General features: G+C 45.6%; 3 protein-coding genes, 2 long non-coding RNA genes and 1 pseudogene across 6 annotated transcripts; 4 read left to right on the forward strand and 2 right to left on the reverse strand.

The window, feature by feature from the left end:
* The first annotated feature begins 6,064 nt into the window (after nt 1-6,064).
* On the forward strand, nt 6,065-16,120 carry FGF23 (fibroblast growth factor 23). Its single transcript, XM_082737985.1, has 3 exons — nt 6,065-6,355; nt 11,981-12,084; nt 13,702-16,120. The coding sequence occupies exons 1-3, from the start codon at nt 6,160-6,162 to the stop codon at nt 14,137-14,139; spliced, it is 738 nt and encodes a 245-aa protein (XP_082594111.1). The 5' UTR covers nt 6,065-6,159; the 3' UTR covers nt 14,140-16,120.
* An 8,158-nt stretch (nt 16,121-24,278) lies between these two features.
* TIGAR (TP53 induced glycolysis regulatory phosphatase) lies at nt 24,279-54,187 on the reverse strand. Its single transcript, XM_082737984.1, has 6 exons — nt 54,016-54,187; nt 43,727-43,764; nt 39,605-39,726; nt 31,866-31,943; nt 27,241-27,351; nt 24,279-26,355 (listed from the first exon to the last, which is right to left on the reverse strand). Exons 1-6 carry the CDS (start codon nt 54,045-54,047, stop codon nt 25,924-25,926), a joined length of 813 nt encoding a protein of 270 aa, XP_082594110.1. The 5' UTR covers nt 54,048-54,187; the 3' UTR covers nt 24,279-25,923.
* Nucleotides 27,529-31,527, forward strand: LOC309868298 (cytochrome c oxidase subunit 6C pseudogene; annotated as a pseudogene). The gene has a single exon. The product of its transcript is annotated as a cytochrome c oxidase subunit 6C pseudogene (transcript).
* Nucleotides 54,188-57,285: 3,098 nt separating the features above from the next.
* On the forward strand, nt 57,286-61,242 carry LOC309868300. The gene is made up of 2 exons (XR_014313626.1): nt 57,286-57,488; nt 58,953-61,242. It is a non-coding gene; the product is annotated as an uncharacterized lncRNA (long non-coding RNA).
* A 7,625-nt stretch (nt 61,243-68,867) lies between these two features.
* CCND2 (cyclin D2) lies at nt 68,868-99,342 on the reverse strand. The gene is made up of 5 exons (XM_082737983.1): nt 98,795-99,342; nt 96,747-96,962; nt 93,943-94,102; nt 83,948-84,096; nt 68,868-74,346 (listed from the first exon to the last, which is right to left on the reverse strand). Exons 1-5 carry the CDS (start codon nt 98,987-98,989, stop codon nt 74,197-74,199), a joined length of 870 nt encoding a protein of 289 aa, XP_082594109.1. The 5' UTR covers nt 98,990-99,342; the 3' UTR covers nt 68,868-74,196.
* A 17,246-nt stretch (nt 99,343-116,588) lies between these two features.
* LOC309868303 lies at nt 116,589-121,434 on the forward strand. Its single transcript, XR_014313629.1, has 2 exons — nt 116,589-117,120; nt 121,022-121,434. It is a non-coding gene; the product is annotated as an uncharacterized lncRNA (long non-coding RNA).
* The last annotated feature ends 15,486 nt before the right edge of the window (nt 121,435-136,920 follow it).

Here is a 136,920-nt window from a genome sequence, read left to right on the forward strand (position 1 = left end):
GTAGTGTTCCAAGATTCATTGTTTATGTACCACAGCCGATGCTCCATGCAATCCGTGCCCTCCTTAATACCCACCACCAGGCTCACCCAGCCCCTCACCCCCCTCCCCTCTAAAACCCTCAGTCTGTTTCTCAGAGTTCACAGTCTGTCATGGTTCATCTCCCCCTCCGATTTCCACTCCCCTTTCACTTTTCCTTTTCTTCTCCTAATGTCCTCCATGTTATTCCTTATGTTTCACAAGTAAGTGAACCCATATGATAATTGACTTTCTTAACCCTTTTCAAAAGGGTTGAGTATCTAGCACTCAGGTGCCTACCCTTCTCATCAACAGTCATTACTGGACCATCAGGGTCAATATTTATGAATTTACAAGACCCGCTTGTGGGTTTCACGGGCCCAAGTGGCAAAAGTGAAAGCCATTGCCAGCTAAACCTTCTAGAGAAGCACCTTAACATTTCATATGGATTTGAACTCTTTTCCAAGTTTTGGTGTTTCACTTCTGAGTGCCGGGCTTCAGTCCTAGGCTTCCTTGGAAAAAGGCCTGTCCTGAAGACACATCTTCCCAGGTGCCTTTATTTGGGAAAAGCTACCATGATTAAAAAAAAAAAAAACAACAACAACAACAACAACCTCTCTCTCTGCCTGCCTCTCCACCTACTTGTGATTTCTCTCTGTCAAATAAATAAATAAAATCTTAAAAAAAAGGCTGGAAATTTTGTTTGGGAGAGGGGAAACTTAAACTAAGTCGTTCGGAGGGAAAGAAGAGAAGGGGAAAAGATTGACCTCATGGGACATACCAGTTCTGGACTAAGAGGTAGTTACTTTCCTACGGTGACCTGCTGGCCCACCTCACAGGACTGTTTCAAGCATCCAGTGGGGTACTAGATAGGAATGTGCAGGTTATAGGTTGTGAGTTGCTGGACAAATGCAAACTATATTCTGCTCAATGTGTTGTAGGCTCCTGGAAGAGCAAGACTATATACTTTTTTTTCCCCATTCTTAGGCTTCCATAAAGATTTTCTACAAAACACTAGCCATAAAATTGGCTTTCTGTAAATAGTTATGTGTTGATTGAATGAATACATTAGGACAAGAGAGAATCTGCACCCTCTAGGTGCAAAGAACGGGAACTGACTTACCCATAGCCTTCCTCTTGCCCTCTCAAACTTCTAAGGAAGCATGTTTGTTTTGGGTGTTTTTTTGTTTGTTCGTTTTTTTAGAAAGAAAACTTTTTTTAAAAGATTTTATTTATTTATTTGACAGACAGAGATCACAAGTGGTAGAGAGGCATGCAGAGAGAGAGAGGAGGAGGTAGCAGGCTCCCTGCCAACCAGAGAGCCCAATGAGAGACTCGATCCCAGGACCGCAAGACCATGATCTGAGCCAAAGGCAGAGGCTTAACCCACTGAGCCATCCAGGCACCTAGGAAGCATGTTTTAACTGTCAGGAAAACAAGATACAGGAGTGGCATTTTCAGGAAGGTTGGAGCACCTTCCCCAGACAACTTTGAGAAGAGAAGAAACCACTATTTGTCCAGGATGGCTTAGAAATCCACCTCCCTGAGCCCAGGGAGTGAAGACAGTGAATGATGGAAACAAAGCTATGAAGAGGCAGGAATAGTGAGTGAGCAGGGGTCTGTAATCCTACCATCTGTAGATGGAGCTTTTAGACAGAGTGTCAAACAGAAAAGAAAACAGTGAGCCACCTTGGGACCCAGCTCCTGTTCTTTCCTTAACCTTGATCCCCTCTAGGTGCAAAGAGCAGGAACCAACTTATCCTGGACTCTCCTCTCACCCTCTGAAGCTTCTAAAGAGATGTCACACATACCAGGATCTAGGAAAAGGCTGCTCGGGGGCATGGTGTACTGATTTAGTGTTCATAACTAAAATCCCCTAGAGAGACTCCTTTACATCTTACCCTGCATATTTAGGCTAGAAATCCTGAAAGGAAGTGGAAAATTGAGTAGGTCATTGAAGTCAGGGCTTGGTCTTTTTGTACTAATTTCAGTGCATTGTTGGGACTCAAAGTGATGCTTTGGATGCATTAAATGTATCCAGATTCAGTGCAGATTTTTGCCATTAGACTCCAATCTGGTCTCCCAAATGTTGTCTCCTGAACCTCCTGTCTCCTGAACCACATCCCCTGGAGTTCTGGAAAGTGCCTGGTACTTGCAGAGAACTTTGCTCCCTCCTCTTATCTCCCGTCATCATCCATTGAGCACTTGAAGAAGTAGGCACGGCTGGCTTTCCCTGCGGATGTATCTTGCTACAGTTTTAAGGACCTTTGATTCCACACAGCAAGGTCACAGAAAATTATCAATTAATTCAGTACAACAATAAGGCAAATCATTATTCCCATAAGAAGCTTCCTTTAATGAAACAGAGACATTCCTTCCATTTGCTTGAGGTTGAATCAGCTTGCATTCTTCTGTATCCTCGGTGTACTTTTGACACATTCTTGTGAAGTAGAAGACCTTATCTTTTCCATACTCCCCCCCTCTTACCACAGAATCCCCTATGTAGGTGCACATGAAGGGACCCTCATTTGAATCACAGCTAACTGATCAACTGTGGACTGTGATCCAGCTTGTCGCAAACCTAAACCTTAAAATCATTCCAGTGGCCTCATGTTGCCAAGCAGTTCCCAACTAGCTCAATCTGCCACTGAGTGGAAATTTCAGCTCCACAGAGAGAAATCACCAACTGATAGCAAACTGGGTACCTCTGAAGACCCCAGGAAACATGCTGGGAGCATGGATGGTTCATGTGCTTGGTCAGACCCATCAAGACAACAACACCTGGACAGTCTAACTTAAGTACATTTTTCCTGAGAAGCTTTATCAGACCAGAATATTAGAAACTCAGAGTTGGAAAGAGCCCCTGAGTTCATCTATCCCAACCCTAGGTCTGATACAGGAATCTTCTTTACATCTCTTGTTCCTTGCAAAGTCATTCAGTATCATCAACATCAAGGTGGGTGGTATCTCCCAGGTAGATTTGGGGGAAAGTGCAAATAGTTAGGCTGCACATTCAGTAGGCCTTAAGGTTAGTGTTGGGGTAGTTATGGTGATTCTAATGGGTCTCCAGGTTTGGAACCCACTGGTAGGGAATTCAGCCTGGAGCTGTACGTTCTGCTCGGTGTGTGCTAATGGGCATATCCTCTCCTCCACTCTCAATTTTTCCATATCTCAGTGGAAAGAATTATTCCGAGATTCTGTGCTCTCCTTTGCTATCACCAAGTGGGTAGTGCTTCTTCTCCCTGCCCTGTACCCATTCCCGTCAGAAGTAAGCCTATTGTCCTAGACTGTCCTCTGCCTTCAGATCCAGTAGGTATTTGGGGCTCCTTCTCGGAAGGAAGTCTGGAAGTGGATTAAGCTGGCACATCAATTCTCTTTCCTAAAAACATAAGCTGAAGCCACCAGGGAGGTCCCCCTCCAATCACCACAGGAACAACGTACCACGTACCACAGGAACAGTAACCACGTACTTCCCGAGACACCTGCTTTGCCTTCCCACTGCGCTCGGGCAGGTGCTAGGAAGTGCCATTCTCTGTCCATCCTACAAGGCCCCCTCAAGTCCCGCTTCCCTCAAAGCCCTTTTTGACCACAGTGTCCACCCTTTGTGCTCTCATCCTCTTCTGAATGTCATTAATATTTTCATTTTTAAAAGATTTTATTTATACATTTGAGAGAGAAGAAGCAGCGGGGAGAGGCAGAGGGAGAGGGAGAAGCAGACTTCCTGCTAAGAAGGGACGGCCCCGATAAAGGACTCGATCCCAGGACCCTGAGATCATGACCTGAGCCAAAGGCAGACGTTCAACAGACTGAGCCACCCAGGCACCCTACTGTTAGCATGTCTTACATATCTAGGAATTTAGTTCTTTTCACACAATGCTTTGTACTAAACAAGGTTTTCTTCTGCTCAGTTATAGTAAAGGCCTTCAAGGATGTTTGTTCTGCAAACATTCCTGGAACTCCTTCCTCCTTTCTCTTTTGCACAGGGAAGTTTCTTGATACCCACTGATTGTTTCACAGTACTTCCCATCCCTACATTTGCGACCAGAAAAGGAAATGTGGAGTTCACCACGGGCAAATGTTCCTGAATGATTTGTATTTCAATTCTGAATGCTAAGATATGGTACTATATTTATGGGTCATTCTATGATCATTATTAAAGAAGACTGTCTTGTAAGTCCTAGATAATCTACCTAACCTGGGAAGGCAGCACCCCATATCTTAGAGGCACTACCTGGGCAAAGGCCTGTGTTTGCTAGAGAAACACTGGACACTACGATGCCTTGGTGCTACTTGCACTCCCTTACTGAGTTCCTGGGTCCAGGCCCTTTTGCCCTAACATCTTGTATGGGTTTACACATCTAGCCAAGTCATTAGGCGGTCTGGGGCTGGACTGTCCAAATTCAAATCCAATGTCAGTCCACATATTGGCTGTACATCTTGGGGGCACAGTACTTAAACCATGGGCATCTGTTTCCTCATCTGTGTAAAGGAGGTAGCAGCATCTCCTCAAAGGGTTATTATGATGATGACATGAGTTACTACAAGGAAAGCACTTAGTAAGCTCTCAGTAAGTGTTAAGTTGTCATTGTGATTATTACTGGAGAAGCAACCTAGGGAACCAGGAGATTCTATCCTAGCTCTCCCACTTAACTGCTTTGTGACTTTGGACATATGAATCCACGATTGCCATTTCTTCGTATATAAAATCAAAATATTGGTAATGTCTAGTGGGACTGTCTCACAGGGTTGCAGTGAGATTCAGATGAGCTGGTAGATGTAAAAATTAGCATTTTAAAATGTTTTCTAAGCCATTAAAAACCTGCACAAATATAGAATAACAAACGGCACCTCTTGTCTGCACCCGTATGATTGTACATTCCATTGTGCTTTGTGCAAAAATTATGGTTTCTGCCTCCTCTGTTAGCTCATGACCTCATTGAAGCAGAGATCACCTAGCTCTCTCTTCTGGCAACCGTGACGTCTAGCCTGATGCCTGCATGCACTCAGTGAGCGGAAAATTAGAAGAGGAGCAGTATCCTCGTGTATGTGTTTTCCTGGCATGCGTTGCAATAGTTGCTCCCCATTGGACTGTAGGCACGGCACTCCCCCCGCCCCATCAAGTGTAGCTTCCCGGAGTGCACACCTGTAAGCAGGGTCTGCAAGGAAGTGTCCAGCCCCAGGAGCCAGCCACCCAGGAGACACTAACTGTGAGACACCCTGGCCTGCTGCTCTGCCCCTGGGACCTTCCCAGGTTCTCAGCCACCAGCCTTCCCATTTCCATGAAGTCTCTGAATTACTCTACATACAGTTAAAGAGACCATAATACCAGTTTAGTTGCCCTTACACAGTCCGAACTAGGAAAACTGAGAACTCAAACCTCAGAATTTCATAGAGCAGCAGTGACCTCAAGCTTTGGTTTCCTTTCTTCCTATTTTGAAATCTTCCCAAGGTGACAACTTGGGCTTTTGGACTCTGTTTGCAGTTCCTGTATCTTCATGAAGAAGGATCTCAGAGGGTGCTCTCTGCCTGATGGTGTCCTGTATTATTTCTGTACCTTCAAGACACCCACCTGGTGCTGTGCACAGAGAAAGCACCGGATACACAGTTGCTGATCAGAATTAAAAGGATGGAGAAAACCAAAATGAGTAGACTCAATGAGAGATTAATTGCACAGGAGTCTGTCGACTGCAGGACTGAAGCTGGGTTTTTTGTTTTTTTTTTTTCCAGAACTGCTGGCTCCCTTCACATTTCCTGGTGGAAGTGGGACAGGTCAACAGACAACCCAGAATCGTAGATAACTTTTGCCCACACATCATTCACTTTTTGGAGCGCTGGCATGAAATTGAGGGGTGTGTGTGTGTCTGTGTGTGTGTGTGTGTGTGTGTGCGTGCGTATAACGACGTGCCTTCCGTGAACCTTGGAGGGCTCTGCGTTCTCTTCCAATGGGCTGGTTACAACACAGAGGATGTGGACAGTACAGTTTTTCCTGTTTGATGTCACACGGCTACCCTTTAAAAGTCCGAGGGAAAAAAGGAGGGAATCTAGCTAGGATCCGCAGGCCAGATACCCACAAAGAAGAGGAGGAAAAGGCCTGGCAGGCACAGGCAGTGTCAGGTTTCAAACTCCAGCCAGCCATTCAGAGCAATGTCAGTGACCCGCCTTGGACTCCTGGTCTCTGTCCTGTGCTGGGTAGTCAGAGGCTATCCCAACGCCTCCCCGCTGCTCGGCTCCAGCTGGGGTGGCCTGACCCACCTGTACACGGCCACTGCCAGGAACAGCTACCACCTGCAGATCCACAAGGATGGCCGTGTGGATGGCACACCCCACCAGACCATCTACAGTGAGTAGGGGCAGTAGGGGCTTTTTTCCAGCCGGGAAGGATGGAGAGCTCCTCCATCCACCCACCTCCAAGGGATCTGGGGAGGCCTTGGGCTAGACCAGAGTGCTACTCCAGCCTCCTAGCTTCTTGCCTGGAATCCAATTGTGTGTGTGTGTGTGTGTGTGTGTGTGTACGCACGCGTGCACGCGCACACATATGTGCTTAGCCCCGGGGAAAAGATTCTTAATTAGCATTTACTTGTTTCTTCCAACACGATTAATTTGTCTTAACTATAATCCCTCTTCCCACAATAGCAGCCACTCTCACTTTGTCCTATCCAAAGAGTCCAAAAATGTACAGAAAGAAAGGCAAGGAAGCTGAGAGGGGGAAAAACCAGATAGGTCATTGACACTGAGTTTGGCTCATAAACTTTGGACAGGGCTAACAATGGAGGTTACAGAGAAGATTCCTGTATCAGACCTAGGATTGGGATAGATGAATTCAGGGGCTCTTTCCAGCTCTGAGTTTCCAATATTCTGGTCTGATAAAACTTCCCAGGAAAGATGTACTAAAGACAGACTGTCCAGGTGTGTTGTCTTGATGGGTCTGACCAAGCCCATGAACGTCCATGCATCCATGCTCCCAGCATGTTTCCTGGGGGCTTCAGAGGTACCCAGTTTGCTATCGGTTGGTGATTCCTCTCTGTGGAGCTGAAATTTCCACTCAGTGGCAGATTGAGCTAGTTGGGAATTGCTTGGCAACATGAGGCCACCGAATGATTTTAAGGTTTAGGTTTGCGACAAGCTGGATCACAGTCCACAGCTGATCAGTTAGCTGCGATTCAAATGAGGGCACCTTCGTAAGCACCTACATACGGGATTCTGTGGTAAGAGGGGGATAAGTATGGAAAAAGACAAGGTCTTCTACTTCAGAACAATGGGTCAAAGTTACGCCAAGGGTACAGAAGAATGCAAGCTGATTCAACCTAGAGCAAATGGAAGGAATGACAGAGTAATCACAGTCTCTGTTTCATTAAAGGAAGCTTCTTATGGGAATAATGATTTGCCCTTATTGTTGTACTGAATTAATTGATAATTTTCTGTGACCTTGCTGTGTGGAATCAAAGGTCCCTAAAACTGTAGGAAGATACATCCGCAGGGAAAGCCAGCTGTGCCTACCTCTTCAAGTGCTCAATGGATGATGACGGGAGATAAGAGGAGGGAGCAAAGTTCTCAGCAAGTACCAGGCACTTTCCAGAACTCCAGGGGATGCGGTAGGGTTCGGGAGACAACATTTCGGAAACCAGGTTGGAGTTGAATGAGAAAAATCTGCACTAAATCTGGATACACTTGGTGCATACAAAGTGTTGCTCATTTTATTCAAGAGATATTTAACAAAAGCTTTTACTGAAAGAAACCCTCAAAGACCCGTCCTTGAGCATGATGGAGAGAGTGTGAGACGGCTCTGGTGAGCTGTGTGTGGAACAGTGTGAGTGCTCTGCCTTCAGCCAGCAGCCAGAGCTGGAGAACTCTTTCCTCAAATATCTACTGGCATCTGGCTCAGAGGAGGCACTCATTCCAGTGGGGAGTGAATTAAAGTGATTGAGAAGAAGCAAAATGAAGGGAAATTATTTCAGACCTTTTTTTTTTTTTTTTTTTTTTGGTTAGGAATGATTTTATTTTGTCAGATGTAGACAACAGCCAAGCATTATGTCTCTAGAAATCAACACAAACCAGCAGAGGGCAACTCGGGTTGGGGGGTCTTGCTGGGGGGAAGGAGACTTACTCGTCCTACTTTACATAAACCTTAATACTATTCAAATCAGTCATTGTGTCATTACCCAAATAAATGTATATACAAAGGTCAAAAGTTAGCTAAAACGGAAAAAGGAAACACTGAGGCGTGCAGATAAGTAGCACAAGTCATTCACAGACTGGTGGAGGATATGCTCACACTGATGGAGGGTGTGTGGTGTTTTATTCCTCCTAATTAATTATACCTTGCTGGTGAAATATGGTTCATTTGATCATTGTGCTTTAGGCAATTCTTGATTAATAGCTGAGTGCCCAACCCATCTTTGGGTTGTCAGTCGTTGTGAAATTACCTGCCCGTAAGATTCTATAACCTCCTTTGGGGCTCACAGCACTGAAGTCAGAGAGCCTCTCTGATATCTGTGTCTCTGATCCTGCTATGAAGAAGGCCACCCGCCCACTCCCCACCATCCCCGTTTCATTGAAAACAGCAGAAGAGATGCCTATTACCTGTGGTTAATACCATGTCCAAGATCCTGATATTTTTCCTTCTTCCATTTTCCCCACTGGTGCTCTCTCTACTTGAAGCTGAATTATCCTGGGGCTCTTTAATCTTGCAAAATAGTATCTTTCTTTCCAGGAGCTCGAAGCACTTTACATCCACCATCATCATTTACCAGCATGAGAATAGAACAGAGCCAATCATTGTCTATTTTTTTTTTTTTTTTTGGTAAATTCTTTTTTTTTTTTTTTAAGATTTTATTTATTTATTGGACAGACAGAGATCACAAGTAGTCAGAGAGGCAGACAGAGAGAGAGGGGGAAGCAGGCTCCCTGCTGAGCAGAGAGCCCGATGCGGGGCTCCATCCCAGGACCCTGGGATCATGACCTGAGTCGAAGGCAGAGGCTTTAACCCACTGAGCCACCCAGGCGCCCCTACTATTTTTTTTTTTAAAGATTTATTATTTATTTGATAGAGAGAGAGCATAAGGGGAGGAGCAGAAGAAGAGGGAAAGGGAGAGAATCCTCAAGCAGAGTCCCTGCTGGGCACAAATCCCAGGATCCTGAGATCATGACCTGAACCCAAATCAAGAGCTGGACGGTCAACCAACTGAGCCACCCAGGTGCTCCAATAATTTCCCACTTCTAGAGCAGAGTGGAGGCAAGTGGCAATAATAAAATTACTAACATTTTAGAAAGTGTTTTTATTGTGGAGAAAAATATTATCTCGTTACACCCTCAAGATGACCAAACGAGGTCAATAATCCCAGTACCTCTGAAAAACAAAGGTTAAGGAACTACACTGGCTAAGGTCACCTAGAGGACACCTTGACCCCAACCCCATGCTTCTTTTGGGATCACAGGCCAGTCCATTAGGCCCACCTGGCTGCAACAGGTTGTCGTGCCTTCCTTCTGCCAGATTCTGCCCTAGAACCTCCGCGGCCTGTGGAAACACGCCTTCTGCACAGGCGAAGGGAAGGCCACCTGTCTCTTCCCTTTTCTGCACTTTCTCATTGGTTCCTATTGGTTTGACTCAAGACTGTGCATCATCTGTAGCAGCTGCTCAAGTTTCCCCTCCAGGCTGTTTGCTACTGGGACTGCCCCCAGAGCCCAGGAGCTCACATGGCTCGCACAGGGCCCACGCTGACCCTGAGCACCAGGCCCGCGTGGCTGCTGAAGTCTGTGCTTGCCGTAAGTGGCAGGCCAGCGCGTGCTACCTAATGCCTTCCATTTGCTCCGTGTTCCTTGAAAAAAGTCACTTTTCCAACCACCATTGCGTTCATTTCTGATCAGAACCCTGTAAAGTCGGCAGGCCAGTTACTATCACCCTCTTTACGCAGCTGAGGAACCCGAGGCTGGAACAATGACTTGTCCAAGGCTACTGAGTTAGAAAGTGGCATAACTGGGACCAGAATCCACGTGCCCTGGTTCCTGGCTCAGTGCCCCTTCCCTGACCCTCTCAGGGGCAGTGTGACTTGGGATTCTCACGGGTTGCGCCACGGATCTTGGCACTAGGTTTTGTCTCCTCGGGCTGGGGATGGTTTCTGTGGGAGGTGATCGCTGGGTTGTAGGAAGAGGATGTTCGAGTGGCTGTCCTGACTTTAAATCCTGTCCTTGTTCCCTCTGCACATAAATGGGGATGCTGCTGCCACCCATGTTAATACTAGTAAGACTAACCAGATCACAGTTGTTTGGAGAATTTAAAATCTGTAAAGTACCTAAGTGCAACCACTCAAAACCAGTGACTATGTGTAATTTTTTCCCAGTTAGGCTGAAAATTCATCAGGACAGAAACTTATTTTTACACATTTCTTTGTTTCTCTCAGAGTTTGTCCTAGGATTAGCCATATATTTGAGAGCCGTAGGCAGACCTCATCATGGGGCAATTTAAATAACCTCTGCACCTCCTATACTCCACCCCACTTCCAGAAGCGTCCCTCAAGGCTGACCCGTAGCCAAACATGGGAACAAATTAATGTTTCTCCTTGGTCTTCTTGCTTTCTTGTCTTTCTGGGCTTGCTCCCGCCCTCATTCCCTCTGTCCCAAATCATTCCAATTTTAGTCCAAAGGAAGCTCTATCCTCAGCTGGTGTCTAAGTATTGTCTGCTACTCTCCTCAGAGTTGAGCCTACTCAGGGAAAGGGGGGAGACCCAGGTGTAAGTCATCCCACTTCCTGAGCACAGATCCTGGGCATTTTCAACCTCTCCATACTATATTTCTAAAATAGAAGTTCGAACAGCTGCCGGGGGGTTGTGAGGCTAAAGGAGATGCATATGGAAATTCTGTGGTAAGTAAATGCAAGTGACTTTAAAGACTTAAATGATTTTTAGCAGAAAATGTCAGGTAATTAAGCAGCCTTTGGGGTGGAACTCTTGCTGAATGATAGTCTTGCCACAAAACAGCTTTAGACTTTAACTGGTCCTTGGTACAACTCATTGCAATTGTTACAATTACGTGAGGGCAGGCAGTTACTGATTATTTAAAGTGTGGGCGGTATGTGTGGGGTTTAGGCCCTTGTTGGAGACTGTTTGTTGAGTGGGGACACTGAAAGACCATGAGGGACTGCCCTGGAGTGGACACCGCCAAGCAAGAAGAGGACAGAGAGTAGCAGTAAAGATCCAAGAAGAAATTCTGTGCATCTGTAGTATCTAATAGACACAGAGAAATAAGCCCTCTCCTCCCAGGGAGCTCACTCTAGGGGAGGCCCTAGATAACCTGAACTTGGTCAAGATCAGGTGAGTGACATACACTCTGTAATGCAGGTGAGGGCATTCATTCTGAATAGGGAGATTAGGAAACTCTTCATAGCAAGTGACATCTGAGCCTGGCCTGGAAGGATGAGAGACTTCAATAAGCAGAGAAGGGAGGGGGAGATCAATTCTCTCGCAGTTCTGGGTTCATAACGGGTTGTGGGTGAGGGATCACGGACTACCGTGCAGATCACTCAGTGAACGTCAGGCTTTATTTACAAGCCGGATCCTCGAAGGACATCTCGGTGTCAATTTAAAAATCCCAAAAGCCCAGAAGGCTTGTGAGAGCATGATGACGGCCTCAGACATGAAGAGGCATTAGCCGGGCAATGGGGGAAGTAGAGACAGAACAGGGGAGAGGGAAACATGTGTCCGGCACGGAGGAGAGAATGCTGGGAGTTCAGAGTGCTCCGTACAGACATGAGGTGGAAGTAGGGGCACATGGGGGTTGGGGGGTGTGGGGGTTTGCAAGGGGGGAATCAGAAGAAATGAAGCTGAACAAGTAAGGACAAGGGAGGGTGAAGTGAAATCAGCACTCTGAGAATCCACCCAGGAAGGTTTCAGGCAGGTGCGTTTTCAGGAAGGGCTCAAAGTTAGGAATGGGACATGCAGCCAGGTTTTGACCTCGATGATTTCCTCCGTAGGCGCCCTGATGATCAGATCAGAGGATGCCGGCTTTGTGGTGATCACAGGTGTGATGAGCAGGCGGTACCTGTGTATGGACTTCCGAGGCAACATCTTTGGATCCGTGAGTTTCTTTTTTGGGCTGGCCACCATTTAAAGATAATCCGTTTCTTCCCCAGAACATAAAATCTTAGAAAGATTCCACTGGCAGTGCTTGGTGATGTTTTTACGGGGTGATTTAGTCGATCTAAGTAGTAGATGTTCAGGTTTATGCAGCTGGGGCTTGAACCCCAGCTAGTCTGGTTCTGGAGTTCTGGTTCTCTTAGCCTCGAGTCTGATCGCCTACGGGCACCCATCTATGCATCTACACAGCACCTTATACGTGGGTCCTCTAGTGAGAAGCTATGCGTGTCTTCCTGATTCTTTTACTACACCTTCTTGACCTCAGGCTGGTTCCCTCACTTTTCTCCACATCAGTTTCCTCACCTGGAAGAAGTAAATTGGGATCTCCCTCCAGTTAAAGATCTGTCATGGGGGCACCTGGGTGGCTCAGTTAGTCGGGGACGTGCCTTTGGCTCAGATCATAATCCCAGAGTCCTGGGATCGAGTCCCTCATCTGGTTCCTTGTTCAGCAGGGAGTCTGCTTCTCCCTCTCCCTCTGCCTGCCACCACACTCCTGCTGTGCTCATTCCCTCTCTCTCTTGTCAAATAAACAAATAAAATCGTTAAAAAAAAAAAAAGGAAAAAAAATGAAGACTTCTCATGAATGATCTCTGCCTTAACTGTGGTCGCTGGTCATTCAGATTGGTAAGCATAGGATTTCCCAAATCACAGGTTGCAGGCATATTCCAAAGGATTTTGAGGTCATACAGTAGGAGGACTGCTCATCTCAGGAACCTCTTCCCACCAGTCAGACCCACTAGAAATACCATGACAGCAATGACTTCCTGCTTGGCTTGCTGCCGTGTCCCAGCACCCACTACAGTATCTGGCCACAAGTAGACAACTCTTTGTGGAACAATATAGGCATTCAATTAAAATCTCTCTGGACCACACTTAGGCATATAGATAGTCCTCCTCTGTAAAAACACTCCGTGGAGTTTGAGGATTAACGGAAACAACATGCGCAGGGTCCTAGAAGGCTTTCGGTAAAACCCAGTACTAGTTAGTGGCAGAGTGAGGGTTCAAACCTAGTCAAATCCCAAAGGACATCATCTCAGTGTGAGTACCCTCTGTTATGTCTGACCCTACAAATCCTATACTCCCTCCTTTCTCCAGGCAAGGAGACAGACCCAAGCCAACTTCCAGCCAAAGGCAGAGGCGGGAGGGCCCGGGTCGTACTGAAGCTGGCCGTCCCTCCACAAGCTGGATAAAGGGCTGCCTGCGGTGGCCAGCCCAGAACCAAGCCAGCGAGTGCAGGGCGGGAGGGCCCGGGCTCGGGAGCTGTGGGGGACGCTGCCGCAGCTCCCTGCAGTTCCCAGCCGTGCTGCCTGCTTGGGAACTGGAAAGCTGGAAAGCGCAGGCCAGATCTCCCCCGCAGAAGGGAGCGAGGGGTTAAGGACCGCCCCTGATGGAGCCCGGGAGGGAGGGCTAAGCCAGGCCCAGCACCCCCACCCTGAGGGGCTGGTGCGGTCCGGGGGCGGAGCACGAGGCCCGGGGTCCGCGGGGCGCTCACCCCAGGGTCCGCGGGGCGCTCACCCCAGGGTCCGCGGGGCGCTCACCCCACCGCCTTCCCTTTCAGCACCTCTTCAGCCCCGAGAGCTGCAGGTTCCGACAGCGGACACTGGAAAACGGCTACGACGTGTACCACTCCCCGCAGCACCGCTTCCTCGTCAGCCTGGGCCAAGCCAAGAGGGCCTTCCTGCCGGGCACCAACCCGCCGCCCTACTCCCAGTTCCTGTCCCGGAGGAACGAGATCCCCCTCATCCACTTCAACACCCCCAGGCCGCGGCGGCACACGCGCAGCGCCGAGGACATGGAGCACGACCCGCTGAACGTGCTGAAGCCCCGGCCCCGCATGACCCCGGCCCCGGCCTCCTGCTCCCAGGAGCTCCCGAGCGCCGAGGACAACAGTGTGGTGGCCAGCGACCCGTTAGGGGTGCTCAGAGGCAACCGGGTGAACGTGCACGCGGGGGGGATGGGCGTGGACAGGTGCCGCCCCTTCCCCAAGTTCATCTAGGGAAACCAGAAAGGAATCCTTTCCCAGCCACCTTTCAGAAAACCAAACTGTCTTCAGAGGGACCCGCGCCCTCCGCAGTGCAGGGAAAGGGAAGGTGGGGGTGGAGCGGGCAGTTAGCGCCAGGAGGTCCCCCGAGAATGTACCTGTAAGGCCTGAGTCATGGCAGTTTCACCGCCTTCCCCACCCCGCCTATGCCACTGTCCAAACTCTGAAGCCCAGAAAGATAAAACTAGAAGTTTCGTCTTCCTGAAGGAGAGAGGGATTCCCACCCCCCCACCTCCCATCCCCCCAACACCCCGGGCAGTTCCTCTTCCCTATGCCTTTCCTTTCCATCAGTCCAGCATTAAAACCCAAACACAGGCTTAGTGAGCTCACCACCTCGAAGGTGAATCACCACCTCGAAGGTGAAGGGAAGAGCCAACGCCAGCAGCATCTCCAACTGCTCCTGACGTTTGTGGCACCAGCCCCCACCCTGTTGGCATTGAGTCTGCAACCTTGACTAGGCCATTAACAGCTGACCTGGGCAAACTGGTAAAATCCTAACCTCAAGGCTTTTCTCTTCCTTGAGCATCTCTGGAGAAGAGCTGTCAGAAAGATGGGTAGTAGGCTCGTCAAAAGGGAACTAGAACGCTGGGATGACCGAGGCAAGAAATCAAGCTAGAAAATTCAACCTCCCTGTGGAGTGGGCCCCCGTTGCCAGGCTCTCTCTCCTTCTATGTAGCCAGAGCGGAAGGGACGAGAAGGACCCTGCCTGCTCCCAAGCAGACCGTGATATAACCCTGTCTATGGGCCCCGTCTTGGCCTTTAGTGAATTTGGCCAGGGGAAGAGCTTTGGCATTGGCTCATGAAAATCTCCCCTGCTAGGAAATGGAATTTTTTTTTTTTTTTGAAATAAATTTTTAAATGGAAATAAATTCAAATTCCCCTCTGAGGCATTTATGAAGCCTACTTCCCAGCTGAGTAGTATTGCATTCAGGATTAACTACCAAACTGACACAGGGAGGGAGTCTCGCAATGACAATGGGATTGCTCTTGGGTTCCGTTTTCTGTGGAAGTGAAGTGGCATCAAGGACTCAGGGGAAAAGAAGTCCAATAATCAGGGGATCAAAATGTAGGAGTTACCCAAAGACAACACTGTCAGTTCTTCTCTATGCTCTGCTTATCGCTCTCCAGTGCTGGCTCCAGAGGTAAACCCTCCTGGGCTGACATGTTCCAGTCTTGGCCGCTTGCAAATTCTGGGGGCATTACATGAAGACAGTTTTTGGTCCCGTGAAAACCAAACCTCACTTACCCAACAGCTGAGGCACCAGCCAGGTGGGCCTGATGCTCAGCCTCCCTCTACCTAGCCTTACCACCTGACTCAGAGTCTTCCTATGGAGGGGAAGAGGGGGTCCCATGTTCCTACCTCTGTTAGATGGCCACCCACAGAGCAGAATGCTATCTAGCAACAGCTTCTTCGCATCACCTTGCTTTTTCCCACTGCCATCATGCACCCAGCCTGAGAAGCAAATCTGTTCTTTTTACTTCTGAAATATTGGACAACTGTTTTCATTTGATGGTTTTAAACTGAACTTTAAGGACTGGTTCCTATTCTGAAACACTAAAACTGTGTATGCTCCCATATAGCAGTGCATGGCAAATATTTTCTCCATAGTTTTCATTTCCTGTTAGAGATATTACACTGTCTATAAGCTTTTGGAAGCTCCCCCATACTGATACCTAGACATAAAATCCCGGAAAGGACTTTGGCAGAAAACTGGTCATAATCTTATACACACAATACCATTTATTAGGGGTTCATTTGGCAGAGCCGGGGTAGTCCCCACAATTTCCTACGTTCCTTAGCATGTGGCAATATTTATTTATTTATTTGGAAAATTTGCTTATCGCTCAATATTTATAGATATTTATAAAAGTGTAACCCCACCTTTTATCTTTCTTCTGTTTGAACGAAAAATAAAATTTATCTCAGCTTCTGTTAGCTTTTTCCTTTCTGTATTACTAGGTGAAATCATGTCAGAATATGATAACGAAAGGGATTATGGGAGGGCAGCATTGTGAAAATCCAGAGACCACAATACTGAATTCAAATAGAGTGTCAGAATTTTAAAAGCCAGTCTTTGCCATTCATAAATGGACTCAGCAATTTTGATTGACAGCATTACTGAAAGCAAGGAAAATTTTTTATCAACACTGAATTTCTGATCACTCGAGTTCAGAAGTGTTTTAAGGAGAGAATTTTGTATTTGGCAAAAACCCACAGAGTTAACCACGTCAATGTCCGAGTGAATCATTTGCGATGTACTGGACACAGACAGTGTTACTGCCCTATGAGACCTTGTAGCAGGACACCAAGATAATGAACCCGCTTCTCTTTCTGAAGCTGGTGCCCCTAGAATTCGTTCTTTAATCTCTACCTGACAACTCCCGAAACACAGGAAGCAAAGATGCCCAGGAGGCCTTTACATCACAATTATATACAAATACACATTTGTATTCAAATTTACATCAGCTCAAGACTACAGTTAGTTTTCACCGGCTAGCCTTTTTCCGTAACAAATGGAAAAGAATTTAGTGCAATGTTTGCTATTTTAACCTGCCTTGGAATGATCTTCTGACAACCCCAGACTGTCTTCTGACTGCATCCAAGAGTCTGAATACCAAGTCCTCTGCACCACAGAGAAGGGGGAGGGACAGGAATCAGGACAAATACAGGACTAAAGATCAAATGCCTTATTTCTTTAATCACATAAAATGTTAAGACTTTCCAAAGGCAGATTATTGTTTTAAAATTTCTCCTGTTTTTGTTTTTTAACATCGCCTCTGCTTATAAAGTTCATCCCTCCACAGTATTTCTGAAATAAAAGGCAGAAGGGATAAGTGATTCTGTTTTATTGCTGGCCCAAATAAACCATTGTGCCAAAGTAACCATTTTGGAATAAATAGGTCTTCCTTCCATTACAGAAGGAGAATTAAACACTGTAGAGAAAGATGTCCTATAAACATTGCCCCTCCACAGACCTGGAAGAGTTCTTTTCTCTGTCCATGAAAGTTCTCCCTGAAGAGAGGAAAATTTATAACTTTTTAACACAACACAGTTAGTGGGGTGAGAGTGGGAGAAGGTAAGTGAAGAAAAATGTGTACATCCCACTTTTATGATACATTGTGCAATCTGGCTGCTAGAAGCTTCAAAGATCTAACCATAGGCAGGACACCCAGTATTTAAAGCCTAACCTTTATCTTGTCTGTACAATTATAAATCCTGGTGGGATAAAGATAGCATTACAGCCCTTACACGTATTTGTATAAATACTTACTGTTTGTGCATAACTTGCACACATCCTAACTAACTTACTGCCTAACTTCCGGCCATAAGACAGAACCGGTACCATCTGCCCAAACAGCTAGAAAACAAAATAGATGAGGCAATTGTTTCCAGACTATCATCTTTGGGAGAAAAACAGCAAGTCACCATGATCACCTCTCTTGTCCTCAAAACACGGAGGAGACGGAGCCCAGAAAGGGGCAGCAACTGCCCTGCTCTGAGAAAGCAGCTGGCTTCGTGGGGTCAGGGGCGCTGGAAGGAGAGCTGCGCAGAGGGGAGCCGTCACAGTCTGCGCGTTCACTGCAGGCCTCTGGCCAAGGGCTGGGTTGCACCTGCACAGGGCAAAATTCAGCAAGACCCTACAAAGACCTTCTGCTACAGAACTGGGAGATGAGCAGGGAGTGACACCAGAGGCCATAAAAATGCTGAGAACTATCAGAGGTCCAACGAGGCCAGGGTGAAGGGGCTCACTGAGCACATCGACATTTAACTGAGACATTGAAAGGCCACATCTTTAGAATGGGCCCCTAAGAGGACACACCCCAAAAGCTAAATTTGAAACTGAAACAGACCTGAATCACACCATGCCTGACAAGGCCACAATGCTCTGCCGCTGCTTTAACGGTCTTTCAGAACAAACTCAATGCCATTTAAAGGAAGATGACATAAACCAGACTCCATACATAGTATCACCCACATCCTGTGAGAAAAAGGGGAAAATGGCCCCAAGTCAAGAGAAAATGCAATCCCTAGAAACCAACCCAGATGTTGTAATTAGCAGGCAAGAACTTTAAAGCAGCTATTATAAATACATGTGAGGTTTTAAAGGAAAGTATGACAGCAAAGAATAAACAGATCAGGAATCTCAGGAAATGTTTTAAAAATCCATACTTGAAAAAGAACAATAACTGGAAAGAAAAAAATTATTAAACAACCTTTAAAGTAGATTGGAAAGGAAAGAATAAATAGTGGGACGGCTGGGTGGCTCAGTCTGTTAAGTGTCTCCCCTGGGATCAAGCCCCATGTCAGGCTCCCTGCTTGTCAGGGAGCTGGCTTCTCCCTCTTCCTCTGATGCTTCCCCTGCTTATACTCTCTCTCTCTCTTAAATAAATAAAATATTTTAAAAGGGAAATCAGTAAGGATAGAAATGTCTGAGAAACACTTTATTTATTTATTTATTTATTTATTTTTTAATTTAATAAACAGAGATCACAGGTAGGCAGAGAAGCAGGCAGAGAGAGAGGAAGGGAAGCAGGCTCCCCATTGAGCAGAGAGTCTGATGCGGGACTCGATCCCAGGACCCTCAGATCATGACCTGAGCCGAAGGCAGAGGCCCAACCCACACTAAAGGAATATGTCGTGTTCATAGTACATACATAGACATTTTGGGGACACCTAGGTGGCTCAGTTGGTTGGACGACTGCCTTTGGCTCAGGTCATGATCCCGGAGTCCTGGGATCGAGTCCCGCATCAGGCTCCCAGCTGCATGGGGAGTCTGCTTCTCCCTCTGACCTTCTCCTCGCTCATGCTCTCTCTTGCTGTCTCTCTCTCAAATAAACAAACAAACAAATAAATAAATAAATACATAAAATCTTTAAAAAAAAAAAAGACATTTTGTGGGGCGCCTGGGTGACTCAGCGGGTTAAAGCCTCTGCCTTCGCCTCAGGTCGTGGTCTCAGGGTCCTGGGATCGAGCTCGGCATTGGGCTCTCTGCTCAGCCAGGAGCCTGCTTCCTCCTCTCTCTCTGCCTGCCTCTCTGCCTACTTGTAATCTCTGTCTATCAAATAAATAAATAAAGTCTTTTAAAAAAATCAAAATAAAAAATAAAAATAAAAAAGACATTTTGCAAAGAATGCTGCATAAATAGACTATATGCATGTGAAAAAGTGCTCTATATCATTAGTGAAAATTAGTAAAAATTAGAAAAGAATTAGTAAAAATTATGACCTCCACAAGATACCACCACATATCCACCATCATGGCTAAAACAAGACTTAGGATATCCAATGTTGGTGAGAATATGAATCGCCATACTTTATTGGTGGGCATAAAATGATATGACCACCCTGGAGAAAAGTCGGACAAATTTTTCATAGACTAAGCACACATCCACAACTACTCTGTTACCCAGCAATTGCACTCCCAGGTGGCTACCCAAGAGGAATGAAAACATATGTCTGCAAAAGACTTGGAAAAAAACAAAAGTATTTTCAGCAGCATTTTCATAATAGCTTCCAAGTTGGAGATGGTCTATGTGCTCAACAATAGAATAGACTATGGTACATTCACACACTGGAATTTAATGCAGTAATAACAAGGAAGACTGGGTGGCTCAGTCAGTTGACCGTCTGCATTTGGCTCAGGTCACGGTCTCAGGGTCCTGGGATTGAGCCCCATATCAGGCTCCTTGCTCAGAAGGGAACATGCTTCTCCCTCTGCCTGCCACCCCGCCCTTCCTCCTTGCTTGTGAGTGCTCTCTCCCTCTTTCTCTGACAAATAAATAAAAAACTTAAAAGAACACCTCCACCAACAAACAAACAAGAAAGACTGAAATTAGCAATGGGCACACCTGGCATCCAGATCTTGGTGTCTAAATGTCATTTCCACTAAAAGGAAGCAGGGTTTTTGGAGAAAAAGCCAATTCCCAGGACTGGGGCTGTAAAAGAATAATCCAAGTTGGGAGCACCTTATTATGCCGGAAAGTAGTGCTTAGAGTATGACGGAAATATACCAACAGCACACAAGAAGCACCTTGAAAGGGCCCTCACGGAACAAATTTGGGACAATCTGAGCACAAAATAACAATACTACTGAATTCTCAGTCACTGAATACCCCTGAGTTCACAGTGGTATAAATAAACAGGTAGGGAAGGAGGGAAAGTTCTTTCCTACTGTAGAATACCCATTAATAAATACAGAAGTAAAACCAGAGTTAGAAAATAATCAGTGGAGCACCTGGGTGGCTTAGTTGGTTAAACATCTGACTTCATCTCAGGTCATGATCCCTGGGATCGAGCTCCATATCAGGCTTCCTGCTCCACAGTGTCTGCTTCTCCTTCTCCCTCTGCTGCTTCCCCTCCTTGTGCTTTCTCTTTGTCAAATAAATAAATAAAATCTTTAGAAAAAGAAGAATCAATGGAGACTAAAAAAAGAGGGCAGAAACTCAACAAGGAACCACATAAACAGCAACTTTGTGGCAGACAGACTTGGACATACACCATGGACTTCCCGATGAGACTCATGAAGGACACAACCTTTCTAGGGTAATTCGGACAAAAAGCATAACATGAATCTAATAATAATGAGAAGAATCAGGAGAAAAACAATAAATAAATAAACAAACACACGCATACATAATTTCTTTTTTTTAACAAGGTCAAGGAAGACAGGCGAAGAAATGATTCCACATCAGAGGAGAAGGAAGAGACCTGGCAATTAAACGCAGCAGTCCTAGGCTGGATGCTAGAATGGGGAAAAATCAGCCATAAGGCACATCCGTGCAATAATTAGAAACATTAGATATGGTCTGTGGATTAGATAATAGATTGTACCAATATCAAATTCCCTAGTTTTGGTATTTATTCTCTGGCTTTATATGAGAACGTCTTTGCTCTTAAGAAACACACAAAGAGCATGACATCTCCACCTTACTCTCAGGTTTCAGGAGGAAAACACACACATACACACACACACACACACACACACACACATACATACATATGTTACTAGAACTATTCTCTATTTAGTGTGAGCAAACAGAAGCTCAGGTGTATTAAGAGACCATATGAGCCACAAAACTATGAGCCAGGCCTAGAACTTGCATTCAAGTCCTCTGACCACAAACCTTTCCTGGGCCACCGACTGCTCCCATGAGACAATGATCAATCAACAAACGCTCTCCATAATCCTTAGTGTAGGCCACAGGGCCACCCCACCTCCCCTTCCCTTTGGCCTTCCTCTCCTACCACTCTCCCAACTCCCACTGCAGGTCAAATGTGCAAAGTAAGATCCCTGCTCAGGGTCTCTGCATTTCTCTACTCCCTACCTGGGTTGCTCTTCTCCCAGAGGTCAGCAGAGCTCACTCTAGCCCTTCAGAACTCTGAGAACACTTTAGAAAGCCCTATTGTACTTAACCCTAAATAAAGCAGCATCTTCCCTCGCGTCTCTATTTGCCTTACCTTGCTCCATTTCTCTCACTGATCACACGCTGATGTTACTTACCTGTCTTCCTTGATAGACTACAGGTTCCAAGAGGATGGAGACTTGGACTATTTTTTTGTTCACTGCTATATATTTGCAGCTCTGATAACAGTTCTAATAGTTCTCATAATAGCCTGACATGTGGGTGCCATGCTTGGGAAATACGTATTGAGTGACCAGATAAATTAACAAATGCACTGGATTCCAAATAAATCTGCAACTGAATTTTTCTGGAAACTGATTCTAAAATGTATACGGAAGAATAAAGGAGCACAAAAATAGCTTGGATAGCTACAAAAATGAAACAAGAAAAATGACACAAAAGTAGCCACAGAGATCAGTACAACAGAATACGGTCCAGAAATCAACCCACACCGTATATGGTCAATTAATCTACAAAGGAGGCAAGAACATGCCAGAGGAAAAAGATAGCGTCTTCAACAAATGGTGCCGGGAAAACTGGATAGCTACATGCAAAGGAATGAAACTGGACTGCTTTCCTACCCCCCACACAGAGACAAACCCAAAATGGACGGAAGTCTTTAAGTGAGACATGAAACCATAAAACTCCTAGGAGAAAATATAGGCAGTAATTTCTCTGACATCAGCCATGGAAACATTTTTCTAGATATGTCTCCCCAGACAAGAGAAACAACGGCAAAATGAAACTATGGGACGATAGCAAAATAAAAAGTTTTGCACAGCAAAAAAACCATCCACAGAACGACAAAACAATCTATTGACTGGGAGAAGATATCTGCAAATGATATATCTGATAAGGCATGAAAATTCAAGATATAGAAAGACCTTAATATAATCCAACACCAAAAAAATAAATAGCCCAATTAAAAATTGGGCAGAAAACCTAATAGACATTTTCCCAAAGAAGATATACAAACGGCCAACAGATAGATGAAAAGATGCTCAGTATCACAATCATTAGGAAAATACAAATCAAAATCACAATGAGATATCACATCTATCAGAATGGCTAAAAAAAAAAAAATTACAAGTGTTATCAAGGATACAGAGTAAAAGGAACCTCTGTGACCTGTTGGTGGGAATGCAAACTGATGCAGCCACTGTGGAAAACAGTGTGGGGCTAACTCAAAAAATGAAAAATAGAATTACCATATGATCCAGTAATCACACCACTGGGTATTTACCCAAGGAATATGAAAACACTAATTCAAAAAGATATATGTACCCATATGTTTACTGCAGCATTATTTACAATAGCCAAGACATGGAAGCAACCCAAGTGTCCATCAACAGATGAATGCATAAAGAAGACGTTGTATATATACATAAGGGAATATTACTCAGCCATAATAAAGAGATCTTGCTATTTGCAACAACATGGATGGACCTAGAGGATATAATGCTAAGTGAACTAAGTCAGACAAAGACAAATACCACATGATTTCACTCCTATGTGAAATTTAAGAAACAAAATAGAAGAAACAAAACAAAAGAAAGAAGAAAGAAAGAAAGAAAGAAAGAAAGAAAGAAAGAAAGAAAGAAAGAAGAGACAAACAAAAAACCAGACTTGTAAATGTACAGAACAGGTTACCAGAGGGGAAGTGGGTGGGGGCATAGGGGAAATAGTTGCAGGAAATTATGAGTACACTTACCATGATGAACACTGAGGAACGCACAGAACTGTTGGATCATTATATGTGTACACCTGAAACTAATTAAACTTGAATTAAAAAAAAAAAAAAAAGAAAATGTAACAAGAGGAGTTATGTACCCTACAGGATATGAAGTTACAAAGCTACAGGAACTAATTATGATATTGTTATGGGACTACCTAGCTCACTAAAACAGAACCAAGCCCACTGACTCCAGCAAATATGGGCCCATGGAGGTATGAATAGAGTAGAATCACAAATCACTTGGCCAGCTCCTAATAATGATGTTGGGTAACTTTTTTACTACAAGGAAAAAATATATAAATTTTGAATTCTTACCATATATCATAGAAAAATAATCTCTAGATAATCTGAAGATCTGGCATTCAAAAAATCCTTTAAAATCCTTTAAAAATATAAGAAAGTTGGAAGCCACTCTATGACCTCCTAGTAGAATACAATAATAGACACAATACAATGATCTGACTTAATAACAAAAGACACTTAACATTTAAAAAAATGCTTAATAAACATCATGTAAAAGGTAAGTAAACTGGAAGATATTTGCCACATTACTCTGCAGCTGACTAAGAAAAAGCCAGAGTCCAACAGTAAAACCAGGCAAAGATCATACACCAGTGATCACCAGTGAGGGGATCCTGTCAATACACATGGAAAAAATGCCCAGACTCGTTAGGAATCATGTACAAGCTCATTAAAGCAATGACATTATACTTTTCACTCATCAGATTCGTAGAATTTCATCAGACAGCATCAAGTGTGACAGAAATGTAAAAAATAGGAACTTCCGAATATTGCCAGTGAGACGGAAAACCAGGTCGGCGACTCTTAAGACCCGTTTGACTCTTATCAAACTGGAGATGCACATTTCTTATGCTACTGTACCAAGAGAGAGGCAGAAGGCTGTTCCCTGAAAGAAAATACTGAATATACACAAATGTCCACTACAGGAGACCAAATGAACAAAATGTGCCACGTGTATTTAATAGAATGCAGTGATACTAAGTACATCCATACATATCAACATAGATAGAGCCCCATGATATAGTACGTGAACATACAGAATACAGATTTGATGATATTTATGTACATTTGAAAAAACACTGAAGCAATACCGTTTCCTTAGGATCCAGGTAAATGGTCGGGAACAGATGAATGGACACACAGACGCACCGCACCCTGGTGGTCTCTGCGGAGTACAAGAGGGCATGGCACTGCGGGGACTAGTTAAAGGAATCTCACTTACACCTCACTGTGTTAATTTCTTTAAAAAAAAAAAAGGAAGAAGGGGGAAGTTATTATTTCTGGATGGTGAGAATGCAGACATTTATTATTATTCATCCTTTTCGATTCCCTTTTCAAGTTTCTCACTTGCGGACTCCTCCCTCCAGTGCCCAGCCACGTGCACTCTTCCAGTGCTGGCAGAAGGGCAGGGATGGAGCCACCGAGAACAGTGTTAATACTGAACTTCACATAGGACTTACAGGCTGTCCACGGTAAATTTCGACTACGTGTGATTTTGGCCTTCACCAACAAACTTTAGTATTAATACCCTTGTAAAGTGAGACTCACAGCATTCATCAGCATGATAACTTAAAAGCAAACTACATGGAAAACATTTTCATTTCGGTGAGGATTTTTTGAGGGGCCAATCTTGAGTACAAAATTCAGTTAACCAAAATCCCTTTGCTCTGGTGCCATCTGGTGGACAAAGGAAGCATTTCACCCCCCACAAAAACCCACAGCTGGGGTTACCGGAGCAACATTCTTTCCAAGGAAGCATCCCCCTTCCTTCTGAGGTTACTGTGTAGTTCGCTAGTAACCACTGATTCTCATCAGCCTTCCCCAGACTAAATTCTTCAGCCTATAAATTGGTTGAGAAAGAGCTGCTCTTTTATCTTCTTTTGCTCAGAGATTTCTTCTTCAATGTTTCTTAGTCAAATGATGTTTTCTCTTCTTTCTCACCAGACCAGTCTGCAACCATGATCTCCATTCATCCATATTTCAAACCCTCCATAGTAAAAAATTCTAACAGTTGATTTCTATATTAAAAATTTCAGTGTCGTTTTGTTTTATACAAAACAGAGGATGGTTAAAAATTTTTCATTTAAAGGACATTTAAAATACAGTATGTTCTTATTATAAATATGCAATGGGAATTATAAATAGTTCCTTCTTTTAAGCACTGGGTGATATAGTAAAAAGCATACAGTATCTTACCAAGAGCCAATAGAACAGGCTAGATTTTTCAGATATAAAAGAAAAATAACAACATAAAGTAAAAGCAAAAAAATAGTTACAAGATCATGTATCCCTCAATTTGCAATACTGAATTCCTTGCTTCATTTACAATCCAGATATGTAACTGACCAGGGTGGTAAAATTACTTTGGAAAATGCCAAGTGTACTCAAGACAAAATAAGTCAGTCCTAAATGGTTTCCATTAGTGTTCTCTGTGGCCATGATTCCATTCAAGCTTTATAACCTGCTGTAATAGCTTTTTAACTGTTTCCAAATCAGCACTAGCAGAGGATGGAAACAAAAAAAGCCAAAGGCACTCCCTCAAAAGTTCAAAATTGCTAGATTTTGATGTAGATTTAAATTTTAGTGAGTTTCAGTCCCTCCATTCAGATGATCCTGTAGGTACATACAAACACACTGGATTGTTGGATTCACTTCTCTTCCTTTCTCAAAGTTTACAATAAAGAGACTAATCCCTGTGTTGGGACTGACTGACATAAGTTCGGATTTGTTCAGAGTAGAGGGTAAGGAACACTTAAGGTCAGTCAGAAAATAATTAAACAGGCTTTTCATGTAAGCGCCATGACTCACAACTAAGACACTGGCGACTAATCCTGGTGCGTCACTGTCTGAATTAGATTCAGAGGCACAGGTTTTTCCTAAAGGAAATATCTCTGCCAGAGAAGTTTCCAGACAGTTGCTTGGAGCTCCTTGGGAAAACTGTTCATTCTGACCTGCTTCTTGCAGGATCAGTTGACAAAGAATATCGAAAAAGTCTTTTCCACGCATTTTTACCTACAAGAAATTAAAATAAAGTGGCATTAATGACTGTCTTAAAACACAAACATAAAACACGACTGACTGGATTTTTCTAATAGGTCAAACAGAAGGATTACAGAAGCAGATTAGATTCTGTTTCTAGTCATCCGATCACCAGTAAATGCCTACCAAACTTCTAGAATGATGGAGGCACACTGGGGCACAACAAGACACGATTTCTAATTCCTCACTTTGAAGCATTTACAATCTAGTTAGGGCGACTTACAACTAAAAAAGAAGCCCATCGAAGCGTTAACTAGGTAACTGCATCTAGAGCACATCAGTTCGGTTAGAGCAACCACCAAGGACAAAATGTCTTGCCTTTACTAAACTAACAGAAAGTCCTTCCAAGAAAATTGTGAAAATAAAAATTAGAGGAAGCAATTCCCAATAATGCAAGTCAAAAGCAGGACACTCCCAAGAAAGGCAAGCACGGTGATGGGGTCACTTACAGAGCTAAAGATGCAGGAGGGAGAGGCTTGAAGATTGTGAGTCTTGAATTATTTTGCCTCGAGTGTTTTGCCTACCACTCTCCTTGAACAGCACCCACTGCTCTCCTGCCTACTACTACCACTGCTGAAGGTATTGCTGCAGATTCAAAGCCTTTTCTTCAAGTACCATCTAATAACACATGTCCTTTAAGTCTGGTGTTGGCAATGACTGTCAACTTAACAGTAAATAAGAAAGACAGCTTAAAAAGGAAAAAACAAAAACATGACACAGAGTTGTTTTAGGAACCAAATAATGTTCAAACAGCTTAGCTAAGATTTAGAGATATTTCATTTACAAAAGAAACCCAATTTTAGCTACTTTGATGTTGGCAAGTTCATCCATGTGGCAAGTTGCCCCAGGGCTACGTACCTGGTCTAAGGTCTCTCCTCCAGGTGGTGTGAACATAGGGCATTCTTCCCCGGCTGCTTTGGCCATGGCCCTTAGCTCACTTAGGGCCCTGCCTTCTGCAACCCCGTATTTCTGCAATGGTCCAACAGACAAAAGTGCCTCAAGTGAATTTGCGATACAACGATTACGTACACACTTGCAACAAACTTGGAACAATCATTGTGGCAAAAAGCTTGGTTTCCTTCCACTTCATTATCTTTCAAACTGATCATGAGAACATGCTCCATAGAGGCTGCAAGCCCTAAAGAAGACAGGTGACACCTTAAATTGTCCACCGTAGCCAGATGGGTTGTACGGAACAGCACACTCAAGGAGTCAGTGGGGCTTTGTTGGGCAAATACAGAGACTTGCACAGACTCCAGGGCTAGAGATTAACACGCGAAGTGCACCATGGTTCAGTCAGCCACCTCCTATCCACACGCAGTACCCGTACTCTCTCATTTGATCCTAACAATGGCACAATGAGATGGGTATCTTCAGCTCCATATTCATAATTGGGAAAGCGGAGTTTCAGAGAGGTTAAACAACTTGCCAGCATTCCCACAGCCAATACAGTGGAGCTGAAATTCAAACCCAGATCTGTGTGTTTTCAAAGCTTGTTAGCTCTTTAGATTCATAAAGACTGAGCCACAGCCAGGGACGCAGAAGTCACTGAAGAAATACAAGTGACCAAGAAATAGGAAATCTACCTCACCAGGAATCTATAATGTAGAAATTAAAATGGCATCTTTCAGAAACTATTAAATTAGAAGACCGAAGAGACTACCAATTGCTAGTGTCTATGTGAGAAAAACTTTCTCCTACATCATTCATGGAAGTATAAACTGGCACAGCTTTTCTAGAGGGAAATTTAGCAATATGTATAAAAGGCTTTAAAAAAAAAGCACAAACTCAACAATTCCACTTCTAGGAAATGTATTAGGTGTGTGTATAAAGAACTGCAAAGAAGGTTTATTTTAACATTATTTATATCAGTGCAAAATCTAATCACAACCCAGGAGTCCACCAGTAGTAGCTATGCAAGATCCATATATTGGAATAATGTAGTCACTAATTAGGTGATCATATCCATGTGCATTTATTAGCACTGAAATACGCAGGGAGAAAAACTAGTTAAAAAACAACACATAGAGGAGCACCTAGATGGCTTAGTCAGTTGGGCGTCTGACTCTTGATTTCAGCTCAGGTCGTGATCTCAGGGTCATGATCTGAGCCCCGTGTCAGGTTCCCCACTCACTGGAGAGCAGACTGCTTGAGATTCTCTTCCTCTCCCCCAAGTTGTGCTTGCTCCCCCCTCTCTCTAAGTTAAATAAATAAATCTTTTTTAAAAACACATATAGTGATCAGGTAGGAAGGGCGTTAGGTTTGAGGCTGGCGTAGAGGAGAGTAACTACCATGGCTTCCAGGGCTTTGACGGAACCTCAGATGCGAGGCCTTCTGGCCAAGCGTCTGCGATTTCACGTTGTTGTATCCATGGGGATTGCAACTTTCTAGAAGTTTGCTGTGGCCGAACCAAGAAAAAAGGCATACGCAGATTTCTACAGAAATTACGATTCCGTGAAAGATTTTGAGGAGATGAGGAGGGCTGGTATCTTTCAGAGTGCAAAGTGATTTGGAATGTAAAGAATTTCTTTGGGTTGAGTCAATTGAAGTTTGTCACTGACCTGTGTTCCTGAACTATGAAGCACGAATATTGGGTTATGGAATAGTTTGTCTTGATAAATAAACAACTAACAAATAACAAAAAAAACACATCTAGTAGGGGTACACTTAGAAAAATGCGTAAACAATCAGATAGACTGACAGACAAACATGAAAAAAAATCAAGAGCACACACACCAAAATGTTCAGTTATTTGTGCAGGGTAGAAATTTTTAGCTGTATTTTTTCCCCAAACTGTTCTTACTTTTAATTCCCTACAATGATAACAGATTACTTGCATAATAAAATATTTAATAAAATATTGAGACAAATCACTTGTTACGGTTTACACTGATGGTGCCCCAAAATTCTAACATCGCCATCAGACAGAAGTCCTACAACTAAATGTTTTTTTTTATAAGACCATATGCACAGTTGTCAGGTGCTCTTCCAATTCCCAAGCTCAAATTCTCACATCCTCACCTATAACCGGAACAACCTGTATTATAAAGGAGAACACTAAACATCGTTACTTGGTTTGTTTTTTTAAGAATAGAAACATGCATTCATTAGATACTGTGTGCTGGAACACATCAGGCAATGAGGCGAGAGCAGTGAAGAGACCCGGAGGGACACGCAGCTCCCCACCCTTGCTGAGACTGCAGTGTGTGGGGTACTAACTTAGAGTAGTAAGGGAACAGTGCCATAATGGAAGGAACTACCAGACATGGACACACACAGCAGAGATAGCTAATGTGCATTTGTGGGGCGGCAGCAGGTCGAAGCCTTGGGGTGAACAGAAGTTGGCCAGGTTTGGAGAGCACGTATCCCAGGTGGAAGTAGAGTACAGATTCAGAAGTTCAGGGAGGAAAGAGCACAGGGTGTTTGGATGACTCTGAGCAGATCCGCAAGAGGCCTGTCACCAGCAGCGCAGAACATGGAATCCAGGGCCGGGTGGCCTCAGTCTCAATCTGAGCTGTGCCACACACTAACTCTAGGATGCTGGGCGCAGACTTGACCTCTGTGTGCCTTGCTTTCTGCAGCTGGAAAAATGAGGTTTCTAAGTCTTCACGACAGGGGGGTGTTGTGAAGATTAACAAAGCTGCAGGGACTGGAGCGGGGCCAGTGTGTGGGGAGCACCGTGCGAATGCTCGCTGGTATTATTAAGGCTGGGCACAGAGCACAGGGAAGAGGAAGGAGGCAGATGGAGGCAACAGATTGTATCCTACAGCATGCTGATAAGCCAGGCTGGGGCTTGGATGGCTCCTGAAGGTAAAATGGAAATAGTGAACTGTTCTACACAGGTGCGCAGCAACCACATTTTCCAGACTACTCTGGCTGCAGCACGGAGATCAGATGAGAAGAGCGAGCACGAGTCAGAAGACGGGAGAATCGCTGTTCCGGGGGAGCTAGGAGACAGAGGACACTGAATGTACAGGACAGCCGCAGTGGGTGCGCAGAAGGATGGGGCGCTCAGGAACTACGACACAACAGCAGAACTGACAAGACGATGGTAGGATGTGCAGGTGGGGGGCATGTGCACATCAAGAACGTGTGGTCTGAACAAATGGGTAAAAGCAGGGACTGGGGAGAGACAAGGGGGTGTTTCCCACTGAGCCGCAGGGCACACACGCAGAAATAAAAAGTAGGTAGTTTGATACGTGAGCTTAGGCAAGAGATCTCAGCTGAACGTAAATATATACATGGACATCCACTGAGATCACAGGGGAGGATGGAGCTACTCAGGAAGAGAGCACGGAGTGAGAAGACAGCCCAGCCAATGCTCCCACTCTCCCCACTGGGGGTGACAGGCCCTGCCCAGCATTCCACTGAACTCACAATGCTGGTTTAGCACTGGGCCATGGCTTCTCACACACAGAGGGAGCCTTTCTGAGCAGCAGCTCTGAGCAAGTTGTGGTGTATATTTTGGACAAGCACAGAGAACGCATGCAAGTTATGAAAAGCAAGTCTTTAGAGATGTCCCAGCCATTCGATGTTCCTCCCCAGGTACTGGAGAAATCACAGGGCTGCCAGGGACATCAGCCTGCTTACAGGCCTGCACTGGAGCAAACACTGCCACTCTAGGAGGAGACGTGGGGTCAAATTGCAGATCTGCAACTGAGGTGTGGCTTTAGCTAGATCACCATTTCATCAAGATTCATTTCTAATATATATAAAATGGGCATAATAGAGTCTATTGAAGCTTAAACTCAGGAAGTACGATAGGGAGGCTGAGATGAGAACTTTGCACTTTTACATTCAATTCTCCTGCACTAGTTCTCATGAACAGATGTTGCTTTTACAATGTAGGACACCTGCCTTACACAAATTCAATAATTACATAAGATACTATGTATGAGCATATGTAACAGCCACGGTCACACAGCAGGTTCTTAACATGTGTTAGCTGGTTCCACATCCCTCACAAGAAGGCATCAGATAGGGCGCCTGGGTGGCTCAGTTGGTTAAGGAACTGCCTTCAGCTCAGGTCATGATCTTGGAGTCCCAGGATCAAGTCCCGCATCAGGCTCCCTGTTTGGCAGGGAGTCTGTTTCTCCCTCTGACCCTCCCTCCTCTCATGCTCTCTCTCTCTCATTCTCTCTCTCTCTAATAAATAAATAAAATCTTTTAAAAGAACAAAAACAAAAACAAAAATGAATGTATCACATAGGGGCTCCTGGGTGGCTCAGTCATTAAACATCTGCCTTTGGCTCAAGTCATGATCTCAGGGTCTTGGAATCGAGTCCTGCATCAGGCTCCCTGTTCAGCGGGAAGCCTGTTCCTCCCTCTCCCACTCCCCCTGCTTGTGTTCCCTCTCTCGTTGTCTCTCTGTCAAGTCAATAAATAAAATCTTTAAAAAAAAAAAAAAAAAGAATGCATCAGATAAACTGAGGTGATTTGCTGATAACTCATGGTGAAGAAAAATATGTAATTAAGTTACTTACTCTTTCTCGAAGTCTTGAATCATACTTTACTGTCAAATCTTTGCAAACGTTGCTCTTCTCCAAAATCCCATGCACAGTCTGAAAGCGGAAAAACAACAGTTTCTTTTCTCATAAAAATAGTCATTCTGGCCAAAAAGTCAAAATACATCATAGTAAAACAACAACAACAACAACCTGGGGGCCCCGGGGTGGCTCAGTGGGTTAAAGTCTCTGCCTTCCACTCAGGTCATGGTCCCAGGGTCCTGGGATTGAGCCCCGAGTCGGGCTCTCTGCTCAGCAGGGAGCCTGCTTCCCCCTCTCTCTCTCCCTGCTTCTCTGCCTACTTGTGATCTCTCTCTGTCAATAAATAAATAAAATCTTTAAAAACAACAAAACAAAACAAAACCTAGAGGGGTGCCTGGGTGGCTCAGTTCATTAAGCATCTGCTTTTGGCTTAGGTCATGATCCCAGAGTCCTGGGATTGAGTTCTGAGTTGGGCTCCCCACTCAGTGGGAAGTCTGCTTCTCCCTCTGTCACTTTCCCTGCTTGTGCTCTCTCCCTCACTCTGTCTCTCAAATAAATAAAATCTTAAAAAAAAAAACAGAAATAATTTTCCTTTGTGAAAGTTGCCTCTTTTCTGTACTGCTCACCCTTTGTCTCTTCACACAAATTTGGATATTTCCTTCTGTACTATCTTCTAGTTCAGAGGTCAGGAAACCATAGCCCAAATCCAGACCGTGGCTTGTTGTTGTGAATGAAGAGCTATTAGAACACAACTGCTTACATATCATTTGCGGATGCTCTCACAGTACAACAGCGGAGGTGAACGACTGTGACAGAGAGCATACAGCCCATAAAATTTTAAATATGTACTATATGGCCTTTTACAGAAAAGGTTCCAGTTCATTAATTCTCCATTCAGGTGTGCCTAAATTACTGTTAAACCCATCTACCAAGTCTTAATTTCAGTTATATTTTCCGTTCTAGAATTCATACTTTGTTCTTCTACATCATTTCCAGTTGTCTGCTGAAATTCTCAATGCCATTTTTTAATCTATGCATTCAACGGTTATTTTAAAGTCCAGGTCTGGTAACCAGTTATCAAAGAACTCTCACAGCTCTTCGGTTGTCTTTTGTCTCATTTTTGTTCACATTCCTTTCTCTCCTGGTGCGCCTGGTTACTTTTGATCAGCAAGACACGGTATTTGCAAAACTGTAGAAATAATTTAAGTCCACTATCTGCCTTTTTGATCTCCTCCCCACAAACTAAACATTGTCATCATTATGGTTCTCTATTATCAATATTTGTTCATCTTTACCTTTACCAATGTCTTTGCTCACCAATCTTTTCTGAAACTCAGACCTCCATTCTGGCACTATTTTCCTTCTTCAATTATCCTTTCAAAGTTTCTTTATAGCCTGTTTGTCCAAAATGTCTTCATATCACCTATACTTGAGAAAATGTTTAGCTGGGCATAAAACTCTAAGTTAGTCTTTATTATCACTCAGTACATTAAAAATAAAAACTAATTACTAATACTAACAAATTTGTTGAGAGTCTAATACTGGCCATTAGTGGATGATGTTTGTCCTTCTTATCTGCTGGAGCTTTGCAATTTTGTTATTGTAAGCGTAGATATGGGTTTCTTTTTATTTATCTTGAGTGGGATTTTTCACACTCACTAGAACCAACAGTTCTGAAAAATTATCAACTGTGACTTCTTTGACCCCTTTCCCATTTTAATATCTCCTTCTAAAAGACACCAGACTTCATCATTTCTTGATTTCCTTTAAGCTCTTATATTTTAGTCTGTTTATTACATTGTGCTACATTTCAGTTACTATCTTGCATTTACTTATGAGAGCTGGCCACTATTTCAGCCATGTTTAATCTATAATTCAGTACATCCACTGATGTTTTCATTTTTGGTTTATTTACTTGTTCTGTATTTTTAAATCAATTTTATTGAGGTACAATTTACAACAAAAAAAATACACCTTTTTGAATGTACAATTCACTGAGTTTTAAAAAATGTATTCACCTATCTAAATACCACCAAAATCAAGATATGGAAGAATTCTGTCACCCTAAAAGATTCCTTTGTGTTTGTCCCAGTCAATCCCTCCCACTCCTGGCTCCTGGCAGTCACGGATCTGCTTTACATAACTGAAGATTAGATTTGTCTTTTCTAGAGTCTCCCATAAATGGAATCCTCCAATATGTACTTTTCTGTGCCTGGCTTTTTTGGTTCAGCGTGTCTTTGAGACTCTTCCACGCTCCTGCTGATCTGTAGTTCACCATGTGAAGGTATCACAGTTCATTTATCCATTCACCTACTGTTGAGCACAGGCGATCCGATTCTTTGCTTATTACAAACAAGGGTGTTCAAAAGTTACATACAAGTCTTTCTGTAAACATATGCTACTTCTCCTGGATAAATTCTTAGGACCGAAATTGCTGGATCATATGATTAATATATGTTAAACTTGCACTGGTTTCTAAAGTAGTTGTTCATTTTACATTCTCACTAGCAATGTAGGATTCTAGTTGTTCCACATTCTTTTATCTTTTTTATTTTAGGCAGTTTCAAATGTTCGTGTAATAGTATCTTACTGTGGTTTTAATTTGTATTCCCATTAAGATCAATTCTACCTAGCATCTTTTCATCTGCTCACTGACCGTCCGTATTGTCTCTTCTTTTAAAAAGTGCCTGGTCAAATTCAGCTCCATTTGAAAGTGAGTATTTGTCTAATTACTGAGTTGAAAAAAAAATTAGATAAAATTTTGATTAAAAAGTTAACCTAGGGAGAAGGTAGTGGGGTTATGGACATTGGGGAAAGTGTGTACTGTGGTGAGTGCTGTGAAGTGTGTAAACCTGATGATTCATAGACCAGTACCCCTGGGGCTATTAATACATTATATGTTAATTAAAAAATAATAAACTAACTAAATAAATAAAAATAAAAAATAAACCTAGATAATTTGTCAGCTATATACACACATTATATATATAATATACACATTTATAATTTTCTCCCAACTGCATCCTTACTAAGAAACCCTTATAAAGATTTTTTTCTGTTTTCTTATAGAAGATATACAGATTCAGCTTTCAGATTTGTGCTGAGATCCACTATGTTAATTTTTGTGTTATAGGAGGTAAAGGCCAAAGTTCATGTTTTTCCATATGGATAGCCCATTGTTTCAGGACATTTTATTGAAAAGAATATCTTTCATGTGCTGAATTACCTTAGCACTCTTGTCAAAACCCAACTGATAAAAAAGATGCTGACTTCCAGGGAAAATGGTGGAGTAGGAGGAACCTAAGTTCACCTTCTCCCATGGATACAACTAGGTAACATTCACATCAGTGTAAGTAACCCAGAAAATGACCCAAAGACTGGCAGAACATATTCCACAACTGAAGATAGAGAAGAGGCCACATTGAGGACTGTAGGAAGGACAGAGACGTGATGGGGAACGAAACAGACCCACAGGCCACTCACAGGAGGGAGGGAGCCAAAGGCCTGGAGAAGGAAGAGAAATAGACCCTCACATCAGGAGGCACGGAAAGCACGTGTGGGGAAGGTAAATCCCTCATAACATTTGGCTTTGAAAACCAGAGGGTCCAAATTTTGTGAGTTCTTACAAACCGTCTGGCTTAAAACCTGAAATTTAAAAAACCAAGAGGATTGGCTCTGGGAGAGCCCTGAGAGCAAGAGCAAGCTGAATCTAAGCCCTTAAAGAGATAGCACAACAAACTGCCCAGCAAGACAGAGCACAGAAGCAGCAGTCTGAAAAATGCCTGCAGCATACCAGAGAGAGAGTTTTTTACTAATCTCAGAGCAAGTCCAGAGCAGCAGCAGTCACAAGGAGACTCCCCAGGAACAAATTGGGGCTGACATGCGCCATCTCCTGCCCAGGGCCCCAAGGCAGTCACACATGGCCTCTGTAGGACCCAGCGAGGCAGGCCTTCACTACCAACTTGCTAACTTGCCACCCTACCCCCCAGCACCTTGGGGATCCACTGCCTCCAATATGATGTTGGCCCAGCCCAACCAAGGTGGTGCCACGGGTCTGGCGGTGTATAAGGAGCCCAGGCAGTGGCTAGCGCCACGCCAAAGTGACTCCTGCCCTGGACACATATCAGACTGTGGCCCCAGCAGTGGGCTGAAGGCAGATGACAGGTCTGCCAGCAGGCCCGGCCCACCAATGAAAGCTTCTTGGAGGACAACAAGGTGAGGGAGGGGGGGATCGCCCTGCAGTCTGGTGCTACCACAGCTCTGGCAAATGCCTGGTCTGACTCAACTCAAGCCCAAGGTGGCCCCACCAAACTGGCCCACTAACAACACAGGGGCCAACCCTGCCCACAACAGGCAAAGAGTCACTGCGCATGACTGGTCTGAAGGCAAAAGCGGCTTGGCCATGACAGCAGGGAGCCAACAGCATATAGGAGACACCCCTGAAGCGCCAGGTGCTGATGAAGAGGGGACATTGCACTGCAGGACGCTAGAGGACCTCTTTGTCATAAGGCCATGACTTTCAACAGCAGCAGACGTAGCTGACTTTCCTAATACACAGAAATAGACACAGCAGGTTACACAAAATGAGGAGACAGGGATATGCCCCAAATGAAAGAAAAGGACAAAATCACAGCAAGAGACCCAAGTGAAATGGAGATAAGTGACACAGCCGATGGAGAATTTGAAGTAACGCTCACTGGATACTCACTGGAGTTGATAAAAAAGTGGAAGACATCAGTGAGGCTTTTAACACAAAGAAAGAACCAATCAGAAATGAAGAACACACAAAATGGATTACTGGGACTTCCTCAAGATAGATTCAATATTTACCTGTCAATAATTACTTTGAATGTGAATAGACTAAACGTTCCAATCAAAAGAAATAGGGTGACAGAATGGATTAAAAAAAAAACAAAACCCTATCTATAAGCTGCCCACAAGAGACTCATTTTAGATGTAAAGACACATGCAGATTGAAAGTGAGGGGATGGAGAAACATTTATCATACAAATGGGTATCAAAAGAAAGCTAGAGGGCAAGACTGATATTGGACAAAATAGACTGAAACAAAGACTGTAATAAGAGACAAAGAAAAATACTATATAACAATAAACAGAAAAACCCAACAAGAAGATAAAACTATTGTAAATATTTATACATCCAACAAGGGAGCATACAAATACATAAATGAATTAATAACAAACACAAAGGCAGTAATTGATAGGAATACAATAATGGTTGGGAACTTTAATATCCCACTTACAGATCATCTAAACAAAATCAACAAGGAAGCAGTGGCTTTAAATGACACACTGGACCAACTGGATTTAACAGACAGATATATTCACAGCATTTTATCCTAAAACAGCAGACTACACATCCTTTTCAAGTGTACATGGAACACTCTCCAGAACAGAGCACATTATTAGGGCACAAAACAAGTCTCAACAAATTCAGAAAGACCAAAGTCCCACCATGTATCTTTTCTAACCACAACAGTATGAAACTAGAAATCAACCACAAGAAAAAATCTGGAAAGAGCACAAATACATGCTCTTTCACATGTTTAAAAGGCACACTACTAAATAATGAGTGGGTCAACCAAGAAATTAAAGAGGAAACCAAAACATACATGGAGACAAATTAAAATGAAAACACAAGGGTCCACAATTTTTCCCAAGATTTTCCTTTGGGCTGCAGCAAAATCTATCCTAAGAGGGAAGTTTATAGAAACACAGGCCTACCTCAAGAAGCAAGAAAAATCTCAAATAAACAACCTAACTTACACCTAAAGGGGCTCGAAAAAGAACAAAACCTAAAACCAGCAGAAGGAAGGAAATTATAATAAACAGCAGAAATAAATGAAGTAGAAACTAAAAGAAGAATAAAACATATCAATGAAACCAAGAGCTGATTCTTTGAAAAGATCAATAAAACTGATAAACCTTTAGTCAGACTCCTTCAAAAATAATAATAAAGAGAGGACTAAAAAAGATCCACTGACCAAAAAACCCCAAACCAATTAAAAAAAAGAAAGAAAAAACCCACAACAACAAAAACACCCTGACCATATAGGTGTGGGTCTACTTCAGGTCCCTCAATTGAGGATCTTCATTGTATTCTTTAACGATTTATTTATTTGAAGCGGGGGGGGGGGGGGGGGTGGGGGGGGTGGGGTGGGAGCGAGCGAGCGCGCATGAGTGCACACAAGTGGGGGAAAGGGCAGACAGAGAGAATCTCAAGTAGACTCCCTTCTCAATCATGGGGCTCAATCCCACAACCCATGGATCATGACCTGAACCCAAATCACAAGTTAGACACTTAACAACTGAGCCACCCAGGTATCCCCATTTTTCGATTTTTAGTCTTGTTTCTTAATTTGGGGATGTTGTTTCTCTATTTCAAATTTTCATGACTTCATGTTCACTGACCTCTTCTTTAACAGTATCTAACCTGCTAGTAATTCCCTCCTGTCAAATTTTCATTTCAGAATATTGTATTTTGATCTCAAGAAGATCTTTATTTCTTTCCTAATGAGGAATAAAGAAATAATCTCCCCAAATCCCAATATGTTCCTCTGAGCACAGATCAGCCTCACTGTTAAGGTGTGATTTGGTTCTTTCTATATCTTCTATTTCTTTCCTCATTGTGTTCCTCTGAGCACAGATCAGCCTCACTATTAAGGTGTGATTTTTCTGAAGTTTCCATTGCATGTTTGATATATTTAACAAAATCTCTCCACTCTGGATGGTAGCAACTCAAATGATTCCCAACCTGTGGGAGTTCTTGACATTGTCTGGCTTTTGGCTCCCCAGCAACTGTTCTCTCCCATAGTTGTTTTACACCTGGCCTCATGCAATTTCACCTATGCACATGCAGACTCTAGTCCACTAAGGATTTTAGGGTTTCTCTTTCCATATTTCTAGAGTTCTTTCTCTGTGTAGCTCCCTCTTCCAACACTCTGACCCACAATCTTTAGTTATTTAATCTCCCCAAATCCCAAGTGCTGTCTTCTCAACTCACTGAGGCCACTGGCTCAATCTGGCTTCTCCTACCAGCATCGGAAAGTTGCATCAGGTGGAAGACCAGGACAATCCAAGGCTCACCTCATTTGTTTCACTTCATTTGGGGATCACAGGCCCACACTGTCTGAAGTCCAATGTCTGTATACAGCTGTTCCACAAATTTTGTTCTGTTTCACTAGTGGCTTATATGCAGGCAGACTATACTCCAAGCCTTTTATTCCCTCATGGGGAAGTATTCCCTCCATGGAGTCTTTAGAAATATATTTGGTTCCTTTTTAATTCTCTGGGGTCATTTATATAGTAAACTCTACTAATCTGTTCCCTAAAGATATTTCAAACATGTCTTTTATTTCTTTACAGTAACATAGTTGTTTTCTTTTTTAACTGTGTCTGGATTCCAATATTTGATGTCTTTGTGGGTTAAATTCTCCTGTCTGGTGTTTCTGCTGGCTCCCTCTCATAAACTTTCTTTGTTTTTGCAAAGATACTTTGTTAGACATCTTCCCCAAGCTACTTTAATTTAAAGATTACCAAAATAAAATAAAGTACAAAAGTAAAATGAAGAGAAAGAAGTTCTGTTGGCGGGGAAGGAGAGGACTGGGGATGGTATCTGCTTGTGACTGAATTTCCTACAGATTCTGGAAGCAGTTTTTAAGGTTATAACTGTTGAGACTCTTGACTCATCAATCTTAACCTTGACTTTAAACTTACCTGCTTCGTCCTCATGAGGTCACTGGAGAAAACATGAGTAAACTTCACATTATTAAGAAATATACCAGCAGCAGCTGCTTGTTTAAATCCAATTTCTGAAAGAGGCTCATCTACTCCTTGTCCTGTGGTAGTCAGAGAAGGAATAAGAACACTCAAATGTAAATATAACCGATGCAAATAAATCACATGTAAGAAAATATAAATAGAATTTATCTACATTTTATTAAAAGATTTCCTTGGGTACCCTTCTATATAATTTTTCAGAGAACCAAAAAAGGAAGTAAAATTAAGCTATAATCCTATAAAGGCTCAGGTATTCAAATGTTTCCCAAAAGAATGTCTGCCTAATGGTAATCAGATGATGATGAGAATATTCATTTGTCTCCAGCTCCCCTCTCTCGTGTCTGTCCATCCCCTCATTAGCTGTATTTTATTAATGCTGGCTCTGATTTTATGTTCTTAAGCCAGGTGCTGCATTTGAACGGCAGGATCCTCACCTAAATAGTTTCCCTTCTTTACCTCCACTGCCCAAATGCTCAATATTGTATTATTGCCCCTCACTCTTGCTCCCTTCCTCCTTCCTTCCTTTTCCTTAACAACAACAACAACAACAACTTTGGAACCTTCCTTTTTAGGAGAAGGGCTAAAGGGTCCTTCTATTGCAAAAGAACTAAATGGTTGTGTTTGTGTATGTGTGTGTTTTCTGCTCACAGGGTCTAAGGAAAATCTCTAAGAGGAAATGCAAAGCAACCAAAATACCCTAAGTTGAAATCTGAATATTAACATTAAAAATATGGAGTTGCCAGGATATCAGCACAAGCAAGGGAGCAGCTGGGGGAGGGAGACTACTGCGTGGCACAGCAAGGTGGGGAGGACTGAACTCAGCATTCCTGGAAGCCAGAGATCCTCCATGGAAACTACTATAGTTTCAGGTCAATAGTATATATTAAAATCCAATGCAAATTCGCTTCAGAGCAAATCTGACTGAATAAAGGCTAACAAGTTTTCTACTAAGAGCAGATAATAGTTCAGTCATTAACTTAACATATAAGAAAATAATCCATCGTGAATGAAAGTCAGGAGAAACAACAAAAAGAAGATTCAGAATCAATACTTCAGACATTGAAATCAGCAGATACAGACTCCAAACTGTAAATAAAATATAAGGATGGAATCCCCAAAATTAGCAATTAACAAGAAACCATCAAAAATAACCAGGGAGGGGGCGCCTGGGTGGCTCAGTGGGTTAAGCCGCTGCCTTCGGCTCAGGTCATGATCTCAGGGTCCTGGGATCGAGTCCCGCATCGGGCTCTCTGCTCAGCAGGGAGCCTGCTTCCCTCTCTCTCTCTCTCTCTGCCTGCCTCTCCATCTACTTGTGATTTCTCTCTGTCAAATAAATAAAAATAAATAAATAAATAAATAAATAACCAGGGAGCTTTCTAAAAGAACCAGATGGATCTTTTAATAATGAAAAATATTATGAATTGCTGAGGAGGGAAATAATCCCTCAGGGAATAAAGGCAGATTCAGTCACAGAAAGGCTCAATGAACTCAAAGACAGGGCTGAGGTATTACCCCACATGAAGCACAAAGGAGATGAAACACATCTCACTTCTATTAGAGACATGAATGACAGAATGATATTCCCTAACATATATCTGACTGGAACTCCAGAAAGAAGAAAGAAAATGGAAGAGAGAAAATATGAAGAGATAATGGCTGAGAATTTTCCAGAAATGATGGAAAACATGAATCTATAGATAAAGAAAACACCAAGCGGATAAATTAAAAGAAAAAAAAAATCCATCCTAGATATATTAAGGGAAACTATAGAATACTAAAATCAAACAAAAGATTTTAAAAGTAGATGCAGAGAAAGACTGATTGCCTACCATGGAATAAGATTTGGCTGAGAGAAGACTTCTTAACAGGAGCAATGGAAGCCAAAGAAACAGCACAACAGTATGTTCCAAATGCTAAGAGAACTGTCAGTCTAAATTGTCTAGGCTAAAGAAGCTTGAATAGAATAGAAATAGAATTGTTTGGAATAAAAACAATTAAAACTATCTTTACCAGCAACTAACTGCCTAGGGGACCTTTCAAAGAAGACACTTCAGGAAAGAAGGTCTGAGATGGAAAAGAAATGAGGAGGAGAGAAACCGGTGAATATATTTGTAAATGTAAACAAACATTGTCTAAATAACAAAGCAAATAATAATGCTTATGTCCTATGGTTTTAAAAGGATAGGACTAAGATACTAAGCAACATTCATATAAGTTCCTTGTATTTTGGGGGGAAAGGAGATAATTGATACTATACTTCATTAGATATGAATGGTAAAAATTTAAAGGCAACCATTGAAAGAATGGAAATAGTTTATCATTCTGAAGCCGGTAGGAAAAGGGTGGGGGAACAGAACCAAAATCAGCTCCATAGTATTTATGAGGTGACACTTAAGACATCAGCACCCAGAAAGGTTGAAAGGAAAGCAAGAGAAAAACATATACCAGGCAAATTCCAAGCCCAAAACAGCCAGAGAAGCTATATTATACTCACAAATGCAGGACTTTATGATGAAAGTCTTAGGATCGGGAGGATATTATAAGTAATCAATGACCCAATTCATTGGGAAGACAGAACAATGTTTAAGTTTGTGTATGTGCCTAATAAAATATACTCAACTGTATCAGAGCAGAACACATACAGCACAAATTGACAGAATGTCAGGTACTAAACTATAAGCTGGCCATCCCTATGGCAAATCCCACATCTCATCCATAAACTGGTATTTCGGTCATGCAGGCAAATCAGTAAATTTACAAAATTAGCAAAACGTAGAAGATCTGAACAACAAAACAGAGGTTGATTATTTGACCTATAACTCTAAACCAAATAATCAGAAAACATAGCTTGTTCTCAAGCACACAATGGTAGATGCATAAACACTGAGCATGTTAACAGATTTCAAAGCGGATCATCAAATAAGCCATCTTGTCAGAATACAAAATGTAATTGGAAGCCAATCATATAAGATGAAGAGCAGAAACAAAAAGTCCAGTCATCCAGGAATGTAAAAAACAGTTCTAAACAATTCATGGGTCACTGAAGAAATCATAGTGGGAATTTAAGACACCTGGTGCTGAATACCTATGAAATGACTACATATCAACACTGTAGTTATGCAATAAAAATGGCACTTGGAAATATATAAGGTTTGAATGTTTTAACTTAAAGAACTAATAAACATCTAACTGACAGAGGTAGGGAATGTACACAAAACAAATAGCAAAACCAGGTGAGACCACAAAAATTTGTATTGCTGCTCCACTGTCAGTGTCTAATGAAATGAGACAGGTGAACAGTACTAAAAGACAAGGTGATGAGGCACAGGAAGTACAGAGGCTAATTTGGGTGGGGTACATGTCACTGGAAAACAAAGGTTCATTTAATTATCAGACTAGTTTTCAGAAGAGGGAGTGGGGCATGAAAATCAGGTTCTGCAAACTCCAGATGTCCCTAAGCAAAAAAATTAAAAATAAACGCTTTTATAATCACAGCACAGAAATAGCCTGTCTGGCTGACAGTTTACCCAAGATATTCTTTAAAAGCTAGCCTTGCTGGATCATCGGGAGATTAAAAGGTCTGAACCTAAATTAGCAGAACAAGGGAGGAAGAATTTGTTCAGAATAAAGAATCCCACGTGAGAATAGGAATTCTCTTTTTAAAACCTCTTCTTTGTTATTACTAAAAATAATATAACTATCTTAGCTGAAAAATACCATTAACACCAGCCAGCAACTTTCATGTTTCCAAATATGAAATCATTTTAAGTTACAGCAGTTATATTTTAAGACCACTAGACTCAACATAACCCCTGAATCAGCTGACTGGGCACTTGAAGCTACCTATAAACAACATGGAATCCTGTTCTTTACATTCAGTTCACTTAAGAGACTTATTCCTCTTGGTGACCATCTGCTTTGATCATATTTCCATGCTTATGACACTTTCTCTAAAGCTGTTCACAATACAGAGCTGCCCCCAGTCTACCCTCCCCGACCCAATCTGATTAACTCACACATCACATTAACACTAAAGGAAAAAGCTAAGAGTATACTAACCTTGAATTATTTTCTCCTTGTTTAATCTTGTTTCACCACTAAAATAGAGAGGGGGGGAAAACTTTTGTTACCAAATTATGTTATTTTTGAAATGAGAAAAAAAATCAATGAAATGATACAAACCATCAATGTAATGATATTCACAAAGGTAGCATATGAACTCTGTAGCATACTTTTTTTTTTTTTAGATTTTATTTATTTGACAAAGAGAGAGAGAGAGAGAGAGAGATCACAAGTAGGCAGAGAGGAAGGCAGAGAGAGAAGGGGAAGCAGGCTCCCTGCTGAGAAAAGAGCCTGATTCAGGGCTCTATCCCAGGACCCTGAGATCATGACGGGAGCCAAAGGCAGAGGCTTAACCCACTGAGCCACCCAGGTGCCCCTGTAGCATACTTTATAATCTAACCTGTAAACACGTGTTCTAAACTGCTATTTGCAATTGTCTAATGATTTAGTTGATGAGCCAAGAATTTCATACTGTCACAAATTAAAATGTTTAGATCATGAATCTAATCATAAGTAAACTGTAAGAAGAAAATTCTATTAAAATACATATGTAATTTTTATTAAATAATCTTGTGAAAATAAATACATTGACTAAAATTCTTTTTACAAGCACAAGGAAACTGTGAGTCCATCTGTTGCCGGACTGAATAAGCAAGAGCCAGGGAACCTGAATTTAGTAGGAAAGAAGTCCACAGGCCTTCAGATGTCCTGGCTTCTCCTAGTTCCTAGATCTCAAGCTATTCTTTCTCATAATGCTGACAACTATCTTGCAGACCATGCTGAAAAACTGAGGTTTGGGGACTGTGGTTTGAGAAATTTAAAAGCCAAACCAATTCAATCCTGAGGTTACCAGAAGAGAGAACAGAGTGGGAACTTTATCACAAAATAACCATGATTTGAAGCTGGACGGGTAAGAAAGTGGAGGGGGCTGTGCTACCTGGACCAGACCAGAGACAGCAGGGTATTCCTACAACAAAAGCAATCAAATACATGAAAAGCTATCAAGAACTGAGCGGAAAATTCTTTGAGGCCTTTCTATGTGCTAAGTAGAGCACCAGGCACTGGAAATGGAGACACGAAGGACGGGTGGCGGACTGGGAGAAAGGAGCTGGTTTGTTCTGCATGGACACTGGACAAAGAATTGGAAATGGAAGGTAGAAATAGTGAATGGGTTTCTTCAGATCAAGTTGTTTCCTCATTTGGTATCAAATGCCCACTATTTATATGATTCGGTGTCAATGAGAGGTGAAAACCCTTTAAAGTAAACTTCACTGCCACATAGCCGGCTAAGGAACAAAACTGCTCTATCCTTAGTGGCTCGGTTAGGCTTGGGAGCCTCTATTCTTAGTCTGTAAAATGGGGACAACAATAGCCCTATTGAAACAGGACTCTTGGGGCACCTGGGTGGCCCTGTCAGTGAAGTGTCTCAGGGCTGTGGGATTGAGCCCACGCTAGGGGTGCACTCGGGCGCGGGGTGGGATGTCTGTTTGAGATCCTCTCTCTCCCTCTGCCCCTCACTGCCCTCCTCACCTGTGTGCACGCTCTGTCTCTCTCTAAAAATACATAAATCTTTAAATAGGACTCTTTGGGTAACTGAATGAATACAGGCCAGGCAAACTGTATTGCGGATAAAGGGTTTCAACACCGCTCAGCTTTTAGTAAGCACTCAATAGTTCTGTTTATAGGTCGTTCTTGGTTGGACAGAGCTACCCAGAAATCAAAGAGTCAACTTAGTGCATTTTAAATCCTGCAAAAATTGTGAAATAAACCATAGAAACAAATAACATACCATAAAGCCAACATTCAGGTGACCCCAGCCAAGGTAACAGATCACCGCCAGCCTCCTAGACCTTGTCTCTTTCTGATCACAATGTGCTCCCACCCCCAGTGGATCCACAACGTGGACATTTAGATGCCCACTGGCTTCGCCTTTCTCCATGGCTTTCCCACCCATGTATAGCACAGATTAGTTCCCCCTCCCTGAACCTTATAATTTATTGCTTCTGTGTTGCTTCTGTTCTTTAACATTGTTTGCGAGATGCATCAGTGTTGCTGAGGGTGGCTACTTACCTTCTCAAGATTGTATAAAGTGCTTAAGAGTTTACCACAATGTATTTATATGTTCTATTCTTGATATCTACATTGTTTCCAGTTTAGAGCTAAGCTGCTATGAATATCCTTGTAGAGAGTGCCTCAAATTCTCTAGGGCCTCTGGATCAGCATCACTGATACTGCGGGAAGGCTTTGGAAATGCAGATTCTCAGCCCCACCCCAGACCCCTGAATTAGAAACTCAGGGGTTGGGGTCCAGTTAATCTGTGCTTTAATAAAGCCACCTGGTGATTCTGATGCACATTCATGTTCGAGAAACACTCGAGGAATGACAAATGACTCTTTTTATAAGCAGTTTTATGGGAATTCGGTCACACATGTGTTCGTATGTTGTTTATGACTTCTTTCACACTATACTGGGGGAATTGAGAGTGCACGGCTTATAAAGCCTAAACTACATCCTACCCTTTAAATAAAAGTTTGCTAACCCACACCTAGTGATAGAGGCCTAGCACTAGACTTGCTGAGCCACAGAGTATGCAAACATTCGGCTTTATTAGATGTTACTGCAGTGGTCATAGCAATTTACATGCCCCAGCAGTGTTCCACATCCTCTCCAACATTTAGCAAGGTCAGAGTTTCCCATTTATGCGAATCTGGCACTAGAACAGTTTATCTCAGTTTGATCCAAATTTGTATTTCCCTGATTACTGTGAAGGCTCATCCCCCTTGCTCTGTTTAGGAAAAAAAAAAAAAAGCACTAGTTAAAAAAACAAAACAAAAGCCCTCACACAGGATTGATTTACCTAGATCTAGAGAGGAACGCCATCAGACCTGAGAGTCAGAATCACAAACCCAGGCCTCAACCTGGAACTCTGTCCCTTGTTTACAGAAATAGTTGTTGGCCAACCTCTGCTTACAGCAGTGGTTCTCAAACTGGAGGGTGTTATCAAAATCCCCTGGAGGGCTTATTAAAACATAGACTGCTGGACCTGGCCAATACGTTCTCGTTCTTCAAGACCCAACACAGAGAGCCAGCTCTCTGTGGGAGTCTTTCCTTCCCAGCTCATTTCCCCACCTACCTATCTCATTTAACACCCACAATGTTACACTTCCATTTTACCCAGCACCACTATTATAAGTTACCACCTGTATGCTAATTCACTTTTTCAGTTGTGTGTCTATCTGGCTCTAGCTCCTTAAAGGCACAGCCAGAGGTTGCCTCACCCTAACGTGCCCATTACCTGGAGAGAACCCTGGGAAATAATAGAACCTCAGTGTATGCACTGTGCCGATGGGAGGCCATGGAAGTACCTACCCAAGTAACAAATCTGTTTGCCCTTTGATCCAGCAACCCCATAACAGGGAATATCTGCATTCATCCATATTTAAAACAATTACCAGTCATGATATCCTTTCTAATAGCAAAAGATGCTAAATAACCTAAATGTCCATTAATAGGGAACTGATCGCATTAACAAATAGATAGTGGTGTAGCTACACAATGGAATACTATGTAACTGTGTCCCCTAAAAAGAGAGTGATTTATGTAAAGACATGGAAAAATCTCCAAAATATAATAAAGGGAAAAATCAAGGTACAGGATAATATTTTAAAATGTTACCTTTTTAGAAGGGTGGGAAATAAGAATAAACATTTGGACCTGCACAAAATAAAACAAAGAAAACACTGGAAGGATACATAAGAAACTAATAAATATGATCATTGAAGGGATGAGAGGAGAAGAGGTTAAGACCAGGGAAAATTGTTTTGATTTCAAAATATGTGGATGTAGCTTTAAAAAAAATATACGACAGGGGTGCCTGGGTGCCTCAGTTGGTTAAGCGTCTGCCTTGGACTCTGGTCATGATCACCAGGCCCTGGGATAGAGCCCCATGTTGGGCTCCCTGCTCAGCGGGGAGCTTGCTTCTCCTTCTCCCCCACCCCTGTTCATGCTCTCTCTTGCTATCTCTCTCTCTCTCACATAAATAACATCCTTTTAAAAAGATGTATAACAAATAAATTCATTTTCTCAGAACTACTTAGCACTGATTTGCCATTATTATCATTGTTGTAGTTAATATTAATGTCTTATACTCTAAAATTTATTCAGAATCATACAAATTAGATGTGAAAAAGGACATTAATCTCTACCATTCAGACAGATAAAGCATCCAGGGTGAGGATTAGAAATTGTCATTTCTAATACAGAAAATAGTTCCCAAACATTGGGTGCACTTTGTGTGTCAGCCTCATAATCTTGCTGAGATCAAGAATAAAAGAACTGCTGTTAAATACAAGTAATGCCTTTAGACATTAGCTTTGTAGCCAATTCAATCTCCAGCAAAATTCAAAGAACCTTCCCTATATCATGTTTACTTCTATACAAGAACCTCAAAAGCTTCTGCCTACTTTATTGCCTACTTTATGCTCTCCTGCTCATTTTATAAATTTATAATCAAGGATGAGGAGAAATTTAATAATTTTTTAAAGATTTTATTTATTTGACAGAGAGAGAGAGGAATCACAAGCAGAGGGTGTGGGAGAGGGAGAAGCAGGCTTCCCTCCAACGAGCCTGATGCAGGGCTCGATCCCAGGACCCTGGGATCATGACCTGGGCCAAAGGTAGACGCTTAACAACTGAGCCACCCAGGCGCCAGAAATGTAATAATTTTGCCAGTGCAGGCTGGTACAAATACAAATTCAACAGATCAGAACTTCTTGTATGCTTGCTAAAAAGATAGCTCACAATTTTAGTTTAAACTCAATAGCTGATTTGGTAAGATGCAGAATAACATAAAAGATTCTCTCTCTCTCTTTTTTTAAGTTTTTATTTATTTATTTGACAGACAAGTAGGCAGAGAGACAGGCAGAGAGAGAGAGAGGAGAAAGCAGGCTCCCAGCAGAGCAGAGAGCCCGATTCAGGACTTGATCCCAGGACCCTGGGATCATGACCTGAACTGAAGGCAGAGGCTTTAACCCACTGAGCCACCCAGGAGGCCCAATATAAAAGATTCTATTATCAAAATGTTATACTATAAAAAAAATGGAATACCAGTACTCTGACAGTTTTCTAATGGTACTGCCACACCATCTAACTATTTTTGACAAAGGGAGAAAAAAAATAGCAATGATATAATGAAGGATTTTATTTAGCTATAAGTCAATAGAGACTGCTGCCAACATTATTATATTATTAACAATTGCTGGCATTCTGCTGGACATTTTTTGCCTTGAAATCCCTTTATAAATATTACAGAGTGGGAAACCTAGAAATAGATTTTCCCCCCCAAACTTTCATAAATATTTAGTTTTACAGCTTTTATCAGCTTTATCAAGAGGTTTATATAAATCCTTAAGGCAAATGTTTAAAAGTTTGTTTTGGGAGTAGGAAAGAAAAGTAGGTGGCTAAAATAGTTTTACTATTAATCTACTTCCTTAACCAAAGTTTGGCTTGTGATAGCGGTAGAGAAAGTAGAAGAAGCCGAAAGGTCAGAGGGATATATTTTGAAGGAGTCAGGAATAACACTACTCATTTTCAAAATCTGCGGTGTGATCCATTTCCAAAGCAGAACACCCGACTCTGCAAGAATCCAAATGCTTATGCCAAGAAGTTGAGTCTTATGACCAGCCATTTATAGGCCCTCCAAATATGCATCATTCCTTTTGTAGGTTATTACACTGTTCTTCACTTCGAAAGGTATTGTATTTTGTTAGCTCTGGTTTATAGGCTATGGGATTTCTATAGGAGTCATTTCTAAAACTTAATTTCCCAATCATATCCCTGTAAAGAATTCAAATTCAATCAAAAACTACTGTTTGCCACAAGACGGAGATAAATCATAAGAAATTAATAGAGTTGGGGGCATGGTTTCAAAATAGTATGCTTTTGCATACATGGAAACGCAAAGCCTCACCTGATATTTAATCATGAATAAAGCTTTATCCTAATTCCTCTCTGTCTCTTATCCTAATTTCCCCTCTGTCTCTGTCTGCTTCTCTGCCTGCTTGTGATTTCTGTCTGTCAAATAAATACAGCTAGGACTACCTTCTTTATAAACAAAAACACATCATGAGTTGGGTATGTTACATTTTTTTCCCCACAACCTATTTAGTGAGAGTCTGTGTTATTAGCTCTTGAAATCTTCCATATTTTCGAATGAATTATTTGATAGAGAGGAATTATCCCAATTGATCAACTGTATTTTCAGAAAACAAACACCACAGTAACAAAAAAATCACAAAGATGTTTATAAAAGTTTACAGGTGACCTAGCATTTACTATACTTGCTTTATTAACGACCAGAACAATTATTGGCATTCAACAAAAAGTAACTGCCAATAGAGATCGCATTATAGAAAAAAAAAAGGGGGGAGGGTTATGGACATTGGGGAGGGTATGTGCTATGGTGAGTGCTGTGAAGTGTGTAAACCTGGCGATTCACAGACCTGTACCCCTGGGGATAAAAATACATTATATGTTTATTAAAAAAAAAATAAAGAAGAAAAGAAAGAAACAGTTTTGCTATCAATAACTTTACTAATCACCTTTAAGTCAATAAAAGTAAATTTAATTGGGGTGCCTGAGTGGCTCAGTGGGTTAAAGCCTCTGCCTTAGGCTCAGGTCATGATCCCAGGGTCCTGGGATTGAGTCCTGCATCAGGCTTTCTGCTCAGTGGGGAGCCTGCTTTCCCCTCTGTCTCTGCCTCCTTCTCTGCCTGCTTGTGATCTCTGTCTGTCAAATAAATAAAGTATTTTTTTAAAAAGTAAATTTAATTTAGTTTGTAAAAAATTTTTTTAAGTTTTAAGAGCTAGCTAAAAATGGAAGTGAAGGGACTCCTGGGTGGCTCAGTCAGTTGAGTGGCTGCCTTTGGCTCAGGTCATGATCCCAGCATCCTGGGTTGGAGCCCCGCATCAGGCTCCTTGCTCGGCAGAGAGCCTACTTCTCCCTCTGCCTCTGCTTGCCTCTCCCCCTGCTTGTGCACGCTTCCTCTCCCTCTCTTGTTCTCTCTCTGACAAATAAATAAAATCTTAAAAGAAAAAAAAAGCAAATAAAAAAATAAAAATGGAAGTGAAATGGGATGGCTTTGTAGGCAACTAATTGCAAACACACACAAATAATATTTCAAGGGAACCTTTAATGGGTTTTTAATTTTAATGTTTTAATGGGTTGTATAGGTGATAGAAATGACAACCTACATATTTTGGGGTTTTCAACAATGCTGTGCTACAAGATCATAAGAGGTTACAGTTAAATAATATTAAAAGACTCCAAGTTTGGAATCTTGGATATTCTATTCCAAAAACGACACATACCCGTAAGTATAATGAAGAAAAACACATTATGTAGTAACAGTACAACATTCATGAAGGATTTGGTTGAACTTAAAAAGACTGCATTTCAGGGCGCCTGGGTGGCTCAGTGGGTTAAGCTGCTGCCTTCAGCTCAGGTCATGATCTCAGGGTCCTGGGATCGAGTCCCGCATCGGGCTCTCTGCTCAGCAGGGAGCCTGCTTCCTCCTCTCTCTCTGCCTGCCTCTCTGCCTACTTGTGATCTCTCTCTGTCAAATAAATAAATAAAATCTTAAAAAAAAAAAAAAGACTGCATTTCAAAAGTCTTCTTGCATTATCTGAAGGTATTTTTCAATAAAATTAACCATCTCTTAAAAAATACTGATCATGTCATCAGTTTCAAAGCACTTGACTATCTTAGTTATACAGAATCAGGTCATGGAAAAGGTTAGTGCTATTCCCAATATTATGCTAAATGACCCAATCTTCTGGATTCCAATAAGAGTCATCATATTTAACTATGGTGACTATTACTAGCCAAGTTTGAAATCGTTTCTTTCCCTGAAAGAATCTTCAATTCTTAGTTTGGAGAACTCAGAAGGGAAAAGAGGAATGATCCAAACAGAGTTAACCATAACCTTACCAATTATTTCAAAACTTTTAATTCCACTTTCCCACTTTCCACAAATAAAACAGAACAAAGCAAACTATTCATATCACTTTTCCCAATTATATTAGCAGAAATAAAAAGTAGTCATGAAAATGGCGGGTGATATTCCAGCAAAAAATATATATAAAAAAATATATATATATATTTATAATTATATATATATTTATATATATATTTATATATATTTATAATTATATATATATAATATATATATTTATAATTATATATATATATATATAATTATTTATATAATTATTTATATAATTATATAAATAAATATATATATTTATATATATATAAATTTTTTTTGGACAGAAATCACAAGTAGGCAGAGAGGCAGGCAGAGAGAGATGGGGAAGCAGGCTCCCCACTGAGCAGAGCCCGGTGCGAGGCTCGATCCCAGGATCCTGAGATCATGACCCGAGCCGAAGGCAGAGGCTTTAACCCAATGAGCCACCCAGGTGCCCCTCCAGCAATCTACAAATACTGGGTTTTAACTCAATAAAACAGGAGGCAGAAGAGTACAGTGGTTGAGAGACTGGGCTGCAGAGTCATGCTCCTTTGATTCAAATCGCAGCCCCCCATCTAGCCAGGTAACAAGTTACAGGCCCTCAGCATCTGTTCCCTCACCTGCTACCTGAGCAGTTCTAACCTCACTGGGTTGTTGTCGGAACTTAATTACAGTGGTGCCTGGCACACAGTAATTTATAAAGACTCACTTCTGAATTGATTCTTCATAGGATATCTTTAAGGAATCAATTTTTAAAATGAAGGTCCTTTTAAGAACAGGAAGAGACAAAATCCAGATTCATGTAAGTACTGCCCAACAAGAATCTAATTAGACAGCACCTTACTTTTCAAGGGACGGTGTAATCCAGATTTCCTACAACTTTGGAGCTTCACTTACAAGTCAGGCATGGTGCTGCCTGAGTTAAGGCATCCAAAAAGTGCAGTAACACTGGAAAAGGAGGGCTCTATTTCCTGCTCTGCTACCAGTAAGTTATATGGAGTTAAGTAGGTCATAAAATGGTTATAAAGCGTTCTATAAAATGGAAGGGTGGAGAAAGAAGAGACAGAGAAACCCGATTTTTGGTTTAGTCATCAAAATCCTGTGAGTCCTAAAGGGAAAATTCTGCTCACTTCCAAGATTATTCTCCTATAAAGGAAGAACAGGGCCAAAAAAAAAAAAAAAAAAAGATAGTAGTTAAAGTCAGCTTGACCAGGTTAAGTCCTATTAGTATTCTTCTGAGCTCCAGAACGTAAAAAGTGGTATCTTGTTTATCTGTATAGCCCAGTACACTGGCATGCAGTGTACAAAATTCTGGTCTGATAATAAAACTACACATAAATATGGAGGATTCACTACATTTTTATTAAAGATGTGTTAGAGAATTAGAAGTTATCTAATTCTTGAGATATATTGATTTCTTCCTCTCCGTTGAGCTTTGCCTCGAGTTCTTACACTAGCCCAGTGAGGTCGGTATTATTGTCATTACCCCCACTGAATGCATCAGGAGATTGAGGCTGCTCACGGAAGCCCTGGTTACAAGGCTCCTCCTAGCCAGAGCCCGGATTCTAACCCACGTCTATCTCGCTTGCAAAATCTGTGCTCTCAACCACCCTGGGCTGCACTCCCATCAACACTCGGCCAATCCGCGTTCAGAAGGGAAAAAGATAACAGACTTAAAGACATATCTGCCTTTCCCTCCACCCTATAATGCTACGATAAAAATATGTGTTCGGGGCGGTGCGGTCGGCTGAGACGGGGCGGAGGCCCCCTTCCTCTGCCAGCAATGTCATCTCGGGGGGGAGGAAGTAAATCTCGGATCTGTGCCTGCAGCTGCCCGGGCGAGCGAGGCGGGCAGCAGACGGGCAGAGAGGACAGCGGGAGGCGGCCGGCACAAACACATCTGCCTTGGGCGAGCCGTCCCGCAGACTCCGCAGACTCCGCCGCGCAGCAAAAAGCGGCGCCCAGAGAAGTCCGGGGACAGGGCTGTCCTCCTTCAGTTTACACTCCGCCGAGGGGCGGCGAGCCTCCGGACCTCAGTGCGCTCACCGGCAGTGCGGGACTCGGGCTACTTCGGACCCGCCTCCCTCGCTCGGCGGTGCTCCGGGGAAGGGGGGTCCGCGGGAGACGGCCCTGGCGAAGACACCTCCGAGACAGCCGGGTCCAAGCCCGCCCCACGAGGGACAGCGAGGGGGAGGGGCAACGATCTGGTCGCCCAGTCCAGAACTCACTGACCAGAAGCGAGGCGGCACCCTGCAATACTCACTGCCGGACCACGGTCAGAGCGAAGCGCGTCATCTTCCTGGCGCCCGGAGGGACGGAAAGTAGTGGCCGCAGCTCGGCTCGCGGGCCCAGCACCCTCCCGCGCTCCGCTTCTCCGCACTGCGGGACACCTCGCCCACACCACTTCCGCCAAGCCCGGCCGGCCGGCCGGCTCCGCCGCCATAGGCCGAGGCGGCCACCAACGTCATCCCCGTGGGGCCAATCAGGGGGACTTGAGGCCAACAGGCAGGCGGAGATTGGTGAGCGATGAGGCCCGCCCAGGGCCGTAGCGCTTGCGCCCCTGCGCGCCGGCCTGTGATTGGCGCGCGGCAGGTGCGTGCGGGACCCGCCCCGGAGTCCGCAGTGGAGGCGATTCTTGCCCGGGCAAGTTTGGATCGGGGAGGCTGGCGTGGAGGGGGTGGGGGGGATAAGGGAATCAGCGCACGGTTTTGGGGTTGATTTCGTTTGAAGCTGTAACGCAGCTCGTAGTCCTACCTCAGGGCTGCACTGCTCCAGACACATTGGGTCCTGGGAGGTATTACTGTTAGCCCCTAACACGGGGGGTGTGGGGCCAGCAAGGCCTGGGGACTTGAACCCGCCCCGTTTGGGTCCCCGCGCGCGCCTCAGCAGACACACTCGTGCTGCAAACTTTGCTCAGATTTGTTTTGAGCGCGTTTCTAGACTAGGCCTCGTCTTCGGCTTGCTGAACCCGGTTTCACCGAAGACCCCTGCGGAACTAATTAACCGAGAATCCCCTCGCCCGTCCTACGGGATCAAGTTCCTCTTCCTCCACCCGCGGTACTTAAAGGGGCACCCCTTCCTCCGTCCTTGGTTTCAAATTCCTCTTCCCCCTCTCCTGGTCTAACCGACTTCCTCGGAGTCCCCGCGCCCTGGCTGTAGACCTCCGCTGTATTTGGAGTTGAATTCAGTCTCTCCTCCCCTTGCAATAGCCTAAACCCCAGTTGCAGGGGACTTAAGTGAAGTCTTCCACCACCCGTCCTTTTTTAAAGAGCATCTGGCGAATGTTTTTTGTTATTGTTTTTGTTTTAAATTTTTTATTTTTTATAAACATATATTTTTATCCCCAGGGGTACAGGTCTGTGAATTGCCAGGTTTACACACTTCACAGCACTCACCAAAGCACATACCCTCCCCAATGTCCATAACCAACCCCCCTCTCCCAAACCCCCTCCCCCCAGCAACCCTCAGTTTGTTTTGTGAGATTAAGAGTCACTTATGGTTAGTGTCCCTCCCAATCCCATCTTGTTTCATTTATTTTTCTCCTACCCCCTTAACCCCCCATGTTGCATCATCACTTCCTCATATCAGGGAGATCATATGATAGTTGTCTTTCTCTGCTTGACTTATTTCGCTAAGCATGATAGGCTCTAGTTCCATCCATGTTGTTGCAAATGGCAAGATTTCATTTCTTTTGATGGCTGCATAGTATTCCATTGTGCATATATACCACATCTTCTTGATCCATTCATCTGTTGATGGACATCTAGGTTCTTTCCATAGTTTGGCTATTGTGGACATTGCTGCTATAAACATTCAGGTGCACGTGCCCCTTTGGATCACTACCTTTGTATCTTTAGGGTAAATACCCAGTAGTGCAATTGCTGGGTCATAGGGCAGTTCTATTTTCAACATTTTGAGGAACCTCCATGCTTTTTCCAGAGTGGCTGCACCAGCTTGCATTCCCACCAACAGTGTAGGAGGGTTCCCCTTTCTCCGCATCCTCGCCAGCATCTGTCATTTCCTGACTTGTTGATTTTAGCCATTCTGACTGGTGTGAGGTGATATCTCATTGTGGTTTTGATTTGTATTTCCCTGATGCTGAGTGATATGGAGCACTTTTTCATGTGTCTGTTGGCCATCTGGATGTCTTCTTTGCAGAAATGTCTGTTCATGTCCTCTGCCCATTTCTTGATTGGATTATTTGTTCTTTGGGTGTTGAGTTTGCTAAGTTCTTTACAGATTTTGGACACTAGTCCTTTATCTGATATGTCGTTTGCAAATATCTTCTCCCATTCTGTCAGTTGTCTTTTGATTTTGTTAACTGTTTCCTTTGCTGTGCAAAAGCTTTTGATCTTGATGAAATCTCAGTAGTTCATTTTTGCCCTTGCTTCCCTTGCCTTTGGCGATGTTCCTAGGAAGATGTTGCTGCGGCTGAGGTCGAAGAGGTTGCTGCCTGTGTTCTCCTCAAGGATTTTGATGGATTCCTTTCTCACATTGAGGTCCTTCATCCATTTTGAGCCTATTTTTGTGTGTGGTGTAAGGAAATGGTCCAATTTCATTTTTCTGCATGTGGCTGTCCAATTTTCCCAACACCATTTATTGAAGAGGCTGTCTTTTTTCCATTGGACATTCTTTCCTGCTTTGTCGAAGATTAGTTGACCATAGAGTTGAGGGTCTATTTCTGGGCTCTCTATTCTGTTCCATTGATCTATGTGTCTGTTTTTGTGCCAGCAGCATGCTGTCTTGATGATGACAGCTTTGTAATAGAGCTGCAAGGTTGGTTCAACATCCGCAAATCAGTCAATGTGATACAATACATCAATAAAAGAAAGAACAAGAACCATATGATACTCTCAATAGATGCTGAAAAAGCATTTGACAAAGTACAGCATCCCTTCCTGATCAAAACTCTTCAAAGTGTAGGGATAGAGGGCACATACCTCAATATCATCAAAGCCATCTATGAAAAACCCACCGCAAATATCATTCTCAATGGAGAAAAACTGAAAGCTTTTCCGCTAAGGTCAGGAACACGGCAGGGATGTCCATTATCACCACTGCTATTCAACATAGTACTAGAGGTCCTAGCCTCAGCAATCAGACAACAAAAGGAAATTAAAGGCATCCAAATCAGCAAAGAAGAAGTCAAATTATCACTCTTCACAGATGATATGATACTATATGTGGAAAACCCAAAAGACTCCACTCCAAAACTGCTAGAACTTGTACAGGAATTCAGTAAAGTGTCAGGATATAAAATCAATGCACAGAAATCAGTTGCATTTCTTTACACCAACAAGACAGAAGAAAGAGAAATTAAGGAGTCAATCCCATTTACAATTGCACCCCAAACCATAAGATACCTAGGAATAAACCTAACCAAAGAGGCACAGAATCTATACTCAGAAAACTATAAAGTACTCATGAAAAAAATTGAGGAAGACACAAAGAAATGGAAAAATGTTCCATGCTCATGGATTGGAAGAATAAATATTGTGAAAATGTCTATGCTACCTAAAGCAATCTACACATTTAATGCAATTCCTATCAAAGTGCCATCCATCTTTTTCAAAGAAATGGAACAAATAATTCTAAAATTTATATGGAACCAGAAAAGACCTCAAATAGCCAAAGGGATATTGAAAAAGAAAGCCAACGTTGGTGGCATCACAATTGCGAATAATGTTTTTTAACAGCGCTCGGGGCCTTGAGAGTTACTTAACCTCTTGATTACTGGTAAGTGAAATGGTAACAAAGCTTACTCGTGCTAGCTTTACAATGATAGAGCTTCATAATGTTAACCTTTACACTGGTTTCCATTCATTTTTACTTAAATTCCCCTATTTTATAATGCATCTCCCCCCAATTATATATGCGAAGATGGGTTTAGAGAAGTGATGCATGGGATTTATAGGCACACATTTCAAAACACGTGTGATCACATTTGGCCCTCAGAACAAGTCCAAGGTGGCCAGGGTATCCTCACTTAAGATAGGAAGAATCTGGCTTAGAGAGAAATGAACCAATTACTCTAGGTTCACAGCGGGTCCATGGAGACACAGGACTGGTTCAGGGATTCTCAAACCTACCCATATACTGGAACCATCTAGGACTTTTTGAATGCCAGGCCACACCCCAGAAAAATTAAATCTGAACCTCTGCAGGAGAGATCCAGACATCAGTAATTTTTTTTTCTTTTTTTCTTTTTTCTTTTTCTTTTTCTTTTTTTTTTTTTTTAGTCCCCAGCTCTTTCCAATCTCTTTCCAATGTACTGTCAGCTTTGAGAACTAGAAGCTTAAGACAGTGCTCCTCCAACTTGAACACTCGTACAAATCGCTTGGGGATTTAGTTAAAATGATTCTGATTTAGTAGACCAGGAGTAGAGGCCCAATTCAGCATCTCTAGCAAGCTTCCAAGGAAACAGACATTTCCTGAATGATGGTGGAAGGATAATTCAGAAGGTTCTAAAAGGAGGCCCAAATTATCATGGGAGTACACTGTCTACACATAGTAGATAGCTCATATAAGTCTTCTGCATGCCTGAATGAATGAATCAGCCCAACAGATTCTCCTGGAAGTTTGAACTAGAAAAGGGAAATTAATTAGTTAGTTATATGTGAAAGCTAAAGAGAAAAAGCATCAAGAAAAACTAAGTTCAGAGCAATAAGGAGCATATAGCCTGAAGCTATGAAGAGACAGAAACCACAAATAATTTAAGCTTGAGAACAGATTTACAGAGTATGGAGTAAGAACAAGCAAGGTAATGGAAGAAATCATTAAACACACAGACAGAAGCAGACACAATTGTGTAATGCAGAGACTACCTGGTCCCTTGTCCCTCCAGGTGCCATAATAACATACTTTGTGGTTTCTGTTTTTATAATAAAACCTCTTTCTCTTTAAGGGAGTCTGAGTACATTTCTAAAGCTTAACTAAAACCAGACTTCCACTTTGTCTCATTTAACACAGTAATCTGCAAGGTATCAATTATTAATTTAATCTATTTTTTAAGGTTTTATTTATTTGAGACAGGAAGAGACAGAGCATGAGCAGTGGGGAGAAGGAAAGGGAGAAGTAGGCTCCCCACTGAGCAGGGAGCCCAGACAGGGCTCCATCCCAAGACCCTGAGATCATGACCTGAGCCAAAGGCAAACACTTAATCAACTGAGCCACTCCGGCATCCCTATTTTTATTTTACAGTTGAAGAAAATAAGGCACAGAGAAGCTAAGTAATTTCCCATCTTTCAAGATCTCAAAACTGAGTTTGACCCCAGGTAAGTATGTTCCAGGTGGCATCAAAACTATAACTATGAAAGTGAGTGCTGGCTTTGTTTCATTATGTCCCTGGCTCCTATCAAAATGCTTAAAACACAGTAGGGACTCAATTAAAATTTGTTAAATGCATGAATGAGGAATATTTGTTATGATCAATTTCTCAAATGAACCAATATCTTAAAAAATTATCTGATAAAATGGGAGAGTATTAATTTAGGAGAAATTTAGAAAATTATAAAGCACCAGTATTAACTTAAAAGAATTATGCAAGAAATATGTATAGAAAGAGTGTTTTCATTAACTTTAAGAATAAAAAAATAAAGTTGAGAAATGAGGATCTTTGAAAGAATGGACATAAGCTTGCATTATCCACTCAACAGCTCTGGGATTTCTCTTCAGCTTCTAAAATGAACAGGAAGGGGCGCCTGGGTAGCTCAGTGTGTTAAAGCCTCTGCCTTCGGCTCCCATGATCCCAGGGTCCTGGGATCCAGCCCCACATCCGGCTCTCTGCTCAGCAGAGAGCCTGCTTCCTCCTCTTTCTCTGCCTGCCTCTTGCCTACTTGTGATCTCTGTCAAATAAATAAATAAAATCTTAAAAATAAAATAAAACAAAATGAACAGGGAGTTGGTTTAAACTATGTTTAGATAGAAGCTAGAAATAACCACTGATAGACTTTTGTTGACAGCCTGTCACATCACATATGCCCTTTTGTAAAAAATGAAAAAGGTGCTTTGTTGTGGTATAGCATGTGATGGAATTCTGAATTAGTTAGGATGGGCCAAATTATGAGGCACCTGGGTGGCTCAGTCATTAAGCATTTGCCTCCGGCTCAGGTCGTGATCTGAGATCCTGGGATCGAGCCCCACATCGGGCTCCCTGCTCAGTGGGAAACCTGCTTCTCCCTCTCCCACTCCCCCTGCTTGTGTGCCCTCTCTCACTATGTCTCTCTCTGTCAAATAAGTAAATAAAATCTTAAAAAACGAAAAAACAGACCAAGTTATGCTGAGGTAACAAATTAACCCTGAAGTTTTCTGTGCCTTACTGCATGAAAGTTTCTCTCTTGTGTAACTTGTCTGACATGGATCAGAAAGGGCCTTGGCTCCACATAGTTACTCAGGAATTAGGGTTGACAGACATATCAATTTAAACACATAGATTCATGAGTCCTGAGACAGGAGAGAAGAACAACTGAAGGTCTTGAACCAGTTCTTAGATGCTTCCACTGTCCAGAGCTACTGACATAGCCCTATTTAACTGCAAAAGTAGTGGGGAATGCACGCATGTTTAGTGAGTGGACAATGCCATCAACACTGGACGAGTTGGAGTATCCCAGGATTCTGCCCTGAGCTCTCTTCCTCACCTAACCATGCAGTCTCCTAGGTGATCCTACCCTGTGTATAGATACTAAATCTCCAGTCTGCAAGTTTCCAGTCTCCTTCTTCTTTGTCCAGGTACCTACCCAGCATCTTCACTTAGATCCCCAGTGGGCATCTCAGGCTAACTTTGTCCACAGGGAATCTTTCATTTTTTCACCTCCTAAGACTGCCCACTCCTCCTCAAGTCTTTCTCATCTCGTGGCAATACCTTCTACCCGGTTGCCCATGCAAGCCTAGATTCTTAACCTTAACTTAACATTCTTCATCAAATTCATCACAAATTTCTGTAGGCTCAATAATGCTGTGAGATTTAGTCTGGACTTTTAGTCATGTTTTCAAATAAAGATTTAATTATAGTCTTCACTGAAAATGAGCCAAGGGTGAAAATGCTTGATCTACTCAGGATGTGGGACCAGGGAGGAGAGCATGGGTTGGCATCGGTTTCCAGATACTTTCAACAATAGCATTAAGGGTGAAGTTAATTATATTGGTACCAAATACTGGCTTTCTGGTTAATAGGAGTCGGTGAAATTTCTATTTTTCTTGTTTATAATTTTTTTGACTAAAGGAGTTTTTATTCTGAGAGTAAGACTGAAATAGTCATAGACTTCAATCTATAGGATTTCAAAGATCTTTAAAGATAGACATCTTTGAAATTGGTGAAGATTCATTTTGTCAACTCATCCGTGGTCATTTTGGATATATGCTTCGTGTGTGCTCAGGAAGAATGTGGGTTCACTCGTGATTGGTGCAGACCTCTATGTATGTCTGAATTGAGCTGACTTATGTTGTTCAAATCTTCATCAATCAACCAATAAATCTAAAAGCTTACAAAAAAGTTCTTGTGTGCTTTATCACTGAGTCTATGTGCTGAGTCCGTCGTTCTTCCTTATGACCTTACTACATCCTATCCTAAGCTCTATCATCTCTTGTCTGGATGATGGTCGGAGTCTGTGCTCTTGTACGCTACACAGCCTCTCCTACTCAGTGGCCAAAGGGATGTCTTTATGATCACATCATGCCAGCCCCTTGGTGGAAAATTCTATAATGGAGTCTCACTGCCACTAGAATAGAGTCCCAACTCCTACAAGACCTGGGTGACTTGGGCCCCCTCTAGGTCTCCAGTCCCATTTCTCTGTTCACTTTCCTTCTTCACCAAGCCCTAGTTATAATGCTTATTTCTCTTCCTAGACCATGACATGCTCATTCCTATCTCAGGGTCTTTGCATTTTTGTTGTTGTTGTTGTTGTTCCTTCTGCTTCCAAGCTCTTCCCCGAGATGTTTGAGTGGTTATTTCCTTCTCAGCTTTCAGATCCTAACTCAAGTCACCTTGTCAAAAGGCCTTCCTGCAAGCAAAGCAGCCTGCCTGGAGACCATCTATCATCCTATTTTATCTGAAACTATACCACTTATTTACTGTTTTTACAGGTTTATCACCTGTCTGTCTCTGCTAGAATGCAAATTCCTTGAGGCCAGGGACTTCCTTGTTCTCTTTCATGCCTTCAGTGCCTAGAATGGTGCCAGACACATTGTAGGAACTCGGTCAATATTTACCACTATTGGAAATCATGTTCCTAAGGAATATCTAATGATATGGTAACATTCCCCTGATATGTGATTAAATGGGGGAAAAATGGTAGGATAGAAAACTATTCACTGTGAGGCTGATGTAAGAAAAAATACAGACATTTGGGGGAAAAACACAAGAAGAAATGTGCTATTTGTGTCAAAGATTTCTCTAGGCGATATTTATAATGTTAAAAATGTTTATGCTGTTTTTATTACTAAAGGACTTTTTCCATAAATATATGCAAGATGCCTTTCACAAAGAAAACTATTCAGGGGTGGGTGAGAATGTATGTATGTGTTCTCTCTATGTAGCCATTCACACACACGAAGGCAAGCCAACTTAGTATTATTACCATTTAATACAGTTGAATATTCAAAAAAGAAATCTGAGTTCATGAGCTTTTTTGTTTTCGGTTTTCTGCTTCCTTTTAGAGTTGGGCTCTGATGATGTCACTTTATGATTTTAAGAGCATCTGTAAGACCAAAATAGAGACAAGAAAAATTTTTTATAATTTTTTAAAAAATTTTTATAAGCATAGAATGTATTATTAGCCCCAGGGGTACAGGTCTGTGAATCACCAGGTTTACACACTTCACAGCACTCACCATAGCACATACCCTCCCCAATGTCCATAACCCAGCCACCCTCTCCCTACCCCCTCCCTCCCGCAACCCTCAGTTTGTTTTGTGAGATTAAGAGACTCTTATGGTTGAGACAAGAAAATTTTAAGACGAGAAATGGACAGACAAAACTGACAGCAGATACCAGTACAAACTGAGGGCCAACAAAGAATCGTGGCTTTGCAATTACCCAAGTTATTCCAACAACAGTACTTTGCTTTTTCCCTCTATCGCTTTTAAGTTGGAAATTATAGTGGTTTATGCAAATTTAATAAAAGAGAAAGTCTTGGACTTTCACTGGCAGGGATTTCCTTGCCCCACCCACTGTCATAATTGATTACATGCTGCACCCTGATGGAAAAACAGAATTTCTAGGCCAACAGAAAATCACAAATACATGGTAAACCATCTGCTTTGTCCGCTGACTGAGAAATAATAATGTGACCGATGATCCGCGCGAGAAGGGGCTGCCGGTCCAACTGTGCCCAGTCCTCCATCAGCTTGCTGTCTGAAGGTGGCCCCCTTGCCAACGTCGGACATCTGTCATCCATGGTTCTCCATTATTGCTCGTTCCAAAAAAAAAAAAAAATCATATCTGTCCATCAAAAAGCTTTTCTACTGATGGACAGTCGAAGGATGCCTTCTCAGCCTGACGCGCTTCTGGGGAACTCCCCTTTATGTGAATACATGTATCCACTAATCCCTTTTCATGCCTCGCTTTGAGCCTGTCACTTAGTGGGGAAGAGAACTCTCCCCAAGCCCAAGTTCATAGCTGTTTGGAAGAATGGCAGCAGCACAGAGAGGTTACTATGAAAGTTATAAATGCTTACAGTTTTACTGCCATGGTATCAAGAGTGCTCCCCTCCAACAGGATCCACAGAAAAACAACATCTCCTTGCACCCTGGGCTTTTGGGAAATTAACATGTGCATACATAACGCCTTTAAAAAACAATTCTGCCACGTTTGCATGTATTCAGACTGGCTGATTTTTGTTCTTCCTATGTAATACACTTGACATAGACTACCTCACTTAAATCTCTTAATTCAGTGAGGAGAGACAGCGAGAGAGGGAACACAAGCACAGGGAGTGGGAGAGGGAGAAGCAGGCTCCCCACTGAGCAGGGAGTCTGACGCGGGGCTCCATCCCAGGACCTGAGGATCATGACCTGAGCCGAAGGCAGAGGCTCAATCAACTGAGCCACCCAGGTTCCCCGAGGTTTCCCATTTTTTTTTTTTAAAGATTTTATTTATTTATTTGACAGAGAGAGATCACAGTAGGTAGAGAGGCAGGCAGAGAGAGGGGAAGGGAAGGAAGCAGGCTCCCCGCTGAGCAGAGAGCCCGATGCGGGACTCGATCCCAGGACCCTGAGATCACGACCTGAGCCGAAGGCAGCGGCCCAACCCACTGAGCCACCCAGGCGCCCCAGGTTTCCCATTTTTTAAAGAATGAGCAAACTCAGAGCTCTTGCTGTTCATCAGTGGAAGCCCTGGGATTCAAACGCAAATCTTCTTGCTTAAGTGAGACTTTCCACTATGGCACCCTGACTGTCCCTGTCACGATGCGTGTGACACTTTGTATGAAACATACAAGGGCGTGGCACAGTCAGTAATACTCCACTCCAAACACTGGGGGATAGCGAGTGGGAAGGCCCGGGCTTTTGCTTCTGTCACAGCCCTGACAGAATGCTAAGGAAAAAAGAAGACCTTAAGGACCATAAAATCTTGGTCTCTTGGCCCTAGTATCTGGAAAGATTTAAAGTATGAAGCAGTAGGAAATGCCATATCAAAGCAAATCTTCCATAGTGCTTTCATTTTGATTTTGCAGAGACATATGGAAAATATAAGTAAATGATTGCTCTTGCTTTTTTTTCCTTTTCCAAAAAAAAAAAATCTCGTAACCTTTACACCCAATGTGGGGCTCAAACTCATGATCCTCAGATCAAGAGTCACATGCTCTTCCCAACTGAACCAGCCAGGCACTCCTAAATGATTGTTTTTATTTTTTGTTGTTGTTGTTGTGTTAAGATTTTATTTATTTGTCAGAGAGAAAGGAGCACAAGCAGGGGGAGCGGCAGGCAGAGGGAGAAGCAGGCTCCCCACTGAGCAGGGAGCCTGATGTAGGACTCAATGATCCCAGGACCCTGGGATCATGACCTGAGCTGAAGGCAGATGCTTAACCAACTGAGCCACCCAGACGTCCCTGAATATTTAGAATATCTAAGGCATCAAGAATTTCCAAGAACTGCAGACCCTTAAGTCTCGGACCACCTCAATGCCTCAACTGCTGGGCGACCCTAACCTCAGAATGACAGAACCCTTGCAGGGCCTCGGGACATAAATTTGGGGACTCGAGAAGGGGAAGGAGGGGCTCCCCTGGAGGTGGAGAGACCCCAGAGAAGGAGCAGTTGTGTAGCACCCTGGGCAGCCTTTTGTCTTTCGGTCCCCAGCCCCCAGCCTGGTGTGGGAACAGCAGAATATTTATTTTCCATTCCAGAGTAGTGAAAACGTCACCGAGACAGGCCCAGTAGCAATGTTCGCAATTTCCTTGAAATACTTCAGAACATGTGGCCTCTGTGGGTGATTCACGTAAGCCGTAACCCAGAGGCTACCAGCATTCCTTGTTGGCTCCAGCTGCTATAACAGAACACCACCGCTGGGGGCGCGGGGAGCTTCACCAGCTGACGTTTGTTTCGCGCAAGTCTGGAGGCTGCAAGTCCGGGATTGGGTGCCAGCAGGATCAGGTGCTGCTGAGAGCCCTCTGCTGGGTGACTGACCACCGCTTCTCTTTGTATCCTCACGAGGCGGAGAGAGAGCTAGGTAGCCCTCGGGCTTCATCTTATAAAGCCCCTAATCCCATTCACGACCCGGTCACCTCCCAAAGTCCATCAAGTTTCATTAATAATTTTCAACATATGAATGGGGTGGGGGTGGCACGCAAACATCCCAGTCAAGGATGTGCAATCCAAGGGTGGTCCAGAGGTACCCTAATCAGGAGAACCACAATCCATAGAACTTCAGTTACCTGTATCCCGATTGCTTATGGGTGCTTTAATGAGCATCCTGAATTTCAGAAATGAGGATGTACTGGTGAAAAGAACAGCCTGTGAACTATAACAATGCGAGTTAGTTTGGGACCTCATTGAAATCGATATCGGTATATTGGCCTGCTGAAGCCATCTCAGAGACACTCCTCGCCTCTGAATAAACAGGCAGGCTGGCCTGCTCCTCATATTTTAAACAGCCCTGTGTCCAGCCACAGGATGAGGAGGCCTTCTGATTGCTTGTTACTGACTCTTGCTGCTTGACCAAGAGACTCCTCCTACCTTTGGAATATTTACCTGGAGGAATGAAAGCTTCACGCAAGCTGGTGGTAGAGACAGAGCTCTGAGCTCTTCCAGCACTACGGGGACAGGTGTGAAGCACTTAGGGCTTGCCCTGTCTGCTAAAGACCAAGGCAGTTTAAATCCTGGTGGGAGGCCAACTAAATATTAAATATGTCTGCGGGCTGCCAATCACTGAGAAGAATCAGAAGTCATGAATGCACCAGCCACTCCCAGACGGAGTCCGAATGTAGTACTAGCCCAGAGAGAAGCAGGTGAGGGAACAGCTGGTCCCTCTCGTGGCCAGAGAGGGGTGCAGTCTGGGCAGTTTTTCTACAACTCAGGGCAAAAGGGTCTTTTTGAAAGCTGTTCCCGTCTGTGGTGTTGGCGCCACCTAGTGGGCTTCCCAGGAAGCACCACACGTTTAGACTGTTCAATAGACTTCTGCTAAGGCCAGAGGGTGGTCAGGGCTGGGGGTGACCAGTAAAAGCCAGAGCCAAAGCCAATCACCACAAATGAAACCCAAGCCACGTTTTGGATAAAGGAGAAACTCAAGGCTCCAGCAGGATACCGAGGTGGCATCAGAGGGGACAGCAGAGCTCTGTCTTGCTATCTTCCCAGGCCACCCACTGCTGCTTGACCAAGATTGTGGACAGGGCTGAGGAACTCTGACCCTCTTTCATGCAGGGGAGGCCCCCAGCGCCCAGAGCGTGAAAGCCACCAGTCATCATCTCGAAAGTGCCAGCCTTGGCTCTTTGAGTCTAGGAGAAATTAGGTGGGTGGGCATCCCAAATTAGTGTTTGTGGTTGAATTCATCCTGTTTTGTGAGGATAATGTCTGTGTTTACAACATTGCAGTTTCATTATATCATGTTTATTCTTCAAGCTATCTGAATATTTTCCCTTCGTTTTTAATTTGCATTACCCCATTGCTTTATTTATGGGAAGGGTCAAACTGTTTCTCTGGTAGTTTCCAAACTGTGCTGCATTTTACCAAGTGTTTTCCTAAGATGCATTTGCTTGAGGAACCCTGTGCTCTGTCTCCTCAGAACGTGTCCCTTCCCACCCTGGGGTATCAATTTACTCCACAGGCATTGGCATTCGCTGTTAGAGCTACATGCATTCTTGTAGGCTATGTGTTCTGTTTCCACACTGAAAGTTCCTTAACCACTGGGCACAGGTGTTGCCTTCTCAGCTTTTCCTTGAAGGCTCAGCATAGACCCTGCACACACGGGTGTTGGCTGTGGATACCCAGTTTTTCCTGATAGGCTGAACCTTCCTGGCCACAGACACCAGCCCTTCTGCTGTCATTACTAGGAGAGCAGGGGAGAAAAAAATTGGGTGCAATATTCAGTTTTGAATACTCGTTTCATGGCAGTATGTTGAGAATATTGTAAAGCCAATTGGAACATTTTATTTTGGTGTTACCTCTGTGTACTGCCTAACAGTTCCAGATCTTGGGAAAGCCTTAAGAGGTATGAGAGTAGTCACTAGCGCACAGAAGACCTGAGATCTCTAGTTCTTCCCTCCACCACTAACTTCCACTTTCAGAAAGGGCACTTTTGTCTGAGGTTTGAGATTTTCCAAGTGTAGGAAGAGATGGCTCTGACTGTGCATGTGAAGGGGCCCTGAAATTTATCACTAGCAGCTGTGTGGAATGAAGCACCTGTGTTGTCCCCTCCCTTCCCACCCTTAACCATTCGCAGTTCTGAATGGAAGAAGCCCGTGATGTTTCTGGATGCCATTTGGAGGAAGGAATGGTGTTGTGGTGTTAATTAACACATAGGCACCGATACTGCTGTATGCAGGACAAACAGTTGGGGGAATGGGGCGGGGGGAGGGACCCAGCTGTACAACAGGTTGTGCAGAAGAAAATTCCAAGGATGGTTAAGAGTGTCAACCTGGGCCCTTGAGGGGGCCTCGCAAGAGGCCTCGCAGACTTTACTAGGCAGAAACCCAAGGGAAAAAAAGCTATCCCTGCTTGTCTTTAAACATGGGGACGGTCAGTGGGGGATGGAGACCGGGAAATTTCTAGGCTCCTTGGAAGATTAGAAATTCTGTTAAGTGGAGTTCAGAATAACAGGCGACGTCTTCATTCGGATTTTCCCAGTGACCAGTATTAATCTTACCGTTGCAACTTGGGTCAGAATTAAACTGGGACACAGCCTCCAGTGGCTTTGAGAGAGGCAGGGATCTATAGAGGGCATGAGCGAGTGTTTATAGCAACATCAAAATGGCTATGAAGTCATTGCCCTTTGCATTACCCATCGCTTTTGTGAAAGAGGCTGGTCTGAGGAGCTGAGGTCCAGGGGCAGCTCAGACCAGGGCCTGGCAATTTATTTGTTTTTTATGTGTATTTATAAACATATAAATATGTATATGTATAAATACGTATATTTATATGTGCACTCTTCCACCCCCAACCCCCTCCTAGGCTCTGCCTCACCACCCCTCCCCCAAAGGTAGTTATGACCTGATCTTCACAGGAGAGTTATAGACCAGGTTGGAATCAGGTGAAAGCCTCGAGGTGCTGAAGAATGAGTCAAGACACCTTCAGAGGTGGAGTTCTCCAGAGACGCCCTCAGAGTCTGGAGATGGCGCCCAAGACCTCTGGCACCTCCCAAGGGAAGAGATACTCACTCACAGCAAGAGTGAAGAGCCGGCAATCACCAGGAACCAAGCCCAGTCGCGACAGCAGGGATTTGCCCACCTTAGGAAGGTGGGCTGACGCTTCTCATTTATGAGATGGCTCCCCGGGGGGGACCCAAAAGGGAGGAAAAAAGTCATTAACTACGTGTATCGTAGTCACATGGATACACACGTGGGGTACCTTTCAGGTTAGGATTTGTGTTTTATGCCACTACCACTTGTTGCCAGTAGAGTTCCGACAGGAGAAAGACGTGTTCTAGTCTGAGGGCTGCCGGTCTATAAAGAAGTCAAAGTGGCCAGAGGATTTTTAGGTCAAGGTGAGTTTATTGTCCAAATAGCATAACCTAATTGCATCCAAAACCATTTGCAAATCCATCTTTAAGCTGGTCAGAATAACAGGCCATTATTTTTTTTTAATCGCTTAACACTGAACAGGCAGGACCTCTTCAAAGGCAGTTGACTATACCATGTCACCATCATAACCAATAAAACATTTTTTTCCATACTTCCTAAAAACCTTTTGCTTATACTGATCATGCTACTTTAGCACTTGCTAGCATCCCGACCAAATAAACACCCACACCTCTTATAGAGTACATTGTGAGAGAATAACATTGACTCAATATGGCATCACACTCATTTTAAAGCAAAAAAAAAAAAAAAATTATAATAATAATAAAAGAAGTCCAAGACGAGAAACTGTAACTGAGAGAGAAAGAGATCTGAGGTACACGGTACAAGGGTAATGAACATAATGGAAAAAATCCAATGGCCCAGTGATTTGCTGGGGACTTAAGAGTTGGCCAACAGTAAGAAACAAAAACCAATTAAAACAAAACAAAACAAAACAAACATTTTTTTTTTTTTTAAAGGACAGGCACCTGTCAAAATACATTGGATACTGTAATGGCTACAGTCAGTAAGGCACTTTTTCCCCCAAAGTAGGCTGCAGGCAAAGGAAGAAATGTTGCAGCGACAGCGTGCACGTGTACATTTGCTGATGGCTTCTTGAAACCTGAGCCAAGAATCGGGTCTGATAGTCCAGCTAAGTCTAAAAGCAGAGACAAACAAATGTAGGAGAATAGCTCTGGCCAAAAGGACTGTTCTGGGTTTTTTAGAATCCAGAGTCATGAAAAGCCACGTGGTTCGAGAAAGTCATAAACGTCCTCCTGCATCTTCCTGCCCTATTTTGTACAAACGGACGACAGCATGAGTGGCTCTTCGAAACTGCTCTGAGCCCCTACCGATAGAAGCCTGCACTCATTCTATGTAGCTACAATTTGTCGGCTTAAGGGGACTTTACTGTCTCAGCACTAATTTCCCTTTTAAAGCTATTCTCAGGGTTGGACTGTCTCAAAGATAAACAAAGAGGAATCCTTTTGGCTTAGAAGCCAACTGGCTTACTCAGACTTCCTCCCCGTTCCTACCTCCCATTCCCACACTACCAATATTATCTTCTTGAACTAGAAAATCATTATTTACATGACATAAGGTGCAAGTCTCTTTCTTCTCCCAGCCCTGCCCCCTGTGGCCCATGGAGAGAAACTTCCCCCGCCCTCTTGTGAGCAAGTCATTCAATCTCGCCTCACGCTCTTCACCTCTGTCCTCGAGGTCCCCCCGGGGCAGTGTGGAAAGGCCAGACCACAGGAAAGCCACACCTCCCTCTGAAGAGAAGCCCATCCTGCTGGCAGAGGGCTGCTTCCAGCCTCAGGCTGCCTGGAAAAAGCAGCAGACCAAGAGTCTCCTGTACAGAGAGCGTAGACCAAAGGGGTCTGGCTGTTGAGACATGGTAAGCTCTTCAGTGGGGTCCTGGGACAGTTCCAGAATAAAGCCTCCTCTGAGACAAGCCCCTTCCTCTGAGGTGCCCTCCTCTCAACATGGGGAGACATTCTAAGGAGGGACCTGTCCCCTGCTCCCACCTGTAGGCTTCTTGGCCGGTAGGAACCTGCATGGAATTGAATAATGCTTAGCATACATTTTTGGCATACTAGGACTTTCCCCCTGGGATTTGGCCAAAACAGGGGAAGGAATAAAATTTGGCAGGCTTAGGGGAACAATTTAGCTCCCACTGATGGAGAAAAACAGTTAACAACAATGACCCAAAAAACCAAAAACCAAAAACAGAGAGGAGGAAGAACAGAGAAAGACAACAAAGTAAGAAAGACCAGAATATATCTGGAACCCCATTTGTGGGAGGTGAGAAAGAGAAAAAAAATCCGTGGGAGAGAGCTGAACTCCCTCTCACACAAAAATTCCTACCGAGGAAACCAAGATCTAAGGAGGGGGCATCAGCTAACTAAGAAATCCAAGCTTCCTTCTTTTGTTTACAGAGGGAGTAGGTAGAAAAGCCAAACAACCTAGCACCTTCCCCACCAGTAACACCACACCTCCCATCACACCGGGCCCCAAGAACAAGAAGGAGAAAAAGATCAGAAGGCCCCAGTGGCACCGAGAGCTCCAGGAAAACTGGGAAGTTACAGACTGCAGGGAGAGCCTCTAAGCCTCTTCCCTTCCTTATTCATCAGGTTCTATTTGAGCTTAGTTAAGAGATGTCACTGTTGAGTGACTTTGTACCTTGCTTTCTTTAGGCTCCAAGACTCCCAAGGACTAAGGGACCACACCTCCTTCCATTCCGTGTTACTCCTCAAGGGTCTGAAAGAGCGTCCTAGGCAAAGTGAGCTCTTGACAAAACACTGGCTGCTCAGCTTTCCTCTCCAGAACTTCAGAATTCACCACCCACTGTCCTACCCGAAACTCCCTAGAATTTTAGGGTTGTGCTAACTCAGCAAATCCTGAACCCTTCCAAACATACTTCGAGAGAGACTGACTCACCCAGAATGGCATCTCTGTAGAGACGCAGCCTCTCCACTTCCCTCCAGCTCCCACTCCCATACTCATCTGACCTATTTTCCCCATCACGCCAGTTCAATACAATTCCGAACCTGAAGACCACTGAGTGCCACTTGGCAGAAGGGCTGACCGGCTGCGGTCTGAGACAGATGGGAGGAGGCACCCTTGCGATCCCGCGCACGGCAGATTCATATGCCCACAGATTCAGACCTAGAAAAGCCTCTGAGATGATCCTAAACTGGGGATGGCCATGTTGGGGAAGGGGAAAGAGAGATAAGCGGAAGAAAGCTCTGCTTTAAGAAAGGGCCACAAGATGAGGATCTGCAAATAGCCTGCTGGAGTTCTTCTCTGTCTGTCTCCTGATACCTCGTACCTAGTGCAAATTATGACTTCCTAGTTCACTGCACAAATGTTTGTGCTGAACGTCTGGCCGGGGGGGGGGGGGGGGGGGAAGGGAGGGGAAATCCCTTGGTTCAATTGTATTTTTTCCATCATGATGAGGATACCGGAGTCAAAATGGAAGCCTAATGACCTTCATGACTGAAAAGGTCCCCAGGTGTCAGACCCAAGGGCCAAATCCATCCCACCCTCCCCCTGAGAGGGGCTTGTGGCCTCCTCACTGACCTCTCCTTTCCCCGCACTAACGGCTCCCAAGCAGAAACTATGCAGTTGTGAGGTATTATGAAAACAAAAATGTGAATCATTTTCTTTTGTAGCTATTGAGTTTGTCCAGTAAACCTGAGGTAAAGAATGCTCCGTCTTTGAAGAATGTGATAAGAGAGAGAGAGAAGAAAAAAAAACCCAAAAACAAAAACAAAAGGAAAAAACAAAAAACAAAACAAAACGGGGAAAAAACAAAACAAAAAACAAAGAAAAAAAACCATCATACGCTACCAGAAGAAAAAACTATGGAAGGGCTTTTCCAGTACGAAGAACTCCTATCTCAACCATCTACTTCAGGACTTGGAATTTAAGCAGTAAAATAATATATTATAAAAATGTTTATAAAATAGCAGCACACTCTGTGAAACATTACAGCTAGGTACTGTTAATGTGAATAAGGATGAATGATCTTAGCTTCTTAGCAGCGCAAAAAAAAAAAAATCATAAAAAACTGAACACAATAAAATGAAAAATAAGAGACCCTTAGATTTTTCTCCATCTTCAACCCTCATACTACGAAACAAGGCAGAATCTGTGTATAAAATAACTCTTCAAAGCAGCCCTGTTCTGATTTTTCTTTCTAACTTAAAAAGGCAAATATTTTAATAGCTTCATTACCTGTCAATTATAATTGTGCAAAAAAAAAAAAAAAAAAGTTGTTGCTCCAACCTCTTTGCTAACTGAATGCCTCTAAGAAGTGGAGAGGAAAAAAAAAAATTCAAGTACGCTGAATACAACTTTGCAATGAAATTAACGAAAAATGGAAAAGGGAACAAAATGCCACACTCTGATATTCAGCTGTCTGTCTGCACCAGCGGTAACTTTTCTTTCCATGTCCAAGGGAGAAGTATGTAGGTGGGAATTAAGATCCTTCTTTGCCATCGAAATGGTAATAGATCTTTGTCTGTAGGCTTTTTGGAGGAATGTTGTGATGGGAATGTCGGTGGAAAGGGGTGTCTCTTGAGTCCCGGTAGGATACCAGAACTGTGTACCAAAGAATGTTAGATACCAGAAGTGAATAGTCACCCAACTTGGGCAGGAGGGGAGGAGCACAGGAGAAGAAGGGAGGAGTCTATTCAGCGTGACTTGCATAAACCATCCCATCTATCGCTCGGGAACAATGTTTCAAAGTGCTTTTCGAATGGAATGGTTTATAACAATGCTCAACTGTGGACCAGACATGCCAATCAGCACCAAAAAAATCAGTTTTTTAATAAAGGATGCCAAGGTCACATTGCCCTCTTGAATACATTAAGAGAAAAGATTCCATTCCAGATCCCACCCTTGGTCTCCATCTGCCTCCAACTCATAGGAGTTTTGGTTCTGGCCCAAAGCTAGATTGCCCCTTTTGATAAAAATATGGTGGTGTCTGCAATGAACCATGTTTGGAAGAAGAAGCAAGATGTCAAAAACACATGAAACCCAGCATCCAATCACCTGTGTCCAACCGGCAAAATAAAACATCTCTTTTAGGTAGCAGCTACTGTAGACAGCAAGAGTTCGTAACTAGAGTCAACTATGCTCCAGACTTAATAACAAATAGGTGGTCAAGAGCAAAGGGGCTTCTACATCCAAAATGGTTCAATCAGGTTGAGAGATTGTTTTGTACTCCCTCCCCATTGTGTCCCTTATTTCTAATTCTTTCTTGAGTTCATTGCTTTGCAATCTAATCATGCCATAAATGGCATACGCAAGTTCCTTGAAATTATCCTACAAGGGGTGTGTACATGCTAGTTCATAACATGAAAAAAAAAAAAAAAAGCCTCGTCTAATTTGTTCCCATATTTGCAGGCATACATTTTCTCTAGCTACTCTGCAGGTTTTCCTGTAAGCATTTTACTATTACCTTTAACATAATCAAACAATAACTGTTCGCATATACAAAGGGATTCCCTTCTGTTGTACTTCAAATAGGCACCAAATGCTTTTAGTTATTCCGTTTTTATAGGACCTTTTTCTCTCACTTCTAAAAAGATCTTTCAATACGATCTAGGTGGGGGCAGAATTTTTTTGTTTGTTTTTGTTTTTAAAGTTTTATCCTAAAACATAAAGAACAAAACACAACCAGAGAGGAGAGAGCAGATTTGAACGATTCTCTCCCATTCAGCCCAACCGTGTCCTCACAGGTCAATATCCCGCACGTCCGTAGGGGTGCTGGCCTGGTCCAGCTCATCCTCCGACTTGGACCCGTCCCCCTGGTCCTGACGGAACTGCTGCAGGCTGTTGAGCAGCACCACCTCAATCTGCTCCTGGCAGGCTTTGAGGCAGTCCTAGAAGGAGAAGAGGTCAGATCAGAGCTGTGAGAAAGACCAACGGTGGGCAGTGCACTTACGAAGAAAATACACACAGCGGAAGCCTTGTGCGCTATGTGCCAGTTTCCCGATAGAAAGATGTGTCCCGGCAGAGCCGTGGGACCACACTGCTCTGAGTGGGGTGCACCGCCGGCAACATCGGCACACCCTTATCCCGGCCCATTCCAGATCCATCGAAACAGAATCGGGATTTTGGCAGAAGCCCAGTTGAGACCAAAGCACGTGAGAGTCTGGCCAAGATTCTGAGCCTTTTACAGACACCATATACCCCCCGCACCCCCGTCATCACAGTGCCAACTGGGCGCTTTCTGCTTTGGACGGTGGGAGGTGACACAGACAAGGCGAAGGCCAGCGCCACAGACAGAGCCGCAGAGCTAGGCTGGTGGCGCACCTGAGGATGGGTAAGAAGGGAATGGACTGAACTGTACTCACAGAAAACGCCTAAAAGCTCTTAAAAAGAAAACCTCCTTTTCCCTGCTTCCTTACCGCCCTCAATTCTTACAGCACTGCAACACAGAATGTGGACAGAACTCTGGACGTTGGAGCTGTCCAATTGGGGAAGAAGTAAGAATTTGCAGCATTGTTTGATATTAGTCTATATTTGGTAGGGAAATTTCAGAATAAATTTGTCCCGGGCAGAAGCTTCTGTTAGTGGGGTGCCATGGAATGTGCCACACTCGGGTGTCACTGGGGGGGGGGGCAGGCACTTAGCAGCTCGAGGTAGAGAAAAATCACTCTTAGCAGATACGTGTCCCCCTCCCCAGGCTCCCTTTCTGCACTCATGGGGCATCTACAGAGAAAATAAGTTAAATCGACTCTGTTGGGGTCTTCCCACAGCTTATTCTAGGCTTCCCCTTTGTTTGTTTCACTGTGCAATTTTCACTGTAGCCTGGAGGCTATGGTTTGCCAAGCACAAAAGCATTATCTTTATTTTCCGAAGATCTAAAGTAAAGGGACACAGTTTTCATGCCTCCAAATATTCCATTCCTATCTCGTCCATGCCACATTTCAAACTACAGCTTTCTACAAAATTTAAGGTTAGGAACAACAGGGCGCCTGGGTGGCTCAGTGGGTTAAAACCCTCTGCCTTCAGCTCAGGTCATGATCCCAGGGTCCTGGGATTGGGCCGCATAGGGCTCTCTGCTCAGCGGGGAGCCTGCTTCCCCCCACCCCAACCCACCGCCTGCCTCTCTGCCTACTTGTGATCTCTGTCAAATAAATAAATAAAATCTTAAAAAAAAAAAATTAGGAACAACAGCTGCCCGATTGTGAAGGGCGGAGACAGGCTATCACCCAGAATGCGAGACAAATGAAGAAAGGGAGAGTCGTATTTGCGACCCACCCTACACACAGCAGCGGGGGCATTTCACTTCTCGGATCTGTTCCCCAACTTGTAGAATAAGGACGAAACACACTCACCGGGTCGAGGTGACCTCTGGAGCTATAGATAAGGTGATAAATTCAATAAATGAATCCCATTTCTTGTGATAACAAACAACAAACCCCTCCTGGAGCCTGAAAGAATTATTTCAATTTCTTAAAAATAAGGTATGGATAAGAATTTGCTCCAGATTGCTGAAGGAGGCACGATGGGTCTGGCACTGGGGGTGGCGCGTGGAGCGAGAGAAACAGAGCCCAGCCACAGAGATCTCTGGGCCACTCCAAACCAGTGAGCAGTCAGGGGCTGGCCACATCTCTCATACTTCTGTGGCGTGTCCTGGTCTCATCCTCTACCCTGTCCGACCCCCTAAGTACTGACTGGAAACCTTGCCTGTGGGCCTCCTCCAAAGCCTACACACCCAGGGGGGTGCTGGGCTCCCAGGCCACTCCCCACTCGCCCCACGAACTCGCTGTGAAGGCAAAAGGCATCACGTCTATTTCAGTAGAGGATAGTGGAAAACCCGAAAGCCTTCCGATCTAAAGAAAATGGATCTTAAATAAAGATAAAGCTGGTGTAGGCCAACAAGGCAAACAGCAGCTGGAGGCAAAGGACTCTCTACTTCCCCTGGGAAGGTCCTGCATCACAGGTGGACAATAGGGCCCAGACGGTTTTCCTTCCAAACCCGGAATAGGTAGCTTGCTCTCCATTTGATCACCGTCTGAAGGAGCCAACGTGTTCTGAGAGGCCATGCTAGGGGGTCTAACACGGTCCTCAAACGCCCCGTCTCAGGTCTCAGGTGCTCGCCGCCCTCCCTCATTCCCCTGAACTCCTCACTGAGAAATGAGGGGCTACAGAATTTAAATGAATATTAGTTTCCTCTTTCTTTTTTCTCACAGAGAATAATGAGTTGAATCCGGCCAGTTGTGACAGGAGGTCTGTTCCCTCCAGAGGTCCTTCAGGAGCTGGTGAAGGTTAAGTTTATTTTTTTTTCTAGGGGGACGGGGGATTGGGTCAGAACCCCTCCATACCATAGGGACGGTAAATGCATGCTTGCCTCCAGGGAGGACAAATCCTATCCCAAGCATATGGCAAAAAGAGTTTATTCCCCGCCCCCCCATGTATAATTAATACATGTGTTCTATTAGCTTCAGGTGTGGCATAAAGTGTTTTACAGAGGGTGGCAGGACTCCCACCAGATTGAGGGACGGTGTGTGTGTAAGGGAGGGACAGACAATAGCTCTGAACAATGATATTCTGAAAGAAATGCCAGTCAAGTGTCAGCCACAAGTCCTCTTTAACGAGAGGGTTTCCCATGGCACAGCCATTTGGAGAAGAGTCCCTAACGTGAAGGTGAAGGTCATGTAGAAGACCCTCCTCCGCAAGAACCCTGGTGCCTCCCACGGATCCTGTCCAGCTTTCCTTCCTCAGAGCCTGTATTTCGGTGCCATGGGAAGGTTATCGGGGTCAGCGCCCCTTCCACCCCAGAAATACAACCAACTCAGGACTCCATGATTATCACTGCATCAGCCACATCAGCATCCCTGAGAAAGACGGTCCTTCACATGAGCCAGAGCTCAAGAAAGCAAAAGAACCTGATCTGGGAACGTGTTAAGAGTCTTCGCTCTGGAGTCGCCAACGATTCTGTTTCTGGCATTCAGCCTTCCCTTCCAGCAGCCTGAAACCTCTAAGAATAGTTCTGGAAAAAATCCTACAGGGAAGGCTGGGACACTGGACAGTCACCTCTACAGGACTTTCAGAGCCATGGGACTGACGATCAGATGCCTCAAGGGTCACATTTATGTAAGTTCCAGCCAAGAACACGTGGTACCAGCTTCCCTGAACAAAATGAAGGAAGCTTTCCTATAAAACACTTTCCTCAGCTCTGTTTTCATTCCAATCAAAACCGTGACTGATCATGGTCAGCTCTTGATCTGATAGCTCGCACTTGAAAAGATAAAGGACTACAGCAGTCACCCCAGAAATGAAGGACCCTGAACCCCAGCCCCTGCTCTCTTCTAGATTCATCTGGGACAGAGCAGGAAGCTAAGCCTCTCTGGGGCCAGTCATGTCCCTCACTCCTGGAAGGTTCTCTGGGGTCTCTGCCTAACCCTCCTTCATGGTCCCCTTCTTCACAGCTCGGCTATCATCAGCTTGAGTTTCAAGTGTAGATCGCACATTCCTAACTGGATAAAGAAACTTGAACGGAAGAAACTGTCTACTCTGTGATGGTGGAGACAGAGAAATCAGCACCCCACCTTCCTTAAGACAGAACTCACTCCTGGTATTTTAATAACCTCCATTATGAACCATTCTTGGGCTTGCAAAGAGCATGAGAATTTTCTAGAAGCTGATGGAAAGTGAAGGGAGAGGGAAATGTGTTGGTGGTTTTACTACCTGCTGCCAGACGCGCCCACCCCACACAGGCCCCCATTCCCACCCAAGGAGCTCCCACTCTCCCAAGCAGCAGGGCAGGACCATGCAGGGGACTGGGGTGGGGGGAGCGGTGACCTGAAGAGAGGAGGAACCCTGCCTCAAACCCAGCAGGGCTGCTCGTGCTGGAAAGTCAAGCGGAGAGAAGGAAAGAAAAGAGGGGGACAAGTTCAAAGGCCCGAAAAGAAAAGGAGGCAAAGCTGGAGTAGAGCAGAATCATAGTTATTTCCAAAGGGCAGAATCACAAGACGCCACACGGAGGCAATTACAGGGTCAGGGGACTTGGGGGTCCGAAGGGCTCTGGGAGCTCACACAGCCACACGCCCACATTGTGCAGCTAGAGAACGGAACTGAAGCCCGGTTACGGAACTCGTTCCCCGGTTACGCTGAGTTACAGGCTAAGCCTGGCTGTAAACGGGCAAGCCTCCAGCTTCAGACCGCTTCCCCCTGAGACCCTCTGCTTCTTCCCAGCTCTAAGGAAAGACCGACAGGCCAGAGAATCTCCAAGAAAGGGAGACGTAGCCCAAGGGGCTGGGGGTGGGGCTGTCGGGGGGCGGGGGACCACAGCTCCTCCTGTGAAAAGATGCTACGTGCATGCAAAGTGCAGTGGCTCTGGGACCTCTGCTTTCCGGCAGCCTCCGAAAGCACCCGTCATTGTGTTAAGATGCCCCAAATTAAGCTGATTAAAAGGAAAGCCATAATGCTCGTCTGTCAGCCTGGACAGGTGGCACTCCACAGCGCTGGAGGTCGGGCAGACCTCCAACTCCGAGGATGATAGGCTCCCTCCCTGGCCCCTGCCCCCCAGCCCCGGAGCCCTGACAGCCCTGTTTGTGATCTCCAGCTCGTTACACGGGCCTCCGACTTCCTCTGCGCGCTGGCTCAGGCTCTGCGCCCTGCACCCTCCTCGGCCTCCATGAATGGGCTGACGGAACTCCGACCATTAGCCCTCAGTGTAACTGCACCACGCCATTGTCACCACACACGCAGTGCACTCAACGGGGGGACAAAGGGCTGAATGAGCCCCAGACCCGCGGCCAGCTCAGGCAGAGACAACTTAGGAAACTATCTCATTCTTCCTTTCTTCACAGGCTGTTTGGCTTATTTCCTTGCATACCAAATGAAGCCCGCTGAAGAAATAAGGCAGGAAAGGGGAGCCTGAGCCTCCAGTTCTATTCCGTCCCCTCCCCCGCCCCCAGCCTTCCCTCCGGCCACTCTTCCCAAGGTTCTTGACCACAGGCCCCGTCAGCCCCAGCCTTACAGGGGCCCATAGTAAGGGAAGGTGTGTCAGGAGGGGGTCGGTGCTTCTCTCTAAGGAGGACAAAGACAGGGGCTGGGGGACCCAGCCCAAAGCACGCAGTCAATATGGAGACTTCATCCCCTGCACAGCGAACAGCTTTTTAACAGCTCACTGACAACCAAGATCCTAACGTGCCAGGATGTGCCCAAGGGAGGGGCATCCTGGAATTTTCCGTGGGTGATATTTAAGAAGGGGACAGAAAAGGATGAATATGGTGACCAGGGGACTAGCGTCTGCTTCCGTTGAATTATCTCCCAATAGCTTCAAAGCATCGTCATGGCCCAGGAGCGGGACTTCTGCGTTTTGATTAGACAGTTTGTTAAACTGTGTCACGTGAAGATGGTGGGTTTTGCTCGGGACACTGGCATGTAATAAAGGCCAAGAAATATAGGGCTTTCCAAAGGTCTGGAGAGACCAAAGACTTAGAGACACACTCTAAGCCCATCTGCCTGGCCTTTGTGTCCTCCGTTCCTTCCTTCCTGCTCCCTCCCTCTCTTCAGCATCATTCCCGAGACTCTGCCAGGGGCTCTGGATAAAGAGCGCAGTAAAAGTTGGGTCCTGTTCCAGAGGCTCTGTAGACAAGCGAACAGTGAGATAAACGCTGGCACAAAGCACGAGCCGAGTGCCGAGGGACGGAAGAGGAACCCCGACTCTGCCCGGCAAAGCCGGGAAAGGTTCACCGGGGAACCAGGACGCTCGATCCCTCCTCTCAAACTCACCCTTGGCAACGGAAGCCCCGGTAGAAGTTTCCCCAAAGCCAGCACCGCCTCACTGGCTGGCGTCTGTTTTTAGCAACACTTATGACTGGAAGGAAAAAGTACTTAAAATATACCACCCTCTGAGACTTTTATTCCCCGTAAAACTGTCAGGCTTCTCACTCAGCTTTCTCTTTGGAATGAAGCGTTCCGGTTTATTTTGGCAACCAGAGGGAGCAACAAAGACCGACTTTCTCAGAGCCGCATGGGTCCCTCCTATCAAAGCTATCTGCCGCTGGCCAGCGAGCCAGAGACACTTGTCTGCCCGTCTCAAAGGAAATCAAGGGGACCCGCTTTCCCCAGTCCGCCCCTGACAACACGTGGGCAGAGAACACCGTCTACTCCAGGAGATCACAAATTACAAGGCGCACGGGGCAGGCACAGAAACGTCAGGACTTCAGGTCCTGGTTCACATCTGTCCTATTTGCCGCAGCCAGTGTGGCAGAATGTGGCCCTGTGCACCTGACTTCTGCACGGGAGAGCTCGACACCAGCCTGTGGGCATTTCAGACTGTGGGTCTGACAGCAGTGTGCGTGTGTGTGCATGTTCCAATTGTGGCAAAATAAACCAAACGTGACATTCACCATCATTACCATTCTCAGGTGTACGGTGGCCTTCAGTATATTCCCTTTGTCATGTAACCATTTCCACCATCCATTTCCAGAACTTTCTCATCTTCATGAAGCAAAACTCCATACCCATTAAAGAACTCCCTTTTCCTCCCACTCCCGGACCCTAGGAACCCCGATTTTACTTTCTGTCTCCATGAAGTCCACTATGTGAGGTATCTCCAGTAAGTGGCCCCATCTGTGTGTCTTTTGGGGTCCGGCTTCTTCCACTGAACATGGTTTGGAGGCTCATCCATGTGGCAGCGTGAGTCCGTATTTCCCTTCCTCTTTAAGGCGGACTCCTATCCCACTGCACATACATACCACGTTTTTGGTTTCTCCATTCCAAGGACATTCCTATTGCCAAGTACCCTCTGCCAGGAGGCCTGCATTTCACATTAGGCCTAGTGAGCTCCTTCCTCTGGGTCTGCTTTCCTCCTCCATTTATGCTTCTTAACACTTCTGCATTCATTTGCTAGGGTTTTGCATGCTTTACTTGTAATGTGCCTTACAGTCCCCGAGCTCCCTGCCCATTTTCCATACATGACCCACCCGTCCGAATTTCTGCCTCCGTGCCTTGCTCATAGTGCAAGTCTGCAACAAGTGAGCCTTTAATAAATCCCTCCAGAAATGAATGGAGAGGAAGTGCTTGCAACACAACACAGCGCTTCTTGACTCATGAAATGGTAAATGGGCTCAGGAAGCAACACTTGCCTCCCCCCCCACCCCCAGATACGGATGCTTTCTGAATTCCAGTCCTTTTCTTTTCCTTCACTCTTTGAGCCTCAGCACTTCAGAGAGAACAGCCTGATAGACTTTTCCTTCACTCTTGAGCCTCAGCACTTCAGAGAGCACAGCCTGACGGACGGGAGGAGACCTACAGCTCCTGGAAGTCAGGCACAGGTGGCCGGCCTCGCCCAAGAGGACTCAAGCCTTTTTACTCAAAACATTGCTAGGGGAGAGTGAGCAAGCCTCTGGGGCCCACAGGTGAGCTTAGAACTCACAGAGGTCTGAGGCTGTTGTCTGAAAAAGTGCGAGGGAGTTTATGTTCTCCTTTGCTCATGCTTGGTTGTTAATACTCAAATGCCAACCCGGAGGCCCAGTTCCGCAGCTGGGGTGTAGGGGACCTCTAGCGGCTTCTGTACTCATTTAACCCGGTCTGACGGCTGACTGACACGGATACCCCAGCTACACAGTATCTGAAAGGGGCAAGCGGTTTCTCCAGTATAAGATGAGAAATTGGTTTAAAGTCTTGAAAAGTGGCCGGAGAGACTCAGTGGCACCTCCGGAGTGACCTCTGTCCATTTGAAGCCAATGAGGGGTGAGAAAGGAACATGTGGGAGAAAGCCAGAGCCCTCTGGGGCCACCAGCCAAGCAGGGCAAAGTCCATAAATATCGGAAAGAGGTTACAGTGCTTGGGGGGTCAAATTGCTGTCACTGACATTTTTGTCTCTGGGGATCAGGGGAGAGCCTGTCTTAAGCTGGTTGCTGTTGGGAGTCCTTTTTGTTAGGCAACCTTAATAGGAGATAGTCAGGAAAGGAAAGAAGCACATCATTTCTATAAACGTTATGTTCTGTCCCAGATTTGCCTCTGGAGAGTTGGGAAAGCACTCTTCACGCAAAGCACACTGGAAGGGGTCTTCTCGAGCTGTGTTTTGGGAACCATGTAGTACACGGTAGCACAGGCCTCTGTGGAAAGCCTCTCTTTGGGACCTAGAATTTTAAAAGGGTATCTAAGACCTGCTTCAGAATAGGAACCTGGGTTTGTTCCATGAGGCCCTTCACCACCTCCTTACACCAGCTCCTTGAGGTGGTAATAAAGCCCAAAGCAGAATACAGATTGGGAGGAAAGAAAGCCAGCAAGCTGCAGCTCTAGGCCCTCGGAGTTGTCAGCCTTCCCATCAGCATCCCCATGGGCATCAGCCACAGGCCTGTAAGCCACGTTATCTCTTAACTCAATCTAGTCCCACAGCAAGGCATTCCGAATCTCCCTGGAGCATCCAGAGGGGGGGCTGTGAAGCTCGCCTGCATCTTGAGCCTCTCCATGGGGACACACCAGGGCCTCCCGGCTGATAGGATTCTCCAGTTGTCTTCAAAGCAGAGGCCTTTCTCAAACAAAAAGATCCAGGAGCTACGGTTGATGTGCAACTGTGCAACGTTCCCTGGTTGGCGGGGGGAGTGGGAGCTTCCAGGTTCTAGCCCAGGCTCCACTGCTGACCTTTTCCCCTCCCCCAGCCAGTTTCCCAGCCCTCTCCACACCTCCCATGGAAAGCCTCGGCTGGAGGACACAGGAGCGGCCTCTCTGACCTCTCAGAGTCACACTGGCTTGGACCTTCGAAGGACTGCCGTTTCCTACCAGCTGAATCAGAGCCTCGCTTGACCTTGGTCTCTCAAGACCTTTCTTCTAAGGAGCTGCAAATTCTGGCAAGCAGAGTTAGAGTCTCTGGGCAGTCCACCGGCACAAGAATGGAAATATCTATAGCTAATAATAGTTCCTTGAATTACTATGGCCGTTTATTCTCTTAGAAGCACTTCTTAATCCATTACCACATTAAACAAAAGGGAAGTGAGAGGCGGGTGGGGTTGAGAGGTGTGTCAAGGCCAGACACCCTGCCGGAGGTGGGGCACCTCTTGGATCCCTCTACCACCCAACCCCCAGTGAAGCAGAGCCGGCCTCCAGCCCTCTCTCCTCTGGGTCTCCGCCTGAGTGGGTGTAAGCAGAGCCCGCGCCTGACAATGTGGGGGAGAAGCAGCCTGAGGACATGGACATAAATGGAAATGAAGCAACACTTCAGACCCACGGGGAAGCCCACGGAGGAACATTAGTAAACAGCCCTCCTCCCACCTCATAGCTGTTTGCTAGGTTCTTTTCTCTATCTTACGGCACACTGGCTTTCAAAACCTTAGGAGGAAGTCTCGTCTATGGAATTTTGTACTGGGAGGCTGGATCTTGGAAAACAGAAACCACCATTGAAAATTTAAAAATGTAAAAAGTACCTCCAACACACCGTCATCAAGCCAAGTATCTCTTTCCCTGAGCTGAGAAAAGAGACATCTGGTTTTAACCAAGAAGATGGCGTCCACCTACCACATCCGTGTTGGTGATCTTGGCCAGCAGATCGACCAGGGCATCGCCAGTGAGCGAGCTCACGTCCTCATCCTGCTGGAGCCCGCAGATGGCGGCTCCCACACTTCCAGTTGCGATCATCGATGGCGGGTACATGGCGAACTTAAAGTCTGTGAGAACAAGAGGCAGAGGGTCAAGGCCCAGGAAGAATTTGGATCTGGGGATTCCCCAGCCTGAAGATCCTCAGAAAGAGGATGGTGAGAGGTCGACTGCACAGGTGATCCTCACGAACAGACACGTCCTCTCCTGAGTCTTCCTTCCCGAGATACCCTTTATTTATTTGCCATCACTCTGGAAGGTCCCGAATCAAATGGGGAAATGGAGGCAGAGAAGCTGGAGAGCTTATCTGAGTACACACAGGGAATTCTCAGAGAGGGGACTCAGGTCCCCACAACCCTGTCTGGGACAAGGGGCAGGAAGGTGAGTGAGATGTATTCCCCCTCAGAGGGTCATGGCAGGAGCAGAGCAGAGAGGTCGGAGATGAATCGCTCAGGTGCCATATAAGTGAGACAGACCAAAGGATCTAGATGGTGGAAGGCAGGAAAAGTATACAAGCGAGTACAATTTTATGAAGACCAATAATCCTGATGTTACCTTGCCCTGTTATTTTGTGGACAGTCAGCAAGGACTAATACGGCCCAAAACAAAAGATGACTTTATTTAAACAAAGAAATGAGAAAAAAAAAAAAAAGGAAGTGAGAGAGGCAGTAATGGAGGGGATGAGGGCCAAGTTTCACACAATCCCCAACTTCTAGCCCCTTAGAACACGAGGAGAGAAAGCAGGTACCCAGTATGCACCACTGCACCCTAATCAGATGGGTGACTTGGTTTAGATTTTACGGCTCTTGGGCCCAAAGTTCCCATTTTCTGGCTGGAAAAAAGAAGAAAAGAGTAGTTCACTAAAGAGAAGTACAAAATGAGGATAAATTTAAGGAGCTCAAACCCTCATCCATTGTCATTTCTCCAAAAGCAAACAGAGGGGATATTCCTATGCGTGGCTCAGCTTGGGAGACCAAACACCTCCCGTTCCTCTGCGCACTCTTGCAAAGAAGCCAGGTGACCAAGATCACCTACTTCCCAGTTACCAGGAGGAGAGGACGACACCCCACCTGACTGCTGTGACTGCTTCTAAGAGCTACTAATGACCCACGGGCACAGTCCCGTCCGTAACCCACAAATGCACCGCATAAGCTGCGCACAATTACCCTCACATGGGGGAAGAGAAGGGGTGGACTTCTGAGGGCTGGAAGGGCCCTTACCTGGGCCTTGTGCTCATATGGGAAGGACGCTACCCTGTTACTGTCTCTGGTCAGTCCTGGAGTGGAGCAAATCCTCCAGTGTGCTACCTCCGCTTCTATAGCATTACCCCAGAGTTCACTGCCTCTAGCTGTGCAAGGGTGCAGGCGGGAGGGAGACACAGAAGGGGGACATGGGTCACACTTCCAGTTATAGCATCACCACTAGGCTGAACTAGAAAAGGAGTGTACCTTAGTATTTCCCCTTCTTCCTGTGCCATGCCCTGTTAAACAACATATTCCATTAAAGCGCTTTAATGAGGACTCCATTGTCCAGCGTCGAGTTGGTGGTGTTCTCGGCGACTCTGCCGATCCACTGAACCGTGCCCACGCCTCCCATCTTGGCCGAATCCCACAAACAGAGCGAGCCCGGCCGTCTGTCCGTCTGTCTTTCCCCTTGGCTTTCTTTCCTTAGCCCACTCCCCATCTCTGCCTCCTGAGGGATGCATATCACAGCGTTCTTTTCTGCCCCACGCCTGCTGTCCACTAACTCCTCCCGTGCCTTCTCTATGCCCATGGTCGGTGCCAAAGGCGGCCTCCCTGCCTCCTGCTCTGCTGTAGGTCTCCTCCACATGGGCTCACAGGAGTGTTTCTCTGCCCAATAACCTCGTTAGCTTCCCCCTGTGACATTCACAATGCAGATGAGGCAGCCAGCCCATGGCCTTGGGCCCACAAAGGCCCTGGGTGGGAGCATCTGGCAGGGAGGACAGGAGGATATCCCTGGCCCTCCCTTTCCTCTGTCCCAGGCCTCCGACCAGGAAGAACACCTCACACATGCCTATCTTTTGTTGTCCAATTGCACGCAAAACTGACTCCTAATTTTAGCAAACTAATTAACTTCTGGAAGCCAGGGGGTATATCCGGGTGGTCCTGGGGTGCGGCAGGTGCTAACGTTGCCAGAAGGACTGGATCTCCCCTCCCCTTCTCTCACCACTTCGTGTTTTGCTTAGGAAAACGCGGAGGGGCCTCCTCCTGGGGTTACTGTCCTCTGCCTTCCAGAAGTGGGGAGTAATGCGTACAAGAAGCTAGCTGCCTCTGGGCAGCTCAGGCTGGGTAGCGCTCCCCCTGCCAGAGAAGGGCTACAGGAGCCGGGCAGCCACTGCGCCGCCCCTCTGCCCAACACCGTGGGAGCAAACCAGGGACTTTCTCAAGTTTCGTGAGCAGCTGCTAGGCTCTCCCTCTGAGTAAGTCCAAAGGAGGTGCCATTAGCACTACAAGCGGGTCCAGACTGTGGGACCTTGGGTGAGTCATTGCCTCCTCCAGTCCCTGGCATTCCATTTGTCTAATAGAGGGTGCGGCTGGATCTGTGTTTTTCTGACTTCTAGCTGCACCTCACAGTTGGGTCATGAAACCCATTTGTGGGCTGTTTTTGTTGCTGTTTAACCGAACAGAACAGGATAGAAAGTATCAGGAAGTAATTATGTAGTAAGAGTAAATACTGTCTTGAGAAACTTTTGTAGCAGTTTGATGTCCATTTATGTATATCCTGAGTTGTGTTATAAAATGCCTTTCTTTCTTCATGGTTTAGGCCAATAAGTCAGAAGGCTGAGAGCTGGCTAACCCCCCAGGTGCCTTCCAGCTCTCTGTTGCTCGTCCTTAAGGATCTAGAATGAGAACCACTCCCAAGAAACGCAACAAGCATCAATAGAACAGAGCATGGCTTCCACTGGCTGGGGAAGTCACAAGGCATTTCTCTCCAGAGAGCACTGCTAGTTCCACATGGCCTCAGGGGCTGCCCCAGGACCCTACTCAGGGACACCCCCCTCTCTGTCTGTAGGGGAAACAGCAGAGAGGAAAACACCCGAATAAAATATCTGAAGGGTCATGTCCTTGTACTAGCTCTAGTTACTTAACTTCTGTACTCACCCGTGGAAAGTTTCACTCAACCCACTCAGCCAGTCCTGGAAACTTTAAACTTTGGCTACGTAACTGGGCTGAAGAGGGTTCAAACTTACCCACTTGGCCAGGGGGAGTGGGCAGAGAGTTCAACATCATGCACACATGCTATGACCAAGATGACAACCTTCCAGAAATATAGGAATAAAAATACACACGTGCGGGCGCCTAGGTGGCTCAGTGGGTTAAGCCGCTGCCTTCGGCTCAGGTCATGATCTCAGGGTCCTGGGATCGAGTCCCACATCGGGCTCTCTACTCAGCAGGGAGCCTGTTTCCTCCTCTCTCTTTCTCTGCCTACTTGTGATCTCTCTCTCTGTCAAATAAATAAATAAATAATCTTTAAAAAAAAAAAAATACACACGTGCACGTGCAGGTGACCGAAGTAGGAGTCACAGAAAATGTACGTAAACGTACGGAAGAAACAGAAGTAATTGTAAAACTTCCTCCTAATACTATTTTACTTCGGCAAAAATAAAATACCAACTAATAATCTCTCATAAATCTCTTATCTCTCTTGGTCAAAAATACCAACAAGCTAGATCTTGGTGCAAAAAGCATATCCAGGGGCGAGGGTCTACTCCTATCCTCCGCTGCCCACCCGGAATGGTAAAAGGTGACTTCTGAGACCCTCCTTCCTCCGCAGCTGAGATAGAGGCAATTAATTGGCCAGTGATCCATTCCTACAGAGTCATCACAAGTGTTTCTCCCCATTGCCGGAAGCAAGGATTAATCTCCACCCCCCACCCCAGACGTAAAAATGCAGTAACAGAACACACGGCACATGGGGCATTCTAGATGGCAAGGTGCATACCACATGGGTAGCTAGTAAAGAAACTTCTCAAAAGAAAGGGGGTGCTTAGGGGAACAGAAGCATGAAGATACTTACAAAGACTATCTGAGGGGGCGCCTGGGTGGCTCAGTGGGTTAAGCCACTGCCTTCGGCTCAAGTCATGATCTCAGGGTCCTGGGATCGAGCCCCGCATCAGGCTCTCTGCTCCACAGGGAGCCTGCTTCCCTCTCTCTCTCTCTCTCTCAATCTCTCTCTCTCTGCCTACTTGTGATCTCTGTCTGTCAAATAAATAAATAAATAATCTTAAAAACAAAAAAAAAAAAAAACAAAGACTATCTGAGGACATGGGAAGAATTTGGGCCAAGCGGCTCCGAGAGCTGGAAGGTGGAGTATGGGGAGGCCGATGCCTACCACCAGCCCGCTGTGTGAAGATGGGCAAGACACTTGACCTCTCTGAGTCTCCATCTTCTCACCAGCATATCAGAATAATTGGACCCACTTCGTAGGGTTGTTCTGAGGGTGGGACTAACCACCAGCCCGCTGTGTGAAGATGGGCAAGATACTTGACCTCTCTGAGTCTCCATCTTCTCACCAGCATATCAGGAGAATAATTGGACCCACTTCGTAGGGTTGTTCTGAGGGTGGGACTAAAATAATCATGCAAAAACACAGTGCCTGGCTCCTGTTAAGCAAGCCGTGTCCTACCACCACTATTCTGACCACGGGAACCTTCCAGGGGACTGTGAGAGGTAATCCCGACCAACGGGAGATGCGGTTCAGCATCAGCAGGCCTGAGGAGGAAGGGCCCTGTATTCCTGGGCTCCAGGCGGATGCTGACAGCAGCCCCACCGTGCCGAGACCGCCGGGAAGAATGAGGGCTCTGTGTTGCCTAGAGAATCTTTCACTATCACTTGTGTTCTATCCCAGAAGTGACCTCATCGAGTCCCCGAAGCCTCGTGCTGGTTTGTCAGAAGTGGGAGAAACCCGACGGCCCCTATACAATAAATGGAAGCCAGAAGCCGGCCACTCCCTTCCCAGTGCCCCCATATTCCCTCAGGTGTGGTTTGCCCAGAGCCACATACTAGAAGCCTCTGACACGACCTTCTCCCTCCTGGGGAGGTGGGGGAGGCAAGGAGCACACCTGAGGAGAATCCCAGCTCTGTTGGTTGCTTACTCATCTAAGTAGTAGTGGTGAAGTATTAATAAAAACCAACGTAAAAGTCATTAGTTTCAAAACACTTCATTTTACAGGTGAAATCAATGAATTCTTTTCCTTTTTTGGGGAGAAGAGAGAGAGAGAGTGTGTGTGTGTGAGGAGTACAAGTGCCGGGGGCGAGTGGTGGAGAGGGCAGAGACAGAGGGAGAAAGAGAATTTAGTTAAGCAGACTCCATGCCCAGCACGGAGGCTGACACAGGGCTGCGATCTCACAACCTTGAGATCATGACCAGAGCCACGATCAAGAGTCAGATGCTTCACCAAACGAGCCACCCAGGCTCCCCGAATCCATGAATTCTTGATCTGTCTAATGCCTGATCCTGGGCCTGGGGTTAAGGTGAGACCTTTGGACTGTGAACCCAGTGCTCTTTATACCTTAACAGAATGTGAATAGCTCCTTAAGGCCACCTCCCACATCCCACAAAGGAAAACTGGGCGATTTTCCTATCAGCAGTGCCAGAAAAGCTCCCCAAAGCGAGCTCAGGTCAGAGATAGGTCCGAGCCGTAGCACCACCAAGCTGTGTGACGTCCATAGTCCACCTAAACTTCCCAAGACCGCCACAGGCACTTCCAGGGCCCCATTGGGTTCCGTAATCTGGAACAGGGCAGCGAGGGCTTCGTATTCAGACTTGGTATCTGCACGCCCTGGTAAGATTTCACTGAAGAAAGAGCTCTGAGCTAAACTCGGTTGAAACCACGGATTAGATGGCCCTGCCTGTAAAGTCAGCGGGGATTGTTTTGGCTATAGGAATGGAGACCTTGAAGTCCAAGAGTGACCTCTGTGCTTTGGATCACCACTAGGGGGCGAGAGAGATCTGCTCTGAGGCTGAAGAGAACCAGGGAAGACCTAGTCTCCCATCTCCCCCATCTCTCCCCCACCTCTGACCTGCACCAAGGTGGAAGTTAAAAAAGGCCAAGATCCCAGTTGCTCATTGGCCCAGCAATGATGTGGGTGGCACACACCTCACCTACCACCCCCGGGATGCCTCGCCAAGCTGAGGCCAATATGGCGCCTTGGTGGGAGGAGGGGAAGGGAGGGAAGCGGCTGGAGAAGAGCAAGCAGCCTGCGCCTCATTCATTTTACCGCCAGATGGGAAGGGAGAGAACCCTGTCCCACCGCCTGTCCCCATGGGGAGCACTTGCTGCTGAAGAACAGCCACTTCCTCACGTTTCCATGCCGTCAGCAGCAGAGAGGGTGCAAGGGCTCCGAGAAGGGAAGGTGGTCTCAAGTCTCCCCACTTGGCCACCACTAGGGCACCCCTCCCTTTTTGGATAAGGGGCTGCATCACCTACCCTCTCCGGGTCCTGGCTATGATTATACCTCAGGATGGAAGGTCATGAATCTTCTTTAGGGAAAGGCAAGAAGATTGGGAACCCAAGGGGTATCATCATCACTAGGGCTCGGGTCTTAGCGTCTGGAGTCTTGGGCGGGCCTACTCACAGGCATGGAGCCAAGAGCTTAGCCCAGCACCTGGAGGTGCCGCCCGAGGCAAAAAGAGGGACGTGTGGGGTTAAGCACCTCCGCCCCACCTCCACACCAAGTTCAAACTCAAGGTCATCGGCTTTCTAGACGAACTGGAATCCTCTGTTGAGCATGATATCATGCATCAGGAATCTTCCAGTGCCAGAGTGCAATCCTGAGTCATCTTCTCTGGTCCTTCTGTCCTCATCTGCAGACCTGGGGGACTCTACTGTCAGAGCTACAACCAGGGGTACACTAAGGCTCAGTTCTGCCTCCCCAGGGTCAACAGCTTCAGGAAAGGGGATGGATGCCAGGGGCTGGCGGTTAGGAAGGTCGGTTTCTCACCCCAGTGCCCCTGTGGACCACGACTGGCCCTGACAGGGACACTGGGCAGTCGGAGGCACTCTCTCCCACCAGAAGCCATTTTGAGCTGAGGAGGGAGGGGGCGGGAGGGCCCCTCTCGGCCTGGCTGCCATCTTACCCTCCGGCCTGTGAAGAAAACTGCAGCTTCATTCCCCTTCTCACGGCCCCTCTCTGCTCTCCTGCCCCCTCTCTCTTCCCCTTTCACATACACACATGCACTCCCCACACAGCCTAGGGAACTGCCAGCTCTTTCACAACCAGCTTTCCCATCAACTAGCCACACAGCCTCAGGGCTGACCATCATCTCCTCAGAACCCATCATCTCCTCAGAACCTTGTAGGCCTGCGAACCCCGGCTCCATGTGCCTCTTCGGCTTTGGGCTGAGGGGCCAGGCGGGAGCTGTGAGGCACCTGGAGCAGACAGGATGGTCTCGGTGTCACACCTACCTTTGGTTCTCGGTTACTTGCGCCCGCTACTTGCCAGATGGTCTTAGGCAGTCAACCATTTGTCCCCCCTGGCCCCCAAATGCAGTCTCTCCTCTAAGTGGGAGATGTTTCCTCCAAGAAAAGCAGCCCTTGGCTTTTATACTGTCGAGCCAACTGCTATAAAACTCCACACTGTGAGGTTGCTATGTAACCCGGTCCTTCATACAGACACAAGCACAGGTCAAGGAAGAAAAAGCCTTGTGAGACAGACCCATCTTTCCCAGACTCAGGAATCTTCTGAGAACGCCCCTCTGTCTGACCAGTCCACACCTAAAACTTAGTACCTTAGTACCTAAGGCTTGCGGTTTTCATTCGGTTGGAGTTATTCCTTCTATCCTGCCTCGCTTCCTGTCCAGGTTAGCTCAAGTCTCCCAAAAGGCAGTCATTGTGACTTCCCCTGCCACCCCTCAGACCTCTGTCCTCAGGACCCGAGTTCCAGGCTCCCTACTCTGGCAACAAAGTTGGCAGCCACCCCAAGAATCTAGGCAGGAAGGTCAGAGGTGGGGGGCAGGATCCCCAATTTTAGAGAATGAGCCTTTACAGAATCTGGAGATCTACCCATGCCTGGATAATTCTACCCACCATCTCTACCCTGAACAGAGAGGAGAATGGAGGGATGGGTGGACAGACCCCAAAAGATCTGTCAGTCAAGAGACAAGGTCAAAGCAGAACTCTGGCTAACAGCTGGGCAATGGGGGAGCTTAGGGTCAAGGGGTCAGCTGTCCTAGGGCCAGAGAAAAAAGGACGGGTTGACTCCTCCCCCACAGTGAATCATGACAATGGAGAGGAAGGGCCTGGGAGACAAAATGACAAGTCAATGAGGGACTGACCTCTAGGGCCCCGGGTCAGACAGCAGGAGAAGAGAGGAAGCAGAAGAATGGCTACTGTCCAGGGGGGGCTCCAAAGAATGGCCGGTCAGGGCTGTGGGAAGGGCAGCTCACTCTCCCACAAAGGGGCACAGGGCACACGCACATGCCATGGAACCCATGAATGGGTCTGGATCAGGAAGGGCAAGAATGTGGAAAAAAACCCGTGCTCGGGCTTCCAATGTGGGTACCTGGGGACACTCCAGCCCGCGAAGGCAGAGCAAGGGATCCTGCTGAACTTGGATGAAGTTCCTAGTAGGAGATGGGGGTACTTTCACAAGGAGTGCCACCACACATTGTCTACACATTCCTGGGCTCATGAAGCACCTCCTTGCACCACGTCTCCTTCTGATTTTCCTTCTCCTAAATACCCTGAAAAGCCTGTACAGTTCACGTACCCACAGATGTGTTTTGCAGACAGAAGCTGAGGTTCAGAGAGGTGAAGAGGCCTGTCCAAGGTCATCCAGTGAGAAGTAGCAAAGCCTGACCTTTTGACTGAGAACACAGCATGCACACTTTGGCCTACTGTGTGATCTGTCTGTACTAACTCATGAATACCATGTAACAAGGTATTGAAAGAAGTTAACTCCCTAACTCCCCCGCGAGTCCCAACTATAAAATTCAACATCTCTTGGCAAACTGGGGCGGATCTCTCTGCACCCCAGCCTGCCCCACTCACCCACCAACCTCCCACCCCCAAACCAAAGATCTGCCCAGACGGTCACTTCTTCACCTATAGTGTCTCTCTTTTGGAAGATTAAGTTCCATGATCTCTCTCATGGTCACTACCAGGAAAACAATGGTACAAACTGGCCAAGGTTCAGTTTCATGAGACAATGTCAAACCACTGCCTTTAGTTTATTAGGGGAAGTGCAAAGCAAATGGGCCAGTAAGAACTATGTATCAATTGTGGGATCAACAGGGTGGGTAGAAAGCTTTTACTATGAAAAACCCAGTCATGTTTGCTACGTTAAAGCTTGCAACCAAAATCAAAACACCAGCACTTGAAGGAGGGCAATCTAGTGCTGAGAACCTGAAGTCCCTGCTGAGAGCCAGCCCAGTTTACTCTCCCGGCCAGCAGAGGGAACAGCTATACATATGTGTCCTACAGTAAAAAGAACTCCTTTGGCCTCCCTTATCAGGGCAAGCCGCGTATTTATCTTGACAGTGTTCCTTTAACCTGTATTTGCCCCCAGCCCCCAAATTTCCTCTTGGGCTTATCTCCAAGCCATCCTTTTCCTCAAAAGATTAAAGATTTAAACACAACCAGAGAGCAGTATATATAATCTTCAAAGAGCACTTTAGACATCATAAAGAATTATTTTTATAGGCCGTATTTTTTTTTTTTCCCTTACCACACCTGTCGTCATAAACCATTTATGAGTTTAGCAGAGAAAAAAAGGAATATACCAGCTCAGATAGTCAGGAAAACACAGCCCATCTCCTAAGCCCCTCAGGCCCATACCAGGGAGTACCCCCATCCCCCCTCCCTCCCTACGCCCTTGACCACCCTCCCTCCAAGGGGCTCTTCAGCATGTGTCTGCCCCCCCCCAAGGCCCCCTCCAGCTCCAGCCTGCTCCTACCAGTGGCACACAGAGCAATGAAGGTCTGCGCATGCTTGCGGATCAGAGACAACTTCTCGCTCGGCTGGGGCAGCTTACGAAGGATGTGCTCGATGAAGTCGTGAGGGGTGACGGCGGCCAGGTTCCACTTCAATTTGCCCAGCACCACCAGCTCCCACTCCTGAGGAAGGGAGTGGGGGAAGAAAAGAATATAAAACCCAAAGGTGGACCTGGTGTCCTGTCTGGAACAGGGGTGGGGGTGGGTGGGGATCCAGATCGGTTTTAAGGATGCTCATGAGGATGCTGCTGGATGGGGAAGTGGGCCCTTTGGCAAGTGTCCCCCAAAGCTTGGTAGCTGTTGACCTATCTTCTTAGGCTTCCCAATGGGAGGCGGGACTGGCAATAGGGAGAACCCAGGTGTCTGTTGCTAAGACTCTGTTTTCTCCTATTTCTTTTCCTTTTGGCTTCCCCACCCCCGGTCAACCTTGACTTACAGGCAGTGCTGAAGCCTGCCCACCCAGAAAGCTGAACGTGCGAAGAAAAGATACTGCCAAGGTCATTGTGGCCCTTAGGTAGTAATTTGCTGTCTATGTCTCTATCGCTGGACTAATAGTTTTTTAAATCCTCACAGGAAAATGATGTACACAGATAAAGGTCAAACTAAGGTTCCTGGGCCCAACTCCTGGGCAACCAATCAGCTGCCTTGTAGCTGGTGCCAGTAAGTGCCATTCTTCTCTGCTTCAAAACCTTCCCCTCCACTCATAATGCGGAAGTCCTGGGGAAAAGACACCCAGCCACAGAGTGCCCTTTCACCTAAATGTTTCATAGGCCTTTGTCATCGTGACTTAAGGATCCACTGGACGGTCATTAGCAACCCCATGTTGCAGCAGGAGGTGATTGGGGCAAAGTGAAAATGCTTGTGCACAGTCCACGGAATCCCTCCGTTCAATGCCAAGGGGGGACAATGCAACCCCGACTCTCACGGGTTTCTTCTCACCAGCAGCCCACCTCATGAAAAACTTCTTTTATCCCTTATCGGGATACATTTGGGGACTTGTGCTGAAAGTAAAACAAGCCAAAAAGAAACCCTAAAAGTATGTGCCATCAGAGGGAAAACGGGCCTATCCAATTAATTGTCTTCAGAAGAAAGAGAGGCAGAAACCACCCTGCTCCCTCCCACATCTGCTCTAAAGCCCCCCAGGCTCTCTTCCATTTGCTAGGCCAGGAACCAGAGCCCCAGCCCCCTCCTGAAGCGGGAAAAGAGGCTGAGTGGTCGGAGGCGACTCCCTTCCCCTTGCTGGACCCCAGCTTTCTCCAGTGTTAACTAGGACTTCTCCAGATCCCAGCTTCTGGGAGAAAGAGATAGGGAATGGAAAACACAGGCAGGGTTTTGTGGAGCAATATTCATTAGCTTGGCTGGTCCTGGAAAAAACTGGGGTGTCCTGAAGAACACCATTGTCCACCATCATGTTGAAATAAACAAACCAAATGGAAGATTCATTTTCCTGGTCTCCCATGAGAAAAACAAACTAGTAATGAATTCTAACAATTTCTTTACATACTTTAAAGTCCGCCTTGGCTTTTTACAGAGGGTTGGGGTGTGGGTGGGGGGAGGAAAAAAAGACAAAATTACTAAACAGCCCGTGTCTTCTAAGATGGCTTGAAATTCCAGCCCTTTCTTCTCACAGGGGAATGTGAATCTAAAACACTCTTCTTGTACTATTATTAAAGGAAGCAGATCTCCCAGAAGAAAGCACCTTTCTGGGCCTCCCAGACCAAACCAGAAGCAGCTGAAATCTGGCAGCGGTTCAAAGGTGAAGTCATTCATGCCCCCTCTCTCCACATTCCCCGCAATTCCTCCCCCGTCCTTGCACATGTCTGGCACTAGATGGCAGCACAGCCCCAGAAAGGGAGGCCTCACAAAGAGCTCAGTTCTACCAGCCTGTCGGAGCCCTGTGGACTTTGTGCAGGCCTCGCCAGTGAAGAGGGGGAGGGGCGGTCAGAGGGGGCCCCCTTTTGCAAAAGTGCAGAGAAAGGTGTGCAGACCACGGAAGGTGGGCCTGGGAGCCACTCTACCGTTCCACACTGCTGCAACATGGATGCCTAAAGTGTGAAGCCACAGGGAAAAAGACGGGTGGGAGAGGGGGGCTTTGCTGGTAGAAAACCAGAGTCAAGAGAAGACCCCTGTCATGGGACAGAGGTCACCACCCCACTGGAGCTAGGAACCCAGGCCTCAGATTCCTCCAATAAAACACCAAATTTGGACTTGGGTCAAAAGTCAATTTGATGATATTTAGTGAACAGCTACTATGTACAGGTATCTTTCGGTATCTTGAGACTTCATAGTCTTTGAACTCTGGATTCTTAGGAGACACATCACAAAACACTATCATGTGAAGACATTCCTACCATGTGAGAAGTCGAACTATTTCTCAGAATTCTGTGGTTGAAAATTTGGAATTTAATTAAAATGTTATCACTGTGTCCCAAGTGTCCCCTACACACACACACACACACACACACACACACACATGCAAGCACACAAGGGCACACAACTGCAAATGAATTTCACCAACACAAATGTCTCGGGGGATCTTATTCATGGATGTAACCTTAGTGCTTAGCACAGTGCCTGGAACACAGTAGGAACAAAAAAGAAATCGTATTAAATGCATTGTCTCCTAAAATGTAAAAATTCCAGCAGTGTGGTAATCTGGGATCCAAAGGATTTGTTTGGGGAGCAGTGGGTAGAAGCTTATCAGGCCTGGAGAGAGCAAAGATGGAAGGGCGAAGAGAAAGGGGGGAAGAAAGGAGAGGGTCATTACCAGCAGCTCCTGAGGCTTGATGGAGTTGTCAGTATAAATGCACAACTTCTCTGCCGTCAGAGGGATAGTCTCTTTGAGCTTGGAGGCCAGGAACATGCACACAGCCCCCAGGAGCTGCAGATGGGTCTTAGGAGTTGGGACCCCAGCCAAGAAGCGGTCCAGGTAATTCATGGCCAAAGGGAAGACCTCCTCTTCACACTTCTGTTCCTCGCAGACCTACAATGGGAGCCGGGAAAGGGTTGAGGGGGGGTGAAGGGAATAGTACCAGGAAAAGACAAAAAAAAAAAAAAAAAAGAAATAAAAAGAAAAAGAAAAAGAAAGAAAAGGCATAACCTATGGAAACAAGCAAAAATATTTAATTTTTGAGTGGGGAGGGGGAGGGGAGTAGAATATGTGATAAGAATAAAGACGAGGAAAACGGAGAAAATCTAAAGAGTCCGTCCGCCCTGGGGTGTTCCCCAGGAACGTAAAAAAGGAGGTGAATGGAAGATCCGAACCCGGGAGGCAAACAAATGCGCAGTAGCCGCCCGGCTCGGCGACGCTCCCTTTGGCTACTGACTTCTTTGCTCACTCGAACTCACTCACACTCTCTTTTTTGGATTTCGTCATCTTTTCAAAAAATCAATAAAAATATTCTGAAAGCTCCGGGGGTCTTCTTCTTGGTCTCATTCGGACCCCCAGACCCTGCTCTATCATTCCCGACAATTGGAAAAAATGTCCGGGGGGGTCCCTGCGACACAGACGCCGCTATTGGGGGGGTGGGTGGGGAGAGGTGGGGAAGAGAGGGGGAGGGAGGAGAGGAGGAAGCGCCGCAGCCTCGGCGGCTGGACTCGGAGCACGGGGAGACGGTTTCAAAAAATAATTAAAAATCGAGGAAATATCCCAGAAAAGCCGTTTTGGCGTGAAAACCCCAAAGAGGATCCAGGCTTCCCGAAACGGAGGGTTCGGGTGCCGGAAAGGTCTGTATCTCGACCCCTAGGGCTTTGGATCCCGAGGGGAAACTTGGAGGGGTGAGCGCCGCGGCGGGAGTGTCCGGCTGCGGCCCACAAGGGCAGAAACTGGGGACCGTGGTGCCGAGCTGGGGGAAAGCCGAGGAACGGGGAGCAGCCGGAGAGAGACACGGGGGACTCTGACCTCTCCTTTAAGGGTGCCCCGACATCCCCCCCACTACACACACCTCCTCCCCCCCCCACCCCACCCAAATCTCCGCACCGAGGAACCTGGAAAGCCAAACTGTAAGTAACCTTCGTGAGGTGGGGGTTGGGGGAGAGGGCACAATTACAAGTGGGGTGGCCGGGATAACGGGGTGCAGGAGGGGGCGGGCGACGTTTTCCAGCCTTTCCAACCGGAGTTTGCAAAGCAACATGGCGAAACCACGGCAGGTCCAGAGCTGTGCATACGTGGGCACACGGCTTGCTCGGCAAAGATTTGGAGCAAGGGTAAATAAGTGGTTCTTTTGGGTTCCCCTAAAACACACGTTTCTTCATTGCGACTTCCGGGGCTCCTGAATTCTCCGTTTCTCTCCTCCTCTCTCCTCCCCCTCCCTCCCTCCCCCCTTAAGTGCCAACGCGGAGTCGCGACCACATGCGGGGACCTGAAGCTAGGGCGAATTTGCTCTGGCCTTTGGGGGACTCCTTTTTTTTACGTTGGGGCCCCCGATTTCACACTCTTGCTCCCTTCTTCACTGCACCGTAAGCAGCCGCGGCTTCGCCAGAGACAGGTCGGGATGGGGGTGGGAAGAAGAGGCAGCCACATGCAGGCACACGCGCGCGGGATGCTCCCCCACCCCCGCCCCAGGACAGCCTCATTTCTCCCAGATTTTCCTCCCCCCTCCCTTTTCCCCCTTCCCTCCCCCAGTCAGTCTTGCATCCTGCAGGGAGCAGAAACGAAGCCACGCGTCTCGCCAAAGGGCGCGGGGTAAACTCGCGCACGGGAGCGGAGAGGCGAGCGCGGAGCCTGCCCTCTCCCAGTTTTAGGGTCCCCTGCGGGGTGGGGGGGGGTGGCCGAGTATTCGGATGGGGACACACAGAGTCTGTCTGCAGACTTACCTCCAGCATCCAGGTGGCCACCATCCTGCGCATATAGGGCTGGATATCCTTCTGCACGCATTTGAAGTAAGAGCACTGGGGAAGGTAGCGCTCCTCGATGGTGAGCAAGTTCTGCAAAACGCGGTCGTCGTATAGCAGGTTGGCGTCTGGCACGGCCCTGCGGACCGGGTCCACCTCGCAGCACAGCAGCTCCATGGCCAGCCGGGCGCCCGCTCGCTCCCCTGCTTTCTCCGGACTGGAAAAGTTGGGGGGTTTTGGGAGGGGGGAGGGGACAGGGTTCCCCTTACCTCCTTCCTTTGGCTAAATAGGGACTTTTCGAGAGAAAAGTTATGGGGCAGAGAGAGAGAGAGAGAGGCTGGGGGAGAAGAGAGGAAAGGGATGGCGGTGGGAGAGGAGAGCCTCGGGGGCTGCTAACTCTGCCTGCCCTCCCCTTCAAACTTGTCTCGCTCTCCCCTGCTCGCTCTTCTCTGCTCTGCGAGGCAGTGACGCAAACTGGCTGGGCAGTTAGTTCTCCTCCCTCTCGCTGCGCTCCCCTCTCCGGTTCCTCCTCCCCTTCCCTCCCCTCCCGTCCCACCCCTCCTCCTTTCAATCTCTCCCTCCCTCCCTCCTTTCCCCTCTTGTTATTAAGGAGAACAGCAGCTGGCCCGACCTAACTTCAAACGCGGTCCCCCGCCCCCCCACCCCTCTCCTTAGCTCTCCGAGGCCCTCTCCCTCTATCCAGCCCTGCATGCCAGGGGCCCCGATAGGGGAACCCACAAAAAAAAAAAAAAAAAAACAAAACACCGATTTCTATTTATTCCCTCTAATTTCGCACATTCTGTGAGTGTATCGTGCCAAAATACGACCCTCCAACTTTGGCTTCTCAAAATTGATCTTTCTACTCCTGCCCATGTATGTAGGATCCGAGAATGAGGGGTAGATCGCTTGAAGATGGGGTAGGCTCAGGCAATTTAGAAACAGACCCCTTAAGTGAAGACTAAGGAAAGCGATTTTAGAAAATAGCAACCTTGGCTATCCAGAGATAAAGGCTCTGTTCGGACGTTTGAGTTCCTGATCACTTCAAGGCTGTTTCAAAAGCTCGATTAAAGGGGCCAGAACAGTGTCCCCACCCACCCCCCACCCCCGCTTGTGTGTGTGGAGAGGAAGAAGAGGAAGGGGTGGGTGTTAGGAGGGAGGGGGCGGCTTCTCCGACGTGATAGAATGTGACCCTAGAGCAGAAACCCTCCCCTTCTTGGGGGCGCTACAGGCGCCACGGGGAGCAGCGGAGAGGCGCCCAGGGTTGCCGCAGGCCGGGGGGTGGGGGGCAGGGCTACCATCGGTTCCTCCGCGGCCCGCGGCCACGCAGGAAAAACCCGCTTCCTCGCCCCTGCATCTGCTGACAAGCCGCCCGAGGTGTCTGCGCCGAGCGTGGCCACACTGATACAGCTTTCTAGGAAATAGCCCGGGAGGGGGAGGGGATGGGAGGGGGGCGAGGGAGGGATTAGGTTTGGCTCCCCCTCTCTCCCCCTGCGCAAACAACACCACCCCTTCCTTTCCCCGGAGGCCCAAGACTTCCACCCTGGGTCCTTCGCTGGCATCCTCGCCGACCCCTTGGGTTCACGCCTCATCCACCAGCCGGGGCTTTCTCCCGGGGAGCGGGATTACGATGGAGATGCTGCCCGCGCAGTCGGCTCTGACATGTGCTCAAATGCATCCCGGGGTCAAGGCTGCTTTTACAGGGGATATGGTGGCGTTTCCTTACCTCCTTCCTCCCTCCACCCCGCCCCCCAACTTTCAGTGTAATTTCACTTTGGGGGGAAGGGGACAGACCCCAGAGACCCCAGCAAGTTGGCCCAGCTGGCACGTGCAGGGAGCATGGCATGGGTCAGGGCTCGGGACACACCGTGATCGACCGAGCACCTCCTTCACCGAGAAAGGGGGCCCGAACCGGGGCGTGGAGAGCTGGGGGGGGGGGGCGCTGGGTGAGTTGTACACTCGGTTCCCTGAAAGGGGGGGAGTGAATAAACCAGAGGTGCTAGCGATTAACTCAGGCCCCGAGGCCAGCCCCTTTAAACGAGGGTGGGGCGGAAGGGATGGGGGAGTGAAGGGGGGAATATCGCTTTAAAAGGGTGAGTAAGAGTTTGGGGCGCCGGTCTCCCCTCCCTCTATTTGCATAGCCAATAGCTCTGGGGCTCCTGCTACTGCGCGCTGATTGTTACCGGGCAGATTACTTTTTTTCTTTTTTTTTTTCTTTCCTTTTTTTTTTTTTTTTTTTTTTTTTTTTTTTTTTTTTTAGTAGGACGCGTTCCCCGCTACATCAAAAGGAAGCCAAGGGAGGGCGGAGGGAGAGCGGGGACTGGGGCGGGCGCGGGCTGGGGAGAGGCCGGGGCGCCTGCGACCTTATCAATAGCCCAGGGAATTAGTATCCAATCTACCGTAGGTAAAGAAAGGGGAGGGAAGAGGGAGGGCGAGGAAAATGTCTAATTGCTGTGGAAGCCATTAGCTTTCGGGAAGCAAAAAGCTGAGAAACCCAACTTGCAACTCAAAATGAAACAGTCCTACGTAGTGGGTGACACTCAGGCTGAGTACAGTGTTCCTCGGAATAGAGTCGGTCCCTAACAATTACCTATTGATTTTAGTCAACTTGGACTTCCCGACTCAAGCTTGAGTCACTCCAAATAAATATATTAACTTACATTTTAAGACCCGACTCCATGAAGGAATTACTCAGACTTCACCCCAACCACCAATCAGCGGTTCAAAGAAAGCTGGTGGGGGGGGGGGGGGCAAGGGGTGAGAGAGGTATTTTTAAAGTATAAATCTAGCCTGACAGGCAAGGACAGAAGTCGGCGAAGGCTTCTAGCCTCTTGACATCACTTGATAACTAACCCAGCACGGTCTTCCCTCCACCTCCCAGCAGGGAAAGCATCCCCAGTCCTGGGCTCCTGAAGTGGGGAGAAGGGGGGAGGGGAAGAGGCGGGTGGTCGTCCTCCCGGCCTGGCCCACCCTGGGGAGAGAGCCTGGGTGGCGACGTCTCAAATCTCAGAAGAGCGCCGAGGGCCCTCTCGCCCCTTCCCTTCCCTGTACCCCCACCCCTACTCCTGTCTGGCTTCCCTGAGAAATTCCGGCGGGGAGCGGGACTGGGGGAGCGGTAGTCGCGAAGGGGAGGGGTACAGAGGGGCGCGGGCAGATGCCACCTCTCCCCATGGCCTCTTCATTCACCTAGACCCACGAGTACAGACGCTTCCCGCGTGGCAGGCTCGCCTCTTCAAGTTCCCCCATTCACTTCCCCTTCCTATTACGGACTGTTCCCGAACATTAACCTCGCATCGAATCAGTCCCCCAGTCGGGTTTCAGTCTCCAGCGCACGGGGTGGGGCGTGAGAGGGTGCGGAGGTTGGCAGGAATGTCTCCGCGAGGCTTGAGCTGGAAACTGAGTTTTCCCTTTGGGTCGCCACTCCGACCATGTGTTAAGATCTTAATTTTGCTTGTTAAAAAGCACTGCGCCTAGCACGCGGGAACAGGCACGTTGCCTTCTGGGCAAACGTGCGCTTTTTCTTTGCGTATATACTCAGGTTTAGAGAAAAACCCAATCTCCTGTGCTCTGACTTTTAAGTCAAAACTGGTCACTGTGGGGGGAAAAAAATTTATGTTGGTTCTTCCTTATCCCCTTTTCACCCTTAGGGGGGGAAAAAATCCTGTCCTTTATAGAATCAGTGATAAACTTTGGTGAACATAAGTTTTATTGGACTTTTATTCCTTTCTGTGCCGGCTCCCCACCCCCTTCTCCTCGCGTTTTGGAGTTTCGGTTGGAAAGTGTACAAAACCCTGTAGGTGTAGGGTGCAGCCGGGTGTTGGGTGTCTATCCGCACATTTCTGCAGGAACCTGCAAACGCTAATCACACATGCTCCCAACCTCACCTGGCAGCTGCCGGCGGGCCAGGTGATCACGTTGTCGGCTCAAAGTTATAGGGACCCGCGAGTTCGAGCCCCGCTGTCTCCGTGCAGGGGCGCTCCGGCCGGGTGGGGGAAGGGGAGTGAGTTCAACCTGGGGAATGGAGACCATCGCCCTCCCCCTAAGTCCTCCAAAGAGTTGGACTGTGTCTGTGGTTCTCCACTGAGGGATGATCTGACAATGCAACCCAAAAACCCGACGGTTAGTTAAAAGTAAGTGGTAAATGTCCTAGTCTCAGCTCCTGGCTCCCGGGACACCAAAAAGAACTAGAAAAAGTACAGACGGAGAAATGGGGGGGGGGGGGGTCACAGGAAGGGAGTGAAAGCGAACTGGAAGAACGTGCGGAAGGAAAAGGACAGGTCGGGACGGAGGGCACAAGGGCAAGGAAGGTGCGTAGGGACGAGCCGATGGAAGGCTTCCCAACGCCGGAGCCCTGGGACTCCAGGTGTGAATACGTTTCCGGGACCCAGTCGCCGCCCGCCCGCCCCCAGTCGCCTCTCTGGGGCGCTCGGGATCCAGCGGGGGGCAGCGTCGGGCCCGGCCTGTGCATTAACACTGCCCTTTCGGTGTGTCTCAGCCCGGACCGGGTCTGTGTGCCTGAGGCAGCAGATGCGATAGGCGTGGGTCAGGAAGGCTTGCGCCTGCCGTCTGTTCACCCACCTAGCCTCTCACTCCCCTCCCTTGGAAATAAATAAATAAATAAATAAAAAGACCCGAACTTCCCCCTCTTCCTGTCTGATTCAGCTGCAGGACACGCCTCACGAGGCCGAAAATAGCTCTGGAAATGCATTAGGTTTATAAAAGTGAATTTTCCAATAAGATCTGAGGTGGGGGGCGCCTGGCCCGCGGCGTCGGCGGGGCCTGGCCTCCCAGGAGGAAAAGGAACCGGCCGTCTCGGGGCTTCACCCTCCCCCCGGCGCGCCCGGGAGGGGGCCGCTGGGCGGCGGAATCGCGCCTCCGCTCGGGGAGCCACCACGCGGCTTTTTCGCGGAATTTTGACGTCACCCACACGTGGGGGGAAGGGGCTGGGAGAGCGAGAGGAAGCGGCGGGGGAGGGGGCCGCGGGCGGGGGAGAGGCGCGGGGCGGCGGCGGCGTGTCGGGCACCTCGCGGTGGGCGCGCGAGCCGCGGGGCAGGTCCGCGGGCCGCGGCGGGCGCGCGGGGCGGGGGCGCGGCGGTGCGGGGCTGCCGGCGGGCCGGGGTGGCGACCCTCCCACCGCGGCCCCCCCCCACCCCTCTCCCCGCCGCCGGCCACCCCCTCGGAGCTCAGTGTTCACGCCGAAACCCGCAGCAGCCCGGGGCCGCCGAAAGGGCTCGTTTCGGGGGGTCGCGGGCCAGCCCCGCTGCCTGCCGACATCGGACTGAATATCGCGACTGCCGGTCGCGACGCTCGGCCGCTCAGCTTCCTACCCGGTCTCCAGGGAAGGAGACGGGACCGTGGTTGTCGGTTCCGGTCATGAGTTCTGCGTTTGCTCTGACACCGGGAGTGTTTTTTCACGCGCGACATATTCCTCCCCGCCCCCCGCCCCCTTCACCATTTAACACGAGTGGGTTGATGCTCGAATAATTACGCGTAAGCTCCATCTCCCGAAGATGGCTAGGAGCGATACTGCATGGATTTTACCGGGCGAGGACAAATTCCATCTAGAAATCTGCTTGTCCAGAGAGTTCCACAAACAGACGGGCGAAAAGTGCAGGGCGACTCCCCTCCCACTCGCTGGGCACCCATGTGGTGTCGGGACTCGCGGAGAACCTTCTAGACTTCAGGGGCTGGAGACTGCAACTGCAGAGAGAGCCCGTGCACCTTCAATTTCCCCTCAATTTGGGCAACCTCTTTCTAATCTTCCGGTCGGGGGGGGGGGTGATAACTAAAATGTGACGTTCTCTGAACCCACAGTGACGATTCTGATTACAGGCTGAACTTTACAAGGAGCTGTAGTGAGAATGTTTGGGAGAAAAGGAGTAAAAGGGAATTGGCTTTTCCCTTCATGAGGTGGACTGTTGGAAGAATCAGAGGCAGAAAGCTGGGGGCTTCTTTGAAAATGTGGGTTTGAGGTGGAATTATTTGTTTCAAATGTAAAGGAGAAGCTTTCTGTTCCAATCAGATAGGAGGTGTGGAAGTGACTGAGTTTGATTTTGAGTATTACTTTCTTCATTCGTTTTAGTACATTCCCTCTATTTTTATCTTATTATTTATTTCTTTTTCGTTTAATGGTTGCTGATCTGACCCAAGACATTCTGTTTAGTTTCTTTTGAAGAAGAAGAGTTATAATTGGTGATAATATCAATACTTACTGTTGAAGCTCACTCTGAGGGAACTGTATTTAAGAGGGCTTCCTTTTTAGTGCCTGATTTGATGGACACTTGGTTTGTGTATACAAAGGTTAAAAAAAAAAATATTGAGAAAAAAAAAAAAAGGAAAGAGACAAGGGAAGTATTTTAAAAACGTAAAAGATAAATGTCCTTTAAATTTTACTCCTGCTTCATTTCAGACACCTAAGTTGTGGGTGGTCAAGTTAAGCACTTTGTAGATCTAAATTCTTGGTAAATTGTCAAGACTACCCCATCCAGAAATTTTTTTTGAGCAGTAGTCATTTTTATTTGTTTTCTAGACACTTCAATTTTGTCCAGGTTCATTCATTCCCCTTTACAATGTCTGCTTTCAGGCATGATTGAATATTCTTTTGATTTCATTGTTTTATTCAACTCTGTATCAGTTACAACCAAATTGAAGCGATATAAAGTATTTCTAATAAGTATTTCTTATTTTGTATTTTATTTTGCAATCTTTAAACACAAGGATTGCCAGCATCTGTTAGTACAGTTTGTAACATAATTCTACAACATGCTGAGTTCATATTCTCCAAACTTTTATAACTAATTAATAAAAACCGGAGAAATAGTTTTGTTGTTGGGGCTTCTTGGAAATTTTTTTGCTGGTAGTAAATTTCAGGAGGCAGGTTGAAAATTTTTCTAAAATTATTTTCTGGGTGATCCTTTTGTTGGCATAAAAAGGAATGAGTTTTAAAATGTGAAACAGGTTGTTTTTAAAATTTTGTAATCTCCAAAATGTGTACCTCTGGAGTGATATATTCTTTCTATTTTAGGGTTGACCTAAAAGCAAGCAGTTTGTAGAAGTGTTTTAGACAATCCAACCTAGGTTGGATTTAGACTCAGGAGGAATGCATTTCCTCTTTGCTCAGCCTTAAGTAAGGGCATCTGCTTTTACATGAACTTGAAACAAAGTCTGCGCCTATGCATTATGTAAACAACTGAGAAAAGCACAAATCCAGAGCAGAGGGGTTTATGTGGAAGGTGAAATTAGAGCAGAAAATCCTAATTTCTTTCTGCTGTTAGTCATCTCAGATCACACTGTCACTGTGGTCCCATTAAGTAGAAATTAAGTACTTCTTTCTTTGTGATGTACAGAGGTGAGTTCCTTCAAGACCTATTTATTGATGATAATGATGCTGGTGATTCTTCCGTCTCCTTTCAATGAGTGTGTGTGAAGCTTCACATTCTTTTTCTTCAAAAATTGTCATCAAATTGTAAGAAAAAAATTATGAAGACTACGTTAAGTTTTTGTCCTGGGAAGTAACACCAAAAGCATTCAATTTTGCAATTTTGAAAACAAAAAGTCACCAAAATTTATTCTACCTATTGCTTAGGGGGAGAGAAAAACACACACGATTAAAAAGGAACTAGAAAATTCTTTCGTCTAAATTCTAAATGCTTTCCTTCATCGTGCCCACGTATGTTTCCATTTCTGAGACCAGCCAGGCAGTTCGTCAGGCAAATGCAGAGACCCAGGACCAAAAAACTCTTTCCTGGTGTCAAGGAAGATATCCTGAAGCAAACGGTTTGGGTTAGTTTACATAAAGTTTCAGATGAAATGTCTTACATCTGGCCACCAATTATTTTAGGATCATGAAACATTACTTAAAAATACACATATATTTTGAGAGAAGAGTCTAGCCCTGTACAGGCCATTTTGTGTGTCTTCCTGAAATCATTTAAACTCAGGAAATTTAATTGCATCAAGGACCAGTGCATCAGAACTCCACTGTGTAATTCCAATAAACTGGGTGAATAGTTTTTCTACCCCTCACTTCTAAATATATATTCTTCTAGTTCTTCTCTTTTTTCAATAAGATGGTATATCTAATTTAAAATTCCCCTAACAAAATACTGAATAAGGCTCAAATGTATTTGCCTTTTTACAAGAGAAGTTCATATAAATATTCTGTAATTACCAGCAATTTTTGGTCATCTAGCAGATGATTTAAGTAAATCAGTAGTGGCACTGCAGTGAAGTTGGCTACATTGAGGATGAAAATCATACTTAGCTCAAGAAATCCAAGTCTTACCTTCCATTTAAATACTTAATACTTTACGGAGGCTGCCTGTATGTTTCACTGAGTGGAAATCTTTCAGCTTTAGGAAAGCCTTATTCGATATAATAGATTACATGCAGTCTTGCTTGGAAACGGGAATGGACTATAGGACCTCATGACATTTTGTCCAGCCACAGAATATGCCTCTGTGTTTAGTAGGAGTCTGCGATTGAAATTCTATACAGCATCCATGCTGAACGATCACATATGTGTTAAACTGATAACATCACCCGTCTGTGCAGATACATCAAAGCAGGTCGGGGGCATGCTTCAGATCTATCAGGTAGAATTTTAATGGTTTAAATGAGGAGTCAAATTTGCGGAGATTTCTGTGCTTTGGAGAATGCAAACTTTTGTGATGTATTCCTTCATTTTTGAAAAGTAAAAACTGAGTCCTTACCATGTGCCACACAGTGTGCCAGGCATTGGGAATGTCATGGGCATAGTGTTAGACACTCAGTGAATGTTTTGGAAGGCGGGCAGGAGGGAAAAAGAGTTGAAGAATACAGTCCCTAATCCTGAAAAGCACGTTCTCTAGTGATTAAGCATGAGAAACGAGTGCTTTAAACATAGTAAAGCTATAGAACAAAAGGCACAGAAAGAGATGCCATGTTTTGCCCATCTCACACAACCTACCTGAGCCAGGGAAATGGAAATTTATCTTCCCTTTAAAACTCGGTCCAGTCAAGTCGTTGTTATTTGAATTGCACAGTGTTTTTTACAATGTTCTTAAATTATTCTCAAATTATGTTCTTAATTTGTTTATACTCTGTTGGGACTAGTTGGTTGGATGTCTGGATTACATGTTTGGGGTTTGGTTAGTCATTTTTAAGTTGCCAGAGATGAAGCTGCTTTCTTGGTCCATCTGAGAGCATTCCTTTCTTTGAGTAGCTCTATTTCCCAGAGCATCTGTTTCTCGTCTGAATGAATCCTCTCTGAATCCGACAGGGTATTGATGAGTGTTTGACTCCTTTGGTTAGGAAATGGAGGTCAGAGTGGATCATTTACTTGTCCCAAGTCCCCCAGAAGTTGACAGAGCAGAAGATAGACTCTAATTTGTAGCCTGGATGTCTTCTAAATGGATGCAGGAAATACTATCCTTCCCACAGCATCACGGTGGTGAAATGGCCCTGGGCTAGAATTTAGAATATTTGCATGCTGGGTCCTACTTGACCACCAAGCAGCACTGTGACCTGCAGATGCCTTCAATGTTTCTAGTTTTGAAGTTCCGCATTTACAAACTTGGCTAGCTGCAGTAAATGATCAGTAAATTCCCTTTCGGCTTTAAATGTTATGTCCCCATAACATGGCTTTCTCTTCATTATCATCACCATCATCCATAGGAATTTTGTCTTAGAGCGTCTTTTATATATATACTATGTTTTACATAACAATTCTTAAATTGTGAATTGAGGCACAGTCTCACTCCCTAATTATCTTGGAAGATTTTAAATTCTCCCAGGTCCGAACCTTTTAAATTCAGTTCCTTGTGTGGGTGGGTACTTTGAAGCATGGTGTCAGCTGATAGAGATTGGTGTTTTCATAATCCTAAATTGTTGGAATAGGATGGCAGTCTTTAACAAATATATGGAATGTAGGGGTGCCAGCGTGGCTCTGTCGGTTAAGCAGCTGACTCTTAATCTCAGCTCAGGGCTTGATCTCAGGATGGTGAGTTCAAGCCCTGCATTGGGCTGCATGCTGGGTGTGGAGCTAACTTTAAATGTGTGTGTGTGTGTGTGTGTGTGTGTGCTCGCGCACGCGCATATGTGCATGCATAATGTAAAAATATATGGGGAATGTTAAAATATATGGACTGTATACCTTTTCCAGGGTGCATAAGGAAATCCCAGCACATGGGGCAAACTAACCAAATGTTTTATTCCTGCAACCGAAACACAGCCCCCATCTGAGCACATTTAAACATAGAGTTTTGAATGGACCCTAACTTGCATGCCCTTCTTTAGGTGACTAAGTGACAGCTCAGAGCCTATGGGCACTTTAAATGAAGCACATACTGAGCTACATGGAGCTTATGTGTAACAGGTGGCTACTTTGGTGAAAAGGGAGTACAGCAAATTTCCAGAGTTGCCATCTTTACACGGGACATCCCTCCTTGCTTTCTGGCATGTCCTAATAAACTAGGAATAAGCAAATAAAACTTTCTTCTGTGTTCCACTTTTCTTCGTCACTTTTCATTGCTTTGAACATGTGAGAAACTTCATTCATTGGGATCCTTTGTACTCCAATGAAATCTACTTAGATTTAAATTATTTGCTTTATAATATTATGTGTTTATAGGCATGTTTCCTTTTTAAAATGTGGCTACTGAGAAAGAGAAACTTGTAATGAATAAACAGTTATACTTGGAATAGTTTCTAGACAGTGTTCTACCTTTTTTGTTTGTTTGTTTGTTTGTTTGATGTATGACATATGATGTCATGAAGAAAGCCCTGGACTTAGGGATGGAAGAGGTGGGCTCTAGTCCCCATTGTGCCACAAACTGTGTCATCTGGGGCAAGATTTACATGGGATGATAACATTTTAGGTTTGGAAGGGAACTCCATGAGTCTCCCAGTCTATACCCCTTTTATCACAGAGGAGCCTCTTTAGTGTCCCCGCCCAATAAAGATGATGTCTTTGATCAAACATTTCTGCTGATGAGAAACACATGTCCTATAAGGTATCCTCATTGTCTGTTATATGGATATACATTGCTTTCTTAGGTTGAACAAAATAATTCCTCAGCATCTAAACTTAGCAGCATTGGTGTCTACTTGCTATTGGTGGGCTTTGAGCTAAGTCCTTTGCCACATAGGATCTTCCCAGGAACCATGTACCATAAGGATTCTAAAAGATGATAGGTTAAATGGCTTATTGAAGGTCTCACAGCTAGTTAGGGGCCCAGAACTTTTTTGTTTCCTGGCAAATTCTGCCCACAAATGTCATCTGTGGCTACTGACACAAGAAAGGTGACCGTCTCTGTCATTTAGGCTGACAGCTGGTCAAATGTTTGAGGATGTCGTCTCACCCATTCTCCCCTGGGCTAGACTACCCTTTCTCTCCAACTGTTCTTTGGATGCTAGTCCCTCATTAGCAGGCTGTCCTCCTCTGGATCTGAATACTTTGCTGATATCCATCTTTAAGTGTGGTATCTTTCTTATTGTGTGGCTAATGAGAAAGAGCAACCTGGAGCAAATTTAGAAACCTGCAGACTGTCTAAATGGTTACAACAAAACCCACTAGGGTCAGGGATTGCCATTCACCTCCTCCCACCCACTTTTCTCTTACCACATATTTGGCACCCCCGGTGCTATTGAGGCAGCCTAGTCTAGACAGGAAAGAGAAAATTGTCACCCCATCTTCTGGAGGCTGATCTTATTAATGAAACCCAAAATTGCACTCCATTTTCTCATCTATAAATTGGGTGAATTAAACTCCAGATGATCGTATCTTGTGTTTTGCAGCTCCAGGGAACAAAACTAGTATCTCTCATAAAACAATAAAAGGAGGAAGATTTCTGCTCATATAGTGAGCTTTCTCTGCAATCCATTCCAAAATGGCAAGGGTTACCTTCAGTGATTAAATAAAGAACCTCGTTAGGGCTGTTACGAAAGGATTGATGAATTCCTTATTTGCTCCGAGCCTAGGTTTCCTCATCTGTAAGATGGAGATGATAATATCTACCTAGCAGAGTGGTTGAAAAAAGTGAAGGCAGTGAGCTTAGCCCTTTACTCTGGCATACAGTAAGTGCTGACATCAAGTTAAGTAAGGTTGGTTATTATTGTCAAACTATCAATTTGTATCATTACACTCTCCCTAATCTTATTTCTTCTGTCAGCATTTTATTGTGTTTCCAAAGTTATTCTGTTCTCTAACTGGCCTTACGTACTTATTGTTCATTTTAATTTTTAAGATTTTTCCTACTTTGAACTTTTGGACTGGGTGCCTTACTTTTTACCAGACCATAACTACCTGTGACTTTTGCCTCTCCAAGTAGATTTTTCTTTTATCCTGTTACCTTTTCAAACTTCTCTGCCTTTTTTAAGGCAGAAAAATGTCATTATTTGACTTAGTTAGCTGTGCTCTGGAAAAGCTCCCATCTCAGGGTTTGTCACTATTTGACCTGACTCAAAGCTCGCTCTCTGTGAACAGGCTTATTCCCAGCATGTTTGTCCAAAACAATCTGTGGCAGTTGCTTAACATTCCAACCACCTGAGGTTGCAATACCATTGGGGTTAATAAGAGGTTGGCTAAAAAAATTAAAAGAAAGTACTGGAACATGTGCTGTCCATAGGGACTTTGAAAAGCTCTGACATGTCCTTGGGAATCTAGAAGGCCACATTCATGTGTATGGCTTTGCATGTGCCCAGGAAAGACCTGAGAAAGCCCTAATTACTTGCCGCCAGCTGATCTTAAGCCTCTGTGCAAAAGTAGAGTTTTAAACTGCCTGCCAGATTGTTGAAGGTGTGTCCACACATACACTAGAGTCCCTTGTTAAAGGCTCAGAGACATATTGGTTCAAGGCATTTAAGGAAATCTCTGTCTAATCATTATTTGACCATGAAGCAAGCTAAACAGAGACTTCCGTGTTTGGGCATGACCAAGAATACAGATTTTATAGAATTAGTCCAGGAAAGTCACTAAGTAAACAAACAGCAACAAAAACAATAAACCTAGTAGTGCGTGTGTGAGTGGTGGTGGTGGATCTGATTTGCTTATATTACTTGAAATGTCTGGCTTTCAGTAAAAAAATTATGAGACACACAGGAAAATATGGCCAATACACAGGGTAAAAAACAATCAGTAGAAACTATTCCTGAGGCAGCCCAGATATTATACTTATTAGACAAAGATATTAAATCAGTTATTTCAAATGTGAATATGTTCAAACCACTAAAGGAAACCATTTCTAAAGAGTTAAAGTATAAAAATAGAAAATATCAATAAAGAGAAAAATTATTAAAAAGAACCAAATATAAATTCTGGAGTTGAGAAGTATAATAACTAAATTGAAAAATTCAGTAGGTGGATTCAACTACAGATTTGAACTAACAAAATTATGGACTAGTGACCTTGAAGGTAAGTCAATTGAGATTACCCAGTCTGAGAAACAGAAACAAAAGGAAATGAAGAAAAATGAACAGTCTCAAAGACCTGTGGGGTTCCACTCAATACACCAACATACACATAATGGGAGTCCCAGAAGGATAGGTGAGAAGGGGACAGAAAAAATATTTGAAGAAATAGTGGCTGAGCATTTCCCAATTTATTTTGAAACATTAATCTAGAGACTTCTAAGTGGCTCAGTTGGTGAAGTGTCATGATCCCAGCGTCCTAGGATCAAGTACTGCATCGGGGTTCTTGCTTAGCAGGGAGCCTGCTTCTCCCTCTCCCTGCCATTCCCCTTGTTTCTGCTTTATCTCTCTTTCTGACAAATAAATAAAATATTTTTAAAAAACGGTAATCTACACATCCAAGAATAATATGATTATTATTATCATATTATTATTATGATAACATGTTCAGGGTGTTAAGAGAAAGACTGTTAGTCAAGAATTCTCTACCTGCAAAATTATCTTTCAAAATAAAGGAACAGTCAAGACATTTTTAGATAAACAAGAACTGGGAGAGTTTGTTGCTAGCAGACCTTCTGTATAAGAAATACTAAAGGGAGTTCTTGTGGCTTAAATGAAAAGACGCTAGATAGTAACTCAAATCCACACAAATAAATAAAAAGCACTGGTAAATGTAAACATGTAGGTAAATATAAGAAACAATATAGATGTTGTGGGGGTTTTTTGGTAACAACTTTCTTCTAACCTAATTTAAAAGCCAACTGCATAAAGTAATAATTATTAAAATGTGCCGATAGGCTTATAATGTATAAAGATGTGATTTGTATGACATAATTGAACAAAGGAGAAAAGGGAACAGTATTATATTGGAGTAAAACTTTTGTGTACTATTGAAATGAAATTGATATTAATCCAAACCACATTATTTTAAGTTAAAATGTTAATTGTAATCCTTAAGACACTCACTAAGAATTTTTTTAAAGGAAATGAAAAAAAAAGTGAAACAAAAGAATTTAGAATACATCAATGGAAATACATCAATGGAAAAACAGAACAGAAAATACAAAATATATATAAAGAACAAATAGCAAAATGGAAGATGTAAATCCTATCTTTCAGTAATTACATTAAATGTAAATGTACTAAACACTCCAATCGAAAGGATATTATTGGCAGAATAGATAAAGAAACATGATCCAAATATATGCTCTCTATGAGAAATAACCTTTAGCTGCAAAGACAAAAATAAGTTTAAAGTAAAAAGCTGAAAAAATATATAGCAAACACTAACCAAAAGAGAGTTGAAGTGGCTACCTGACAATAGAGACTTTAAGACAAAAACTGCATAAACTGCATACACCTTGAGAGACTCTATGTTTTGGTGGTTATGAAAGTGAGTTCTGGAATCAGTGGGCTTAAGTATGAATCTTGGCCTTAGTACTTATTAGTTGTACAACCCAGGGAAAATTATTTAACTTCTCTGGACTTCAATTTCCTCAACCACAAACTGGACATGCTGGTAACACCTACCTCATAGGATTCTTGGGCAGAAAAATGTGTGACATTATGTAGAACAGGTGCCTAAGGCATGGAAGAAGTACTCAATAAATTGATTCCATTACCAGATCACTGGCTTAAGCCCATGAACATAATCCTGTCTGTCTTGCCAGAGTGATTGAGTTAGAGATGGGTATGTGAACTTGACTAGTCTGGAGGAACTTTCACAACTGTAGTTTGATGATGTGGTCTCAGATTTGAGAGTGGAATTGCTGGGGTCATTTTTTTTTTCTACTAGCAGGAAGCCCTCCTGAGAATAAAGATAACACACATAGTACAGCAACTAAGAAAGTCAAAGAGAACTGGACCCACAGCCCTGGTCAAGTATCTCCTGAAGTGCCTCAAGCTCTGGAATTTTCCATTGCTCCAAGCCATTTAAGAAATTTAGTATTTAGGCTACTTTATTAGTTTTCATTTCATCATTTCAACTAAAAATACCCTAACTAGTACTCCATATTATTATTATTATTACTTTCCCATATGTATTCAACCCTTTCTCATTAGATTGTAATATCCTTTGCAACAGAAACTAACCTCCTAAGCACTGAATTGTCATGCCACTTAGCACAGTACTGTCACATAGCAAGTTTTCATTCACCTACGGCTATGCCTCGGTATTTATTCCCCTTGATATTTATGCACTTTGAGCATCTATAAGGCAGAAAGAGAAGGTGCCAGAGTCCCAGGTAGAGTGATTCCTTGTTGCTTCTTTATCTTCTTACTGCACCATAATAATAAGAAAGTAAAATACTTAATAGATTAGCTAAACCTTGCTAAGATCTAGATATGGTACCCAAAGAGTGATTTTTTTCCCTCTTGGTCACCTATGGCTACTATTATTATGTCCTGTGTTACAGATATGATGCTTGAGAGGCTTAAGTCATGTAGGTCACACAGCTTGTACATATTGTAAGTTAGGATCCTGCACTCAAATAATTGTATCCATGTCTTTAAATTCTTATTCCAACTTACAGCAAACAAAACTAGAAATCATAGATGATGTATTATGCATGTGACTTACATATAAAAGATGATGTAGAGCTCTGAACCAGGCCTATGCTAAAAAAAGAGGCTTAGGACTGGGGTACCTGGCTGGATTAGTCAGTAGAGATTGCAACTGATCGCAGGGCCGGGAGTTCAAGCCCCATGTTGGGTGAAGAGCCTACTTCCAAAAAAAAACAAAAATGAAAACAAAAACAAAAAAAAGTGGGACTGATACCAAGAGATTGGTAAATAAATGCACATTAAATTCAAAGAAATGTTTAGGGGGCATATGATTCACTTTTTAATGATTTCTCCCAACATTTTCAGAGAACCCATTACCTGTTCAATGACATCATAGAGATCTTTACTTTTGGGGTGGTTTTTTTTTTTTTTTCTTTTGAGTAGGAGTTTAAAACCTAAATAAGTTCATGCCAAACATACTGTTCAGTAAATTGATGTTTTGAAGTTAACGTAATCTCTTGGGGTCTTTCTATGCCAGTCCATGTAGATCTACTTCATTCATTATAAAGACTTTTTTATTATTATCCATTTGCAAGAGAGAGACAGAAGCAGAGAGAGCACAAGTAAGGGGGCTGCAGAAGGAGAAGAAGAAGGAAACTTCCTGCTCAGTAGGGAGTCCAGTGTGGGGCTCCGTCCCAAGCCCTGGAGATCATGACCTGAGCCAAAAGCAGTTGCTTAACCATCTGAGCCACCCATAGGCCCTAACTGCATTTGTTGTAAATGCAGAATGGTTTTCAACTGTAAGAATGTACCATAATGTGGGGCGCCTGGGTGGCTCAGTGGGTTAAGCCTCTGCTTTCAACTCAGGCCATGATCTCAGGGTCCTGGGATCGAGCTCCACATCAGGTTCTCTGCTCGGCGGTGAGCCTGCTTCCCTCTCTTTCTCTGCCTGCCTCTCTGCCTACTTGTGATCTCTCTCTCTCTCTGTGTCAAATGAATGAATAAAATCTTTAAAAAAAAAGAAAAGAATGTACCATAATGTAAGTACTTCCAATCAGTAGGGGTTCAGGCACACTCTCTCACCAATTTTGCTTTTATAAAGAAATTTCCATCCAACGTTGCTGTATGTGGCTTCTTTGAACAGTCAGGTGTCCATGGGAAGAGGAAATCTTGGAGTCTTAATTCTATGAATTAAGTGGTCTGAGATAGAAAGTGAGCATCTTGAGGTTCCTCTCTTCAGCAACCTTATAGTCTACAGGGGATCAGACACATGCACACATAGTTTTCACATTAGTGTAACAGAGAGGGAGTCACCTCAGTGTTACGGGAGTGCAGGAAGAGAGAGTAAGGGGTTCGGTTGAGTGGATGAATGACAAGGCTGGATGGAGGATGTGGCACTTGAGTCTAGGCTTGGAGGAAGAGAAGGTTCTGACATGTGGTCTGCTGTGATCTTATCGTTGCCTGGCAGTGTGCCTGTTATTTGTCTGGACTCTTTGTTAAAACCATTTGGTTGGATGAATAGTGGCCGAGATGGAAGGGAAGGATGCTCTGGAGAAAGGAGACAAAGCTCAGAAACAAAAGTGGGAAAATGCAGGGTGTGCTCAGAGGGCTAAGGGCAGGCTGGTGTGGCTAGAATGTCTTGAGAACTGATCACTTCACGGGAATGAGGGGATGGAGAGACATCAAAGGCTCGGACGAAAAAGCACTCAAGAGGGATTTAGGTTTGCCTGAAAGAAATTTTTCTTCAGGGGTGTGATGAAGGTTGGGTAGAGAAGTTAAGGACAGAGCAGACAGCCCTCTGATTGGGATGATAAGAGGCAGATAGACGGATCCACACTCTTCCAGGTAACCCAGCAGTTCAGGGTTGCACTGAATCTATTTAGTATGGCAGTCTTCATGCTTCATGTTTGGGGATTGTTTCTGTTTTATATTGAAGTTAAACAGCTATGTGCAAGAAGGACTGCAAAGTTTTGGGGGGGGGGGGAAGCCCTACCTACTTTTAACTGCCAGTGTGTCCACATCCATAAAAATGCTCTCTCTGCCCCATGGATTTCAAAATGCACTGTATCTCATTTGTTCCATAAAACATCAGATGCGGCTTTAATGGCCTAACCCCAAAAAGATAACTTGACAGCCCTCACACATTCAGCAGCATTCCAAATAACCTTTTGCTGGGGCCAGCCTTCTCCGGGGCCATGTGGATGTCAGACACACACAACGTGAGTCACGCTGACATAGCTGGGATGCCTGGATTGCGATGGAATCTCAGAGGTACCAATCGCAGGCCAGAGAGATGCCATTGGCTAGAGGAAACAATGCCAGAGTGTTCCCATCTCTGCAGAAGGCAGGGTGTTGATGGTGTCGGGCATGATGACTGCAGCCAGGGGAGGACGACAGCCCTGAAGCAGGATGGGCACAGGTTGGTAAGTTTGCCCTCGCTGGGCAGATGGGTTCCAGAGGCTCAGGCCATGGTCACACCCTTTTTCCCTGAACTCTCCCCCCAACCAGAAAAATGAAGAGGGTACAGATTTTCTCTAAAATGACTTCCTGAACAGAATGCCCTGCTGTCTTCTGGGTTTTAGAAATCCAGAGCTGATAAGCATCAGCAAAATGTACGAAGCACCCACACCTACCAGTCATTGTGCTAAGGCATCCTACACATGGCCCATTTAATTCTCACAGCTCCACGCTGAGATAACTTTCACCCTTCCCATTTTACGAAGGAGGAAACCCAGGTTAGGGCGTGTTAAAAATTTACCCAAATCCCACAGTCAGTAACTGGCAGACTCAGAACTTGAATGAGTCTTTCAAAAGTCAAGGCCTGGGCTTCTGACCACACCATTCAAAGCCACGTGGCTGGTCCAAGGGATCTTTGCCACACACAGCAGCTACCCTCCCAGATGGCAGATCTCTGAGTGTGGGGCAAGCAAGAAAAATTCTAAAGGGGATTCTTTTTACTCCCCTGGTTTCCTGGGGGTGGAGTAGATGAGTTTAAGCATGCTGTTCATTCTGCACTACATTGCTTCTGTGACTGAGCTGGGCCAGGAGACCCTAGGCCTGGCATGGTGAGGCAGGGCAAGGATGTCCCAGATTCCAGATGAGGAAGCTCTGGGGAGGAGCTGCAGACTGCAGACAACATGGCAGGCATTGAGTTTGGTCATCATTTTTCTTTTTCTTAAAGATTTTATTTATTTATTTACCTGACACAGAGAGACACAGTGAGAGAGGAAACACAAGCAGGGGGAGTGGGAGAGGGAGAAGCAGGCTCCCTGCTGAGCAGAGAGCCCCATGTGGGGCTCCATCCCAGGACCCTGGGATCATGACCTGAGCCGAAGGCAGAGGCTTAACAACTGAGCCACCCAGGTGCCCCATGGTTGTCACTTTTCTAGCCAAGGTCTGTCTCTGTGTTTGTCTCTTTCTTCAAAATTTGTTTTTCTTTATAGTGTAAACCTTTTCCCAGCATAATGTGTGCCAAGAACGGTGCTAAATCATTCACATAAAGTTATTCATATGGTCCCACGGCTGTACAATGAACTGGATACTGTTATTATTTCCGTTTTTAGAAGAAGAAACTGACCTTTACAGACGTTAAGTGATGTCTCTAATGTCAGCCTGATTCGGTATTCTGCTCTCTTAACCATGATAACACAATGATGCTAATAGTGCCTCCTTGGGCACCTGGGTGGCTCAGTGGGTTAAGCATCTGCCTTTGGCTCAGGTGATGATCCCAGGGTCCTGGGATGAAGCCCCACATTGGACTCCCTGCTCACTGGGGAGTCTGCTTCCATCTGTCCCTCTCCCTGCTCTTGCTCTCTCTCTCTCTCTCAAATAAATAAATAAATAAATAAATAAAATCTTTTTAAAAAAATAGTGTCTCGCACTGTACAGGGCACTGTTTCAAGTATTTCGTTTATAGTAACTCATTCGGTCCTCACAACACTATGATAAGGAATACTATTAATAAATGGGTAAACTGAGGCACAGGACTGTTGTGTCATTTGCCCAGGCTCACCCAGCTGATAAGAGGCAGAGCTGGAATTATATCTGACCACTCAATTTGTGATCAAATAGGAAGACATGCCTCAGTTTTTGTTTCGCTTTCCACTTGAACTGGCCTGTGATAACTTGGACCGGGATGCCAGAGTGCTGAGAATAGAGTCTCTGAGCTGAGCAGTCTCTGACTGCTGTGTCCCTGCAACTCTGGGATGGGGGCGGTGGAGACGGCAGCCACAGGCTGGCAGCCCTGCCAGGGAAGGCCGCAGGGCCCACTCGTGGGCTGGAACGCCCATGCTAGGCAGAGCACAGGGATGAGTCATGACTTCTAGAAGACCAGGAGAACGTGGTCTTTGGGAGAGGTGAAAACCTGAGGGAAGGGCTGGCATGTCCTCAGCATTCACATCTGAGAAGGGCTGTTCTGTAGGGGTGAGGGTGTAGGTAGCAGCTCTCCCAAGAGCCGGCTGAGAAGAAGTAGCATTCTGTTTAGGCAGCAGCAGGGAGATTTCAGGGAGAAAGAGGGATACATCCTTGACAGGCCACAGAGCCTTTGCCCAGAGGAGGGGCCTATGTGATGGGCCACCCTTAAGCTGATCTCTGCATTATCTCTGCCCCTAACCTTCTGAAACCCTATCCATCTTTGGGACTTTGACTCCTCTGCCACCTCCTCCGTGAAGGCTTCCCTGATTGACCATTCCCCCACATACCTGTAAAACTCCGTTTCATTCAGTGGCCAGAAAGCCAGGGTATTTGGATGTCTACGTCAGTGCATATTCATTCAGGGCAGGGGTCCCCTGTGGGCTTAGACTGTTCATTCAGGTGATCAGTACCTCAGACCCTCTGGAATCTAGTCCAGGCAGTCCTGGGAGCTTTCCTCCCCTGTAACCCCATTCTTAGAGCAAATATGCCCTCTCTGCTATTCATTCGTCCTTGGGTGCTGGACGCCTGTCAGCTCTCTGGTACGGTGTCTCCTGGCATTACAGCTCCTTACATACACGCGTTTCTCAGATGCCCACAGCTTACTGAACACTTTCCATGTGCTGAGCGTGACTGATACAGCTTTCTGGGGCGGATCTCATTTAATGTCCTCAATAACCCTGTAAGTCAGTGTTACTATGACAGGGTGTTGCAGAGAAAGAGACAAGAAGTCAGGTCCTCTGTGGCTAAGGAGCACCCCGGGACTCAAAGATGATGTCAAAACCTTGGGCGTCAAAGTCTGGGATTTGTTTCTGGCTTGTCCTCAACAAAACGAAGTCAGGAAACTTCCTATCTACACCTTTGTGTATCTATCTCTTAGAGGTCCTAGCAGTGCCTATACACAGTAGTTGTTCAATATTGGTTTATTGACTGTACAAAGACCTTTATAGTGTGCTTTTTCCATGATCGGTGAGTGGAATTACTTCTGAGAGGACGAAACAGTGTCAAATCCTTAATAAACAAACTCAGGTAATTCTCAAAGAAGTGAGAGATTTGCAGACAGTGTCCTAGAAAATTTTATTCAGAGTCATTAGGGTAGCTATGATATGATAAAGAAAAATAGCTATTTGGTCTTCGTCCCTGGTTCTGACACAGCTCTTAAATCCCTTGGAATTTCCTGTGTGAGAGGATGATATGAGCGTTCTTTACTCGAATAAGACTACTCTCCATGGTCCCAAATAGCTTGAGGATGAGGAACCATCTCCAGAAAGACCCAGGCATGATTAGAGGGTTGGAACTTTGAGTCCCTTCCCCCAGCCTCCTGGGAAGGGAGAGGGGCTGGAGGGTCAGTCAATCACCAATAGCCTGTGATTTAAGCAATCATGCCTAGGAGGGGGGACATCCCAACTCCATGGGGACCGAAACTTCTGCGCTCAGGATTCTTCCAGACCTCACCCTATGGACCTCTTCATCTGGCTGTTTATTCGGACCCTTTATAATGAACTGGTAATAAAAAGTAAACTGTTGTTGAGTTCTATGAGACAGTCTAGCAAACAATGAAACCTGAGAAGGGTCTTATGGGAACCCCTGAATTTATAGCTGGTCACTCAGGAGTACAGTTGGCCACCTCGAGCTTGTGTCTGGCATCAGATGTAGGGCAGTCTGGCAGGCCCAAGCCCTTAACCCATAGCATCTGTGCTAACCCCAGGAATTGAATTTTAGGGCACCCAGTTAGTGGGAGAATTGGCTGGTTTGGGAGAAAAGCCCGCACATTTTGTGAGTAAACACAGTTCCTGGTAGCAAACAGAAAAGAGAAGAAACAGTTGGGAGTGAGGGGTACAGGCAGATGACCCCATTTCAGCAAATCAAAACCACTCTGTTAACTGCTCTTCCCTCTCTGTCTACCACTTGTAGGAGACTATACAGTAAAACTGGCGCATACCAGGATTGATGTGGAAAATTCCCGGAGATGCCAAAGCACCAGTATCCACTTGACTACATCTCCAGTCCTGGATAGTAAGACCAGGTGCCCCATGGTGACCTCAAGTCAGAAGAATTCCCTAACTGAGATCACCAAGAAGGTTGCATTCATTTCTCTGTGCTTGCCAAAATAGGAAAGTCGTCTCTTGGTTTTGAGAGATTTTTTGTATGAAGCATTGAAACAAAGAGTTGTTTTTTTTGTTTGTTTTTTTAAGTTAACTTCTAGCTCGTAAAAACGATGTTTGGAAGAACTCCTGCAAATGCTACATGCCTTGGTCATTTGACTTTTTACTGTAACAAGCAAATCGGAAGCCATAAATAAATTGGGGAAAAGGGTATACACTTCACCAAAAGATTCGTTGCTTATCTAAACACTTCATCTTGGTACTTCCTTAAATTGCGGGCACTTCTGGTACATTTTCAATGGGTTCATTCACTTGCGAGTGAACTTTATATATGCCATTCAGAAAATCTGGTGAAGTAACTAACATTCTGAGGAGTGGACATTTCATAAATCACTTTCCTTGATGTAAGATGAAAAAAGTGACACCCGCTTGAATGCATTCACTTATTTCCTATATGGTAAGATGCAACATGTACAAAAAATGGTTCTGGTCGCCATAGAAATGTAAGGAGCTGGCTATTAAAATCTGTCTTTGCAAGGGTAAAAAAAAAAAAAAAAAATTGATGGCGTGTACCCGATTTTGAAATACTTAAAAATTGCATCGTGTTAAAGCTGAAAGGGGCATTTGTATCTCTTTTCCTCACTTTAAAGATGAGGAGAGAACAGCCTGGAAAAAATTAAGTGCCTTGGTCACATCGAAAGGCTTTGTCTGTGGCAGGCTGTCCGATTTCAAGTTTTTTCCCATTACCATGCATCTCCTTTGTATCCAAACTATCTGGCAGTCCCTGGTTAGGACTATTTGGTCCTCAGCTGCTGTCATGAATGCTTACTCATTCCTTGATTCCACTTTTGTATTTTTTTCCTTTTATTATTGAAAAATTTCAAACATAAAGTAGAGAATATAATATAAATAACTCCCATGTGCCCCTCACTCAGCTTCTACAATTATTAACATATGACCAATCTTCTTTTATCTGTACCTATCCTCAGCTCTCCCTCCTGCCCAGATGAATTTAAGGCTAATCCGAACATCATGTAATATAATCTATAAATACCCCATGTGTAACTGTATACGAACCCTCTCATATCTATATCTATATCTACAGTGATTACAACTAACAAAAATTAACGATAAGTCCTTGATATCATCAAATTCCTGAAGTTTTCTGTTCACATTTCTGTGTGTGTGGGTGTATGTGTGTGTGTGAGTCTTTGTCTTTTGCAATTGATTTGTTAGAATCAGGATCTAAACAAAGCTGGAAATCATGTTTCAGGTATCAGGTGGAATGATCAGCTGATCATTCAAAGTTCTTGCCATGGAATGTTTGCAAACTAGGAGGAATAAATAACATACTAAGAATACTTTGTAATCATCATGGATCATATTTATATATGCCTTTACACATCATAAGCTGCTTTGAGCCACGGCATTGGTGTCGGATAGGGTAGACAGGTATCATTTGCCTCAGACAGAGGAAACTGAGGCCAAGGGTTTGCCCAGGATCCAATTGATGGTCAAGTCAAGACCACCCAAGTTGTCTGACTAGGCTTTTCTGACTGCAACAAAGTAACATTATAACCAGAGATGCTCATTAGCCTTCACAGCAACCCTAGGAAATAGGTGCCTTTATTCTCACTCTACAGTTGAAGAATCCAAGGCATAGAGGGGCTGAAACATTTTTCTCAAGGTCACCCAGCATCAGCATTTACACCCAGGCCTTTCTGATTCTGGAGCTCAAGCTGGTAATTTCTGTAATATACCAGTGTTGCACTGCAAGGCAACTCTACATTTCAGTGTTGGAAAATTGGCCTGTTGACTTTATCTTTCTTCCCTCTCCCAGTTGGGCTTCGACGATGAAAATTACATTCAAAACAATTTCTACTTTTCAGACATGGCCTAAACGTGGAGGTGATTTTCCTTTATCTGAAGTTCTACACAACTCCCAGCTAAATAATTAAGAGCTGAAAGTAAATCCTAGGCTCCTGACCTGTCTGCTCCAACCTCACACAGCCAAAGGCTAGCGACACACAGTCCCCGCCTTGGCCTGGCCCTGCTCACTCTGTCTTGTGCTTTCAGGAGCAATCAAAGCCCTTTTTAGAAAATATTTCCTGGGCTTCTGTGGCCTCGGGTGGACAGAGTTTTCCACTAGACTTTTTCCCCCCCCAGGCACACTGGCCCTTAAGAAGATGTTACTCAAGGCTCCACACCTACTTCAAACATTTTTAGGGGCCCTGGCTGGGGCCTTGTGCAGGACTGCCAGGAACCCTACAGAGAGGAGGAGCCCAGCTTTGGGCCTTGCCTTGGTCACAGTGTTTACTGAGAGCTCCAAAGGCCTGCTGTCAGTGTGGCAGTTCTTTTTTCTCACCCTTCCCCAGACAGCATATTCTTGTTAGGCGGCTGTGGTCCGCGGGGCCGTCTTTCTACCCTCCGGTTGCTTTTCCCATGTTTGTATCCCTGGTGGGATCACCACCCCCTTCCTTTTTTTAAGGGTTTTCTCCCTAAGTCTCTCTGTCGGGGAACAGCTGTGCTCTGATATTAGATAGAATGTTTCCTGTGCTCACCACAAGCTTATGAACAAAAGGGTTTTAAGAACCCTGATAAATGAACAAGGTCTCTGGGAAGATGAAATGTTACCAACATTTCAAACAATCACAATCCTTGTGCATCTCGAAGGCTTTGCCCTTTCAAAGCAGTGCCGGCCGGGTATTTGGTTGTGGAGCCTTGGACTTTTTTTTTTTTTTTTTTAGTCTCCCCATCGACCTGACATGGGAAAGTCAGTGAGAAGATGGCCCTTCACCGGCATCAAAGCCCCACGCTTGCTTTCCCATCGGCTGTGTGTCTCAGAGTGAGGCCCCTTTGGAGGAGTTCGGTCGGCGAGGAGAGCATGGCAGGGCTTTCCGGTTTCTGTGACTTTCCAGGTGCTGCTGTGGTTCTAGCCTCATCTGAAGGCACAGACCATGCCGACTTACTATGGTTCGGAGTCATGATTTTTCAGCTTTACGTTGGTGTGAAAATCATCCCCACTCGGTAGAAACTGTACTTCCGATTTTGAATTATGATCTTTTCCCGGGCTTGAGTTACGCAGAGTGATGCTCTCTTACAACACCGGGAAGCAGCTCCCAGTCAGCCATGTGATCCCAGGATCGACAACCAATACTCTTAACATCAATTCTGGACCCAGACAGCTATTCTGAATTTCACTTTCAGTACAGTGGTCCATCAATTACATGAGATATTCAACACCTTATTTTAAAAAGGCTTTGCGTTAGATGATCTTGCCCAACTGTAGGCTAATGTCAGCGTTCTGAGGACATTTAAGGCAGGCTAGGTTAAGCTATGACGTTTGGGAGGTGAAGTGTATTAATTGCATTTCGACTTATGTTTTCAGCTTACAGTGGAGTCGCTGGGACGTAACCCCATTGAAAGCTGAGGAAGATCCGTGCTGGTAGCACAACTGTAGTCACTGTGTTGAGCACTGGACATTATCTTCCATCTGCAAAGCAATCCTAGGAAGTCTGTATGTTTCACCCATAACTTTCAAATGAATATTCCGAGACTTGAGGAATATAAGTGCTTGGACCGAGGTCACTGCAAGCGAGTCGTAGAGTCCGTATTTGAGCCCAGATTTAGGGGACTCCAAAGCCTCTGCCTCCTTTGAGAAAATGGCATCCCTGAGCATCTGGCCAGAGCTGACTGGACGGGGGTCTCCCAGACTGTTCTGCTGCCCTCCTTGTATTCAGGACTTCATTCCAAACTGAGGGACTCTCCCATCTTTAAATTCTTCTCCTCACCCCCATCCTATCTCCCATCCACACCCTCTGAAGTGTCTTCCTTGACACCCCCCCCCCCATTTTTAGTGCCCTTCAGACTGGAGGACTCTTGTTTCGATTTACCCATAACTCATTCCAGGGTCCTGGCTCAGACATTCACTACCCAACTCCAGTTTCTTCCTGGTACTGCTTTACATGGGAACAGAAAGGTCAAGGCTTGAAGTAAAATGACAGATGGAAAGAAAAGCCTCTCCCAGCCCGCGGAGCTCCGTGAAATCCTTCATTATGGGATTTCCCTTGTCAGGGCTGTGAGGAGAAGCCTGAAGGCTCATGGCAAAAATCGACAGCACATAAAGGCACTGTATATACAGCCATTGCTCATCACTGTGAAAACATCTGACAAGCAGTCCCAAGGGTGGGGGCAGCGGGGTGATGGGGAGGAGGAAGGGGGAGAGGAGAGGAAAGAAAAGAGGAAAATGACCAGCATCATGATTTCATTTCCTGCCTGTTGGCCCGGTGCCTGCTCTTCTCCACAGAGATCCAAAGAGGTCTTTTCAAAATGCAGCCAGAAGGATTTAGGCTAGACCAAAGAAGAACATCAAAGCCACCTGAGCCTACACCCAGGCATAGATCATCAAGGCAGTCCTTCTCTGGCAGTGTCTAAGACTATGTTCAGACTCATCACTTGGTGGGGAGGGGGGTTAGGGATGGACCGGCACAGAGGCAGGGGTATGGACTCTACGGTTTTGGTCCTGTGGATTCAGGAATGAGTAGTCATGGGTTGCTTTTGGAGGCATTCTCTTCCCAAACTAGAGTAGGGTCAAATCAGTAAGCCAGGAGGAGGGCACTGATGGGGCAAAGCCCAGAGACTTCCAGCACTAGCCATAGAGCTAGCCTTTTCTGCCCTCACGCCTCCCAGTCTTTTCTAATTTCCTGTACACTTTGAAGCTTCCCATTACCCTTATGGAAAAACCCAGACAAAGCATAGTTCCTTCTGGAATGTTCACGTTGATAAAGAAAAAAGACTTGCCCCGGACACAAAGTTCATCACAAATCACGTGTTCCTAGCAAGCTTGGGAGAAGCCTCATTTTCATGGAGAGATGCGAGTTGGGGGGGGGTGGGTTCCCAGAACCTAGATGTGGTGAGGATGCCCAGGAGTGAACTGCTTTCCCTCCACTGCCCCACGTGCCCCTTAAATGGGGCCCTCCAGGCTCTTTTATGCAGGAGGAGGTTATGCAATGAGCAAAGTCATTTTCACAACCACCCCAGGGAGTGCGCTGTGCCACCTAGAGAAGGTGTGCGGGGTGGGGGTGGGGCGGAGAGGTAGTGGGGCATGGGGAAGGTTCCACGGGTTCCAAGCAAGCTAATGAGCAATGGAACCTTGAACTGATCATTTTACTCTCTCCGGTCTCTGTTTCTCCTTTGGACAAAAGGGGTTAATCTGAATTATCCTGCTTGGGAAACCGTGAAGCTCAAGCGAAATAAAACTTGGGATGTTCTTCGAAAGGTTCAAAGTGACATGTAAGTGATGGTTGTTATTTTGCATGTCAGGGAGTAGAGACATAGGAACCCATGATGGGCCACTCCACCCCTTCTTCCAGAATTTGCCAAGCCTCTGTAGTGGCCGTGCCCTGCTGGGAGCCGCGGGAGGAGACAGCTCCAGAAGCCAGCACTAGTTGGAACTGGGGCTGACCAAACCACCCTCCTCCCTCCCTCCTTGCCCAGCCTGCTCCAAACCCCAGGAAAGTCAGAGTTTCTTTGGAAACTTAAGCTGTGCCTGCTGGACCAGACTGGGACGGGGGTGGAGGCTGCACTCTGCCAAATGGTGGGCAAGAGTGGCATGACAGCTGGAGGGAGTGGGGACCCCTTCTCCTGCCAGCCCGTGCTAGGCCTACCACTGCCTGCTCACAGCGTAGGCAAGGCACTGGGGCTCAGAGTGGGGGCAGGGTGAGGCTCAGAGAGCCTGTGTGTGGGATGCTGGAGGGTTCTGGGGCCAGCAGGCAGGGCATACGGAGCACACTGCCCATAGAAACCAGAAGGAGGATTGGGTCCAGCCTGGCAGTCCCTGTCTGGCTTTTCCTCCACTGAAGGAGGCGTCTTTCTTGGCTAGAATCATGTGAAGGACCATGGGCTCACCTGCTGCTCTTGGTGTACGAAGACCCCTCTCTCCTCCCCCCTGACTCCAACCCCCCTTTGCCAATACACATTCCATCCCCCAACACACACACACACACACACACACACACACACACACAGAGAGAGAGAGTTCCACTCTCAGGAGGACACCCAAATGGAGACAACTTTCTTGTTTGCTCCCGTGGGCGACATGTGCCTGCTCGCCCTGTCTCCACTCTCCCTCCTGCCTGGCCACCTCGCTGAGCAGGATGGCTCACAGTGCATGGCCAGGGACATGGAATCGACAGAGAAGTCTGTCCGAGGTGTGACTGCTGTCACTCGGTGCACTGTGGTACAGTGATGTCCATCTCGACACCCGGGATTCGTTTTTACAGCCTGACCCCTGACTGAGCTGGCCTCTCATAAGAGAGTCCACGTTCCCTTGCGCAGGGCACGGCATTTTAAGACCCACTTCGATAGCACATACTAGTTTAAAACACGAAAATGTACAGTTACTTTTACACATGGGAGGTGAAGCGATGTCACTGTTGTCACTGACCCAAGGAGTCCCCAGTATTTTTTTTACCCCCATCCCCAGTGCTGGTCTTGGCACAGTGATTTTGCCTCTCTGGGGCCTTAGCTTTTTCATCCTGGAAAGAAGGATGATGGCCCAGGTTTCCCCCCAGAAGACCGCTTAGTAAAAATAGGAGGAATAATTAGGCTAATATTAGTAAAATAATAATATATAGGATATTTTATCATATACAGGATACCATGCATCTTTCACTCTTTTTTTCTTTTAATCTATACCCCCCAAATGTACAATTTTAGTTGGTAAAAACTTCACTCCCAATTCCTCTTCTGTACCTTCCCCCTCATTACGGTTTTCCTGAACTGCCAGGACTGCCTCCCAAACCCCTGAACCTCTGGAACCCCTGCTTTTCTGGAATACTGCAGCGGCCTGAAGGGTGCCTCTCTCCACGGCTGCCACCTCCATTCTCTTGGTTCTTCTGAGACCGACGTTCCCGCAGCCTGAAACCCCACCGCCTTTCAGACGAGGCCCCGGCTGGTGGAACCTGCGAGACCCACAGGTTCCCACGTACATGCAGTCCACTAAGTCACAAGTGTTCATTATTGGTAGTAGTAGTTCTGTTACCCCACCTTGTTTACAGAGGGGCAAACTGAGGCTTGGAGAGATAAAGGAACTTGCTCATGCTGTTGGTGATCAGAACCCACGCTTGCTGACTCCAAAGCTGGTGCCCTTTCCTCCCGGCCATGCTCTCTTTCTCTCTCTGCTGCCTCATTCCCACCTCTTTTCACTTCCCTATACTTTCTTATTCCTGGACCTTGGAGGAGTGACATGGAAAGCTTCTGGGTTTCTTTCTACAGGGTGTTCTCTCTGATTAGTGTATACTCACGTGTCTGTCCAGGAAACTCCTGCTCATGCTCCAGATTCTTGCTCAAACATTTCATCCTTTGTGAAATCTTCCCAGACCCCCGAAAGTCATTCCTTCATCTACTTAACATCTTTTCATCCTTGTCATCCAGTCTTTTTATCCTACTGTCAGTCTGTCCTATCACCCCGTTGCCACTGAACGGCCGGTCCGCCTCCTGTAGGAACCTGTGGATGCTTCAGGGTGGGGCCAGGTTGAATCTGTCTTTGTTCCCCGTGTCCCAGTGCCGAGCCCAACAGTTTTTCAAAACACTAAGCCTTTTACATCGACTGTCTTACTCAACCCTCCTATAACTTGCGAAGTTATTATTTTCCCCCTTTTCCAGATGAGCAGATTGAGAAGGAGGGAGGTTATGATTAGGCTGGGGGTGGGGTGCCAGGGGATTTGTTTGGAAGCTGGGTTTCACTATGCATTATTTTTTCTTGACACATAGTGTGTTTGGGGAGAGGGCAGCTATCACAGTTTCATGGACTAAATCCCTCCCTTGGTACCCACTTGTAGAGGGAAGAGAAGTCATTTGCCCAAGATCACATGGGTGGCAAGTAGCAGAGGCGGCACCTGAACTCTGGGTAGTTGCCGGACAAGACCTCGATGCCTGCCAGGAGGCACTTAGTGAGAAGTCGTTAGGTAATGAGTCATTAGCACGGAGTTTACAACAAGAAACCCATAGGACTCATTTTGTTTCTAGCTTACAGGTTCATAGGGGAAATAAGTCATTAAAATGTACATAATGACACATGCAAAAAGGACACACCGGGCAGGGCAGGTGCATAAAATAGCAATCGGCAGAAATCTCTGTGTTGAGGAGCTGTTTTGTAAAGGGAGCTGGGAAGACAGGGTGGTTTCTGGGTAAAAGGGAATAGGACTCAGAATTGTGCTGAAGAGGAAGAGGCGGGCTGTCATGTTAAGCAGGAGCCTACCTACCGTGTGGGTTCCAGGTTCTCTCTCCATCTGCAGATGGGGGCTGGATTTAACGGTCTCATCGTCCCCCTTTCCCCATTGATACCTCGTGACTCTGGTTTTGTTTTCAAACCCGAGGAAATATTAAACAGATACAGGCATCACTTAGACCCTCTGCAATTCCTATGATTTTTTAAAAAAACTTCTCAGAGAATAGCCTCTCAGATGTAATTGTCTGTTTTGAGACTTGTCTGCGGCCGGATCTCATCAGGAATCAGCTTCCCTCCATCCCTGTCCAGGGACTGCGTGGATTTTAACATTCAGTAGTGTCAGGAAAGTCAGCTGCAGGGAAGGGAAAAAAAAAAAAAGAAATCATCAAGTTCTCCAAAGCCAGACGGAACTGGTTTGAGATTCTTCGTGCTTTTGCATGATCTGGGCCCACGGTGTGGATAATCCACTACTTTGATCCTGAAGTGGTGGGTAATCCGACAGTGAGAGAGGAAAAGCCTGTGTGTTTCCTGTGTGTTTCCTGGGCAGGTGAGTGGGCCCTTCTCAAGGAGGCATGAAGAGCTCAGTCCTAGGCTGTTTTCTTGCACAGGGTAGTGGGGAGTCTGGTCGCTTCCCAGAAGCCAGCCCACCCCACCCCACCCGCTTTGGAGAGTAAGAAGGAGATGAATGTAATGATTTTGGTTCCAAGCCCAACCACGGCTGCATCAGGGCGAAGGTTACCAGTACTCAGAGTCTAGGGGAGTAGCCGCTGCCTGGGAAAACCATGGAGCTGCCAAGAGCCTTCCATCCGAGGATCCCAGCAGCAAGCACTTGGAGGGAAAAGGCGCACAGGGAATGGGGTTTGCGGTGGCCCCCGGGGGTTGCTGGAAAAAAGGCTGCTGAGGGGAACCATTCCTGCCGAGGCTCTGGGCACAGCCCCTTCTGAGCGGGGGAAAGGTAGACCGGTGGGAGATGGTGACCATGGACTTTGTCCCTAAACACCGTCTAATAGGATGGTCGAGGCAACGTGAGTCCTCGTGCCTGCTGCGGGCGATCCTTCCATAGAGGAAATAGTTTTAAATGTGAATTTAACAAGTTGTTCATTTGCACCAAGTGGAGACGGTTTACAAGGAATACTACTTTTCTATGTTTGGTCCTGGATTAAAAATAAAATCTGAGGTGGTATATTTGGAGCCCATCTTTACGAGGGTGCCGAAGAAGTTTCTAAGAAGGGACCACGTGCGTGCCCATGGTGTCTCCCGCTCTCACTCCTGCCTCTGTTTTTTCTCCCTCCAGCCAGGGAAGGCAGAGCCGTGGGTTATGGGAGGAGGGGGGAGCAGAAAGAGGGCCTGGGTGGGTTCACGGCCATGTCTGGACTTGCTCCCTCTCCTCTTTTAGGTCTACTGAGCCTCCTGGGATTCCATAACTCAGTCTTCTTGCCCATTTGGGGGAGCTGGGTGACCTTTCCCAAGGACTGGGCCAGCCAGTTTCTTCCAGCCCAGACTCCTCCTGAGGCTAGATGCTCCTGCCATTGGACAGGCTAACTCATGTGATCCCTGCTTAATCTCATGGCTCCCAAGGTCCAATATCACCTCCTCACACAGTACTGGCTTCACCTAGCTTACGGGAAAGACAGTCCACTTGGGGTGTTCTGAAGCAGACTGTAGACAAAGAAGAAAACTTTACTTTTCTAACACAGAGAAAATGCTACTGACGACTCCCCTACTCCCCACCATCAGTGTAGGATGTTCCAGGAGTCTTTTCTGGGTTCAGTGCCAGAGATGAGGATGAGAGAGACAGAAAACAAAGGGGCAAGCATGCATGCTTCCCATAGCTCATAGTCTCTCACCAGACACAGAGGTAAAACTCACAGTATTACAGGGGAGTAAATGCGGCTCCTAGAACATAGAGGATGGGGGATTTTCACATCCTTCCAACAGATGGCCGGAGGAATCAGGAAAGCTTCGAAGAGAATTTGATTCGGAATTCAGAGGACAAGAGGATTTTGGTGAAGAGGGTTGGGGAACGGCATTCCCAGGCATAGAAGTATCTGAGCAAAGGCTTGGGAACAGGAAATGTTGTGTGTAAGGAATGGCCCCTCTTACACTGGGCCCAGACACAGAAGTTTAGGGGAATGGGTGATTAGAGGTAGGGTCCAAGTGAAAGGGTGAAAACTTTATTGGAGATGCAGGGGTTTCTAACCAAAATATGGAGTCCAAGTTTCACCATATAGATGTTGAATTTTATTCTCTGGGCTCTGTGGACCCACGAGTGTCATGAGTCTGAACAAAATCGTCTGCACTTGTTTGCACCTTCCGATCTACAGAAGATGGTTTAGATCCAGGAGCTCAGCCCAGGTAACGCTACCGAGCCCGGGAGAGCAATGACCTCGTGGCCACAACTGTCTTCATTGGCCCCAGGCCCTGAAGAGCCCAGCTGGAGGCAGGCATGCATATACTGGGAGTGGAAGAGCGGGACGGCTGGCAGAACCAAAAGGTACCCTGAATTTCAGCTAAGCCAAGGCCGAGATCCAGAAACAACTCAGTTCCGGGTAGTGAAAAGAAAAGTAGGACCAAACGCTCCTCATCAGGATACCCAGGCTACCTATGGCTCTGCCACTATGAAGGTAAGTATGTTGAGATGGAGATTTCATTCAACACGCAGGTATTGAGCACATACTGCGTGCTAGGCACCGGGCAAGACCTCGTCCCCATCTGCCAGGATGCTCCCAGTTTAGACAGACAGATAGGTTGTTTCAATACACTGTCATAGATGTCCTGATGTTCCTTCCTCCCATGGTTGTCTGTGACCCCTTGTTCTGTACATGGGTTTCTACAAACCAGACTTAGATGATGGCCAGGTTGCTGGGCCACTGGGTACCACACCTTGGGCTCTCTTCTCTCTGTATGAGAGAAAATGCAGGGGACCCCAGGCATCCAGCTTTCTGAACTCCTTCAATCCAATAAGCACCTTTCCCAAACAGCCTCCAAGCACCTGGCTCTTGTTCCTCTCTAGGAGTCAGAATTTGAACAGAAGCTGTCAGTAAGGGCTGTGCAGTGTACAGTGGAAGCATTCCACACACATGCCAGAAAAGGCCTGGATTCCCCCTACAGCTCCTATCCCCTGCCTCGGCCTGGAAAGGGGAGTCTTGCTGTGATTTTTCTCAAAGATGATGGCCGCCTTCCAGATACATGGACTCCCAAGGGTCAAGGAAAATCCCACGGCTTTAATGAGGAGCCAGGACACACAGACCCCAGCAGAACAGGCAGTGCCTTGGGGTCAGAAGACTACAGACAGGCTCTGTAATAAGGAAAGTACCCGAAACGCAGGGCTGCAGTGTACCACCCAGCCTCCCTGCCTCAGTCTCCCTGTTCACGGCCTCCCAGGCCACATTCCTAGTACAAACCAGATTCTACCTCCCTGCTACTTCCTTCTCGCCTTTACTCCTTCCCCCACTTGGGGTCTGCACGAGGGCTAGTCACCACCTTGGAAGTGCCAGACCCTTGTGTCTGTCCCTGTATCTCCCAGCAAAACCCGACTTTCAAGTAGTCTTCTGGACCAATCCTCAGTGATGCCAATCACTCCATTTCAGTACTTACCCTCTTAGGCCTCCCTTCACCAGGCATAGTCTCTCCATGTCTCATTCTGTGCTACGTGACTAGTAGGGAGACGGACACCCCCATCAACTAGGGCAATGGTGTCCTCCTGGGGTACACACAAAGGGAGGTGTGGGCGATACATGGGTTTGGGAAGAAGATGGGAAACTCCTATTTATTTAAAAAAAATACCATTGTAAGGTGGGATTTTCAGTAGTAATGTATCAGCATTGGTTCATTAACTGGGACAAATCTACCATACTAAATTAAGACTTAATAATAGGGGAAACTAGATAGGGTTAGGGGTATATGTGATAGGGGGGTATATGTGAACTCTCTGAACTATCTTTACATGTTTTCTATAAATCTAAACTTTTTCTCCAATACAAAATTTATTTTTAAAATAAAATGTAAAATAGCCCATATTTTCTGTATGTTTTATGATGTCCACAATGTTTCCATAAAGGTCCAACATAGTTAGAACATAGGTTCAGCTGCAGGATGGTGGGACTCAAGTACAGAAAAGCATCTGGAGCCCAGTGACCCCCCTCTGGAGTGAAGTCTCTTCTCCATCAGGCTTTCCAGAGACCCAGGCTCCTTCCTTACTGTCCCATCACCATTGCTCCATCTTATCCTACTCCATGGAGTCCAAGAAGGACTTACTTACCAAGCCCACACTCTAGAGGGCAGCAAGGGGGGGGGGCGGTGAGGGCAAGGGGCAGGTTCCAGAATCTATACATGGCTTCCCCTGAAATCCTATTGGCCAGAATTTGACCCAAATGGCTATCCCTAGCTGCTCCAGCATTGGGAAGTGTTTTTACTTCGGATGGCCGTGTGTTTAATCCTGTAGAAGAAAGGAAAAGGGATAATAGGGGGCAGCTGGCAGTCTTGGCCGCAATTGATAATTTTATTTCACTTACAATTTCAAAATAATTAGATGTGCATATACTGAGGAATAAAAATGTATATGTTTTAAAACTGATAGGGGCATACAATCCAACAAGTTGAGGCTGCCGGTTTAAACACTAGCAAGGGGTCAGGCTGCATTTCTAATTCAGGCTTTCTGGACCCTGATGTATGATTTTTTTTTAAAGATTGACTTATTTATTTGAGAGGTTGAGAGAGAGAGAGAGAATGAGCAGGGAATGAGCAGAGGGAGGAGGGAGAAAATCTCAAGCAGATTCCCCATTGATCATGGAGCTGATGCTGAGCTCAGTTCCAGGACCCTGAGATCACGGCGTGAGCCAAAATCAAGAGATGGATGCCTAACTGACTGAACCACCCCGGCGCCCCCACAATCCATGACTTTACTCCAAGGTCCAATCGAGTCTGAAAAACATGTGTCAGTCTCTCTGCCGTCAGGTACCAGACACTCCAAGCATCACCTCCTTTGGATCTGTTTCCTAGTTCTCTGGGTCAACATCTCTGTACGCAAGAAGCCTATCTATTTTCTTTGGAGGATCTTTATTTCAGTTGGGAGGACTAAGGAGTGAGGAAGAGGGGCGAGGAAGGACAAGGACAGTGTCTGCGAGAGATGGGCAGACAGAGAAAGAAACAATGCCAGATAAAGAAGGAGAGAGATAAAGAGAGAGTGGCTTGACATTGGGCTTGGAGCCCAGGAGAAAAGTCTGCAGAGGTGGAGAGGGGCCAAGCAGAGGGGAGGCCCACAGAGTGAGGCTGGCCCAAAAGGAAGTGGACATTTTTCTGGGGGCCTATGAGACCACTTACCCTCCAGTGGTGGGGAAGGCCAGCAGTGCACAGGCTGACCTGGGAGTGCTGCTCCCAGCCGATGACTGCACACTTACCCAGACAGCTTTGCCAAAGTTATTCTGCCCCAGAGGTCATCTGAGCGGGGAAGAGAGGAAGGGCTATTTCGTAGGGGGGAGGAGAAGATCCAGTCACTTCTCTATATCCTCTGTGCCGACCCTCTGCACACATGGGACAGATTTTGTGCAGACCTCGCATTACTTGTATAGGTGAATTTCTTTCTGTGTCTTTCTTGTCCCCCAGGAAACCACTCATGCCCCCAATACTACCCTTTCTCACCTTGGTGCTTAGGGAAACAGAGGTTCAAGCCAATTGGAATGGGATCACTTAAGTGCCAGGGAGGATTTCCGTCTAGGGGAGTGGGGAGGGCTTCATGGAGGAGGTGTAGTCTTCAAGGACAGGAAAACACTTTAACTAGTTGAGATGGGATGAGGAGGAAGGATGTTCATGGCAGAGGGAACCCTGATCAAAGGCAGGAAGCGCGGAGTATACTAAAGGAGCAATGAGGAAGGAAGAAGGAGGGAGGAGAGTACCAGGACGCTGGGACTGTTCCTTATACTGGTAACAAAAATGTAACAAAGTGACTTCCCTCAAGTTACAGTTGATAAACAAAACTCTGTGTTTCATGTTCTGTCTACAGAAGATAGGGTCAGGACCAGGTGTCAGGACTCATGGTCTGACAATGGGCAGCATTCTATAAACCCCACTGTCCCAGAAGCCCTGAGCATGTGGCTTTCATATCTGCAGAGGGATGCTTCTTTCTCACCCAAAGGGCCAAAGATTCCCAAGTCCTGGCTACTGGGGTCTTCCCAGCCACCATGGAGTAACTGGTGAGGGGGAGCAGAACTATTGAATAAGCCATCAAACCTCTGGGTAGTCAGTCAGCCAACAAATAATTGTCTTTTCTCCCTCCCCACTGGCTTCTGCACCAGTCCCTGTATTTTTTTTTAGAACCTCTCATTCTGTTCGCTTGCATGACATAGTGTGTTCTAATCATCCTTCTGCCCCGATGGTGCTCTTTCTGTGTCTCCTTTGCTCTTGCCTTTCCTTCGCTCACCACACCCATGGCCTCCCCCACATTGCTTTCTTCCTCCTTGCACACTCTGTTGAGTTTTATGAACACTCTCATGGCTTTAATGGTCACTCCTGTAATGTAGGTAGTTCTCTGCAGATGTTGTGTATTGGCTGAAATCCTTTGGGTGGCAAGCAACAGAGACCTTGACTCCACGGGCTTTAATAAGGAGAACCTTTATTATCATGCAGCAAGGAGTCCTGAGGTCATTTCTGAGGTTGGATAATTTGGTAGACTGATGATCTCATCAGAGACCATTTCTTTCCATCTTTCTGCTCTGCCATCCCCAGCATGTGGGCTTTTGCCTTCAGCCTTGTCCCCTCACCGTCTCAGAAGGGCTGCAGCAGTTTCAGGCAGTCTACCTCATCGAACCATATCTAGAGGCGGACAAAAGGAAGATTCTCTTTTCATCTTTTTTTTTTTTTTCTAAAGAGATGAATCTTAAAAATGTGTAGAATTCTCTTTGCAGACATATGTTATTGTCCAAAACTGTATTAAATCCCCAAATTTAAATACTCGTAGGGGAATGGAATTATCTGTGACTATGGAGCCAATCAAGATTCCCCCATAGTTCTGGGGGTCTGAGGCTGGGCTAGGGTCTAATCTCCTCTGGAACATTGACCACTCTACACGTGAACATAGGGAGGGCACAGTTACCTAAGAAGAAGAGGGGAATGACTGTTAGGTAATCAACAGTATCTGCCACAGGTGTGACGAGATCTTTGCGTCCCTCCCAGCAGTTTCTCCTAAATCCAGTCCTGCAACTTCATATCTTCTGATATTTCCATTTAGATGTTTTCAAGACCTCCAATTTGACCTGCCTCTAGTTGAACACCTTCCTCAGAGCTACTCCTTCTCCTGACCCCTCTGCAATGACCCCATGATTCTCATAGTCTTCCAGGCTGGACACTTTCTGCTAGTCTTGCCCCCCCTTTCCCTGTCCCCATAGCAGTCACTGATAAGAACACCAATAAGTTGAGAGTAAAATGGAGATTTGGTCAAGGCAAATGTGCAAGTCAATGAGAGATGGCAAATAGTTTTTATC

Source organism: Mustela nivalis (genome assembly GCF_964662115.1).
Source record: "Mustela nivalis genome assembly, chromosome: 7".
NCBI lineage: Eukaryota > Metazoa > Chordata > Mammalia > Carnivora > Mustelidae > Mustela > Mustela nivalis.

Excerpts from the sequence above, each read along its gene's own strand:
- FGF23 (XM_082737985.1), top strand. The coding sequence starts at position 6,160 with ATGTCAGTGACCCGCCTTGGACTCCTGGTCTCTGTCCTGTGCTGGGTA. Across the intron at positions 6,356-11,980 it reads ACCCCACCAGACCATCTACA|GCGCCCTGATGATCAGATCA; the intron begins GTGAGTAGGGGC and ends TTTCCTCCGTAG. Across the intron at positions 12,085-13,701 it reads GAGGCAACATCTTTGGATCC|CACCTCTTCAGCCCCGAGAG; the intron begins GTGAGTTTCTTT and ends CTTCCCTTTCAG.
- TIGAR (XM_082737984.1), bottom strand. The coding sequence starts at position 54,047 with ATGACGCGCTTCGCTCTGACCGTGGTCCGGCA. Across the intron at positions 43,765-54,015 it reads GCTCTGACCGTGGTCCGGCA|TGGTGAAACAAGATTAAACA; the intron begins GTGAGTATTGCA and ends TCTCTATTTTAG. Across the intron at positions 39,727-43,726 it reads CAAGGAGAAAATAATTCAAG|GACAAGGAGTAGATGAGCCT; the intron begins GTTAGTATACTC and ends TGACTACCACAG.
- CCND2 (XM_082737983.1), bottom strand. The coding sequence starts at position 98,989 with ATGGAGCTGCTGTGCTGCGAGGTGGACCCGGTCCGCAGGGCCGTGCCA. Across the intron at positions 94,103-96,746 it reads TCAAGCCTCAGGAGCTGCTG|GAGTGGGAGCTGGTGGTGCT; the intron begins GTAATGACCCTC and ends TCCCTTCCTCAG. Across the intron at positions 74,347-83,947 it reads AGATCACCAACACGGATGTG|GACTGCCTCAAAGCCTGCCA; the intron begins GTAGGTGGACGC and ends TTCTCCTTCTAG.